Here is a 144,179-nt window from a genome sequence, read left to right on the forward strand (position 1 = left end):
AATAAACTGGTATTTTAATAAAAGAATGCCATGTGAAGAGACAGACATATACAAGAGAACATTATGTGAAGATTGGAGTTATACTGCCAGTAGCTAGGAGAGAGTCCTGGAACAGATCTTTCTCTAGTAGCTTCAGAGGGAGCATAGTCCCACCAACACCTTAAATTTGAACTTCTGTCCTCCAGAACTGTGAGATAATAAATTTCTGTTATTCAGAGCCACTCAGTTTGTGGCATTCTGTTATTCCAGCATCAGCAAACCAACAGAATTAGATTTACTATTTTGTGTCATACTTAGAAGACACAAAGATGAAGAGCACATGATCCCCAAATAACCAGTAAACAGCTAGTACAGTGATTTTTGATACGCATAATGAAAGATGTCTGTCTTAGGTGAGGGTATCTGATAAGCACATCATAAGCTAAAGATCCAGGTGCATGTGATTTATGCAGGAAAAGCTTGCAGGAGGAGCCAGAAAGAATGTGGAGGAAGCAGGATAGAAAAGGGGAAGAAACTTGGCAAGGGCGGCATTTAAGTTAAAGTCCCAGACAAACCTAATCTCAGGAGGAACTTTGTAGTATACATTCAGAAGTTTGTTTCAACTGAAGGTAAGAGCTGGGCTTTTGTACTCCCACACCAGTCATAGATCACTGAGGGATACGGGGAAGATAATGCAAGAGTGATAGGGCAATACTGTGAATGTTGCGGGTGCTCCTAGCTGCGGATGGGGTTTGGGGTGGGATTGCAGAGTGGATCTGGATGGGGCCTGAGGACCTAATAATCTGTCTACACAGGAAGTTATGGGAGATCTTATGAGGGGCATGACTTTAACCTTGGGGGTTTAAGGAAAGCTTTTCTGGAAGGAAAGTCTTCTTTATTGAACAGTCTTGAGGTACGTGTACATGTGAACCAGTTGAATGTCAGCAGTACTCTTTTTCATTTCTCAGTTTTGTGATCTGACTTCCATTCTACATTCTACTTACTGTTATATTCCCTGGGCATTGAACTTGTGTTTGGTTTAATAATGTTTTTCACAGTGTCCAGCAGAGTGCACTCAAATGTGTATTAAAAGAATGAATATTCAGTCTTATTTCTATCCACCTCATTCTCCTTTTCTTTGTCTATCAGTCACTGCTCTTCTAAAGCAAACTTTATTTTTAAACCTGTTCCAAGATATTTGCATCTTTAGGAAGCTGTTTTTGACAATGCACTTATGTTACACTGTCACTCTGGAATGAAAAAAATAACAGTTTTATGAAAATGTTGAAACACTAGTTTAAACACATTCTAGATGTGGTGTTGTTATAATTAATTTATAATAAATATTTGCTCATAATATACATAAAATATATTATAATCTTAAACTTTAGAAGATATATGTAATAGACTGAATTGAGAATTTTCACTTCTATCTTAAACTTGATGTTAATAATATAAAATGTCAATCACTAGATACAAGAAAATGTGATTTAATCCAAATGTTCTTTTAAATTGACTCAAATCATTTAGAGGAAAAATATCAAAAGAAAATACTGGAAACTACAAATCATAACAAGTACAGATTAAATGTAAACTCTAAATATGAAGATTTTATTTGAAAAGTGCTTTTTAAAAATCCAAATTTTATTAATAGAACAACTGTTTAATTAACTTTCTGATTGCCTGAGAAATTCCTTATAAAATCTGAATAAAGTTCAGATTTTAAACACAATATCAGTCATAGGAGAACAGTTACACTGTGCAAAACTGTTCTCTAAGAAGTAGTGCATTTACTGGTTATTAGTTTAATAGTAGTAAATTTTCTATTTTTCTTCCTTTGAGGTTACTGGTAATTTTTTTTAAGATCTAGAAGTACATGTAAATGAATATGGATCAAATGTAAAATTTCACCTTAGACATCAATGCATCTAGTAAAAAATGAAAACAGTTCTAAGACAGGTGATATCAAAAGGTTGGAATTCATGCCCTTTTTTTTTTTCCACTCCCTGGAAGGTCTTATCTACTTGAGGCAAATGTTAAAGGAGACAGTGTCTTTGCAAACAAGGAAAATAGAATTACAGAACTACTAGTCTTTGAGGACCAAAGTTTATAAAGACAATGCATATAAGTGTAATTGATGCTTTTAATGAAGTGATATAGCCCAAGCTTTACTGAAGTTACTCAATGACTAATGGCTCAAAGGAAAAATAACCAACCCTAAAAACAAAATGCCTATTTAAATACATATACAAACTTTTGTACACTTTTTCCTACTTTATCTTTAAATCTGATGCACTAAAAGTATCTTGTGGTACCACTGAAACAGTGGCAAATATATCAACAAATATATGTATTTGTAAAGCTAAAAATTACTCAACCTACTTTTCTATTTTAAACTTTTTTTATATATCAAATGTTAGCTGACAAGTTATTTAGAAGCCATGTGTTAATTAATTACTTCTTGTAATTAATTGTAATTGCTTGTCTTTTACAGTAGTGTCTGAGGCCAGATACTCGATAATTCCACAGTTGTGAGAGTAATTTGTTTGACACTGACATCAAATTTTTCAGTACGGTTTGTGAGTTAATTTCAAGTGAATAAAAGGGTTTAGATCACAAGCACATTAGCAGAAATGCCAATGGATATATAAAATTACAGACATATATTAAACTGTCTATTTCTTTTTTTTTTTTTTTTTTTTTTTTTTTTTTTTTTAAACATCTTTATTGAAGTATAATTGCCTTACAATAGTGTGTTAGCTTCTGCTTTATAACAAAGTGAATCAGTTATACATATACAATATGTTCCCATTTCTCTTCCCTCTTGCATCTCCCTCCCTCCCACCCTCCCCATCCCACCCCTCTAGGTGGTCACAAAGCACCGAGCTGATCTCCCTGTGCTATGCGGCTGCTTCCCACTAGCTATCTATTTTACATTTGGTAGTGTATATATGTTCATGACACTCTCTTACCCTGTCACATCTCACCCCACCCCCTCCCCATATCCTCAAGTCCATTCTCTAGTAGGTCTGTGTCTTTATTCCCGTCTTGCCACTAGGTTCTTCATGGCCTTTTTTTTTTTTTTTCCTTAGATTCCATATATATGTGTTAGCATACTGTATTTGTTTTTCTCTTTCTGACTTACTTCACTCTGTATGACAGACTCTAACTCCATCCACCTCATTACAAATACCTCCATTTCATTTCTTTTTATGGCTGAGTAATATTCCATTGTATATATGTGCCACATCTTCTTTATCCATTCATCTGTCGATGGACATTTAGGTTGCTTCCAGGTCCTGGCTATTGTAAATAGAGCTGCAATGAACATTGTGGTACATGACACTTTTTGACCTATGGTTTTCTCAGGGTATATGCCCAGTAGTGGGATTGCTGGGTCGTATGGTAGTTCTATTTGTAGTTTTTTAAGGAACCTCCATACTGTTCTCCATAGTGGCTGTATCAATTTACATTCCCACCAACAGTGCAAGAGTGTTCCCTTTCCTCCACACCCTCTCCAGCATTTATTGTTTCTAGATTTTTTGATGATGGCCATTCTGACTGGTGTGAGATGATATCTCATTGTAGTTTTGATTTGCATTTCTCTAATGATTAATGATGTTGAGCATTCTTTCATGTGTCTGTAGGCCATCTGTATATCTTCTTTGGAGAAATGTCTATTTAGGTCTTCTGCCCATTTTTGGATTGGGTTGTTCGTTTTTTTGTTATTGAGCTGCATGAGCTGCTTGTAAATCTTGGAGATTAATCCTTTGTCAGTTGCTTCATTTGCAAATATTTTCTCCCATTCTAAGGGTTGTCTTTTGGTCTTGTTTATGGTTTCCTTTGCTGTGCAAAAGCTTTTAAGTTTCATTAAGTCCCATTTGTTTATTTGTGTTCTTATTTCCATTTCTCTGGGAGCTGGGTCAAAAAGAATCTTGCTGTGATGTATGTCATAGAGTGTTCTGCCTATGTTTTCCTCTAAGAGTTTGATAGTGTCTGGCCTTACACTTAGGTCTTTAATCCATTTGGAGTTTATTTTTGTGCATGGTGTCAGGGAGTGTTCTAATTTCATACTTTTACATGTACCTGTCCAATTTTCCCAGCACCACTTATTGAAGAGGCTGTCTTTTCTCCACTGTATATGCTTGCCTCCTTTATCAAAGATAAGGTGACCATATGTGTGTGGGTTTATCTCTGGGCTTTCTATCCTGTTCCATTGATCTATATTTCTGTTTTTGTGCCAGTACCAAACTGTCTTGATTACTGAAGCTTTGTAGTATAGTCTGAAGTCAGGGAGCCTGATTCCCCCAGCTCCATTTTTCGTTCTCAAGATTGCTTTGGCTATTCGGGGTCTTTTGTGTTTCCATACAAATTGTGAAATTTTTTGTTCTAGTTCTGTGAAAAATGCCAGTGGTAGTTTGATAGGGATTGCATTGAATCTGTAGATTGCTTTGGGTAGTAGAGTCATTTTCACAATGTTGATTCTTCCAATCCAGGAACATGGTATATCTCTCCATCTATTTGTATCATCTTTAATTTCTTTCATCAGTGTCTTATAATTTTCTGCATACAGGTCTTTTGTCTCCTTAGGTAGGTTTATTCCTAGATATCTTATTCTTTTTGTTGCAATGGTAAACGGGAGTGTTTTCTTAATTTCACTTTCAGATTTTTCGTCATTAGTGTATAGAAATGCAAGAGATTTCTGTGCATTAATTTTGTATCCTGCTACTTTACCAAATTCATTGATTAGCTCTAGGAGTTTTCTGGTAGCCTCTTTAGGATTCTCTATGTATAGTATCATGTCATCTGCAAATAGTGACAGCTTTACTTCTTCTTTTCCGATTTGGATTCCTTTTATTTCTTTGTCTTCTCTGATTGCTGTGGCTAACACTTCCAAAACTATGTTGAATAATAGTGGTGAGAGTGGGCAACCTTGTCTTGTTCCTGATCTTAGTGGAAATGGTTTCAGTTTTTCACCATTGAGGACAATGTTGGCTGTGGGTTTGTCATATATGGCCTTTATTATGTTGAGGAAAGTTCCCTCTATGCCTACTTTCTGCAGAAACTGTCTATTTCTAATACCTAAAAATAAAAGAAAAATAGAAATTTTACTGCCTAAATATGTATGTGGGAATTTACTATTCTATCATTTTAGGATTTTTATATGTTTAATTGGGATAAATCAGAAATAAAATATAAGACTGTAATAATGAGACATACATGTATGGCTGTCAGCATAACTGATGCCATCTTGGTCCCATTCTGTTCCTCCCGACCCTACCTAGGGCTGTTTTGTGTAGTAAATCTCTTCTCTGCTGTCAAGGACTTTGTAGTTAAAAGATGTTGTTTAATGATAGTTAGGTCCAGGTGGCCTCTATGATCTGTTAGCCTCCAAACAGTGATGACGACCTTCATTGTGTATTTCAGGCGCCCACAAGACTAGTTACGTATTCAGAAATATTGACTTCAGGATGCACTTCCTGTTTCCAACCACGTATTCCCATACCCTAGGTTAATTATAAAATTGTCCCAGTGGCCCCTCAGTGGTGCAGAGTGCAGCTGTGAATGCTTTCAGATTGTTGTCCACCGATCCTACTTTGTGAGTAAATTACCCTATAAAAAAACTGATCCATTGATTACAGTAAGTCCCCTACATACGAACGAGTTCCATTCCAAGAGTGCGTTCGTAAATCCAATTTGTTTTTAAGTCCAACAAAGCTAGCCTAGGTACCCAACTAACACAATTGGCTGTATAATACTGTACTGTAATAGGTTTATAATGCTTTTCACACAAATAATACATAGAAAACAAAAAATAAAAAAAACCTTTTTTTAACATCTTTATTGGAGTATAACTGCTTTACAGTGTTGTGTTAGTTTCTGCTGTATAATAAAGTGAATCAGCTATATGCATATGTATATCCCCACATCCCCTCTCTCTTGCATCTCCCTCCCACCCTCCTTAGAAGTATAGTAGTACAGTATAACAGCTGGCATACAGGGGCTGGCATCGAGTGAACAGGCAAGGAGAGTTACTGACTGAAGGAGGGAGAGGAGGTGGGAGACGGTAGAGCCAAAGGATCATCAGCAGTAGGAGACAGAGGGCAAGCTGCAATTTCACTCACACCTGACGTTGATGGCATAGGTTCTGGTTCCTTGCTGGGTTCAATTCTATCTACCCTCTTGAAATAACTATCCAGTGATGTCTGGGTAGTAGCCCTTTTTTTCTCATCATAGATGACACAGTAGCACTGGATTGCATTCTGAATGGCTGCTGCAACCTTCATGTACCATTCTACATTTGGGTCCTATACCTCAAAAAAGTTACAGTGCCTCCTCAAATAAAGAAAATCCCCTTGCCATTTCCTGTGTCCTGAATCTCTTCAGTTCTTTTTTTTTTTTTTTAAACATCTTTATTGAAGTATAATTGCTTTACAATGGTGTGTTAGTTTCTGCTTTATAACAAAGTGAATCAGTTATACATATACATATGTTCCCATATCTCTTCCCTCTTGCATCTCCCTACCTCCCACCCTCCCCATCCCACCCCTCTAGGTGGTCACAAAGCACCGAGCTGATCTCCCTGTGCTATGCGGCTGCTTCCCACTAGCTATCTATTTTACATTTGGTAGTGTATATATGTCCATGACACTCTCTCACCCTGTCACATCTCACCCCTCCCCCTCCCCATATCCTCAAGTCCATTCTCTAGTAGGTCTGTGTCTTTATTCCCATCTTGCCACTAGGTTCTTCATGGCTTTTTTTTTTTTTTTCCTTAGATTCCATATATATGTGTTAGCATACTGTATTTGTTTTTCTCTTTCTTACTTCACTCTGTATGACAGACTCTAACTCCATCCACCTCATTACAAATACCTCCATTTCATTTCTTTTTATGGCTGAGTAATATTCCATTGTATATATGTGCCAGATCTTCTTTATCCATTCATCTGTCGATGGACACTTAGGTTGCTTCCATGTCCTGGCTATTGTAAATAGAGCTGCAATGAACATTTTGGTACATGACTCTTTTTGAACTATGGTTTTCTCAGGGTATATGCCGAGTAGTGGGATTGCTGGGTCGTATGGTAGTTCTATTTGTAGTTTTTTAAGGAACCTCCATACTGTTCTCCATAGTGGCTGTATCAATTTACATTCCCACCAACAGTGGAGGAGGGTTCCCTTTCCTCCACACCCTCTCCAGCATTTATTGTTTCTAGATTTTTTGATGATGGCCATTCTGACTGGTGTGAGATGATATCTCATTGTAGTTTTGATTTGCATTTCTCTAATGATTAATGATGTTGAGCACTCTTTCATGTGTCTGTTGGCAATCTGTATATCTTCTTTGGAGAAATGTCTATTTAGATCTTCTGCCCATTTTTGGATTGGGTTGTTCGTTTTTTTGTTATTGAGCTGCGTGAGCTGCTTGTAAATCTTGGAGATTAATCCTTTGTCAGTTGCTTCATTTGCAAATATTTTCTCCCATTCTGATGGTTGTCTTTTGGTCTTGTTTATGGTTTCCTTTGCTGTGCAAAAGCTTTTAAGTTTCATTAGGTCCCATTTGTTTATTTGTGTTCTTATTTCCATTTCTCTAGGAGCTGGGTCAAAAATAATCTTGCTGTGATGTATGTCATAGAGTGTTCTGCCTATATTTTCCTCTAAGAGTTTGATAGTGTCTGGCCTTACACTTAGATCTTTAATCCACTTTGAGTTTATTTTTGTGCATGGTGTCAGGGAGTGTTCTAATTTCATACTTTTACATGTATCTGTCCAGTTTTCCCAGCACCACTTATTGAAGAGGCAGTCTTTTCTCCACTGTATATGCTTGCCTCCTTTATCAAAGATAAGGTGACCATATGTGCGTGGGTTTATCTCTGGGCTTTCTATCCTGTTCCATTGATCTATATTTCTGTTTTTGTGCCAGTACCAAACTGTCTTGATTACTGTATCTTTGTACTATAGTCTGAAGTCAGGGAGCCTGATTCCTCCAGCTCCATTTTTCGTTCTCAAGATTGCTTTGGCTATTCGGGGTCTTTTGTGTTTCCATACAAATTGTGAAATTTTTTGTTCTAGTTCTGTGAAAAATGCCAGTGGTAGTTTGATAGGGATTGCATTGAATCTGTAGATTGCTTTGGGTAGTAGAGTCATTTTCACAATGTTGATTCTTCCAATCCAAGAACATGGTATATCTCTCCATCTATTTGTATCATTTTTAATTTCTTTCATCAGTGTCCTATAATTTTCTGCATACAGGTCTTTTGTCTCCTTAGGTAGGTTTATTCCTAGATATTTTATTCTTTTTGTTGCAGTGGTAAACGGGAGTGTTTTCTTAATTTCACTTTCAGATTTTTCGTCATTAGTGTAGAGAAATGCAAGAGATTTCTGTGCATTAATTTTGTATCCTGCTACTTTACCAAATTCATTGATTAGCTCTAGGAGTTTTCTGGTAGCATCTTTAGGATTCTCTATGTATAGTATCATGTCATCTGCAAACAGTGACAGCTTTAGTTCTTCTTTTCCGATTTGGATTCCTTTTATTTCTTTTTCTTCTCTGATTGCTGTGGCTAACACTTCCAAAACTATGTTGAATAATAGTGGTGAGAGTGGGCAACCTTGTCTTGTTCCTGATCTTAGTGGAAATGGTTTCAATTTTTCACCATTGAGGACAATGTTGGCTGTGGGTTTGTCATATATGGCCTTTATTATGTTGAGGAAAGTTCCCTCTATGCCTATTTTCTGCAGGGCTTTTATCATAAATGGGTGTTGAATTTTGTCGAAAGCTTTCTCTGCATCTATTGAGATGATCATATGGTTTTTCTCCTTCAATTTGTTAATATGGTGTATCACATTGATTGATTTGCGTATATTGAAGAATCCTTGCATTCCTGGGATAAACCCCACTTGATCATGGTGTATGATCCTTTTAATGTGCTGTTGGATTCTGTTTGCTAGTATTTTGTTGAGGATTTTTGCATCTGTGTTCATCAGTGATATTGGCCTGTAGTTTTCTTTCTTTGTGACATCTTTGTCTGGTTTTGGTATCAGGGTGATGGTGGCCTCGTAGAATGAGTTTGGGAGTGTTCCTCCCTCTGCAATATTTTGGAAGAGTTTGAGAAGGATAGGTGTTAGCTCTTCTCTAAATGTTTGATAGAATTCACCTGTGAAGCCATCTGGTCCTGGGCTTTTGTTTGTTGGACGGTTTTTAATCACAGTTTCAATTTCAGTGCTTGTGATTGGTCTGTTCATATTTTCTATTTCTTCCTGGTTCAGTCTCAGCAGGTTGTGCATTTCTAAGAATCTGTCCATTTCTTCCAGGTTATCCATTTTATTGGCATAGAGTTGCTTGTAGTAATCTCTCATGATCTTTTGTATTTCTGCAGTGTCAGTGGTTACTTCTCCTTTTTCATTTCTAATTCTATTGATTTGAGTCTTCTCCCTTTTTCTCTTGATGAGTCTGGCTAATGGTTTATCAATTTTGTTTATCTTCTCAAAGAACCAGCTTTTAGTTTCATTGATTTTTGCTATTGTTTCCTTCATTTCTTTTTCATTTATTTCTGACCTGATCTTTATGATTTCTTTCCTTCTGCTGGCTTTGGGGTTTTTTTGTTCTTCTTTCTCTAATTGCTTTAGGTGCAAGGTTAGGTTGTTTATTCAAGATGTTTCCTGTTTCTTGAGGTAGGCTTGTATTGCTATAAACTTCCCTCTTAGCACTGCTTTTGCTGCGTCCCATAGGTTTTGGGTTGTCGTGTCTCCATTGTCATTTGTTTCTAGGTATTTTTTGATTTCCCCTTTGATTTCTTCAGTGATCACTTCGTTATTAAGTAGTGTATTGTGTAGCCTCCATGTGTTTGTATTTTTTTTACAGATATTTTCCTGTAATTGATATCTAGTCTCATAGCGTTGTGGTCGGAAAAGATACTTGATACGATTTCAGTTTTCTTAAATTTACCAAGGCTTGATTTGTGACCCAAGATATGATCTATCCTGGAGAATGTTCCATGAGCACTTGAGAAAAATGTGTATTCTGTTGTTTTTGGGTGGAATGTCCTATAAATATCAATTAAGTTCATCTTGTTTAATGTATCATTTAAAGCTTGTGTTTCCTTATTTATTTTCATTTTGGATGATCTGTCCATTGGTGAAAGTGGGGTGTTTAAGTCCCCTACTATGATTGTGTTGCTGTCAATTTCCCCTTTTATGGCTGTTAGTATTTGCCTTATGTATCGAGTTGCTCCTGTGTTGGGTGCATAAATATTTACAATTGTTATACCTTCCTCTTGGATCGATCCCTTGATCATTATATAGTGTCCTTCTTTGTCTCTTGTAATAGTCTTTATTTTAAAGTCTATTTTGTCTGATATGAGAATTGCTACTCCAGCTTTCTTTTGATTTCCATTTGCATGGAATATCTTTTTCCATCCCCTCACTTTCAGTCTGTATGTGTCTCTAGGTCTGAAGTGGGTCTCTTGTACACAGCATATGTATGGGTCTTGTTTTTGTATCCATTCAGCCAGTCTGTGTCTTTTGGTGGGAGCATTTAATCCATTTACATTCAAGGTAATTATCGATACGTATGTTCCTATGACCATTTTCATAATTGTTTTGGGTTTGTTATTGTAGGTGTTTTCCTTCTCTTGTGTTTCTTGCCTAGAGAAGTTCCTTTAGCATTTGTTGTAAAGCTGGTTTGGTGGTGCTGAACTCTCTCAGCTTTTGCTTGTCTGTAAAGGTTTTAATTTGTCCATCACATCTGAATGAGATCCTTGCTGGGTAGAGTAATCTTGGTTGTAGGTTTTTCTCCTTCATCACTTTAAGTATAACCTGCCACTCCCTTCTGGCTTGCAGAGTTTCTGCTGAAAGATCAGATGTTAACCTTATGGGGATTCCCTTGTGTGTTATTTGTTGTTTTTCCCTTGCTGCTTTTAATATGTTTTCTTTATATTTAATTTTTGACAGTTTGATTAATATGTGTCTTGGCGTGTTTCTGCTTGGGTTTATTCTGTATGGGACTCTCTGTGCTTCCAGGACTTGTTTAACTATTTCCTTTCCCATATTAGGGAAGTTTTCAACTATAATCTCTTCAAATATTTTCTCAGTCCCTTTCTTTTTCTCTTCTTCTTCTGGGACCCCTATAATTCGAATGTTGGTGCGCTTAATGTTGTCCCAGATGTCTCTGAGACTGTCCTCAGTTCTTTTCATTCTTTTTTCTTTATCCTGCTCTGCAGTAGTTATTTCCACCATTTTATCTTCCAGGTCACTTATCCGTTCTTCTGCCTCAGTTATTCTGCTATTGATCCCATCTAGAGTATTTTTAATTTATTGTGTTTTTCATCGTTTCTTGGTTCCTCTTTAGTTCTTCTATGTCCTTGTTAAATGTTTCTTGCATTTTGTCTATTCTATTTCCAAGATTTCGGATCATCCTTACTATGATTATTTTGAATTCTTTTTCAGGTAGACTACCTATTTCCTCTTCATTTTTAGGTCTGGTGTGTTTTGACCCTGCTCCTTCATCTGCTGTGTGTTTTTCTGTCGTCTCATTTTGCTTATCTTACTGTGTTTGGGGTCTCCTTTTCACAGGCTGCAGGTTCGTAGTTCCCGTTGTTTTTGGTATCTGTCCCCAGTGGCTAAGGTTGGTTCAGTGGGTTGTGTAGGCTTCCTGGTGGAGGGAACTAGTGCCTGAGTTCTGGTGGATGAGGCTGGATTTTGTCTTTCTGGTGGGCACGTCCACGTCTGGTGGTGTATTTTGGGGTGTCTGTGGCCTTATTACGATTTTAGGCAGCCTCTCTGCTAATGGATGGGGCTGTGTTCCTGTCTTGCTAGTTGTTTGGCATAGAGTGTCCAGTGCTGTAGCTTGCTGGTCATTGAGTGAAGCTGGGTCTTGATGTTGAGATGGAGATCTCTGAGAGATTTTTGCCGTTTGGTATTACGTGGAGCTGGGAGGTCTCTTGTGGTCCAGTGTCCTGAAGTTGGCTCTCCCACCTCAGAGGCACGGCCCTGATGCCTGGCTGGAGCACCAAGAGCCTTTCATCCACACGGTTCAGAGTAAAAGGGAGAAAAAATAGAAAGAAAGAGGCTATAATATAGTGAAGTAAAATAAAGCTATTATAAAGCAAAGCTATACAGACAAAATCTCACCCAGAAGCATATACATATACACTCACAAAAAAAGGTAAAGGGGAAAAATTAATATATCCTGCTCCCAAAGTCCACCTCCTGAATTTGGGATGATTTGTTGTCTATTCAGGTATTCAACAGATGCAGGCACATCAAGTTGTTTGTGGAGTTTTAATCCGCTGCTTCTGAGGCTGCTGGGAGAGATTTCCCTTTCTCTTCTTTGTTCGCACAGCTCCCGGGGTTCAGCTTTGGATTTGGCCCCGCCTCTGCGTGTAGGTCGCCTGAGGGCGTCTGTTCCCCGCCCAGACAGAACGGGGTTAAAGGAGCAGCTGCTTCGGGGGCTCTGGCTCACTCAGGCCAGGGGGAGGGAGGGGTACAGAGGGGGCGGGGCGAGCCTGCGGCGGCAGAGTCCAGCTTGACATTGCACCAGCCTGAGGCACGCCGTGCATTCTCCCGGGGAAGTTTTCCCAAATCACGGGACCCTGGCAGTGGCGGGCTTCGCAGGCTCCCGGGAGGGGCTGTGTGGAGAGTGACCTGTGCTCGCACACAGGCTTCTTGGTGGCGGCAGCAGCAGCCTTAGTGTCTCATGCCCGTCTCTGGGGCCCGCGCTGATCGCCGCGGCTCACGCCCGTCTCTGGAGCTCGTTTAGGCGGTGCTCTGAATCCCCTCTCCTGGCACGCCGCGAAACAAACAGGCAAGAAAAAGTGTCTTGCCTCTTTGGCAGCTGCAGACTTTTTCCTGGTCTCCCTCCCAGCCAGCTGTGGTGCGCTAACCCCTTTAGGCTGTGTTCACGCCGCTAACCCCAGTCCTCTCCCTGCAATCTGACCAAAGCCCGAGCCTCAGCTCCCAGCCCTGCCCACCCCAGCCGGTGAGCAGATAAGCCTCTCGGGCTGGTGAGTGCTGCTCGGCGCCGAGCCTCTGTGCGGGAATCTCTCTGTTTTTTCCTCTGCGCCCCTGTTGCTGTGGGATCCACGCTGATAGCCGCGGCTCGCGCCCGTCTCTGGAGCTCGTTTAGGTGGCGCTCTGAATCCCCTCTGCTCGCGCACCAGGAAACAAAGAGGGAAGAAAAAGTCTCTTGCCTCTTCGGCAGCTGCAGACTTTTTCCCGGCCTCCCTCCCGGCTAGCTGTGGTGCACTAACCCCTTCAGGCTGTGTTCATGCCACCAACCCCAGTCCTCTCCCTGCCATCCAACTGAAGCCCGAGCCTCAGCTCCCAGCCCCACCCGCCCCGGCGGATGAGCAGACAAGCCTCTCGGGCTGGTGAGTGCTGGTCAGCACCGATCCTGTGTGCAGGAATCTCTCCGCTTTGCCCTCCGCACCCCTGTGGCTGTGCTCTCCTCCGTGGCTCCGAAGCTTCCCCCCTCTGCCACTCGCAGTCTCTGCCCACGAAGGGGCTTCCTAGTGCGTGGAAACCTTTTCTCCTTCACAGCTCCCTCCCACTGGTGCAGGTCCTGTCCCTATTCTTTTGTCTCTGTTATTTCTTTTTTTCTTTTGCCCTACCCAAGTACATGGGGAGTTTCTTGCCTTTTGGGAGGTCTGACGTTTTCTGCCAGCGTTCAGTGGGTGTTCTGTAGGAGCAGTTCCACGTGTAGATGTATTTCTACTGTATCTGTGGAAAGGAAGGTGATCTCCGCGTCTTACTCTTCCGCCATCTTCTCCTCTTCAGTTCTTCAATTACTTCGTTTTCCTCTTGTCTCTCTTTGTCCATTCTCTGGGCCTCCAATTCCTGGCACTTCTTACCAGTACCAGCTATATCACCGCTGCTTTTACGCTTGCTTCTGGACATCCTGGGCTTGAAATAAAGATACTGTACTCTATACAGTACCGTACAGTAAAGTACACAAAAGCACAACTACTTGTAGATGATGTATGCACGTGACAATGTACACCAGACATGTGAAGTAACATATTATTGGACATGCGAACATATTTTCGCATCTTTGAAAGTTCGCAACTTGAAGGTTCGTATGTAGGGGACTTACTGTATATGGAGCTGTCTGCCTCGCTTTTTGGTCTCAAATTACCTTCTCAGTTCAGTGGGTACTTTTCTTTCTCGCCATTCTCTAACACATATGATTTCATAGTTCCCTTTAATGTAACTCTAAATTATAGTGTTATTTAGAATAAACAGCTTCCCCATCATTTATTTTATTATAAATATTTTTCCAAAAATATTTACTAGGCAACTACTTTGTTCTGAGAATTTTGCTAGACCTTGGGGATACAGTGTTGAAAAAGTATATTCTTGTTTCCCAGAAGCATTGGGAAGAATGTAATAGTTGCAAATAAATGCAATATTGAATAAGTATTGTGGTGAGTGTATGCACAGAACATGTGGAAGCCCACTAATGGTGTCATTTAGCCAGTCTTCTGGCTTCCTAAAGAGAATTTTCATGTGAAGTGATTGCTAAGTAAAAGTCTGCAAGACCTAAGTGTGAAATCATTTGGGTATGTTTCAGAAGGAGGGAAACCAGTGGAGGAAATCCCAGATAAGAGAGGTGAACCAAAAGGTGAAAGAGGACACAGCTTATTGGGGAAAAACCAAACAATCTGGTAAGTAGAGACCTCAACATATATGATTTATCAATAAGGTAAACAAGTAATTCATCATGAAGACTGGTCTTTTTGACTAAGGGATTTGGATGTTATCTGAGGCTTTAGTGTTTGTGCTTTGGAAGTAGTTGCTGATAATCAAACGTTTAACAGTGTTAAACAGGATAAATGCTAAGCAGATTTTTCAATGGGAGAAAAAAAAATCTTATTTGTTGTCAGTATGTGTTTAGTTTTTTTTTCATTTTAGTAAGGTTTATATTTGACAAAGTATTAACAATGATTTCTTCATTATTTTATTATATGACAAGCTTCAGAGAACAGAGTTTTTATTAGAGTTTTGTTTAATGCCTTATCCAACAGCACACATAGATATGTATATCGTTAGCTCAGTTTTTAAAATTTGTAATCATGAGGTGACTGACATAGAGCAGTTGTTTTAGTTCAATGCTGTATCATTCTACTAAAGCCTAGCCATTCATCTTACAAACTCATACAAAGAAATAGACATGATTAACGGGAAGACCTTCAAGTCGTGTACTTCTGATTAAGTTTAAGTTACATTTATTAATGAAGATCAGTACATTGGCTAATTGCTGCATACAGTGCTAAGAATTAGAAAAATTTTAATCTAATATGCAGAGATAAGCAGAATTGAATTCCTGAACTATCAACTACCAAGCAGAGCACTACCAAGCAGACTACATTTCCTCCTAGTTCCAAACTGGGAATAATGTGGAATCATTTTAGATAATGTGTATTTTTACTTTTTAAACACTATAACCAAATTTAATATAAAATGCAAAAAAAAGTTATTTCATGCTCAAATAATTTTACATTTTGGTTTCAGATACCTAAAGTAAAATCTTTAAAGAGTGTCTTATGTAAATGATGGACTCCCTTTACTGTTTTATCAAATAAGCTAGGTCCAGTTACTAAGAAGTGAGGTACTTCTGTGATTCCAAAGTACTTTATACTGAGCATAGCGTTTTAAGTCATCTATGTAAAATAATGAACAGCTCTGACTTCCCACTGTGCCCTAAAGAGTCTTTTGCTTCCTCTGCAAATTTTATTAGATGCTGGATGACTTATTTTAAAATAGTTTTGTCTTGGTAATCATTTTTCACTCTGTAGAATGGGTGATGATTTCATAATCTATAAATCTTAAGTGAATATTTTAACAAAGAGCATAGATTATTTTTTTCTCTGATCTCCAGTGGCTGTGTATCTGAACTTGTTTGTGCAGTCTACCTCAAATATGTGGAAGGAATCATTTATCATTTTCTGGCTCAAGAAAGAGTATATGTCTCAATATAAAATAACAAAATCACTACAGTTGATTAGGGATGGGGAGTTAGGGGTGAGAGGGGAGAATAGTGGATGTGATAGAAGATATAGTATTTCTTTTCGGGTTGATGAAAATGCTCTAAAATTGACTGTGATGATGGTATAGATATCTGTGAATATTCTAAAAATCATTGAAATTGTATTCTTTGAATTGATGAATTGTATGGTATGTGGATTATATTTCAAAAAATCAGTTAAAAAAAATCTCAACCTGCTTTTCCTGGCTTTGGTGATGGAGGAAGGGGCCATGAGCCAAAGACCGTGAATGGTCTTTAAAAAGTAGAAAAGTCAAGGGAACAGATTCTCCACCAGGGCCACCAGAGACCTAGACCAACCTTGCCAACACCTTGCTTTCAGCCCAATGACTCCATTTTGGACTACTGACTGACATAACTGTGAGATAACAAATTAGTGTTGTTGTAAGCCAGTAAGTTTGTGACTTAAACAAGCAACAAAAAACTAATACTCTTTACCTAGGTTACATCACTGTATTTGTAGCCATTTAGTTGACAAAATTTCCAATAGATTCACACATAATGGATTCACCCAATGGACAGACAAATTCTGTATTAAAATAAGAGAGGGAAAATGATGGTCAGGCAAATATGTCCTATAAGTATTATCATTTTAAAATAATATAAAGTAATGCTGACAAGAGTATTTGTGTCAGGTGAAACAACAAACCCCAAATTGTTTAATTGATATCATTGATTTTTGTAGCATAAATAAAATCAATAAGTAAAGCATTAATGCATTCTTTTTACCTCTTATTGTTCTTATTAAAATAAAAATATTTACCTCATTTTCTTTAAATATTTTTTAAAAAATTTATTGAAATATAGTTGATTTACAATGCCATGTTAGTTTCAGGTGTACAGCAGTGATCAGTTATACATATATATATATATATATATTCTTTTTTTTACATTCTCTTCCATTATAGGTTATTACAAGATAATGAGTACAGTTCCCTGTGCTATACAGCAGGTCTTTGTAGGTTATCTATTTTATATATAGTAGTGTGTGTCTGTTAATCCGAAACACATAATTTATTCCTCCCCACCTTTCCCCTTTCATAACCATAAGTTGATTTTCTATGTCTCTGAGTCTGTTTCTGTTTTGTAAGTAAGTTCATTTGTATCATTGTTTTTATTTTTATTTTTATTTTTTTTCACACACACACACTGTATTTTATTTTTACAAGAGATAAATAGACTGACACCAAGCATTGTAAATGGATGACCACAACAAAAGCAACAATGATTGCAATTACCAAACACGAAACGCACTCATACTATATCATAGTATTGACGTTCAGTCCAGTAATCCTCCACTGTAACAGCTCCCTTACTTTGCAGTGAAAATTGATTTGTATATTCTTTGCCTCTGAGTCCTTGTGGGATTTTTTTTTGAAATTCAAACAGAAAGTCACAAAAATTATACTCATCCTCATCAGTTCACTCAGTCCCATGTAATTAATTTTTTTTTTCATCTTGATCTTTTGTTAGCACTTTTATGAGTTCATCAGTTTTTCATTAGAGTTCCGAAAATGCTTATTCATTCAGTTCAGCAGTACAGTCAGTTACCAGAAACCTGTACTTGTCAGAGTCTTTTCCATGAATTCCTTGAAGATGAAACCCTTTTATAGGAACATATTTGCAAAAGCATCAGAGTACACCCAGAACTGCCTGTAAATGACAAAAGACTTAAAAATGACCGTGGTTAAAGATTTGATGAAAGTTCATAATAATGCAATTGACAAGGAAATTTAGTTATTTCTAAGATATACATTTTAAAGTAATAACTAGAATTATGACTTATAACATTATACCAGAACATATAAGATTTTTAGAAATTTTATGTAATGTCTGAAACATTTATATTAACATATTTCCATACAAATAACCCAATGAAAGTTTAGTATTTAGTTGTTTTGTTTGTTTGTTTGTTTTATCCTGCAGGTTCTTATTAGTCATCAGTTTTATACACATCAGTGTATACATGTCAATCCCAATCGCCCAATTCAGCACACCACCATTCCCACCCCACCACAGTTTTCCCCCCCTTGGTGTCCATATGTCTGTTCTCTACATCTGTGTCTCAACTTCTGCCCTGCAAACCAGCTCATCTGTACCTTTTTTCTAGGTTCCACATACATGCGTTAATACACGATATTTGTTTTTCTCTTTCTGACTTACTTCACTCTGTATGACAGTCTCTAGATCCATCCAAGTCTCAACAAATGACTCAATTTCGTTCCTTTTTATGGCTGAGTAATATTCCATTGTATATATGTACCACAACTTCTTTAGGGCATTTAGGTTGCTTCCATGACCTGGCTATTGTAAATAGTGCTGCAGTGAACATTGGGGTGCATGTGTCTTTTTGGATTATGGTGTTCTCTGGGTATAAGCCCAGTAGTGGGATTGCTGGATCATATGGTAGTTCTATTTTTAGTTTTTAAAGGAACCTCCATACTGTTCTCCATAGTGGCTGTATCAATTTACATTCCCACCAACAGTGCAAGAGGGTTCCCTTTTCTCCACACCCTATCCAGCATTTGTTGTTTGTAGATTTTCTGATGATGCCCATTCTAACTGGTGTAAGGTGATACCTCATTGTAGTTTTGATTTGCATTTCTCTAATAATTAGTGATGTTGAGCAACCTTTCATGTGCTTCTTGGCCATCTGTATGTCTTCTTTGGAGAAATGTCTATTTAGGTCTTCTGCCCATTTTTGGATTGGTTTGTTTGTTTCTTTAATATTGAGCTGAATGAGCTGTTTATATATTTTGGAGATTAATCCTTTGTCCGTTGATTCGTTTGCAAATATTTTCTCGCATTCTGAGGGTTGTCTTTTCGTCTTGTTTATGGTTTCCTTTGCTGTGCAAAAGCTTTGAAGTTTCATTAGGTCCTACTTGTTTATTTTTGTTTTTATTTCCCTTACTCTAGGAGGTGGATCAAAAAAGATCTTGCTGTGATTTATGTCAAAGAGTGTTCTTCCTATGTTTTCCTCTAAGAGTTTTATAGTGTCCGGTCTTACATTTAGGTCTCGAATCCATTTTGAGTTTATTTTTGTGTATGGTGTTAGGGAATGTTCTAATTTCATTCTTTTACATGTAGCTGTCCAGTTTTCCCAGCACCACTTATTGAAGAGACTGTCTTTTCTCCATTGTATATCTTTGCCTCCTTTGTCATAGATTAGTTGACCATAGGTGCGTGGGTTAATCTCTGAAATTTCTATCTTGTTCCATTGATCTATATTTCTGTTTTTGTGCCAGTACCATATTGTCTTGATTACTGTAGCTTTGTAGTATAGTCTGAAGTCAGGGAGTCTGATTCCTCCAGCTCTGTTTTTTTCCCTCAAGACCGCTTTGGCTATTCGGGGTCTTTTGTGTCTTCATACAAATTTTAAGATGATTTGTTCTAGTTCCATAAAACATGCCATTGGTAATTTGATAGGGATTGCATTGAATCTGTAGATTGCTTTGGGTAGTATAGTTATTTTCACAATATTAATTCTTCTAATCCAAGAACATGGTATATCTCTCCATCTGTTGGCATCATCTTTAATTTCTTTCATCAGTGTCTTATAGTTTTCTGCATACAGGTCTTTTGTCTCCCTAGGTAGATTTATTCCTAGGTATTTTATTCTTTTTGTTGCAATGGTAAATGGGAGTGTTTCCATAATTTATCTTTCAGATTTTTAATCATTAGTGTATGGGAATGCAAGAGATTTCTGTGCATTAAATTTGTATCCTGCAACTTTACCAAATTCATTGATTAGCTCTAGTAGTTTTCTGGTGGCACTTTTAGGATTCTTTATGTATAGTATCATGTCATCTGCAAACAGTGACAGTTTTACTTCTTCTTTTCCAATTTGTATTCCTTTTATTTCTTGTTCTTCTCTGATTGCCACGGCTAGGACTTCCAAAACTATCTTGAATAATAATGGTGAGAGTGGACATCCTTGTCTCGTTCCTGATCTTAGAGGAAATGCTTCCAGTTTTTCACCGTTGAGATTGATGTTTGCTGTGGGTTTGTCATATATGGCCTTTATTATGTTGAGGTAGGTTACCTCTATGCCCACTTTCTGGAGCGTTTTTATCATAAATGCGTGTTGAATTTTGTCAAAAGCTTTTCCTGTGTCTATTGAGATGATCATATGGTTTTTCTCCTTCAATTTGTTAATATGGTGTATCACATTGATTGATTTGCATATATTGAAGAATCCTTGCATCCCTGGGATAAATCCCACTTGATCGTGGTGTATGATCCTTTTAATGTGTTGTTGGATTCTGTTTGCTAGTATTTTGTTGAGGACTTTTGCATCTATGTTCATCAGTGATATTGGTCTGTAATTTTATTTTTTTGTAGTATCTTTGTCTGGTTTTGGTATCAGGGTGATGGTGGCCTCATAGAATGAGTTTGGGAGTGTTCCTTCCTCTGCAATTTTTTGGAAGAGTTTGAGAAGGATGGGTGTTAGCTCTTCTCTAAATGTTTGATAGAATTCACCTGTGAAGCCATCTGGTCCTGGACTTTTGTTTGTTGGCAGATTTTTAATCACAGTTTCAATTTCATTACTTGCGATTGGTCTGTTCATAATTTCTATTTCTTCCTGGTTCAGTCTTGGAAGGTTATACCTTTCTAAGTATTTGTCCATTTCTTCCAGGTTGTCCATTTTATTGGCATAGAGTTGCTTGTAATAGTCTCTTAGGATGCTTTGTATTTCTGTGGTGTCTGTTGTAACTTCTCCTTTTTCATTTCTAATTTTATTGATTTGAGTCCTCTCCCTCTTTTTCTTAATGAGTCTGGCTAATGGCTTATCAATTTTGTTTATCTTCTCAAAGAACTACCTTTTAGTTTTATTGATCTTTGCTAGTGTTTTCTTTGTTTCTATTTAATTTATTTCTGCTCTGATCTTTATGATTTCTTTCCTTCTGCTAACTTTGGGTTTTGTTTGTTCTTCTTTCTCTAGTGCCTTTAGGTGTAAGGTTAGATTGTTTACTTGATATTTTTCTTGTTTCTTGAGGTAGGCTTGTATAGCTATAAACTTCGCTCTTAGAACTGCTTTTGCTGCATCCCATAGGTTTTGGATCGTCGTGTTTTCATTGTCATTTGTCTCTAGGTATTTTTTGATTTCCTCTTTGATTTCTTCAGTGATCTCTTGGTTTTTTAGTAACGTATTGTTTAGCCTCCATGTGTTTGTGTGTTTTATGTTTTTTTCCCTGTAATTCATTTCTAATCTCATAGCGTTTTGGTCAGAATAGATGCTTGATATGATTTCAATTTTCTTAAATTTACTGAGGCTTGATTTGTGACCCAAGATGTGATCTATCCTGGAGAACGTTCCATGCGCACTTGAGAAGAAAGTGTAATCTGCTGTTTTCGGATGGAATGTCCTATAAATATCAATTAAATGTGTCTGGTCTATTGTGTCATTTAAAGCTTCTGTTCCCTTATTTATTTTCATTTTGGATGATCTGTCCATTGGTGTAAGTGAGGCGTTAAAGTCCCCCACTATTACTGTGTTACTATCAATTTCCTCTTTTATAGCTATTAGCAGTTGCCTTATGTATTGAGGTGCTCCTATGTTGGGTGCATATATATTTATAATTGTTATATCTTCTTCTTGGATTGATCCCTGGATCATTATGTAGTGTCCTTCCTTGTCTCTTGTAACATTCTTTATTTTAAATTCTATTTTATCTGATATGAGTATAGCTACTCCAGCTTTCTTTTGATATCCATTTGCATGTAATACCTTTTTCCATCCCCTCACTTTCAGTCTGTATGTGTCCCTAGGTCTGAAGTGGGTCTCTTGTAGACAGCATATATATGGGTCTTGTTTTTGTATCCATTCAGCAAGCCTGTGTCTTTTGGTTGGAGCATTTAATCCATTCACGTTTAAGGTAATAATCGATATGTATGTTCCTATGACCATTTTTTTAATTGTTTTGGGTTTGTTTTTGTAGGTCCTTTTCTTCTCTTGTGTTTCCCACTTAGAGAAGTTCCTTTAGCATTTGTTGTAGAGCTGGTTTGGTGATGCTGAATTCTCTTAGCTTTTGCTTGTCTGTAAAACTTTTGATTTCTCCATCAAATCTGAATGAGATCCTTGCTGGGTAGAGTAATCTTGGTTGTAGGTTCTTCCCTTTCATCACTTGAAGTATATCGTGCCACTCCCTTATGGCTTGTAGAGTTTCTGCTGAGAAATCAGCTGTTAACCTTATGGGAGTTCTCTTGTAAGTTATTTGTCATTTTTCCATTGCTGCTTTCAATAATTTTTGTCTTTAATTTTTGCCAATTTGATTACTATGTGTCTCGGCGTGTTTCTCCTTTGGTTTATCCTGTATGGGACTCTCTGCGCTTCCTGGACTTGGGTGGCTATTTCCTTTCCCATGTTAGGGAAGTTTTCGTCTATAATCTTTTCAAATATTTTCTCTGGTCCTCTCTCTTTCTCTTCTCCTTCTGGGACTCCTATAATACGAATGTTGTTGTGCTTAATGTTGTCCCAGAGGTCTCTTAGGCTGTCTTCATTTCTTTTCATTCTTTTTTCTTTATTCTGTTCCACAGCAGTGGATTCCACCATTCTGTCTTCCAGGTCACTTATCCGTTCTTCTGCCTCAGTTATTCTGCTATTGATTCCTTCTAGTGTAGTTTTCATTTCAGTTATTGTATTGTTCATCTCTGTTTGTTTGTTCTTTAATTCTTCTAGGTCTTTGTTAACCATTTCTTGCATCTTCTTGATCTTTGCCTCCATTCTTATTCCGAGGTCCTGGAGCATCTTCACTATCATTATTCTGAATTCTTTTTCTGGAAGGTTGCCTATCTCCACTTCATTTAGTTGTTTTTCTGGGGTTTTATCTTGTTCCTTCATCTGGTATATAGCCCTCTGCCTTTTCATCTTGTCTGTCTTTCTGTGAATGTGGTTTTTTGTTCCACAGGCTGCAGGATTATGGTTTTTCTTGCTTCTGCTGTCTGCCCTCTGGTGGTTGAGGCTATCTCCTCTGACTTCACTTTTAGCTCTCTGTGGAAGTTCTCTTCAGGTTGCTTGCATTTTTTTTTTAACAGCAGAATGGTCTCGGCAAGGCATTTGAACTCTTCGGCTTCAACTTCTTCAGCCTTTTCTTCCAGGGGCCTTCCCAGGAAGACAGGAGTTGGCTGAAGGGGTTGCTTTCATACAATTAGTATCACTTTTCCATCATTCTGCCAGCCTCAAAGGAAGAGGCCTGAATCTTCGGCTCCTTGTGGTGCTCCCGTGCGCCCTGCTCCGGACTCAAGGCTTCCAATGCTGCCGGAACCGGCTCACTGTGCCCGTGGGGAAAGTGGGGAATTGCGGGTCCCTCACAGGCTGAGGGAAGCTGCCAAAAGGGGCCGCGCCCCGGGCACTGTCCCCTTCCACCCACCAGGCTGACGTCGCCGACGCCCCGGCTGCAGGAAAGTTTGGGGAAGGGTGACTAGTGGGGCGGCGCTCTCGCTAGGAGGGTAACCTCTTGCCCCGGCCTCCCCGTGGTCGCAGGGGCGACGAGTCCGGCGGGGAGGGAGGACGAGCGACCCAGACGCCAGAGCCGGAGCCCGCCACCTCTGTATCATTGTTTTTAGATTTCCCATATAAGCGATATCATATGATACTTGTCTTTCTTTGTCTAGCTTACTTCACTTAGTATGATAATCTCTAGGTCCATCCATGTTGCTGCAGATGGCATTATTTCATTCTTTTTTATGGCTGAGAAATATTCCATTATCTATATATACCATATCTTCTTTATCCATTCATCTGTCAGTGGACTCTGTGGTTGCTTCTGTGTCTTGGCTATTGTAAATAGTGCTGCAGTGAACACTGTGGTACATGTCTCTCTTTGAATTATGCTTTCCTCCAGATATATGCCCAGGATTGGGATTGCAGAATCGTATGGTAACTCTATTTTTAGTTTTTTAAGGAACTTCCACTCTTCTCCATAGTCGCTGCACCAATTTACATTCCCACTAGCACTGCATGAGGGTTCCTTTTGCACCACACCCTCTCAGCATTTATTATTTGTAGACTTTTTGATGATGGCCATTCTGACCAGAGTGAGGTGATACCTCATTGTAGTTTTGATTTGCATTTCTCTAATAATTAGCAATATTGAGCATCTTTTGATGTGCCTGTTGGCCATCTGTATGTCATCTTTGGAGAAATGTCTTTTTAGATCTTCTGCCCATTTTTTCATTGGGATGTTGTTGTTGTTGTTGTTGTTTGATATTGAGCTGTATGCGCTGTTTGCATACCTTGTTAGTCACATCTTTTGCAAATTGTTCCTCCCATTCTCTAGGTTGTCTTTTCTTGTAACATTAGGTTGTTTATTTGAGATTTTTCTTGGTTCCTGAGGTAAGCTTTATTGCTCTAAACTTCCCTCTTCGAAGTGCTTTTCCTGCATCCCAGAGGTGTGGGATCATTGTGTTTTCATTTTCATTAATCTTTAGGTATTTTTTTTATTTCCACTTTGATTTCTTCAGGGATCCATCGGTTCTTTAGTAGAATGTTTTTAGCCTCCACATGTTTGTGTTTTTTGCATTTTTTTTTTTGTAGTTGATTTCTAATATCATAGCATTGTGGTCAGAAAAGATGCTTGATATAATTTCAGTTTTGTTAAATTTACCAAGGCTTGCCTTGTGACCCAGCATGTGATCTGTCTTTGAGAATGTTCCATGTACACTTGAAAAAAATGTGTATTCTGTCTCTTTCAGATGGAATGCTCTATAAATATCAATTGAGCCCATGTAATTTAATGTGCCAATTTAAGGCCTGTGTTTCATTATTGATTTTCGTTCTCAATGATCTGTCCATTGATGTAAGTGGGGTATTAAAGTCCCCCCACTATCATTTTGTTACTGTCAATTTCTCGTTTTATGTCTGTTAACATCTGCCTTGTATATTGAGGTGCTTCTATGTTGGGTGCATATATATTTACAATTGTTATATCTTCTTCTTGGGTTGATCCCTTGATCATTATGTAGTGTCCTTCTTTGTCTCTTGAAACAGTATTTTATAGTTTGTCTGATATAAGTATTGTTACTCCCAGTTTCTTTTGATTTTCATTTGCATGCAATACCTCTATCCATCCCCTCACTTTCAGTCTGTATGTGTCTCTAGATCTGAAGTTTGTGCTTGTAAACAGCATATATATCGATCTTGTTTTTATATCGATTCAGGCAGTCTGTATGTCTTTTGGTTGGAGCATTTAATTCATTTACATTTAAGGAATTATTGATATGTATGTTCTTATTGCCATTTTGTTAATTATCTTGGATTTGTTTTTGAAGGTCTTTTTTCTTCCTTTCCTCTTTTGTTCTCTTTTCTTGTGATTTGATGAGTTTCTATAGTTTTGGGTTTGGATTCCTTTTTCTTTTTTGTGTGTATATCTGTTATAGATTTTTGGTTTGTGGTTGCCATGATGTTTTGATATAGCAGTCTGTATTTATCCATGATTGTTTTAAGTTGCTGATCTCTTAATTTCAAATGCATTTCAGATATTCTGATTTGTACTCTCCTCCTCTCAAGATTACTTGTTTAGATATTGCATTTGTGTGTGGATGATTTCCTACCTTTACTGTATGTTTGCCTTTACTGGTGAGCTTTCCCATTCATAATTTTCTTGTTTCTATTAATAGTTGTGACTTTTTCTTTTCTGCCTAGAGAAGTTCCTTTAGCATTTGTTGTAAAGCCAGTTTAATGGTGCTGAATATTTTTGCTTTTGCTTGTTTGTAAAGCTTTTGATTTCTCCATCAAATCTGAATGAGAGCCTTGCTAGGTAGAGTATTCTTGGTTGTAGGTTTTTCCCTTTCATCACTTTAAATATATCATGCCACTCCCTTCTGGCCTGCAGAGTTTCTGCTGAAAAATCAGCTGATAGTCTTATGGGGATTCCCTTGTATGCTATTTCTTGCCTTTCCCTTGTTTTTTTAAATATTTTTTCTTTATCTGTAATTTGTGTCAATTTGAATTTGATTACTATGTGTCTTGGTGTGTTCCTCCTTGGGTTGATCCTGTATGGATCTGTGCATCCATTCTTTTTTTTTCCCATGAGGCTTCTGGGATCTTCGTTTCCTGACCAGGGACTGAACCCGGACCCTCAGCAGTGAGAATGCGGAGTTCCAACCACTGGACTGCCAGGGAATTTCCTGTGCATTCATTCTTTTCCAGAGTTTTTGGATCATCTTTATGATAATTACTCTGAACTCTTTCTTGGGTGGATTGCTTATCTCCACGTCACTTAGTCTTTCTTCTGGGGTTTTATCTTGTTCCTTCGTCTGGAACATATTTTTCTGCCATACCATTTTATCTAAACTCCTATTTGTATTTTTATGTATGTGGAAGGTTAATTATGTTTTTAGACTGTGGAAAATTGGTCCTCTGTAGGCCATGTCCTATGTGTCCCAGCAATACCCTCCCCTCTTGTCACCTAAGGGCCAGGGGCCAGCTGGTCCCAGGGTAGGTTCTGACCTCTGTTTGTGTACTCAGTTCTACAGGCTGTGGGATTTTAGTTTTCTTGCTTCGGGTGTCTGCCCCGATTGGTGAGGCTGCTCTAGAGGCTTGTGCAGTCTTCCTAAGGGTAAGGGCTGATGCCTGCCCACTGGTGGGTGGAGCTTGGTTTTGGCCTGTGTTGGGGACAGGGCCATGTCTAGGGGCATGTCTAGAGGTGGTTATGGGCTCTGGAAGTCTTTAGGCAGCCTGTCTGTTGATAGGTAGTACTGTGTTGACGCCCTGTTGGTTGTTTGGCCTGAGGGGTCCCAGCACTGGAGCCTACAGGGTTTGGGTTGGGCCAGTTCTTGGCGCTAATGACTGAAGCAAGGTATCAGCCTTCAGGTGAATACTCCCAGATATGTTTGCCACCAGCTTTTTTGGTCCCCAGAAGATCCACAGCCACCCCCACCTCCCCAGGAGACCTTCCAGGACCAACAGGTAGGTCTGACCCAGGCTCCTATGAAGTCGCTGCTTTTCCCTGGGTCCCAGTGTACATAAGACCTTGTGTGTACCCTCCAAGAGTAGAGTCTCTGTTTTCCCTAGTTCTGTGGAGTTCTTGCTATCAAGTCCCACTGGCCTTCAAAGCCAAATGCTCTGGGGGCTCCTCCTCCTGATGCCAGACCCCCAGGCTGGGGAACCTGATGTCAGGCTCAGAAATTTCACTCCTGTGGGAGAACTGCTGCGATATAATTATTCTTCAGTTTGTGGATTGCCCATCTGGGTGGTATGGCATTTGATTATTATATAGTGAATGCTCCCTTCCTACAAATCTCCTGTGGTTGTTCTTTGTCTTTGGATGTAGAATATCTTTTTTGGTAGGTTCCAGCCTCTTTTATCAATGGCTGTTCAGCAATTAGTTGTGATTTTGTGTTCTCGTGGGAGGAGGTGAGTTCAAGGTCTTTCTGCTCCTCCATCATGTCCACTATTCCATTTTCTTTAAAATATTATTTTCAAAAAAGTCTATGTAGTTATTATGTTCATCTAAGTTTTAAAATCTAAGTGTCATTTTCTTTTGTTATCAAGGACAAATAAAAGAACAAAACTATATTAAGAATATTTTCTTTCTTTTTACATGAAACTTTCTTTGAAATACTCCCATACCATATGGCTAGTAATAACATTAGAGACATTTAGCTATAATCTGTTGGGTTTCATCAAATAAAGATAAATATTTTAAAAATTAAATCCAAAAATAAAATTTAAAAGTTTCTTCATAATGCTTATTATAAATATTTTTTCTACCATAAAAAATTAACAGTATAACGGTTCTATTTAAACAGTATCTGTCCTGTTCAATTTCTTATATAACTAACTGCCACTTTTTATATGAGAATAGCAAGGAAGAGCTTACTGCTTCTCAATTCTTATTTGTGTGAAAACTTTACATTCTAAATTTAAATTAAATTTTTCTCTGGAGAGGTTAGGTTGGCCAGCTTAAAAATTGTTGTTTAAAAGTTGATCCTGACAATTAAGTACAGGACATGGAATGTTAATTTATTTGCATAAGTTTTCAGTGTTTCTCTGAAAAGAATTTACTGGCATGTTTTAATAGTGAGTAGTATTACCTAAAAATACATTGGACTGTTTTCAGTTATTCTGTTCCAATTTGAAAAAGCTATTATTCATTTTGAAGTGTTTCTAAATTACATTTTAGGTTTTGATTTGCTGTGTGCAAGTTAATTCCCAGATAATACGTCAGAAAATTTTCCAAAAGTATTTTTGAACCAAAGTAATAAAAATCATCTAAGGAAAATTTGTGATGTTTTAAAATGTTGTTTTCTCTATATGGAGGCTAAAAGAATGTTTAATATAGTGTATTTTCCCTTGGTTTCCAAAGTATGTTAATAGCAAATGACACCTCTTAGAATAAGGTGCTATACATACTATCTCTCTCATTATTTATAAAGTGAAATAGCTTGATAATATAATTATTTTTGTTCTTCTCAGTGGTAATTAAAGGATGTTCAAACCTAAACTTTGTCAGTCTACTCTTCTTTCAGTCTATCTATCTTAGCTTTCCTTTAGCTTGAGTTGGCACTTAACGTGACAGGCTATATCAATAGCTGTTAGGTGTCCGTGGAGGCAATCCACCATGGGCTCTGAAGTTCCCTGCATGCACTTGCTGACTCTGCCAAGAATTCAAGGCCCTTACTGCTCATTAACTGGACCATTTTTCAGTGTTTTATATTTGTAATAAACAACCTTGAGGGATGGGGTTGTTATGTCTTCTCTTTGACAGAGAGTAAGCTTGCTTCTCCTCACTGTAAAATCAGGGAATCCCCCAATGCAGTGATCCTTTCCTGTAGTATAACCCCCTGCATGTAGAGCATTCTTCATAGGCCTTTTGATTAACCCCTGTGGGGACTGAGGGAAAGGGGAACTGACACAAACAAATATGAAGCTCTGACTACTCCTTTTACTATGAATAATAAAGTTCTTTCTTTGTCTCTTACTCAGGAGTCTTGTGTCTCCTGCTAGTATCCATGAAGCAGTAACTACGTCACTCAGAGGCTTGTAAGTAGAGTAAAATCCTAGACTAGTCACAATTCTTGATATTAAGAAGGAATTTCAATATAATGTTGTGATACTACAATATTGGGGACCAAAGCAAATAATTGTAAGTGGATGGAATTCAAACTTCTAAGGATACATTGCCAGGAATTTACTTTTGCCACTCTGACACAATGTCTGTCGTCTGTGTTTTGTCTAGTATTTGTTATTTCTAACCAGTGCTGTTTCATGTTGAGTTTACTGGTCATTCTGGACATAAGGACCTCTGAGTAAGCCAGAGAGAGACAGACTGACTAAATCTTCTTATTAATGCATGACTGTGATCCTAGTTTCTCAAGCTTATTTATTACCCCAGTTCCCTTTACCTCACATAGAACTGACATTCTCAATTGAAAAATTTTTTAAAACTTGAATTGTTGCTCTTCCATAGATTGCAGACCAGTCCCACATTCTTGAATTAGAAAGCCTAGGATTTTGGAGCCTGTTGCTATTACACTTTTTTTCATTAAGATGTTATGGGACCACTACTTAGGTTTGTCATATTTTAAACTTTCTTTTTTCTCTCTAGCTGTGCTTCTCCACACCCTTATTCCAACTATAGTACATAATAAATACCATTCATTATTCTTACACCATCAAGAAGCAATTCCCAAATAGTTTCTTGTCTCCTCCCCAGCTCCTTTGAATGAAATTTATGAAATATTCCCTTAACACATGGAGCTAAATTCAGTCATTAAACAAATATTTTCTGAGCCCTTAAATCCTTTACTAGGAAATTAGAATTTAATTTTATTCCTGAGAAGCTTCTAGTCAGTCCTTTGATGAAAACCAAAATGTCTTCTGAAAAGAAGTGACAGTTAAGAAGAAAAAAGAGTTGACAGGTAAGTTGAGGGAAGATAGATAGATGATAATGGAAAATTCTAGGGAGAGGGAAGAGTGCATATGAACATCAAGATTGACAATAAAATATGCTCTGAGTAATACAGTTTTGTAAAAATACACAGTAGCTTGCTATGATGGAGATATATATATATATATATATATATATATATATATATACACATATATATACACACACACATATATATATGTTTATTTTTAGGACTACTACCCTCTCACAGACACAATTAAATAAACACCTACCCACCACATCCTATTTGTTTCTTTAAGCCACAAAGGAAGTATAGCCACCAATAAAAAAAAAGTAATAGTTGACATTTATTGAGTGCTCATTTGTGATATTATGATATAATATGACATGATACAATATAATATATTCTCATAAAAGCCTAACAGTGACTTTATGGATATGAAGTTGCTACTAGTATTATCCTCATGTTGAAGCTAATGAGATGGGGTAGAAGCCAAGTCGATTTTATATACTCTATACACTCGTCCACAAGCTACATGATGTGTAGTTTACAGAAGCTGTTGGATGGTAGAGTGTGATTGTCCATCTCTAAATGAAGTTCCAACATGTGTTGGAATATGTCACATGAGTTCTAGCAAGAAAATACATTAATAGGCAAGTGGAGTTTTTTTTTTTTTTCATAATTTGAAACTTAACCATGGAACTAGTCAAACTTATTTGTATTCAGTTATTCCATTACTCATCAACTTGTTGACTGAAAAAAATGGTGATCATCAATGCTGTACTCTGTTGGAAAAGTGAAAATATTTGATAACTAACTTCTTATAACTGTATATATAATACACATATATAATGCACACACACATACATTGCATTTAGAAAATAGTATGAACAGCATTTAGAAAATAGTATGAACAATATTTTCTAAAGTTATGTATGTAGTGTTGTGTTTCTGAGTAGGGAGTAGTTTGTAATAATGAATAATCTCCTTTATATAGTTCCCTAAACTCATTCATTAAAATTTATCCTTGATATGCTGACATTTATTTCAGTTTAGTAATCCATACTGTTGCTTGAAAACGGATATTGTGTTTGTTTCAGTCCATGAGATAAATATTGTATAGTTGCTGTGCATCAGGAGACTAAAAAAGGAAGAATCAGGACTTGTTCAATTTCATCATAAGGGAAAAGTAAAGATAATATTTAGTAGACCTATGATTTGAATGTAGATTTGTCTTGTAGCCCAAGGTACTTTTAATTAAATCATAAACAAAATATCAGGTTTAATATTTAAGTTATCTCTAAAATACATCTTGTATAATCTAAAGAACAGTTTCAAAATATGTGTCCAAATCTTGTCTAAATAGACAAAACAAATATAAGCTATTAGTAGAAACAGGTGCAATTTACTTATGCCAGAGTCCAAGGTGAGACAAGATCATTCTAATAAGGTAGTTCTCAGTACTGCTTTCTCTGCAAATTAGTGAAGAGCAAAGGAAAGTAAAGGTAATGCTTTGGGAGGTTTTGGTGCTTAGCATTATCTTTTTATTGTGATAATATACAAAATATAAAATTTATTATTTTAACCACTTTTTTCTTTTATTATTGTGTTAAAAACACTTAATACAGGATCTACCCTCTGAACAAATTAAGTGCAAAACACTGCTTTGTTACCTCTAGGCATGCTTTTATACAACAGATCTCTAGAACATATTTATCTTGCATAACTGAAACTTTATACCCATTGAATAACAAATTCCCATTTCCCCTAACTCCAAACAAGCTAACTTTATACCTCAAAGAACTAGAGAAAGAAGAAAAATCTAAGCCCAAAGTTAGCAGAAGGAAGAAAATAACAAGTATCAGAGCAGAAATAGATGAAACAGAAAATAGAAACTCAATAGGGAAAAAATCAACAAAACTAAAGGTTGGGGTTTTTGTTTTTGTTTTTTTTGAAAGATCAACTAAACTGACAAACTCTTGGCTATACTAAGAAAAAAAAGACTTCAGTAAATAAAATCATAAGTGGAAGAGGAGACATTACAGTTGACTCCACAGAAATAAAAGGGATCATAAAAAACTACTATGAATAATTATGTACCAACAAATTGGATAACCTATAAGAAATGGATAAATTTATAGAACATACAACCTATCGAGACTGAATCATGATGAAGTAAAACACTTAGATGAATAATAAGTGAGTAATTAATAATCTCCCCATGAAGCAAAGTCCAAGATGAGGTGGCTTCACTGGTGAATTCTACTAAAAATTAAAAAAAAAGAATTTACACCAAACCCTTTTAAAGTCTTCCTGGAGAAGAAGGAACACTCCTAAACTCATTTCATGAGGCCAGCAGTACCCTGATATCAAAGCCAAACAAAGACACTACAAGAAAAGAACTAAACAATACAATATCCCTGGTGAACACAGATGCAAAAGCCCTCAACTAAATGCCAGCAAACCAAATTCAACAGCACATTAAAAGGATTATACACCATGACCACGTGGGATTGATCTCTGGGATGCAAGAATAGTTCAACACACAAAACTCAGTTAGTATGATACAGCACATTAAAACAGAATAAAGGATAAAAATCACATCATCTCAATAGATGCAGAAAAAGCTTTTGATAAAATTCAACAATCTTTCATGATAAAAACTCTCAACAAATTAGATATAAAAGGAATGTACTCCAAGACAGTAAAGGCCATGTATGAAAGCCCACATCTAATATCAGACTCAAAGGCAAGCTGAAAGCTTTTCCTCTAAGATCAGGAACAAGACAAGGATGCCAACACTCCCCAGTTTTATTTAATACAGTAGTGGAATTTCTAGACAGTGAAATTAGAAAGAAAAAGAAAAGGCATACAAATTGGAACAAAAGAAATAAAACTCACTATTTGCAGATGACATGATACTACATATAGAAAACCTTAAAGACTCCACCAAAAACTGGTAAAATTAATCAATGAATTCAGTAAAGTTGCAGGATACAAACTTCTATACGTTAATAGCAAACTATCAAAAAGAGAAATGAAGAAAACAGTTCAATTTATAATAGCATCAAAATGAATAAAATACTTAGGAATAAATCTAACCAAGGAGTGACACTGTACACAGAGAACTACTGGACAGTGATGAAAGAAATTGAAGAAGACACAAATAAGTGGAAAGATATTCCATGCTCATGGATTAGAAGAATTAATATTGTTAAAATGATTACAATACCCAAAGCTATCTACAATAGCTATGAAAATGCCAATGGCAATTTTCACAGAAGTAGAACAAATAATTCTAAAATATGTATGGAACCACAAAAGACCCTGAATAGCCAAAACAATACTGAGAAAAAAGAACAAAGCTGGAGGTATCACACATCCTGATTTTAGACTGTACTACAAAGCTATAGTAATCAAAACAGTATGGTATCAGCATAAAAACAGACACATACATTGAGACTGCTGCAAGATGGTAGAGTAGGAAGACCTGCACTCAACTCCTGTCATGGGCACACCAAAATTACAACTATTTACAGAGCAACTATTGATGAAAAAGACTGAAATCTAGTGGAAAAGCTTTTATACAACTAAAGATATAAAGAAGGAATCACAATGAGACAGATAAGAGACTCAGACTTGTGGTATGGTCAAGATCCATACCCCTGAGTGGGTAACCCACAAATGGGAGAATAATAACAATTGCAGGGGTTCTCCCCAAGGAGAGGGGGCCTGAGCCCCACATCGGGCTTCCCAGCCCAGTGTTCCTGCACCAGGAAGACAAGCCCCGAGAACATTTGTCTTTGAAAGCCAGCAGGGTATACTTCTGGGAGAGACAGAGGGCTGTGGGAAAATAGAGACTCCGCTCTTAAAGGGCACATACAAAATCTCACGAGCTCTGGGACTCAGGACAGAAGCAGTAATTTGAAAGGAGCCTGGGCCAGACCCACCTGCTGATCTTGGAGAGTCTCCTGGAGAGGCAGGAGGCAACCTAAATTCACCCTGGGACAACAGACACTAGCAGCAGCCATTTTGGGGAGCTCCTTCTACCACATGGACACGAGTGCTGGCAAGCACCAATTTGTACTCCTCCCTGTAGCTTATGACCCTTGGGACCCAGCCCTGCTTCTTCCCCCAGCCTGTAGGCACTATTACTGGGACATCTCAGGCCAAGTAACTAGCAAGGTGGGGACACAGCCCCAACCAATAGCAGGCAGGCTGACTTAAGAACCTCTGAACCCAAAGCCACCCTATACATGGCCCTGTCCACTAGAGGGCACAGGAACCAACCCCACACAACAGGAACGATACCTGGAACCCCCAAGGCCCAGCAACCAGAGACCCTAGGACCCAACTCTGCCTATTAGTGGGCAGGCATGAGCTTCAGGACCCACTGGGCACCAGCCTCACCACCATCAGGCAGACACTAGCCCCAGGATCACAACAGTGCTGCAGCCTGCCATGGCAGACCCAGTCCACCTGCCAGCAGGCCAACACCAGCCCTGGGTCACAAAGGGTCCCATCCCTGTGCATCAGCTGGCAAAGACAAACTCTGAGACAATGTGGGCCCCTCAGCCCACCTCCTTTGAATCCAGCCCCACTCACCAGCGGGCCAATACAAGCTTTAGGACAAGACACCCTGGAACCCACATCCAGCTATGTCAGGAACAGGACCCACCCATCAGCAGTCCAGCAGCAGCTCTGAGATACCTGGGCCCTGCAGGAAGAGAGCCTAGGACCGACCTCTGCCTGCCAGTGGACCAGCACTAACTCCAGGATCCAACTTAATGCTCTGTTGGGCGGGTAGCAGCCCCAGGATCTACTGGACCCCATCCTACCCACCAGCATGCAGACAGCAGCCTCAAGACAACCTCAGCCCAGCGGCCTCCTTTGTTGGGATCCAAACAGCATGTCAGCAGGCCAGCACCAGCCCTACAACCACATGGGTTCCATCCCTGACCACTAGCAGGCATACTCTGGGACACCTTGTGCTCCTCAGCCAGAATCCTTGAGATCCAGCTCCACCCACCAGCAGGCTGACACCAGCTTTGGGACATACAGGGATCTACAGCCAGAGACCTGGGGACCTGGCTCTACCCATCAGTGAGCCCACGTTAGTCCTTGGACCCCCTAGAGTTCTATAGCCAGCTGCTGCATGACCCAGACCTACCTACCAGCATCCAACAGCTTCCACACAAGGAAGGGACTGGCACCCAAATGGATCTGGGACCAGCCACACCTACGATACCACCTTCAGTAGTCAGCTCTCCACAACAGAAGGACCCACACAGCGCACATAGGAGACATACCTAGAGCATACAGCATACAGAGGGGAGGTTGCTGCTGGGATGTATAGGACATCTCCAACAGAAGGATAATACCGCAAGGTCATGAAATGTAACCAGCCTACCAGATACACAGAAAAGGAAACAGCCAGATTTGCAAAATGAGGTGACAGAGGAACATGTTCCAATAGAAGGAACAAGATAACACCCCAAAAGAAGAACTAACTGAAGTGGAGATAGGCAATCTACCCAATAAAGAATTCAAGGTAATGATTGTAAAAATGCTCAAAGAACTTGAGAGAAGAATGGATAAACAGAGTGATAGAAAATACAAAGAAGAACCAGAGATAAAAAATACAATAACTAAAATGAAAAATACACTAGAAGGAATCAACTGTAGATTAAATGATAAAGAGGAACAGATCAGTGAGCTGGAAGAGAGAGCAGTGGATATCACTGAAGCTGAACAGAAAAAAGAAAAACGAATAAAAAGAAATGAGGACAGTTTAAGAGACCTCTGAGACAACATCAAGTCTACTAACATTCACATTATAGGGGTCCCAGAAGAAGAGAGAGCAAGCAAGGGGCAGAGACTATATATGAAGACAAATAGCTGAAAAATTCCCTAACCTGGGAAAGGAAACAGACATCCAGGTCCAGGAAGCAAAGAGAGTCCCAAACAGGATCAACCCAAAGAGGACCACACCAAGACATATTGTAATTAAAATGGCAAAAATTAAAGAGACAATAATAAAAGCAACAAGGGAAAACAATGTTACATACAAGGGAACTCCCATAAGGCTACCATCTGGCTTTTCAGCAGAAACTTCGCAGGTGGGAAGGAAGTATCACAATATGTTTAAAGTGATGAAAAGGGGAAAGCCTACAATCAGGAATATACTACCTGGCAAGACTCTCATTCAGATTTGATGGAGAGATCAAAAGTTTTACAGATAAGCAAAAGCTAAGAGTTTAGCACTATGAAACCAGCTTTACAAGAAATGTTAAAGGGACTTCTCTAAGCAAAAAAGAAAAGGCTACAAATAGGAAGATGAAAATTACAAAAAGAAAAAGCTCATTGGAAAAGGCAAACATAAAGTTAGTAAATCAACCCCATATGAAGCAAGTAGGAAAATTAAAAGACAAAAGTAGTAAAATCATCTATATATACAATAAGTAGTTAAGGGATACCAAAAATGAAAACACATAAAATATGATGTGAAAAACAATAACTGTGGGGGGATTGGAGTAAAAAATACAGAATAGTTAAAATGCATTTGAAACTAAGAGATAAGCAACTTAAAATCATCATGCATAGATAGATAGATAGATTGCTATATTTAAACCTCATGGTAACTACAAACCAAAAATCTATAAGAGATAGATACACAAAAAAGAAAAATCCGAAGATAACAATAAAGATAGTCATCAAATAGCAAGGTGAGAGAACAAAGGTAGAAGAAAGGAATAAAAAAGAACTACAAAAACAACCCCAAAACAATTAACAAAATGGCAGTAAATGCAAACCTATCAATAATTAATTTAAATGTATTGGGTTGCCCAAAAGGTTCATTCAGTTTTTTCCGTAAGATGGCTGTAGTAGCACTTAGTTGTCTTTAACTTCATTCAAAGCAATTTTGTTAGATTGTATGTGACAGCTGTCATATCAGTTTGCACTAAAAAAAGACTTATCAAAATTGGTGAATTTTTGTGTAGCCATTTTAATATTGAAGGTGGTAGAAAAAAAGCAACATTTTTGGCATTTTATGCTTTTTTATTTCAAGAAAGGTAAAAACGCAACCTAAATGCAAAAAAAAAAATTGTGCAGTGTATGGAGAAGGGGCTATGACTGATCGAACGTGTCAAAAGTGGTTTGCGAAGTTTTGTGCTGGAGATTTCTTGCTGGATGATGCTCCACGGTTGGGTAGACCAGCTGAAGTTGATAGCAATCAAGTCGAGACATTCATTCATTGAGAACAATCAATGTTATACCATGCAGGAGATAGCCAACATACTCAAAAATATCCAAATCAAGCACTGAAAATCATTTGCACCAGCTTGGTTATGTTCATCACTTTGATGTCTGGGTTCCACATAAGTTAAGCGAAAAACACCTTCTTGACCATATTTCCACATATGATTCTCTACTGAAACGTAATGAACCATTCCATTTTTAAAACAAATTGTGGTGGACGATGAAAAGTGGATACTGTACAATAATGTGGAATGGAAGAGATCATGGGGCAAGTGAAGTGAAACACCACCAACCACACCAAAGGCCAGTCTTCATCCAAAGAAGGTGGTGTAGTGTATATGGTGGGATTGGAAGGGAGTCCTCTTTTAGGAGCTACTTCCAGAAAACCAAACAATTAATTCCAACAAGTACTGCTCCCAATTAGACCAACTGAAAGCAGCACTCAATGAAAAGCATCTGGAATTAGTCAACAGAAAATGCATAATCTTCCATCAGGAAAATGCAAGACCACATGTTTCTTTGATGACCAGGCAAAAACTGTTACAGATTGTCTGGGAAGTTCTGATTCATCTGCTGTATTCACCAGACATTGCACCTTCGGATTTCCATTTATTTCAGTCTTTACAAAATCCTCTTAATGGAAAAAATTTCAATTCCCTGAAAGACTGTAAAAAGCACCTGGAAGAGTTCTTTGCTCAAAAAGATAAAAAGTTTTGGGAAGATGGAATTATGAAGTTGCCTGGAAAATGGCAGAAGGTAGTGGAACAAAAGGATGAATACGTTGTTCAGTAAAGTTCTTGGTGAAAATGAAAAATGTGCCTTTTATTTTACTTAAAAACCAAAGGCACTTTTTGACCAACCCAGTAGATGGAATAAATGCTCCAAACAAAAAAAGTTGACTGACTAAATGGATACACAAACAAGCTCCATACATATGCTGCCTATAAGAGACTCACTTCAGATCTAAAGACACACGGATTGAAAGTGAGGGGTTGGAAATTGTTATTTCATGAAAATGAAAATCAAAAGAAGTTAGCAATACTCTTATCAGGTAAAATAGACTTTAAAACAAAGACTGTAACTGGAGACAAAGAAGGACATTATATAATGACCATGGGATCCATCCAAGAAGAAGTTATAACATTTGTAAATATATATGTACCCAACAAAGGAGCACTTAAATAAATAAAGCAAACATTAACAGACATAAAGGGAGAAATTGACAGTAATGCAATAATAGTGGGAGACATTAAAACCCCACCTACATCAATGGACAGATCACCCAGACAGAAAATCAATAACCTTCATTGACACATTATATCAGATGGACTTCATTGATATACAGAACATTCCATCCAAAAAGAGCAGAATACACATGGAACATTCTCAAGGATAGATCACATGTTAGGCCACAAAACAAGTCTCAGTAAATTTGAGAAAACTGAAATCATATCAAGCAACTTTTCCAACCACAATGCTATGAGAATAGAAATCAACTACAAGAAAAAAAACTGCAAAAATTACAAACATGTGGAGGCTAAACAATATGCTCCTAAACAACCATGGATCATTGCAGAAACCAAAGAGGAAATTTAAAAAAATACCTAGATGTGAATGAAAGTAAAAACAAAACCTTCCAAAATATATGGAACACAGCAAAATCAGTTCTAAGAGGGAAGTTTACAGTGATACAAGCCTGCCTCAGGAAGTAAGAAAAATCTCCAAGAAACAAACTAACCTTACACCTAACATAACAAGAAAAGGAAGAACAAACATAATCAAAAACAAAAATTAGTAGAAGGAAAGAAATCATAAAAATCAGAGCAGAAATAGATGAAATAGAGACTAAGAAAACAATAGAAAAGGCCAATGAAAATAAAAGCTGGTTCTTTGAAAAGATAAACAAAATTGATAAATCTTTAGCCAGAGTCATCAGGAAAAAGAGAAGGCCCAAATCAATAAAATCAGAAATTAAGAAGAAGTTGCATCTGAATCCACAGAAATACAAAGGTTCACAAGAGGTAACTATGAACAACTATATTCCAATAAATTGGACAACTTAGAAGAAATGGAAAATCTCCTGAATGAACCAGGAAGAAATAGAAAATGTGAACAGACCAATTACCAGTAATGAAATTGAATCAGTAATAAAAATCTCCCCAACAAACAGAAGTCTAGGACTAGATAGCTTCACAGGTGAATTCTATCAAATATTTAGAGAAGAATTAACACCTATCCTTCTCAGACTATTCCAAAAATTTGCAAAGGAAGGAATGCTTCTGAAACCATTCCACAAGCCAGCATCACCCTAATACCAAAAGCAGGTAATGATATCACACAAAAAAAGAAAATTATACGCCAATATCACTGATGAACATAGGTGCAAAAAATCCTCAACAAAGTATTACCAAACCAAATCCAATAATACATTAAGGGTCATACATTTAGATCAAGTGTAATTTATCCCAGGGATGCAAACATGGTTCAATATCTGCAAATCAGTCAGTGTGATTCAGCACATCAACAAACTGAAGAATAAAAATAATATCATCTCAATAGATACAGAAAAAGCTTTTGACAAAATTAAACATCGATTTATGATAAAAAGTCTTCATAAAGTGGGTATAGAGGGAACATATCCCAACATAATACAGGACATATATGATAAGCCCACAGCTAACATCATACTCAACAGTGAAAATCTGAAAGAATTTTCTCTAAGATTAAGAACAAGACAAGGATGCTGACTCTCACTACCTTTATTCAACACAGTATTGGAAGTCCTAGCCACAGCAATCAGAGAAGAAAAAGAAATAAAAGGAATCCAAAGTGGAAAGGGAGAAATAAAACTATCACTGTTTGCAGATGACATGATACTATACATAGAAAATCCTAAAGATGCTACCAGAAAACTACTAGAGCTCATCAATGAATTCAGAAAAGTTGCAGGATACAAAATTAATACATAGAATTTCTATACACTAACAATAAAAGGTCAGAAAGAGAAATTACGGAAACAAAATCCTATTTACCATTGCATCAAAAAGAATAAAATACCCGGGAATAAACTTACCTCAGGAGGCAAAAGACCTGTACGCTGAAAACTGTAAGATGCTGATGAAAGAAATCGAAGATACAAACAGATGGAAACATATACGATGTTCGTGGATTGGAAGAATCAATATTGTCAAAATGACTTTACTATCCCAGGCAATCTGTAGATTTGATGCAATCCTTATGAAAATACCCATGACATTTTTCACAGAACTAGAACAACTAATTTAAAAACTTGTACTAAAATATAAAAGACCCTAAATAACCAAAACAATCTTGAGAAAGAACAGAGCTGGAAATATCACGCTCCCTGACTTCAGATGGTACTACAAAGCTACAGTCATCAAAACAGCATGGTGCTGGCACAAAAACAGACACACAGATCAATGTAACAGAACAGAGAGCCCAGAAATACACCCACACACTTATGGTCAATTAATCTATGACAACTGAAGCAAGTATATACAATGGGTAAAAATACAGTCTCTTCAATAATTGGTGCTGGGAAAAATAGACAGCTACATGGGAAAGAATGAAATTATAACATTTTCTTACAATGTATACAAGAATAAATTCAAAATATATTAAAGACCTAAATATAAGACTGGAAACAAAATTCCTAGACGAAAACATAGGTAGAACACTCTTTGACATAAATTGTAGTAATATTTTTTTGTATCTGTCTCCTAAGGTGCAAAAGCACAGTAAAGGAAACCACTGACAAAATGAAAAAACAACCTACTGAATGGGAGAAAATATTGGCAAATGTATAATTGATAACAGGTTAATATCCAAAGTATATAACCAGCTCATACAACTCAATATCAAAAAATAAACAACTTGAATGGGCAGAATACTTGAGTTAAGATTTTTCCAAAGAAGACATGCAGGTGGCCAACAGGCACATGAAAAGATGCTCAACATCATTAATCATCAGGAAAATGCAAATCAGAACCACCTTGAACTATCACTTCACATCTGTCAGAACGGCTATCATCAAAAAGACCACAAATAACCAATGTTGGCAAGGATATGGAGAAAAGGGAACCCTTTGTACACTGTTGGTGGGGATGTAAACTGGTGCAGCCACTGTGGAAAACACTACGGAGGTTCCCCCCAAAAATTAAAGAAATACCAAATGATCTAGCAATTCCACTCCTGGTTATGTATCCAAAGAAAATGAAAACACTAATTCAAAAAAATTCATGTACCTTGATGTTCACAGCAGTATTTTTCACAATAGCCAAGATATGGAAGCAAAGTGTCCATTAACAGATAAATGGATAAAGAAGATGTAGTATATGTATACAATGGAAGAGTACTCAGACATAATAAAGAAACAAATTTTGCAATTTGCAACATCATGGATAGACCTGAAGGAGGGAGGCTATGATGCTTAGTTAAATAAAAGAAAGATAAATACTATATACTATGACTTTTAATGTGGAATCTAAAAAATAAAACAAATGTATAGCAAAACAGAAACAGACTCACAGATATAAAGAAAAGCTAGTGGTTACCAATGGGCAGAGTGAAGTGAGGAGGGGCAAGAGAGGGTTAGGGGACTAAGAGGTACAAACTACTATGTATAATATAAATAAGCTACAAGGATATATTGTACAGCGGAGAGAATATAGCCACTGTTGTATAATAACTATAAATGGAGTATAATCTATAAAAATTTTGAATCACTATGTTGTATATCTGAAATTAATATATTTTAAATCATCTATACCTCAATAAATAAATAAATTTAAAAATGTTTTTAAAGAATACATATGATTCTATTTCTGTAGAATTTTAGGAAATACAAACTAATTTACAGTGACAGAAGGCAAATCAGTGGTTATCTGTGGGTGGAATTGTGTTGGTATGGAAAGGAGGGAGAAATTACGATGCGGCTGAAGAACTTCTGGGGTGATGGATATTTTAATTATCTTAATTATGGTGATGGTTTCACAGGTATACACATATGTCAAAACTTCTCCAACTATGTATCTTTAAAGTTTACAGTTTATTATTTGTCATTTATACCTCAGTAAATCTGGGGAAAAAAAGATCAGTGGAACAGAATAGAGAGCCCAGAAATAAACCCACCCATTTATCATCAATATATGACAAAGACGGCAAGAACATATAGTAGGGAAAGGACATTCTCTTCACAATAAGTGGTATTTGGACAACTAGATAGCTACATGCAAAAGAATAAAACTGGATTACTGTTTTAAACCATACATCAAAATTAATTCAAAATGGATTAAAGACTGGAATGTAAGACCTGAAATCGTAAAACTCCTAAAAGAATACCTAGGCGGTAAGCTCCTTAATATCAATCTTAATATTTTTTCTTTTTGGATCTAACTCCAAAGACAAGGGAACAAAAGAATTTTTTAAAAATGGGACTACATCGAAATAAAAAGCTTCTGCTCTGCAAAGGAAACCACCAACAACATGGGTTTTCCTTGAGTAGTGTTTCTTAGATTTGCAAAATCTCTAAACTATTTAATGTGTATTCAGGACATGAAATACAGGTCACTTTCTCCCAAATTTTGTTATAATTTTTTTATATTAAAATATGTTCTATTTATTAACAGTAATAAATATTATTTTATATCACTTAAAGGAATACAGTTGTTGTAATGATAGATATTTTGGGCCATGTGTCAAATACTTCATCTATATCTAGTAGTCTGGTTTGGATTGTTCTTTCTCTTTTATCTATTCATGTCTACTGATATCTTAATCAATTTGGGCTGCTGTAAAAAATAACATAAATTGGTTACTTGTCAGCAATAGAAATTTATTCACTCACTGTTCTGAAGGCTAAAAGTCCAAAATCATGATACCAGAGTAGTCGAATTCTGGTGAGAGCCTTCTTCCAGGATGCAGACTGCTGACTTCTCCTTGTGTCCTAACATGTGGGAAAAAGGGAGAGAGAACTCTCTAGGGTCTCTTTTTACAAGAGCATTAGTCCCATTTATGAGGGCTTCACCCTCATGATCTTAAAACCTCCCAACTACCCCCACTTGCTAATACTATCACATTCATCATATGAATTTTGAGGAGACACATGTCGTCTATAGCAACTGACATTTTTGATAGTCTATCTCAAGTTTTAAATACTATATGTAGACAACTCTCAACTTTACGTTATACATCTCTTCTCTGAACTAGAAGCACATAGATTCAAATGCTTCTTTCACATCTACATTTTGATATTGGATAGGCTTCTCAAAATTATTATGTTTATAAAGAAATACCAAATCTTTGCAACACTACCTTCAGTTCAGGTTCTACTACAGTTTTGCCCATGTCAGCAAAAAACCCATTTTTCCAATTTTTCAGGACCAAATTTGTAAGTCATTCTTGAGGCCTTTTATTATTTCTCCCTTAATTCCAATCAACCAAGGAAATGTGTTGGCACTACTTTCACAGTATCAGAGAATTTGACTGCTTTTCACCACCTTCACCACTAGCATCTTGGTTCAAATTCCTATCATCTCTCACAATGATTATTATAATCCCTAGTTATCTCACAATTCCACCCTTTACTTTCCACAATTTATTCTTACTAAGGGCTGATAATAAATAAAAATAGATTTATATAGGAGTGATATAATGGAGGCCATCCTAAGTCAGATTAGGGTTTTAAATTTTATTTGGTCAATGAGAAGTTTTATGAGCCTTATGATCTATAAAGTTTTAAAGAGACCATTCTGATTATCACGGAGGGAATGAATTTTGGATAAGCAAATGTGAAAAGGAATCCATGGCTATTGCCATTATTAGGTGAATCATGATTGTGTCTTGAACTGTATTGTTAAAAAAAATCAATAGAATTGAATGGATTATAATTTGAAAAGAAGACAAGATTTATGGATGCCTTATTCATGTGGCATAAGGGAATGGGTATAACCAAGGGTTGATCAAATGGTCAGTGAATGATGATAATTTTAAAGTTTGAAGACTAGGAGAAAAATAGGTATAGCAACAGTGAATAAAGAATTCAGATTTGGAAATATTAACTTTAGAATTCTATAAATAAAACAAGGAGGTATATCAATCAGGCTGTCTGTATCTCATGAGAGTGGTCAGTTCTGATGTTGTAAATTTACATCAATAAATTTATAACTAGATCTTAGAGTTTGGATGGCACCCAACAATTATTACCCATTTTTCCTTCCAGAGCTCTAAATAAATTTAGAAATAATACTGAAAATGTTCCCTTCAATATTGTCATTAATATTCTAAATTTCTTTTGCATAAATTGTGATGGCCATATTAAAATATTAAAATAACATTTAAAGATGTTAAGAGAAATGTCATAAAACTTTTTTCACCAGTTTTAATTCTTATTCTAGGTTCTAAATGACCAAGTCTTCTTTCTTTTTTACTCTTGTCTTTCATAAAAGTTAAAAGCTAAAATTTTTATTTAAAAACAAAAGTTATTTGAAAATCAAAAAAATAAAATATGATTAAAATCAGATAAATATTTTTAAATGTCCAGTTCGAATTGGTAGTCTCACTGAATTCACACTGAAAAAGCTTTTAGCAGTTAACTCATTTTTAAAAAGTCACAATTTGTGTTCATTTAATTTGGATTTAGATACATTTAGTGTAATAAATAAAGATTTTTGAAAGCTTGGTGGAAGGTTATTGAAATACTTAGCTTGTTAAATAATGAAGACATTTAATCATTTTGACATAAGGAACATCTGATAGTTAAAAAATATTTCAACATTTTAAAATACTTGGGGATACATGGTGAAACAATAATTTAAAAATTTAAATCCTTCAAACTATAAACAAATAGTAGTATCTCAATTTGCATGTAATAAAATACACGCTTATAATCAGGCCTGTCAAAGCCTGGTTATACTGATAAGGACAAATAAACATTTGAAAATATTGAGAAATTATGTCAGTATATACAAACACATTTTAAAATTTTCTATGTTATTTCCATATAATTTTTTAATAAAAAGTAAATCTGAATAACTAATTTCAAATTCAGTATTGCTTTGTGATATGAATTTCTGTAATGTTTTATGAGCAATGTAGATTTTGAAAAATGTGCTTCTAGTTGAGTAAAAGGTTTTATAATGCCAATGATTTCCTCAGTGAGAGTGACTATTTCATGCTTTAGAGATTATTATAAAGCTTGAGAGCAAAGCATTTCAAAATGCACAGGTGTTGTGATAATGCATTTCTTGGAATTACATCCAAACACCAGATGAATTTTAGCATTCTTGGGATCAATAATTGGAAATTGAGTTTCTGTTCTTTATCACACTTTGCTGAGGAAATCTAGAAACATAACAAATGTATTTATATTGGCAATACGATATATGACATTTTGATATAAATGAAAAATTCACTAAGTGATAGTAGTAGATAAAATAATAGCGTTTTACTACCTAAATAACAATGATGAAATTTCACATTAAAGCATTATATTTAAATCAAAGGTGAGTTAACAATACTACAGTAACTTGCACTGTCATGAGTTCCTGACATTTACATTGATTCTAAATTTTTATTCTTACAGTCTTGAAGTAAAAAACCATCAAAAACTCAATAGCTGTGAAAAAAATTAAAAACTTATATTAAAAAAAAATCTACTCTACCATTTATTTGTTAAAAAATATTAAATGTGCCTTTTTTTGTCCTACTCACAAGCTAGGAAACAAAATGCCAAGTCAAGTCTAACACTGTTTTATAATCACACCGTATTCTGTTAAGCTTCTCACTGCCACCACCATTTGGCACTATTAGCTGTCCATATGTTACAGACTGTTATTAACTATATTTGATGTAGGAAAAAACATAATAGAATGCTGGCTTAAAAGAGAACAAGATCCATGACCTAAATGGAAAGTTTCAACAATTATCACGCTTATTGTCGTTTAAGTAATGCGTTTTAAATTTAGGTTTAAGGCATGTTTCATTCAGTCTACTTTCCTTCTCCCTTTGTCACTTATATTAAACGGAGAATTGTTCCCTAATTGTCTAGAGAGTCTCAGGACTTCTTCAGTGCATCTTCAATCAGCTGCAATTTATTATTGTATTTGTTTTCTAAGAATGTCTATTTATTGATTGAAAAAGAAAAACAGACAGTGCTTATACTATATGTATGCCCTCCTTGGATATCTCCTTGGTAACAGGTAATTTATCGTCTTCCTCTTCATGCACTCTGTACCATCTAGTACAATGCCTTGGACATAATGTTATTTAACATATATATATGAATTTTGAATAGTCTCAAATAATTTCTGGGTGCCTACTGTGGCCATATATTGTACCAGGGCTTAATGTAATTCAGATATTGTGTTAGTTGCAATGGCTCACTTTCCCTTACATTATTTAGTAAAATGATAAATTCAAACTTATCCTGTCTGTTGAGGTAGATTTATAGTTGTTTTGAGCTTTAGTATTTAGATTCTTAATACCATGGGCAAAAATATTAAATATTGTTTAATAAATTGCCAATTCATTATGATGTTCTTTTTACAGTTAAGAGAGGCAAATTTTTAATTTTCTATTTTAAACAGTAATGCAATAAAATGATAAGCTTTATTTTTTAACAATGGTGTATCACCTTTTGTAACACGATGTATTTCATTCCATGTCTGACACTTTTGCATGATACACATGTACAGATAGATAGATTGGGTAATGTCTTTTTTTCTTAACAATTTGAAGTAATTTGAAAATACTAATGTCATAATTTTTTAAAGTTAAATATCTTTTAAATTAAATTGATGTGTTTTAACTTGTTAAACTATATGTTTGATAGACTTTATATTTCTTTCTCTAGTGAGGTTTAATTGAAAGACTTCAAGGTAATAGAAAGTTCTCTTAATAATCTCCAGTTTCTAGCTCAAAACTAATAAAACCACCCTGTCAGTAGAATATCTGCCTAAGATAGGATGTGGGGAACAGCAGTGCCTTCTCTCGCCACGTGCTGTGGTAGTTCTGTTTAGGGAGTTCTGCCTAAGCAAAGCGTTAAGTCTAAGCATTGTTGAAAATTTATCACATTTAATTCTTTCAATAACTATGTTTAACTATTACTATTATTACTATTACTGGTTTTAGAGAGGAGGAAAAGAAATTCCCTAAATTGCCCAGACATGTGGCTAGCTTTTGCTAGAGCTAGATTTGAAATTCAGTCAGTCATATTTCCCAAGAGAAGTGTCTTCAAGAAAATAGTTTTATTCAATCCCTTCCTTAGGCCATACTCTAAGTTGAACTGGAAAATCCTGCAGGTAAGCACAGTGTTTAATCTTTTAAGTTTGTTTTATTGTTTAGCTTAGGTGGCTGGTTGTTCTAAGAAAGAGCTAGGCAAGAGCACATGAAGAATTTTCCACACAGAAATACACCACCTCCACTTGCCTTGTGCTGTACTTAAAATTGCCACATTTATTGTTGTTCTAGTTATGTTTTCTTAGATTCTGTATATCTTTTAATCACTAGACCAAACTATCAGCCAAAGTATTTACTTCTCTCCTGTAAGTCAGCTTGCCTGGAACTGGCCTTTCCTGTGAGGATCCAAGGCTATGACCCCACCCACCTTCTAATCTCATTCTCACACACCAAGTCAATGTTTCCCCTGTCCTAAATCATTCCAGGGTCAGGTACCAGGTGCTAGAGACCACCCCTGTAGCCCAGAAATGGCTAGAATTACTCAAACTAGCCAGACTTACACTGTATACCCTGCCCTGACTTGCCTTCCTACAGAAACCCCAGTTAAGGCCCTGGCTCAGGCTTTCCCCTCACTCAAGTCTTCTGCCTCCTGACTCCTGGTGTTTCCCATGTGAGCCTGTGTGCCCCTTCTATAGGAAAATGTAAATAGTATATTCTTTCAGTGGCATTGGCCTCTCTGTCAGCACTCATTGATAGCTTTATAAATTAAGAATAAATGTCACATTAGTTCATAACATCTGTGGCACAGAATAAACGTCCCATTAGTTCATAACATCTATGGAACTACTAGTCCTTTACATCATTTGCACGTATGTCTTTATTAGAATAAGTAACAGAGCATGGATCTGTTACTTAAAACAGTATCTATAATATAACTTCCACCCTTCACCCCAGATAAGGTAGACTACTGAAGGATATTAAGAAAGTGGACACCTGGATTGGTAGACATTTATTACTTACTATTGTTTAACATCATTTATGAGAGTAGTAAATGTCTCTCTATTTCTAACAGTACATTCTGATTGGGACAAATTATATTTATCTCAGTTGGAAGAAAAAGGATTCTACCTGAAATCAATCCCTGGAAGTATTTTTTAAAACTTTAAATGGGAAATAGTATATTTTAATTTTTTAAAATGTAATAATATTTATCTCTGATAAAGTTAAAAAAGCAAGCTTTTTTTCCCACTAATAATCATTGGGCATGGATTGGGTTATAGCATGAATGAATAAGCAATAGTCATATAATATTATGCTCATGTAGTTGAATAATTTTCTATCTAATTGCTCATCAGATACACACACTAAGATCAATGGGGCTACTCTAAAAAATAATTTTGTACTTTTGATAAGTGAAAACAAACATGCTTAGAGATAAATAATGATTCCTAAGCTTATGCTTTTGTTAATTCCCCCGTAAATATAGTTAAAACAAGCAACAATATCAAAAACAAGCTACAAAATCTATTGCAATTAGTGCTTTTTAAATTTGTCATTTTTAGTTTGATTAACCTCATGGGATCAAGAGATGAATCAAAATCTCCTTGGAACAGTTGGATATGTGAATATTATGTTTATATTCAGCATATTTTTAGAGATATTTTAAGATAAGAATATTACTATACTAAATTACTTAAATGCAGCTTAATGTGAACTAATTTTCTAGAAGTTGTGCTAAGGTGAATCTATGCCAAGCTACTTTTATATTTAGTAGCTTTTGGGACACTGGGATCCAACTTCCCAGTAGATGGTCTTCTGGACTGAAAATGTTGCAGTAATTTTTCTTTTCCTACTACAAAACAGAATTCCTGAACAGTGGTTTCCAAACAGCAGGAAGGTTTAACTAAATTAAAGCACTGAGTCAAGAAAACAAGCATCATGCTATTATCATCAAGAGAACAGGGTTTTTGAATGTTGGTTTAAAAATGAAATCTTGCCCCCAGATTCTGGGAATGGAAGTCAGAATATCTTAATAAATTCATATAAAATTATTCAAGGCAAAATATAATAAGGCAGTGATAAACTTTACAGCAATTATAATTTTATTCAAACGGTGGCTGATGTACAAAATAAAGCAAAATCATTTTTTTCCATTACTACTCTTTTTAACTTGACCTCATGTTTTTATATTTATTTGGTAGAAATAATTTTTCTACATTTTTCATATATGATCAAAGTGAGCAGATAAGAGCTAAAAATACTTTCTCTAGCTTAATATGCTATGTCACCTCTGATATCTCTCATTCTTAATGAAGAATTTTTGAAATAATGTGAATTTTTAATACATTTATATGAATTTTGTATAATACAACTATATTTTACCATCTCCTTCAAAATTAAATAATAAAATTCTGCAAACTAAAATACATAGTTAATCTAAAATGTACTTTATTCTTAAATTTTAGGTGTCATTTTAATCACTGTTTTAATGAGAAGATTGAGAACTGACCTAACCTTGGTTTTCTGAATGATGATCCTGATCTCTAATTCTATCAGTTTTGTTCCTCATGACAAGGTAAATTCACAGCATAAACAAACAGCAGTTACACATGCAGTACATAAAGAAATATTGACTACCATAACTTTTTTTCATTGCTGTCAATGACTAAGTTAAGATGAGGGATACACAATGTTAAAATCGATTTTATTCAGGCCATTGGACATTCAGCTCAGCATGGTTTTTCAATTTTATAAACAGTAGGAAACTCTAACGAGGTAAAACAGGACCATGAAATTAATAGCAGTTTTATTTTCTTTTCCTTTGGCCATTCAAGTTCAAAATTTAATGATCTTAAAAGTCAAAGCTAGATGGAAATTATGGAATTCCCAAGTAACCATGATTCATGTATGTGTCCTACATATACAGTGAATGCCCAAGCGTTTATCCTTTTAAGAAACATAATAACATTGAGAAATAACAAAAAAAAATTATAAAGGAGAGATGGACTGTGTACTCTTTCCAGATGTTTAAACAAGCTGGACTTATACACTAGAGTAAATTTTAAAATGTAATTCTGAGTCATAGATATTTACTCTTAAGAATATTTTTCAGATCTCCATGAAGATAGTAATCCAGGACTATCAAGCCTCTTTGAACATGATATCTAAAAAGTTGAGCATTCCCTAGATATAGATGCAGTATTTCACTTACCTAGTTAATATGCTTCTAACCTCCTGCTCTTATTCATATCATTCTGTATATAAGTCTTTTAGAATATCAATTAGCCATCATGTGTGGCATAAATTTTTCCCTAGCTTTTAACCGTGAACTCCTATCTGGTCTTCAAATTTCAACACCAATTGAATTTTCACTGTGAAATATATATAATATATGATTCTCACATTGTGATATTATTTTTGTTAGGTATATAATTATTACACACTGGTCTACATATTCTTTGAAAGTGAACATGTCTTTCAACTCTTATAGAACAGTATTGGCAAAGAAATAAAACATGAATCACAAAAGTGATCCAAATATATAATTTTACATTTTAAAGGAATCACATTAAATAAAGTCCAAAAAAAGTTGAGTTAATTTTAATGATACATTTTGTTTAACTCAATGTTGTAATTTCAACGTGTAATCAGTATAAAATATTAGCAAAATATTTTACATTTTTTCCTAACTGTAATCTATTGAAAAGTATTGAAAATCTGGTGTTTATTTCACTCATACAGAACGTGTCAGTTCCACTGGCCACATTCAAAGCTCTTTAATTGCCTCATATGCCTAGTAAACACGCTATTGTACAATGTAGATCAGAATGATATTTGAACATGGCAGATACTTGTTAAATTGATGGATGTGTGTGTACACATAAATATTAAATAAAATAAGACGTTAGAAAACATGATGACAATGAACAGTCAAATTAATAGTTGTAAATAGTTGTAAAAGGGAAATATATTAGGAAAAGAAATAACATATCTATTCTGTATATCTAGCTATAGAATTGTAAGTAAAAAGACATGAAAGGAAATAAAAGAACCAAAATTTAAGAAGTGAGAACAAAATGATTCAATTATAAAATATTTCACTTTTTATAGCACAGTGTTTAATATGCAATTCTCTTAGAGATGACTTTCATCTTTTTATATAAAAATGTATGTAAAATATTTGGTGGTGGACATGTATTATTTATATTCATAGCAGAAAAATGAAACAATATATGTTACAAAGCAAAGATGGCCAAAGCTTGCATTTTATCTAGTTAATTATTTTAGCCCTCTAAATTTTTTAAGGAAAAATTAATGTCAGTGATTAGAAAGTCATTCAAGCTATCCTGAGTTTATTACAAGAAGATGTACTTCACAGGTCCAAGGAAACACTGAACCAGCGAGCAAGTGTAGAAACAAAGACACTTCCAGAGTTCCCATCCAAGGAATCTTAACAGCCTCAACCACCACTCATAGGGCAGTTTGTTTTCTGTTCGTCAATAAATTGGCTTAGTCTGCCAGTATTCCAGTTTAAAATACTTAGAAGATACAATCTAATTGAAGATTGAATCTGCTCAGTCAATCATTATGACTAGGGGAGTAAGGTTAGTCACATCATACATAGAACTATCCCTTTCAGTTGGTCACATGATTGTCAGGTAAATACTCTCAGGAGAAATAAAGCAATAGAATGGCATCTGTTGTAAACCTATCATATATTACAATATTATCTTCACTATATAACTGCCATGATGTAATTTGTTATATTTCTTCCCTTTCTTTCTCACATACATTTTAAAAGAAACATGCCTTATTTTAATAAATAATTTAAGTTTTTCTCTAAATTTACAATACAATACAATAAAATCTTACTCAGGAAACAAAAAAAATCACAAATAAAAAACCTAACCTTACACCTAAAGCAACTAGAGAAAGAAGATAGTAGAAGGAAAGAAATTATAAAGATCAGAGCAGAAATAAATGAAATAGAAATGAAGAAAACAAGAGAAAAGATCAATGAAACTAAAAGCTGGTTCTTTGAAAAGGTAAACAAAATTAATGAACCTTTAGCCAGACTAATCAAGAAAAGAAGGGAGACAGCTCAAATCAATAAAACTAGAAAGGAAAAAGGAGAAGTTTTACAACTGACACCACAGAACTACAAGCAACAATATGCCAATAAAATGGACAACCTACAAGAAATAGACAAATTCTTAGAAGGGTACAATCTCCCAAGACTGAACCAGGGAGAAATAGAAAATATGAACAGACCAGTCACAAGCACTGAAATTGAAACTGATTAAAAAACTCCCAACAAACAAAAGTCCAGGATCTGACGGCTTCGCAGGCGAATTCTATCGAACATTTAGAGAATAGCTAACACCTGTCTTTCTGAAACTGTTCCAAAAAACTGCAGAGGAAGGAACACTCCCAAACTCATTCTGTGAGGCCACCATCACCCGGATACCAAAACCAAAAAACTGCAGAGGAAGGAACACTCCCAAACTCATTCTGTGAGGCCACCATCACCCGGATACCAAAACCAAACATACCACACACACACACACACACACACATTACAGGCCAATATCACTGAGGAACACAGAGGCAAAAATCCTCAACAAAATACTAGCAATCCGAATCTAACAATACATTAAAAGGATCATACACCAAGATCGAGTCATAATTATCCCAGGGATGCAAGGATTTTTCAATATTCACAAATCAAACAGTATGATACATCACATCAACAAATTGAATAGTAAAAACCATATGATCATCTCAATAGATGCAGAAAAAGCTTTTGACAAAATTCAACACCAATTTATGAAAAAAAAACTCTCCAGAAAGTGGACATACATGGAACATATGTCAAAACAATAAAGGCCATATATGGCAAATCTACAGCTAACATCATACTCACTGGTGAAAAGCTGGAAGAATTTTCTCTAAGATCAGGAACAAGACAAGGATGTCCACTCTTGCCACTTTGATTCAACATAGTTTTGGAAGTCCTAGCCTTGGAAGTCAGAGAAGAAAAAGAAATAAAAGGAATCCAAATTGGAAAAGAAGAAGTAAAACTGTCACTGTTTGCAGATGACATACTATACATAGAAAACCCTAAAGATGCTACCAGAAAACAACTAGAGCTCATCAATGAATTTGGAAAAGTTGCAGGATGCAAAATTAATACACAGAAATCTGTTGCATTTCTATACACTAGCAAAAGATCAGAAAGAGAAATTATGGAGGCAATCCCATTCACCATCGCATCAAAAAGAATAAAATAGAAATAAACCTATAAATAAACCTAAGGAGACAAAAGACCTGTACTCTGAAAACTATAAGGTGCTGATGAAAGAAATTGAAGACAACACAAACAGATGGAAAGATATACCATGTTCTTGGATTGGAAGAATCAATATTGTGAAAATGACTATACTACCCAAGGCAATCTACAGATTCAGTGCAATCCCTATCAAATTACCAATGGCATTTTTCACAGAACTAGAACAAAAAATCTTACAATTTGTATGGAGACACAGAAAACTCCATATGGCCAAAGCAATCTTGAGAAAGAAAAACAGAGCTAGAGGAATCAGGCTCCCTGACTTCAGACAATACCACAAAGCTACAGTCATCAAAACATTGTACCAGCATAAAAGCAGAAATAAAAGTCAATGGAACAGGAAAGAAAGCTGAGAAGGAAAGCCATGCACTTATGGTCAATTAATCAGTGACAAAGGAGGCAAGACTATAAAATGGAGGAAAGACAGTCTCTTCAATAAATGGTCCTGGGAAAACTGGACAACTATATATAAAGAAAATGAAATTGGAACATTCTTTAACACCATACACAAAAATAAACTGAAAATGGATTAAAGACCTAAATGTAAGACCGGATGCTATAAAACTCTTAGAGGAAAACATAGGCAGAACACTCTGACATAAAACACAGCTAGATCTTTTTCGAGCCATCTCCCAGAGTAATGGAAATAAAAACAAAACTAAACAAATGGAACCTAATTAAACTCAAAAGCTTTTGCACAGCACAGGAAACCATAAACAAAATGAAAAGACAACCCACAGAATGCGAGAAAATATCTGCAAATGATGCAACCGGCAAAGGATTAGTCTCCAAAATTTACAAACAGCTCATTCAACTCAATATCATAAAAACAAACAACCCGATCAAAAAATGGGCAGAAGATCTAAATAGACATTTCTCCAAAGAAAGCATGCAGATTTCCAAGAGGCACATGAAAAGATGTTCAATATCACTAAATATTAGAGAAATGCAAATCAAAACTACAGTGAGTTGTCACCTCACACCTGCCAGAATGGCCATCATCAAAAAATCTAAAAACAGTAAGTGCTGGAGAGGGTGTAAAGAAAAGGGAACCCTCTTACACTGTTGGTGGGAATGTAAATTGGTACAGCCACTATGGAGAACAGTATGGAGGTTCCTTAAACAACTGAAAATAGAGCTACTGTATAATCCAGCAATCCCACTCCTGGGCATATATCTGGAGAAGAACATTGTCTGAAAGAATAAATGCACCCCAATGTTCGTTGCAGCACTGTTTATAATAGCCAAGACATGGAAGCAACCTAAATGGATAAAGAAGATGTAGTACAACGAATACAATACAATGAAGTATAACTCATTCAAAAGAATGAAATAATGCCATTTGCAGCAACATGGATGGACCTGAAGTTTATCATTCTAAAGTGAAATAAGTCATACAGAGAAAGGCAAATATCATATGATATCATTTATATGCCAAATCTTTCTAAAAAATGATACAAATGAACTTATTTACAACACAGAAACAGACTCACAGACTTAGAGAACAAACTTATGGTTACCAGGCCTGAAGGATGAGGGAGAGGGATAGATTGGGAGTTTGGAAGTGACACGTACATGCTGCTATATTTAAAACAGATAACCAACAAGGACCTACTGTATAGCATAGGGAACTCTGGTCAATATTCTGTAATAACCTAAAAAAACAGAAAGAAACATGCCCTATTTTAATAAATAATTTTTTGTTAATACATCAAGCAACACTTCTTTATTATTTTACTAAATTGGCACATTTTAACATATTATTAATGCAATTTCAAGCATTGTGTTGCCTGTCAAGATAGTACATAGAAAAGGGTAGGTTTATTCCTGATGTATTCCTGAAAAGTAATGTGATGTTACCTCAAAAAATATTCCTAAGAGTCCTTACAAAGTCTCTCAATATAAAGTGCTCTCAAAATTAGTGCCTTTAAAACAACCGAGTTCTATTTGGGGATGGTTTAATAGTTCAGATCTCAGTTATTTCTAGCATTAATTGCTTATGCAAAACACCTTTGGAATTGATTTTATTTTAAAAAAGTGCTCAATTATAACACAAGTTCAATAGCTATTCATAATAATATGAATATGAAATTGAATTTTATTACACATCATTCCTGAAAGCAATAAAAATATGCTTAAAGTACAGTCAGACACCACCAGAACAAGTGGAAATGTGTCTGCCAGAATTTTATGCAAATGTCTACTTGTGGGATTAAACCCTCATCTTCCAAAAAATAAAAAATCTAAAACAATTACTGTGACATGAAAATCATTAGATTTCTCAACATAGAAGAAGGTCTAATGATGACAAAACCAGTAATGTCAAAGAAACATATTAGGAATTTTAACTAAAAACATTACATGAATTAGAGAATAAAGAAAAATGTCTCAGAGTAAATATATTTTTGTATAGCATATTTAGAATATATACACATAAATTAGTGTTTGATATTTCAAGTAGATATTGGACTATTTTCATCTATATGTCTAAAATTTTATATTGTCCCCTCCAAGAAAAGAATATTTTAAAATACTTTATTGTTAAAATAGGATGTTATATATTATTCAGAACTGTGTAAATGTGTGCCTAAGAAACTGCCTTATATTTTAAATATGTGCACATAAAACAACTATATAAGTTAGAGTCTGAACTGGAAAACAAACAAAAAAGTAAGTATGAGTAGTTCAAAGAAGGAGAATTCAATTCATGAATTTAGTTAAATGATGCAAAATGATGCAAAGTCCAGTCAAACATGAGTTGGTGATGAAATTATGAATAAAGCATAAAGCTGAGAATAACAACAAAAAAAAAGAAACATAAAAAGAGGCAGGTATATGATAGACTCTGGAACCATGTTAAGAGATATATCCATTGCTGGAGATAGATACTGCTCAAGGCAGAAAGCAAGAGAAATATATCTTGGCTTTTCCCTTCTTCATGTCTTGTTATCCAGTTCTATTCCAGTTTCACCTGTTGTCCAAATCAACCTGTAACATATGTGCAGGTGGATGGGCAAGGGTGAGGCAGACAGCCTACTGTATTAAACAGAATAACAGAAGAAGGGTGAATAATGTATCTGAGGGCAAACAGATCAAAGAAAGATGAACAACTCCAAACAACCATTTGATATGGATTTTATTTTAAAAAAATGACAATAGTAACCAATATTCCTAATAAAAATAAGAGGAAGCAGAATTTATTTCAGGTTAGAGTAAGACCTATGCAAGAAGCCATTGATGATTATCTCTTTTCTTATTTTCCATGAAATTACCCATGAAGATATATGAAAGATTTTTTTAAAGAGTACAATCATAATATCTTTAATTTTTTAAAATCTTTTGGAAGGATATGGAATGAATTTCCATTAAATCGAAATTGGATATTACTTGTAAAATGGGAACTGTGGTGGGTAGGATAATGGCTCTCCAAAGATGTCCTCGTCATAATGTTCTAGCTCTGATGTCCTAATCCCTAAAATCTTCAAATTGTGATGGGTAGAACATACTGGGTTATGTAGCTGGGCCCAATCTAACATATAGGTTCTTAAAATCAGGAAGTCTTTCCTAGTTATGGGCAAAGTGAGATGTTAACTGTGGAAGAAGAGTCAGAGAGATGTGATGTTGCTGATTTGAATATGGAAAAGGGGGTCCCTGAAGCAAGGAAGGGGGCAACCTCTGGAAGCTAGAAAAGGCAAGAAAATAGATTCTTCCCTAGAGCCTCCAGAAGGGGATACAATTCTGTGGACACCTTATGAGACTTGTGTTGGACTTCTACAGAACTATAAGGTAATAAATATGTGAGGTTTTAAGCCACTGATTTTGTACTGATTTGTTACAACAGTAATAGAAAACTAAGACAAAAAGACACTAAAAAAACCCTCCTTATCTAGTGCAGGAGGATCAGGCAAAACTTCATTAAGAAGATGATCTTAAAGCTTCTTTTTAAAAAGAGAGTAGAAGTTAGGTTGGCACATAAGAAATTATTGCCCCAGGCAGAAAAGACAATGTAAGTGAAGGCCAAGAGGTGAGGCTTTTTTAGTAAAGTTTAAACACAGAAGGCGAGGGGTAATTACTGAAAGGTGAAACTACAGAGATGATTGGTGATGGACCATAAACATTATAGCTTGGATTTCCCTAGGGTAATGGATAATCAGCAGGTGAGTGGCATGAATAAAATGTTATTTCTTGAGAAAGCACAAATATTCTAATGTACAAGATGGAATGGGAGTAAGCAGGAAACTAAGATGACACTGAAGTGAAATCAAAGTATAGAGTGACATGGACTAAGGACAGGTGTGGTAGAAAAGAAGAAAACTGAGGAAGTAGAGATATGTAGGAGAAAGAGGTAACAAACGAAGGCCTGGTAACTAAATGAAGTTGGTTTAAGGGACAAGAAGCAATCACATACAAACCCCAGGTGTCTGGATAAATAAGTTGAGCATATTATAGTGTCACTCACTGAGGCTGGGGACAGTGAGGAAATAAGTGGAAGAGAGAGAGTAAGTTTATTTTTGGACATGTTGTATTTGAGATTCCTGCTGGATATCTAACTAGATATTTTAGTAAGTTATTTCATATATGCTTTAAACACAAAAGAGGTATTTGATTATTTATATCTTGAAATTATGTTACTTAATATGGTCATGATGTTTGGATGTCAAATGAAGCCAAGAAAGAGTAGATATCAAGTCCAAAGAAGAAGAGGTTCTAAAATATATACCTAAGGAATACCAACTTTTATAGCAAGATTATGGAGAAAAATTCAACTGAATGTTTCCAGAGACGGAAGATGAAGTCAGGAAAGAATTATTAGGACACCCAAGGAACTTAAATACATGAAATTGAGCTCAAATAAAGGAGAAAGGTGCACCATAAGGATCGACTACTCAACCTCAAGTCACACTTCAATATATATCTATATTTTTATATGTTTAGTTAATCTGTTCTGAACTATAGTCTTTTATGATCAACAGGTACATATAAATGAATAATGTTTAACAGCTGCTTATGAGACTATTATAAAGACTCTTATTAAAAGTATTAGTTATTTCTCTTATATTTGGAGAAGGTACCTCTTTGAATCTCAGTTGTTGTTTTTAAGCCCAGAGAAGAAATAATTGATCCCCACGATACTTTCAAACTTAGTTCTAATAATAAGATTTACAGAAAGATTCCCATGAATATTTCCCATAGAAGGCATACATTAGAAATTAAATTAAAACTTACTGTTATGAACTAGGTACAGATGCATTCAGCAACACTGGTGAAATTCAAAAACATTATGCTATGTAAAAGAAGGCAGACTCAAAAGGCTTCATGCTGCATGATTCCACTAATATATTCTGGAATATACGGCGATACCATAGTGACTGAAATCAAATCAGGACTGGGGACAGGTGGAATGTACTGAATGCTAAGAAACATGAAGGCATGACTTAGGGTGATGGAATGTTCTGTATCTTAATGTTGGAGGTAGTTCTGAAACTATATACAAACCCATAGAACTGTATGCATAATTACATCACATTTTGATAAAATGTGACTTTAAAAATCTGAACAATTTGTAATGACTAGGTCCCCACGGTGAAACAGAGCCACCCCCTGCATCTGCAGGAGACCTTCCAACACTAGCAGCCTCTTAGATAGACTCAACCACCAGAGGGCAGACAGCAGAAGCAAGAAAAACTACAATCCTGCAGCCTGTGGAAGAAAAACCACATTCACAGAAAGATAGACAAGATGAAAAGGCAGAGGGCTATATACCAGATGAAGGAACAAGATAAAACCCCAGAAAAACAACTAAATAAAGTGGAGATAGGCAACCTTCCAGAAAAAGAATTCAGAATAATGATAGTGAAGATGACCCAGGACCTCGGAATAAGAATGGATGCAAAGATCAAGAAGATGCAAGAAATGGTTAACAAAGACCTAGAAGAATTAAAGAACAAACAAACAGAGATGAACAATACAATAACTGAAATGAAAACTACACTAGAAGGAATCAATAGCAGAATAACTGAGGCAGAAGAATGGATAAGTGACCTGGAAGACAGAATGGTGGAATTCACTGCTGCGGAACAGAATAAAGAAAAAAGAATGAAAAGAAATGAAGACAGCCTAAGAGACCTCTGGGACAACATTAAATGCAACAACATTCGCATTATAGGGGTCCCAGAAGGAGAAGAGAGAGAGAAAGGACCAGAGAAAATATTTGAAGAGATTATAGTCGAAAACTTCCCTAACACGGGAAAGGAAATAGCTACCCAAGTCCAGGGAGCGCAGAGAGTCCCATACAGGATAAACCCAAGGAGAAACATGCTGAGACACATAGTAATCAAATTGACAAAAATTAAAGACAAAGAAAAATTATTGAAAGCAGCAAGGGAAAAATGACAAATAACATACAAGGGAACTCCCATAAGGTTAACAGCTGATTTCTCAGCAGAAACTCTACAAGCCAGAAGGGAGTGGCATGATATACTTAAAGTGATGAAAGGGAAGAACCTACAACCAAGATTACTCTACCCAGCAAGGATCTCATTTAGATTTGATGGAGAAATCAAAAGTTTTACAGACAAGCAAAAGGTAAGAGAATTCAGCACCAGCAAACCAGCCCTACAACAAATGCTAAAGGAACTTCTCTAAGTGGGAAACACAAGAGAAGAAAAGGACTTACAAAAACAAACCCAAAACAATTAAGAAAATGGTCATAGGAACATGCATATCGATAATTACCTTAAACGTGAATGGATTAAATGCTCCAACCAAAAGACACAGGCTTGCTGAATGGATACAAAAACAAGACCCATATATATGCTGTCTACAAGAGACCCACTTCAGACCTAGGGACACATACAGACTGAAAGTGAGGGGATGGAAAAAGATATTCCATGCAAATGGAAATCAAAAGAAAGCTAGAGTAGCTATACTCATATCAGATAAAATAGAATTTAAAATAAAGAATGTTACAAGAGACAAGGGAGGACACTACATAATGATCAAGGGATCAATCCAAGAAGAAGATATAACAATTATAAATATATATGCACCCAACATAGGAGCACCTCAATACATAAGGCAACTGCTAACAGCTATAAAAGAGGAAATTGACGGTAACACAATCATAGTGGGGGAATTTAACACCTCACTTACACCAATGGACAGATCATCCAAAATGAAAATAAATAAGGAAACACAAGCTTTAAATGACACAATAGACCAGACACATTTAATTGATATTTATAGGACATTCCATCCAAAAACAGCAGATTACACTTTCTTCTCAAGTGCGCATGGAACGTTCTCCAGGATAGATCACATCTTGGGTCACAAATCAAACCTCAGTAAATTTAAGAAAATTGAAAGCATATCAAACATCTTTTCTGACCACAACGCTATGAGATAAGAAATGTATTACAGGGAAAAAAACATAAAACACACAAACACATGGAGGCTAAACAATACGTTACTAAACCAAGAGATCACTGAAGAAATCAAAGAGGAAATCAAAAAATACCTAGAGACAAATGACAATGAAAACATGACGAGGCAAAACCTATGGGATGCAGCAAAAGCAGTTCTAAGAGGGAAGTTTATAGCTATACAAGCCTACCTAAAGAAACAAGAAAAATATCAAGTAAACAATCTAACCTTACACCTAAAGAAACTAGAGAAAGAAGAACAAACAAAATCCAAAGTTAGCAGAAGGAAAGAAATCATAAAGATCAGAGCAGAAATAAATGAAATAGAAACAAAGAAAACAAAGGAAAGATCAATAAAACTAAAAGCTGGTTCTTTGAGAAGATAAACAAAATTGATAAGCCATTAGCCAGACTCATAAAGAAAAAGAGGAAGAGAACTCAAATCAATAAAATCAGAGATGAAAAAGGAGAAGTTACAACAGACACCACAGAAATACAAAGCATCCTAAGAGACTACTACAAGCAACTTTATGCCAATAAAATGGACAACCTGGAAGAAATGGACAAATTCTTAGAAAGCTATGACCTTCCAAGACTGAACCAGGAAGAAGCAGAAAATATGAACAGACCAATCACAAGTAATGAAATTGAAACTGTGATTACAAATCTTCCAACAAACAAAAGTCCAGGACCAGATGGCTTCACAGGTGAATTCTATCAAACATTTAGAGAAGATAGAGAAGAGCTAACACCTATCCTTCTCAAACTCTTCCAAAAAATTGCAGAGGAAGGAACACTCCCAAACTCATTCTATGAGGCCACCATCACCCTGATACCAAAACCAGACAAAGACACTACAAAAAAAGAAAATTACAGACCAATATCACTGATGAATATAGATGCAAAAATCCTCAACAAAATACTAGCAAACAGAATCCAACAACACATTAAAAGGATCATACACCACGATCAAGTGGGATTTATCCCAGGGATGCAAGGATTCTTCAATATACGCAAATCAATCAATGTGATACACCATATTAACAAATAGAAGAATAAAAACCATATGATCTTCTCAATAGATGCAGAAACAGCTTTGTACAACATTCAACACCCATTTATGATAAAAACTCTCCAGAAAGTGGGCATAGAGGGAACCTACCTCAACATAATAAAGGCCATATATGACAAACCCACAGCAATCATCATTCTCAATGGTGAAAAACTGAAAGCATTTCCTCTAAGATCAGGAATGAGACAAGGATGTCCACTCTCACCACTATTATTCAACATAATTTTGGAAGTCCTAGCCATGGCCATCAGAAAAGAAAAAGAAATAAAAGGAATACAAATTGGAAAAGAAGAAGTAAATCTGTCACTGTTTGCAGATGACATGATACTATACATAGAGAATCCTAAAACTGCCAGCAGAAAACTACTAGAGCTAATGAATGAATTTGGTAAAGTTGCAGGATACAAAATTAATGCACAGAAATCTCTTGCATTCCTATACACTATTGATGAAAAATCTGAAAGAGAAATTATGGAAACACTCCCATTTACCACTGCAACAAAAAGAATAAAATACCTAGGAGTAAACCTACCTAGGGAGACAAAAGACCTGTATGCAGAAAACTATAAGACACTGATGAAAGGAATTAAAGATGATAACCAACAGATGGAGAGATATACCATGTTCTTGGATTGGAAGAATCAATAGTGTGAAAATGACTATACTACCCAAAGCAATCTACAGATTCAATGCAATCCCTATCAAATGACCAATGGCATTTTTTACAGAACTAGAACAAATCATCTTAAAATTCGTATGGAGACACAAAAGACCCCGAATAGCCAAAGCAGTCTTGAAGGAAAAAAACGGAGCTGGAGGAATCAGACTCCCTGACTTCAGACTATACTACAAAGCTACAGTAATCAAGACAATGTGGTACTGGCACAAAAACAGAAACAAAGATCAGTGGAACAAGATAGAAAGCCCAGAGATAAACCCACGCACCTATGGTAAACTAATCTATGACAAAGGAGGCAAGGATATACAATGGAGAAAAGACAGTCTCTTTAATAAGTGGTGCTGGGAAAACTGGACAGCTACATGTAAAACAATGAAATTAGAATACTCCCTAACACCATACACAAAAATAAATTCAAAATGGATTCTAGACCTCAATGTAAGACCGGACACTATAAACATCTTAGAGGAAAACATAGGAAGAACACTTTTTGATATAAATCACAGCAAGATCTTTTTTGATCCTCCTCCTAGAGTAATGGAAATAAAAACAAAAATAAACAAGTGGGGACCTAATGAAACTTAAAAGCTCTTGCACAGCAAAGGAAACCATAAACAAGACGAAAAGACAACCCTCAGAATGGGAGAAAATATTTGCAAACGAATCAATGGACAAAGGATTAATCTCCAAAGTACATAAGGAGCTCATATAGCTCAATATTAAAAAACAAACCACCCAATCCAAAAATGGGCAGAAGACCTAAATAGACATTTCTCCAAAGAAGACCTACAGATGGCCAAGAAGCACACTATAAGATGTTCAACATCACTAATTATGAGAGAAATGCAAATCAAAACTACAATGAGGTATCACCTCACAGCAGGTAGAATGGGCATCATCAGAAAATCTACAAAGAACAAATGCTAGAGAGGGTGTGGAGAAAAGGGAACCCTCTCGTACTGTTGGTGGGAATGTAAATTGATACATCCACTATGGAGAACAGTATGGAGGTTCCTTAAAAAAGTAAAAATGGAATTACCATATGATCCAGCAATCCCACTACTGGGCATATACCCAGAGAAAACCATAATTCAAAAAGACACATGCACCCCAATATTCATTGCAGCACTATTTACAATAGCCAGGTCATGGAAGCAACCTAAATGCCCATCAACAGATGAATGGATAAAGAAGAAGTGGTACATATATACAATAGAATATTACTCAGCCATAAAAAGGAACAAAATTGGGTTATTTGTAGAGACGTGGATGGATCTAGAGACTGTCATACAGAGTGAAGTAAGTGAGAAAGAGAAAAACAAATCATATGTTGACACATATATGTGGAACCTAGAAAAATGGTACAGATGAACTGGTTTGCAGGGCAGAAATTGAGATGCAGATGTAGAGAACAAACGTATGGACACCAAGGGGAGAAAGCGGCGGCTGGTGGGGGTGGTTGTGTGATGAATTGGGAGAGTGGGATTGACATGTATACACTGATGTGTATAAAATGGATGACTAATAAGAACCTGCTGTATAAAAAAATAAATAAAGGAAAAAAAATACAGGGGGAAATCCCAACAAATATGTAAGAAATCATTCAGACTACTCTAACACTATTTTCTAACAAAATGAAATTAACAGTTACTCCTTCTCTCTTGATCTGGAGGTTAATCTGATTGTCATTTTCTATACCATTGCTTACACTCGTCTCAGTACCAAAAGGAAGTATTCTCCTGGTATTTCCTTGATGACTACAAAGTAAGGAAAAAGAAAAAAAAAACTATATTAAATGTTAATTTTGCCTTGGACACTAATGTCTGTTTTCACACCTTGCCATTAATGCAAAACGCAAATAGATTTTAATTTAAATGTGATTTCCTTAGGGGATTTCAAATTAGTGAGGCACAGTAGTGGTAGCAGTGGCCCAAATATGTTAGCATTTTTAGTTATCACTATCCTAAGAGAGGTGTTAAGCAGTTTCCATTTATTGTTCTATCTTTGCCACATACATTTCTCTCAGTTTCTCATACCTATTTGTCAGAATAAATTGTACCATTTCCCACATGTTTAAAATTCCTGTTCAGATGCATGTAAAAACTTGCTCTCTTTTGTGAAGTGAGAGCTAGTGAACGTCAGGAAGGAAGGCTTTGGCAGGTTTTAAAATGTTAATTCACTTTTAAGGACCTACATGATGATGATGAAGAGGAGGAGGAGGATGATAACATCATGATGATAAATTCAATACCATAGTTAATTAAATTGCCTGAAAAATAGGCCATTTTCCTTAGTGCTAATACAGATTGTATCATTAAAAAAAAAAGCAGCTTACAGGTGCCTGTGAATAAATTTGGATGCATTTGTAAAAGCAGGTTTTGTCTCAGCATAACCAACTGGAGCATTTCATAGAATAGCTATGCTCCACAGTTTCAATCTCCAGGACTATAAGGGAATTCCTGATTGCTTTATATTGGATCACTTACTAATAGTACTCTAAGCTTGAAGCTCTTGCTCTTAGATATTGCCTCTCTTAATGATTCCCAGTTCTCCTAAGTGCCACCTAAATTATTCAGATATTGGTTTATCAAGTCTCTTCTTTATTGCCTCTTTTTGAATCTCCCTGCTGAGCTTGAGTGTGCACAGAGGAATGCTCAGATAAAATAAAGAAGGAATTAAAGAGCAATAAGAGTGCTCTGTTTCTCCACTCCAATAAGAATATTTAAGACACACATGAGATTTTTTTTTACCTTGATTGACTCTCACTTTTATTACAACATCTTTACTCAAATAGATAAATAGACAAATAGCTATTCCAGTATGATCTTTGTAATACTTAACAGGGGATGGTGATGTAACACTATAGCTAAAGGACTTTCTTTCTCCCAAGGTATCAGCCCACATATAAATGGTACATCTACTATAGAGTTTGCTTTGTAGCTTTGTAGTTATAAGAAATTCAGAAAAACAGAAAACAAAATATAGTATATTTATATATTCTGTATAAGATCTGCAAGGATCTTATATAAGATTTAAACATATCTCTAAATAACCCTAAGTAGCTAAGCCATGTTTCTTTCTTTATACCTTGTCTAAAAAGTTTCTCTAGAACAGCAAATAATAAAGATTAGCATACTAATCTTCAAAATATTCCTAAATTAAGAAATTGAAAGAATTCATTTTTTGAATGAATGAATGGATGTTTGACAATTTTGCAGTGAAATTTTGTCAACGTTATTAAAGATATTATTATCCTTTCTTTCCCTTAAGGAAAACAGCTAAACTTATATACAGAAAAGTCTTACATTTATTGTAGCATTTAGCTTTCATTATGTACTTTCTAAAGTTTTGAAAATTCTGATATGTTCTATAAAAAAATTAAGAAACTGATCTATTTTGATTTCTCCCTTAATAATGACATGGAATTTGTCATGAATTGACCAAGAAGGCTTTAGTCTTCCTCTCAGTTTGACAAAACTTTAGACTGGCTCTTACCTGACTCTAGAACCCTGACCTCCCTTTCCTTATAACATTAACTTCAAAAATAAAACAAAACAAACAGATAAACAAAAACCCTTGTAATTGTATATCCTTTGCCTCTTTGAGATGTAAATCTTTTGAAAAGCCTCTTGCCAGTTTTACAGCGGAGGACTGTCTTTCTCAAGGACTGTGAGCCTTCCATTTGAAATGTAATTAACAAGGAAGATAGTACCTCTATCTCCCAGTCTCTGTTGGAGGGCAGGAGCCTAACTTTGGTGGGTACCTCACTCCAACTTGTAAAAGCACCACTTATCATGTAGACAGAAGAAAGTTTACTTTTTCTTTGGGAAAAGCCAATGTCTTCCACTATTAATACCCCTCCAACCTTTGTTTCAGTGGTGTTGAGATCAGACTGCATTCTGGATTCTCTTCCCTCTTGCAACAAACTTGAATAAAGTCTTCCTTGCCTACTTAACTTTTTCTGGTGCAATTTTTGCTATGACATAATATAAATAACTTGATAAAGGATACATATTTAATACAGAAAGCACCCTGGTTGAAAATACAGGCTTTTTATCTGTGAGATAAAAGATTTGAACCTTATCTCTATATTGGTTTGGTGTTAAGTAAATGGAAATATTTCTCCCTGTTTTTGTGTTATTATACTCTTTTTTTAAAAAATACTTCCAACTCTCACACAGGAATGCAAGGATTCTAAAAGTAAGCCTCCCAGTTGATTTAGTATCAAGAAAACTCTGCTACTGGTCTTTATTTTTTTAACCTTTTATCTAATTTACCCTGGTTTTGTGGCATATATGGGCCCTTGCTCAATGCTTGTAATTCGTTAGTGTATTACTCTGGGTAATAAACTAACAGAGAAACAGAACCGAAAAAAGATGATAGATAGATAGATAGATAGATAGATAGATAGATAGATACACACACACACATATATATGTATATATATGTGTGTATATATACACATATGTATACATTATATATACCTAATGTTATATTTATTATATATTACATTATAATGTTATATAATATTTAACATATAATAAATTATATGACAATGTTAAAATCTATACTATATTAATATAAAATATATTAATATATAATATAATATATCTGGTCATAATCTCTTGATAGAAAATTTAGCACTGATTTGAAATTTAAAAGTTGCTCAGTCTGACAATAATCTTTGTTAAGTCCTAATTATATTTGCACACTAATAGGAAGACATCATTAAATATGGGGAAAAGAAAAAAAATCCTAGAAGAATACTAACAGATTGAGGCCATTGGAAATGCCCTTATGATGGGGACACTTGCTGCTTTGATAGGCTTGGTAGTACTTGTCCTTTGGAGACCAGGATGACAGAGGAGGCTGCTCTCATGGAGTTGGAACATCTGATATTATTGTGGGTCTGGGGGTCTCAGATTGTAGAGGCCAGTTATTTAACTATGCAAACTGGGATAATTTAAACAATGAAGAAGTTGTATTCCAGATGCCTTGACCTAGAGGAATCTCTGGCATTGATTAGTAGATTGATTTCCAAAGCAAAGATAGTTGGTCAGATGACTAAAGTTTTGCTCAATTTGTGGAATTAGACAAAATAGGAAGGTATTTTCAGCCACCCCAGTATAAAAATTTGGTAGCTTACTCAATTTTGAGGTTTTGAGCCACTTTGTAGATACACACCCAATGACTAGAAGCTGAGTCCCATTGAATAGGGCCAAAAAACACTGCAAGTAATATCAATACATAATCCTTCAATTTTTAATAAGGTATTGGTACCTTTTTTATTTGTACCTTTTTCACAGTGTAATGGTGCACAAAGGAAGAGGGATTATCCAGCTATTTCAAAGACTTGTAGATACAGGTATGAGCTAACACCAATGCCAGGAACATGGACTGCTTTGATGAATTTCTGGTTAGAGTTTGTGCTTATGAAAGCAAGGAGATTAATGGAGTGCTGCCCTAAATTCATATTATAGAATTCAGCTGTCAGCTTTTTATTTGATTTTGAAGGAAGAGTATCTATCTTGTTTTTAGTAAATCTAGTGCTTGTTTTTAACAAATATCTTTATCTTTACTTTGAATTACTTCTCCTAGGAAATAATATGGAGTGATTTTTTTTTGTATTTAATTTGATTCAGGTTCATAGTAATTCTTTTTTTCCTCTTAACTATATATTTGTTTTCAGAAGTACAACATACATAGTTGAATTCAACACCATCAGTACACATTTTTCTCAAGTTCGCATGGATGATTCACCAAGACTGACCATGTTCTAGGCCATAAAACATACCTTAACACATTTGAAAAAAATAGAAATCAATGTCTGCTCTCAGACCACAATGATTTTAAACTAGAAATCAGTAACAGAAAGATAACTGGAAAATCCCCAAATACATGGAAATAAAATATCACACTTCTAAATAACACATGGGACAAAGAAGAAATCTCAACAGAAATTTTTAAAATATTTTAAACCCAGTGAAAATAAACACATGATATTAAAATTTGTGGGATGGAGTGAAAGAATTGCTTAGAGGGAAATTTATAGCAACGAATGTATATATTTGAACAAAAGAAAGGTAAAAACAATAATGTAAGATTCCACCTTAGCAAACTAAAAAAGAAAAAAAGAAGAAAAATACCAGAAGGAAAGAAATAATAAAAATTTGAGCAAAATTGATGAAATTGAAAATAGAAAATTAGGAAATCCCGTCTGCTCTAGTGGCTACGCATCAGGAGAGAAGACAAGATGGCAGAGTAGAAGACGTTGAGCTCAGTTCTTCCCACAAGAACACCCAAATTCACAACTAACTGCTGAAGAACCAACAGCAAAAAAGACTGGAACCTGCCAAAAAAGATATTCTACATCCAAAGACAAAGAAGAAATCACAGTGAGATGGTAGGAGGGGTGCACTCGTAATATAAACAAATTGCATACACCCCAGGCTAGGAAACCCACAAACTGGAGAACAATTATATTGCAGAAGTTCTCCCACAGGAGTGAAATTTCTAAGCCTGACGTCAGGCTCCCCAGCTTGGGCTCTGACATCAGGAGAAGGAGCCTCCAGAGCTTTTGGCATTGAAGGCCAGGAGGTCTTGATTGCAGGAGTTCCACAGGACTGGGGGAAACAGAGACTCCACTCTTGGAGGATGCACACAAGTTCTCATGTGCACCAGGACCCAGGGCAAAGCAATGACTTCATAGGAGCCTGGACCAGACCTACCTGTTGGTCTTGGAGGGTCTCCTGGGGAGGTGGGGGGCTGACTGTGGCTCTGTGGCAACTGTGGGACATAAAACTTGGTAGCAAACATATCCAGGAGTACTCATCTGAAAGCTGACATCTTGCTTGCAACATAAGCACCAAGACCTGGCCCCACCGAACAGCCTGTAGGCTAGAGTGCTGGGATGCCTTAGGCCAACCAACCAACATGGCAGGAACACAGTCCCACTCATCAACAGACAGGCAGCCTAAAGACTTCCTGATCCCACAGCCACCTCTAGACACACCCCTTGATATGGCTCTGCTCACCAGAGGGGCAAGACTCAACTCCAGCCATGAGTGGGCAGGCACTGGCCCCTCCCACCAGGAAGCCTGCACAAGCCTTGAGACCAGCCTCACCAACAAAGGGGCAGACACCAGAAGCAAGTAATATACAGTCCCACAGCCTGTGGAACTGAGTTTATAAACAAAGGTCAGAACCTACCCTGGGCCCAGCTGGTCTCTGGGCATTAGATTATGACAGGGGAATGTACTGCTGGGACACATAGCACATCCCCCACAGAGGACCAATTCTCCATGGTCAAGAAACATAACTACCCTTCCACATACATAAAAATACAAGTAGAAATTTAGACAAAAAGAGATGGCAGAGGAAGATGTTCCAGATGAAGGAACAAGATAAAAACCCAGAAAAACAACTAAGTGAAGGGGAAATAGGCAATCTACCTAAGAAAGAATTCAAAGTAATGCTCATAAAGATGACCAAGGCACTCAGGAAGAGAATGGATGCACAGAGCGAGAAGTTACAAGAAGTTTTTAACAAAGAACTAGAAAAACAACTTGCCAAACAGAGTTGAAGAATACAATACTAGAAATACACTAGAAGGAATTAATAGAAGAATAAATGAGGCAGAAGAACAGAAAAGTGATCTGGAAGACAGAGTGGAGGAAATCACCACTGCAGAACAGATTAAAGAAAAAAGAATGAAAGGAAATGAGGACAGTTTAAGAGACTACTGGGACAACATCAAACATACCAACATTCACATTATAGGGGTGTCTGGAGAAGAGAGATAAAAGGGCCTGAGAAGATATTTGAAGAGATAATAGCTGAAAACTTCCCTAACATGGGAAAGGAAACAGTCACCCAAGTCCAGGAAGCACAGAGATTACAATACAGAATCAACCCAAGGAGAAACATGCTGAGACACATAGCAATCAAACTGACAAAAAAGTGAAGAGAAAATATTGAAAGCTATGAGCAAAAGCAAAAATAACTTATAAGGGAACCTCCAGAAGGTCATCAGCTGATTTTTCAGCAGAAACTGCAGGCCAGAGGGAGTGGCACAATGCATTTAAAGTGATGGAAGGGAAAAACCTACAACCAAGAATACTCTACCCAGCAAGGATCTTGTTCAGATTTGACAGAGGAATCAAAAGCTTTACAGAGAAGCAAAAGCTAAGAGAATTCAGCACCACCAGACCAGCTTTACAACAAATACTAAAGGAACTTCTCTAGGCAAAAAAGAAAGGGCCACAGCAAGAAACAAGAAAAGTACAAAATGTGAAAGCAACAGTTAAAGCAAACATACAGTAAAGATAGGAAATCATCCACATACATATATGATATCTAAAACAATAATTGTGAGTGGAGGAGAGTACAAATGCACAGTATTTGAAATGCATTTGAAATTAAGAGATCAGCAACTTAAAACAATCATGGATATATATATGTAGACTACTATAGCAAAACATCATGGTAATGGCAAACCAAAAATCTGTAATAAACATGCATCTAAATAAGAAGAAGGAATCCAAATACAACACTAAGTAAAGTCATCAAATCATAAGAGAAGAGAACAGAAGAGGAAAGGAAAAGACCTATGAAAACAAATCCAAAACAATTAACAAAATGGCAATACAAAACATACATATAGATAATTACCCTAAATGTAAACAAATTAAATGCTCCAACCAAAAGACATAGACTGACTGAATTGATGCAAAAACAGGACCCGTATATGCTATTTACAAGACACCACTTCAGATCTAGAGGCACATACAGACTGAAAGGGAAGGGATGGAAAAAGGTATTCCATGCAAATGGAAATCAATAGAAAGCTGGAATAGCAATACTTATATCAGACAAAATAGACTTTAAAATAAAGGCAAGAGACAAAGACTACACAATGATAATGGGATCAACCCAAGAAGAAGATACAACAATTGTAAATATATATGCACAAAACATAGGCTCACGTCAATATATAAGGCAAATGTTAACAGACATAAAAGGGGAAATCAACAGTAACACAATAATATTGGGGGACTTTAACACCACAATTACACCAATGGACAGATCATACAGACAAAAAATCAGTGAGGAAACACAGGCCTTAAATGACACATTAGACCAAATGAATTTAATTGATATTTATAGAACATTCATCTGAAAGCAGCAGAATACACATTCTTTTCAAGTGCACATGAAACATTCTCCAGGATAGATCACATGCTGGGCCACAAAGCAAGCCTCAGTAAATTTAAGAAAATTGAAATTGTATCAAGCAACTTTTCTGACCACAATGCTATGAGATTAGAAATCAACCACAAGAAAAAAACTACAATAAACACAAACATCTAGAGGCTAAACAAAATGCTACTAAACAACAAATGAATCACTGTAGAAGTCAAAGAGGAAATCAAAAAATACCTAGAGACAAATGAAACCAACAACATGAGGATCCAAAACCTATGGGATGCAGCAAAACAGTTCTGAGAGGGAAGTTTTTACCAGTACATACATACGACAGGAAACAAGAAAAATCTAGAGGAAGAAGAACACCCAAAACCCAAAGTTAGCAGAAAGAAAGAAATCATAAAAGTCAGAGCAGAAGTAAATGAAATAGAGACTAAAAAAAAAAAAAAAAAAAAAAAAAAAAAAAAAAAAAAGAGACAACAAAACGTAAAAGCTAGTTCTTTGAAAAGATAAAATTAATAAACCTTTAGCCAGACTCATCAAGAAAAAAATGGGAGCAGGCCCAAATCAATAAAATTGGAAATGAAAAGGGAGAAGTTACAACTGACACCAAAGAAATTTAAATGGCTGTAAGAGAACACTACAAGCAACTATATGCCAATAAAATGGACAACCTGGAAGAAATGGACAAATTCTTAGAAAGGTACACTCTCCCAAGACTGAACCAGGCAAAAATAGAGAATAGGAACAAACCAACTAGAAGTACTGAAATTGAAACTGTAATTTTAAAAATCCCAACAAACAAATGTCCAGGACTAGGTGGCTTCACAGGCAAATTCTATCAAACGTTTAGAAAAGAGTTAACACCTATCTTTCTGAAACTGTTCCAAAAAATTGCAGAGGAAGGAACACTTCCAAACTCATTCTATGAGGCCACCACCATCACCCTGATACCAAAACCAGACAAATATACCGCAAAGAAACAAAATTACAGGCCAGTATCACTGATGAACATACATGCAAAAGTCCTCAACAAAATTCTAGCAATCCAATAATACATTAAAAGGATCAAACACCATGATCAAGTGTGATTTATCCCAGGGATGGAAGGATTTTTCAATATACACAAATCAATGAGTGTCTTATACCACATTAACAAGTTGAAGAACAGAAACCATATGATCATCTCAATGCATGCAGAAAAAGTTTTTGACAAAATTCAACACTCATTTGTGACAAAAACTCTCCAGAAAGCAGGCATAGAGGGAAAACACCTCAACATAATAAAGGCCATATATGACAATTACACCTAACATCATCCTCAATGGTGAAAATCTGAAAGAATTTTCTGTAAGATCAGGAACAAGACAAGGATGCCCATTCTCACCACTTTGATTCAACAGTTTTGGAAGACCTAGCCATGAAGTCAGAGAAGAAAAAGAAATAAAAGGAATCCAAATTGGAAAAGAAGTAATAAAACTGTCACTGTTTGCAGATGACATGATATCAAACATAGGAAATCTTAAAGATGCTACCAGAAAACAACTAGAGCTCATCAAATGAATTCAGAAAATTTGCAGGATACAAAATTAATACACAGAAATCTGTTGCATTTCTATACACTAACAATGAAAGATCAGAAAGAGAAATTAAGGCAACCATCCCATATACCATGTAATCAAAAAGAATAAAATATCTAGGAATAAACCTACCTAAGGAGGCAAAAGAGCTGTACTCTGAAAAATATAAGATGCTGATGGAAGAAATCGAAGATGATACAAACAGATGGAAAGATATACCATGTTCTTGGATAGGAAGAATCAATACTGTCAAAATGACTTTACTACCCAAGACAATCTACAGATTCATTGCAATTCCTATCAAATTACCAACAGTATTTTTCACAGAACTAGAACCAAAAATCTTTTAATTTCTATGGAAACACAGAAGACCCCAAATAGCCAAAGCAATCTTGAGAAAGAAAAACTGAGCTGGAAGTATGAGATTCCCTGACTTCAGACTATACTACAAAGCTACAGTAATCAAAACAGTATGGTACTGGCACAAAAACACAAATATAGATCAATGGAACAAGATAGAAAAGCCCAGAAATAAATGCATGTATTTCTGGTCAATTAATCTGTGACAAAGGAGGCAAGAATATAACGGAGAAAAGACAGTCTCTTCAATAAGTTGTGTTGGGAAAACTGGACAGCTACATGTAGAAGAATGAAATTAGAACATTCTCTAACACCATACAGAAAAATAAACTCAAAATGGATTAAAGACCTAAATGTAAATCAGGTACTATTACTCTCCCAGAGGAAAACATAGGCCAAACACTCTTTGACATAAATCACAGCAATATATTTTTGTATCCGTCTCTGAGAGTAATGGAAATAAACACAAAAATAAACACATGGGACCTAATTAAACTTAAAAGCTTTTGCACAACAAAGGAAACCATAAACAAAACAAAAATACAACCTACAGGATTGGAGAAAATATCTGCAAACGATGTGACTGACAACGGATTAATCTCCAAAAAAGAGCTCATACAGCTCAATATCAAAAATAAATAAATCAAAAATGGGTGCAAGATCTAAAAAGACATTTCTCCAAAGAAGACATACAGATGGCCAACAGGCACATGAAAAAAATGCTCAACGTCACTAAGTATTAGAGAAATGAAAATCAAAACTACAGTGAGGTATCACCTCACAGTAGTCAGAATGGCCAACATCAAAAAGCCTACAAACAGTAAATGCTGGAGAGGGTGTGGAGGAAAGGGAACCCCCCTACACTGTTGGTGGGAATGTAAATTGGTACAACCACTATGGAGAACAATATGGACGTTCCTTAGAAAACTAAAAATAGAGCTACCATATGATTCAGTAATCCCACTCATGGGCATATATCTGGAGACACCATAATTTGAAAAGATACATGCACCCCAATATTCATTGCAGCACTATTTACAATAGCTAAGACATGGAAGCAGCCTAAGTGTCCATTGAAAGATGAATGGATAAAGAAGATGTGGTACATTTATACAATGCAATATTTCTCAACCATTAAAAAGAATGAAATAATGTCATTTGCAGCAACATGGATGGACCTCAAGATTACTGTAAGTGAAGCAAGCCAGAGAAAGGCAAATATCATGTGATATCACTCATATGTATAATCTAAAATAATGATACAAATAAACTTATTTACAAAACAGAATAGACTCACCAAGGGAGGGGGGCGAGATAAGTTAGGAGCTGGGATTAAAATACACACACTACTATATATAAAATAGATACCCCACAAGGACCTACTATAAAGCACAGGGAACTATACTCAATATCTTGTAGTAACCTATATTAGAAGAGAATGTAAAATATATGTATATATAGATAGATATAACATATATGTAACTGAATCACTTTGCTATACACCTGAAACTAACAAACATTATAAATCAACTATATTTCAATAAAAATTTAAAAAAGTAAAAAAGTAAAATTAAAATAGGAAATCAACAGAGGAAATGAAACCAAAAGCCAGTTCTTTAAAAAGCTCAATAAAATTCAAAAGCCTCTATTCAGCCTAAGTACAAAAAAATGAGACAGTACACATATTACTAATAACTACTAATATATATGGAACTGAAGACTTACATCTGCAGAAAAATCTGCACATGGATGTTTATAGTAGTAAATTCATAATTTACTAAACTTGGAGGCAACTTAGATGTCATTCAGTAGGTGAATGGATAAGTAAACAGTAGTACATCCAGATAATGGAATATTATTTAGCACTAAAGAGAAATGAGTTACCAAGCCATGAAAAGACGTGAAGGAAACTTAAATGCATATTGCTAAGTGAGGGAAACCAATCTGTAAAGGCCATGTACTGTATGATTCCAACAATATGAAATTCTTGAAAAGGTACACCTATGGAGACATAAAAAGTTCAGTCATTGCCAAGGGTAAGGGAGAGGAAAGAGATGAATAGGCAGAGCATGGAGGATTTTAAGGCAGTAAAAATACTCTGTATATTATAATTATGGATATGTCATTATACATTTGTCCAAATCCATAGAATGTACAATATCAAGAGTGAACTATGAACTCTGAACAACTATGATGTGTCAATATAGGTTCATCCTTGGTAAAAAATATACCATTCTGACAAGTGATGTTGATAATGGAGGAGATTATGCATGTGTATGGGCAGAGGGCATATGGGAAATATCTCTGTACTTTCAGTTTCTTTTCAAACCTAAAACAGTTCTAAAAAATGAAATATTAAAAAAGCACAACCTACAGAATGGGAGGAAAAATTTGCAAATTATATCTCTGATAATGATTTAATATCCAAAATATTTAAAGAACTTCTACAGCTCAAAAACAAAAACAACCTAAGTAAAAAATTGGATGAAGGACTTTAGTCTTTTTCCAAAGAAGATGTCAAATGGTCAGTAAGAATCTGAAAAGATGCTCAATATTATTAGTCATTAGAGAAATGCAAATCAGAATCATAATAAGATATCACTTTCCACCTACTAGGATGGGTATAATTAACAGAAAAACAAAAGTGGAAAATAATTTTAAGCAAGGATGTGGAGAAATTGAAATTTCTGTAATAGTCACGTTATTAGAGTCATAAAGGAAATTAGAGGTTATCAGGGACTAAAAAGGAGGAGGAATTGGGAGTTTTTGCTCAATGGGTACAGAGTTTCTGTTTGGGGTATTAAATTAGGTTTGGAAATAGGTAGTGGTTATTGTTGCACAACAAAAACTGAATATAATCTCACTGAATCACACATTTAAAAACTGTTAAAAGGGCACATTTTATATATTTATATATAACCACAATAAATATTATCTTTTTAAAAAATTGAACTGGTGCTAGAACAATGTACATCTACATGCCGAAAAACAATCAGTGCAGGCGCTAAGCTACTTACACTTTTCACTTTTACAAAGATTACTTCAAAATAGATCATATACCTAAATTGAAAACAAACTATTAAACTCCTAAAAAATAACATAGGTGAAAATCTAAGTAACATTTTGTTTGTCAAAAACATAATCCATGAAAGAAAAATGTTAAGTTGAACTTTATTAAATTAGTAACTTCTGCTCTGCAAAAGACATAAAGAGAATGAAAATACTAGCTTAAGACTGGGAGAAAATATTTGCAAAACATGTATGTGATAAATGACTAATATCCAAAACATACATGCTTAAAACCAAACAATAAGAAAAGAAAAAACCCAATTAAAAAATGAGCTAAAGATCTGAACAGACACCATATCAAAGAAGATGTAAGATAGTGACTAAGCATATGGAAAGATCTCAGTATCATATGTCATTAAGTAATTGCAAATTAAAGCAACAATGAGATATTACTACACACCTATTAAGAATGCCTAACATCCCAAAACCCACCAATATCAAATGTGGATGAAGATGCAGAGCAATAGGAACTTTTTCATTACTGGTGGGAATACAAAATGACAGAGCCACTTTGAAAGACAATTTGCTAAATTTCCTATATAGCTAAATATAGGCTTACCATATGACCCGGCAATCAAGCTGGTAGACATCTACCCAGTTTAACTGAAACTATTCTGTGTGATACTGTAAGGGTGGATTTATGACATTATACATTTGCCAAAACATATAAAAACTATACAACTCATGGTTTAATGTGAACTATGGACTTAAGTTAATAGTTATGTGTCAGTATTGTTCATTAATTGTTAAAAGATGTTAATAACAGGACACTGCATGTGTAGGGTATATAGTAATCTCTGTACTTCTTGATTTATTTTTATGTAAGTCTAAAATTTTCTTTAAAATAATCTATTAATTACAAGAAAATAAAGTGATGCTCTGTATACCAAATTTGACTACGAAATCTTGAACAAATGATATTTTTCTGAAAATCAGTGCCAGATAGTAGGTATCAAAGTATTCTAATTCTCTCTCTCTATTCTGTCTTTCTCTCTCTCTTTTTGTCTTATCTTTCTCATTTATTTATATGTATTTTGATTATTCTCATGATTCCTATTTCTCAAAATACCTCCTTGTAACCTGTAACCATTTTCTTTCTAAATCCTTTGTATGAAAGAAGAAAGGCAGTATATTCTTGTTGCATGGCATAACAATTTTGTTAAAATGGCTTCTACTCTATTAATACATTAATTAAAACATGGGGTACTAGGAACTTATGCTTCCATTACTATAATATCCCCAAAGTAAATCAAGTTTGAGAAAGCATCAACACAGCATGAATTTATATTATACCACTTTATTATAACATTGGGTATACAATTTAAAAGAGATAAAGTCTTTGTTCTCTTTATTCACTTGTCATTTCTTTTTATTTACTCCACTGATAGAGATATAATTTTAAAGACTACATGGTATATTAATATTTAATGATTTACACAATTTATTTCAATCTTTAAATATTTATTCAGTATGATTAAAGGGAAGCAGGCATGCCTGATTTGTCTGAATAGGTCACTTGTACCAATAAATCCTAAAAATGTCAACTCTGATCCAGATAATGAAACATGCTTTAAAGTGTGCTTTTAGCATTTTCTTTATAATAAGGAATATTTTAAATGACAATGGTAATCTAAGAAATTAAGCAAGTTTAATAAGAAAGGATCCAAAATACAGTTAATCCTTCACTCAGTTTTTTGTATGTTGATTCTTATTTGCTTGTATATACAATGTCAAAATGGTGAAAATATCATGTCTATAAATTATCCAATAGAAATAACTTACTAATTAAAAATGGAAGGAACTTCAAGATGGCGGAAGAGTAAGACGTGGAGATCATCTTCCTCCCCATAAATACATCAGAAATACATCTACGTGTGGAACAACCCCTACAGAACACCTACTGAATGCTGGCAGAAGAACTCAGACCTCCCAAAAGGCAAGAAACTCCCCACGTACCTGGGTAGGGCAAAAGAAAAAAGAAAAAACAGAGACAAAAGAATAGAGACAGGACCTGTACCAGTGGGAGGGAGCTGTGAAGGAGGAAAGGTTTCCACACACTAGGAAGCCCCTTCGTGGGTGGAGACTGTGGGTGGCAGAGCGGGGAAGCTTCGGAGCCACGGAGCAGAGCACAGCAACAGGGGTGCGGAGGGCAAAGTGGAGAGATTCCTGCACAGAGGATCGGTGCCGACAAGCACTCACTAGCCCGAGAGGCTTGTCTGCTCACCCGCTGGGACAGGTGGGGGCTGGGAGCTGAGGCTCTGGCTTCAGAGGTCAGATCGCAGGGAGAGAACTGGGGTTGGCTGCGTGAACACAGACTGAAGGAGGCTAGTGTGCCACAGCTAGCTGGGAGGGAGTCCGGGAAAAGGTCTGGAGCAGCCGAAGAGGCAAGAGACTTTTTCATGCCTCTTTGTTTTGTAGTGCATGAGGAGAGGGGATTCAGAGCACTGCCTAAACGAGCTCCAGAGATGGGCACGAGCCACAGCTATCAGAGCGGACCCCAGAGATGGGCATGAGATGCTAAGGCTGCTGCTGCAGCCAACAATAAGCCTGTGTGGAAGCACAGGTCACTATCCACACCTCCCCATCCCAGGAGCCTGTGCAGCCCGCCACTGCCAGGGACCAGTGATCCAGGAACAACTTCCCCAGGAGAACACACGGCGCACCTCAGGCTACTGCAACGTCACACTGGCCTCTGCCACCAAAGGCTCGCCCTGCATTCCATGCCCCTCCCTCCTCCAGGCCTGAGTGAACCAGAGCCCCCTAATCAGCTGCTCTTTTAACCCCATCCTGTCTGGCCAGGAACAGACGCCCTCAGGTGACCAACATGCAGAGGCGGGGCCAAATCCAAAGCTGAACCCCAGGAGCTGTAGGAACAAAGAAGAGAAAGGGAAATCTCTCCCAGCAGTCTCAGGAGCAGCGTATTAAATCTCCACAATCAACTTGATGTACCCTGCATCTGTGAAATACCTGAATCCACAACGAATCATCCCAAATTGAGGCAGTGGACTTTGGGAGCAACAATATATATATTTTTTTTCCTTTTTGTCTTTTTGTGAGGGTGTATGTGTATGCTTCTGTGTGTGATTTTGTCTGTATAGCTTTGCTTTTACCATTTGTCCTAGGGTTCTTTCTGTCCGTTTTTTTGTTTTGTTTTTTTTTTTGGTTTTTCTTAGTATACTTTTAGTGCTTGTTATCATTGGTGGATTTGTGTTTTGGTTTGGGGGCTCTCTTCTTTCCTTCTTTCTTCTTTTTTATTACTTAAAATTTTTTTATTTTTTAATAATTATTTTTTATTTTAATAACTTTCTTTTCTTTTCTTTCTTTCTTTTTCTTTCCTTCCTTCCTCCCTTCCTCTCTTTCTCTCTTTCTTTTCTCCCTTTTATTCTGAGCCATGTGGATGACAGGATCTTGGTGCTCTGGCCGGGCATCAGTCCTGTGCCTCTGAGGTGGGAGAGTTGAGTTCAGGACATTGGTCCACCAGAGACCTCCCAGCTCCAAGTAATATCAAACAGCGAAAATCTCCCAGAGATTTCCATCTCAATGCCAAGACCCAGCTCCACTCAACGACCAGCAAGCTACAGTCCTGACACCCTATGCCAAACAATTAGCAAGACAGGAACATACCCCACCCATTAGCAGAGAGGCTGCCTAAAATCATAAGGTCACAGACACCCCAAAACACACCACCAGACGCGAACCTGACCAACAGAAACACAAGATCGAGCCTTATCCACCAGAACACAGCCACCAGTCCCCTCCACCAGGAAGCCTGCACAACCCACTGAACCAATCTTAGCCACTGGGGGCAGACACCAAAAACAACGGGAACTACGAACCTGCAGCCTGCTAAAAGGAGACCCCAAACACATTAAGTTAAGCAAAATGAGAAGACAGAGAAACACACAGCAGATGAAGGAGCAAGGTAAAAACCCACCAGACCAAACAAACGAGGAGGAAATAGGCAGTGAACCTGAAAAAGATTTCAGAATAATGCTAGTAAAGATGATCCAAAATCTTGGAAATAGAATGGAGAGAACACAAGAAACATTTAATAAGGACCTAGGAGAACTAAAGAGCAAACAAACAATGATAAACAACACCGTAAATGAAATTAGAAATACTCTAGAAGGAATCAGTAGCAGAATAACAGGCAGAAGAACGGATAAGTGACCTGGAAGATAAAAGAGTGGAAATAACTACCACAGAGCAGAATAAAGAAAAAAGAATGAAAAGAATTGAGGACAGTCTCAGAGACCTCTGGGACAACATTAAACGCACCAACATTTGAGTTATAGGGGTCCCAGAAGAAAAAGAGGAAAAAGAAAGGGACTGAGAAAATATTTGAAGAGATTATAGTTGAAAACTTCCCTAATATGGGAAAGGAAATAGTTGACCAAGTCCAGGAAGCACAGAGAGTCCTATACAGGATAAATGCAAGGAGAAACACACCAAGACACATATTAATCAAACTATCAAATATTTAATACAGGGCTTCCCCGGTGGCACAGTGGTTGAGAATCTGCCTGCCAATGCAGGGGACCCAGGTTTCAGCCCTGGTCCGGGAAGATCCCAAATGCCACGGAACAACTAAGCCCGTGAGCCACAACTACTGAGCCTGTGCTCTAGAGCCCATGAGCCACAACTACTGAGCCCGCATGCTGAAACTACTGAAGTCTGCGTTCCTAGGGCCCATGCTACACAACAAGAGAAGCCACAGCAGTGAGATGCCCGTGCAGGGCAACGAAATGTAGCCCCTGCTCTGCACAACTAGAGAAAGCCTGCACGCAGCAACGAAGACCCAACGCAGCCAAAAATAAATAAAAAATAAATTTATTTAAAAAATAAATACAAAGAAAAACTATTAAAAGCAGCAAGGGAAAAACAGCAAACAACCTGCAAGGAAGTCCCCATAAGGTTAACAGCTGATCTTTCAGCAGAAACTCCACAAGCCAGAAGGGAGTGGCAGGACATATTTAAAGTGATGAAAGGGGAAAACCTACAACCAAGATTACCCAGCAAGGATCTCATTCAGATTCGATGGAGAAATTAAAACCTTTGCAGACAAGCAAAAGCTAAGAGAATTCAGTACCACCAAACCAGCTTTACAACAAATGCTAAAGGAACTTCTCTAGGCAGGAAACACAAGACAAGGAAAAAACCTACAATAACAAACCCAAAACAATTAAGAAAATGGTAATAGGAACATACATATCGATAATTACCTTAAATGTAAATGGATTAAATGCTTCAACGAAAACACATACACTGGCTGAATGGATAAAAAAACAAGACCCATATATATGCTGTCTACAAGAGACCCACTTCAGACCTAGGGACACATACAGACTGAAAGTGATGTGATGGAAAAAGATATTCCAGGCAAATGGAAATCAAAAGAAAGCAGGAGTAGCAATTCTCATATCTGACAAAATAGACTTTAAAGTAAAAACTATTACAAGAGACAAAGAAGGACACTACATAATGATCAAGGGCTCAATCCAAGAAGATAAAACAATTGTTAATATCTATGCACCCAACACAGGAACACCTCAATACATAAAGCAAATACTAACAGCCATCAAAGGGGAAATCAACAGTAACACAATCATAGTAGGGGACTTTAACACCCCACTTTCACCAATGGACAGATCATCCAAAATGAAAATGAATAAGGAAACACAAGCTTTAAATGATACATTAAACATGATGGACTTAATTGATACTTATAGCACATTCCATCCAAAAACAACAGAATACATGTTCTTCTCAAGTGCTCATGGAACATTCTCCAGGATAGATCATATCTTGGGTCACAAATCAAGCCTTGGTAAATTTAAGAAAATTGAAATTGTATCAAGTATCTTTTCTGACCACAATGATATGAGACTAGACATCAATTACAGGAAAAAATCTGTAAAAAATACAAACACATGGAGGTTAAACAGTACACTACACTAACAGTACAAGAGATCACTGAAGAAATCAAAGAGGAAATTAAAAAAACATAGAAACAAATGACAATGAAAGCAATACGACCGAAAACGTATGGGATTCAGCAAAAGCAGTTCTAAGAGTGACATTTATAGCAATACAATCCTACCTTAAGAAACAGGAAATATCTCAAATAAACAACCTAACCTTACACCTAAAGCAATTAGAGAAAGAAGAACAAAAAGCCCCAAAGTTAGCAGAAGGAAAGAAGTCATAAAGATCAGATCAGAAATAAATGAAAAACAAAGGAAGGGAACAATAACAAAGATCAATAAAACTAAAAGCTGGTTCTTTGAGAAGATGAACAAAATTGACAAACCATTAGCCAGACTCATCAAGAAAAAAAGGGAGAGGACTCAAATCAATAGAATTAGAAATGAAAAAGGAGAAGTAACAACTGACACTTCAGAAACACAAAGGATCATGAGAGATTACTACAAGCAACTATATGCCAAAAAAATGGACAACCTGGAAGAAATGGACATATTATTAGAAAAGCGCAACTGTCCGAGACTGAACCAGGAAGAAATAGAAAATATGAACAGACCAATCACAATCACTGAAATTGACACTGTGATTAAAAATCTTCCAACAAACAAAAGCCCAGGACCAGATGGCTTCACAGGCGAATTCTATCAAACATTTAGAGAAGAGCTAATACCTATCCTTCTCAAACTCTTCTAAAATATAGCAGAGGGAGGAACACCCCCAAACTCATTCTATGAGGCCACCATCACCCTGATACCAAAACCAGACAAAGCCGTCACAAAGAAAGAAAACTACAGACCAATATCACTGATGAACATAGATGAAAAATCCTCAAACAAAATACTAGCAAACAGAATCCAACAACACACTAAAAGGATCATACACCATGATCAAGTGGGGTTTACCCCAGGAATGCAAGGATTCTTCAATATATGTAACTCAATCAATGTGATACACCATATTAACAAATTGAAATAAAAGCCGCATGATCATCTCAATAGATGCAGAAAAAGCTTTCGACAAAATTCAACACCCATTTATGATAAAAACCCTCCGGAAAGTAGGCATAGAGGGAACTTGCCTCAACATAATAAAGGCCATATATGACAAACCCACAGCCAACATCATCCTCAATGGTGAAAAACTGAAAACATTTCCACTAAGATGAGGAACAAGACAAGGTTGCCCACTGTCACCACTATTATTCAACATAGTTTTGGAAGTGTTAGCCACAGCAATCAGAGAAGAAAAAGAAAATGAAGCCAAATCGGAAAAGAAGTAAAGCTGTCACTGTTTGCAGATGACATGATACTATACATAGAGAATCCTAAAGATGCTACCAGAAAACTACTAGAGCTAATCAATGAATTTGGTAAAGTAGCAGGATACAAAATTAATGCACAGAAATCTCTTGCATTCCTATACACTAATGATGAAAAATCTGAAAGAGAAATTAAGGAAACACTCCCATTTACCATTGCAACAAAGAATAAAATACCTCTGAATAAACCTACATAGGGAGACAAAAGACCTGTATGCAGAAAACTATAAGACACTGATGAAAGAAAGATGATATAAATAGATGGACAGATATACGATGTTCTTAGATTGGCAGAATCAACATTGTGAAAATGACTCTACTACCCAAAGCAATCTACAGAGTCAATGCAATCCCTATCAAACTACCAATGGCATTCTTCACAGAACTAGAACAAAAAATTTCACAATTTGTATGGAAACACGAAAGACCCCGAATAGCCAGAGCAATCTTGAGAAAGAAAAATGGAGTGGAGGAATCAGGCTCCCTGACTTCAGACTATACTACAAAGCTACAGTAATCAAGACAGTATGGTACTGGCACAAAAACAGAAATATAGATCAATGGAACAGGATAGACAGCCCAGAGATAAAATCACACACATATGGTCACTTTACTTTTGATAAATGAGGCAAGAGTATATACAATGGAAAAAAGACAGCCTCTTCAGTAAGTGGTGCTGGGAAAACTGGAGAGCTACATGTAAAAGAATGAAATTAGAACACTCCCTAACACCATACACAAAAATAAACTCGAAATGGATTAAAGACCTAAATATAAGGCCAGACACTATAAAACTCTTAGAGGAAAACATAGGCAGAACACTCTATGACATAAATCACAGCAAGATCCTTTTGACCCCCCTCCTAGAGAAATGGAAATAAAAATAAACAAATGGACCTAATGAATCTTAAAAGCTTTTGCACAGCAAAGGAAACCATAAAGATGACGAAAAGACAACCCTCAGAATGGGAGAAAATATTTGCAAATGAAGCAACTGACTAAGGATTAATCTCCAAAATTTACAAGCAGCACATGCAGCTCAATATCAAAAAAACAAACAACCCAATCCAAAAATGGGCAGAAGACCTAAATAGACATTTCTCCAAAGAAGATATACTGATTGCCAACAAAACATGAAAGAATGCCCAACATCATTAGGCATTAGAGAAATACACATCAAAACTACAGTGAGATATCATCTCACACCAGTCAGTATGGCCATCATCAAAAAAGTTGCAAACAATAAATGCTGGAGAGGGTGTGGAGAAAAGGGAACCCTCTTGCACTGTTGGTGGGAATGTTAATTGATACAGCCACTACGGAGAACAGTATGGAGTTTCCTTAAGAAACTAAAAATAGAACCACCATACAACCCAGCAATCCCACTACTGGGCATATACCCTGAGAAAAGCATACTTCAAAAAGAGTCATGTACCACAATGTTCACTGAAGCTCTATTTACAATAGCCGGGACATGGAAGCAACCTAAGTGTCCATCGACAGATGAATGGATAAAGAAGATGTGGCACATATATACAATGGAATATTAGTCATAAAAAGAAATGAAATTGAGTTATTTGTAGTGAGGTGGATGGACCTAGAGTCTGTCATACAGAGTGAAGTAAGTCAGAAAGAGAAAAACAAATACTGTATGCTAACACATATTATGGAATCTAAAAAAAAAAAAAAAATGGTCATGAAGAACCTAGTGGAAAGACAGGAATAAAGACGCAGACCTACTAGAGAATGAACTTGAGGACACGGGGAGGGGGAAGGGTAAGCTGGGACAAAGTGAGAGAGTGGCATGTACATATATACTCTACCAAATGTAAAACTGATAGCTAGTGGGAAGCAGCCGCATAGCACAGGGAGATCAGCTCGGTTCTTTGTGACCACCTAGAGGGGTGGAATAGGGAGTGTGGATGGGAGGGTGATGCAAGAGGGAAGAGATATGGGGATATATATATATATATGTATAGCTGATTCAGTTTGTTATAAAGCAGAAACTAACACACCATTGTAAAGCAATTATACTCCAATAAAAAAAATAAAAGAAAAAAAATGGAAATTGCCTATGATTTATTATTTATTGTAGTGTCAAAATTCATGAACAGTTTACATGATTCATTCAAACATGGCTATTGAGCTTATCAAGAACCAAACACTGTTATGATCATTGATGATACAGGAGTGAACGAAATAGTCAGGATCCTTGTGGCATTGTACTATTAACTAGTAAGTAAACAATAAGTTACAATATATTATAAGAATTATGTAGAAAATAAATAGCTAACTATAATTAGAAAAAAACAAATAGTCCCCCCTCTTTTTATTTGAGAGTGTGCATTCAGGATAAACCTTTAGGAGGCAAAATAGGACCAACAGACTAGGAAAACTAAGGTAGGCAAGAACAATAAAGGAACAGCACACGTAAAGATCATCAGATAAGAAAGTGTATTAAGAATTGAAAGAAAATCTGCGCTGCAGCAGAGTGAAGGTGAGTTAGTGACATGAACTAGACTTGGAGATGTAAGTACAAATCAAGTAATACAGACCCTAATAAGACATGTGTTATGGGCTGAACTGTGTGACAAAATGTAGAAAAAAAAAACCAATAAAAATGTCTTGTGTGCTCTATTGCTTGCATTAAGAGGAAATACCTATATAAAGCACACAGCATGAGCGTTAGACATTCTATTCTATCATTTATATCATTAAGAGCATTTTCTATTTTCTTAACTAAATTACTTTTCCCCCCTTATGACCACCACTTTCATACTAACTATTCTGATATTTCCCTTAGAAAATGTATTTGTCATGTATGTATCATTTTAATTTAAAATTACTCATCATTAAAAGCTCTACATTTATAACAATAAATATGCTGAAGTTATTGCTGTGCTATAAAACCACTCTAACTGCACCTACTTGTGAAGTAATTTTTCTGTAATGTGGTATCTGAAGAAAATCAGCCTATTAAGTACAAAAATAAAATACAGTGACAAAGCTGTTCTAAATTAATGATTTTTATAGTTTAAGTAAAATTTCATTAAAGGTTTTTTTTGTTTTTGGGGTTTTTTTTTAAGTATGTAATCCCCAGGTATTGGTTAGGCTTGATTCATTTTTAAAGCGTTTGCCAGCCTTAATAGCTGTTCATGCTATTTAGACCTTTCATGTATGGGCTCATGCCTACCTCTTCACTTCAACCAAAATTGTTTTATTTGTATCTTTCTATCCTACGACTTTTTTATGTGCAGGTTCCATTTATTCTAGTCAGTTTCTACTCATCATATCTCTCAGCCTAAGTGGTCTTCCTCAAGTAAGGTCTTTCTGAAGCCTTCCCTTAGCACCACTCCATGATGCCACAGCTATCACAAAAGCCCGAGCATGACTTCTCTGCTCATGTTTTTGTCACAGTGTCCTAGAGTGTTTCAGGTATGCATGTGCTGACTTACCTGATGGGATATTCATGGTTGAATGCAGTTTCTAATCTACTTTCTCCGAAGAGGCACTCATGTGGTTCTGATTCAACCTCCTCCATGACACTTATCTCCCTAGTATTTCCTCAGTCTCTACAAGTGGTGTCACCATCCACCCTGCTAATTAAGTCAAAACTCTGGGAGTTACACTTGGTCCCTCATGTTTTCTCACTCTTCCCCCATATCCAGTCCTTCAGCAAATAGTATCAATCTTATTTTAAAAATGTGTCTTAAATCTGCCTACTAATCCAAAACATCATCTTTCATGATTTTAAGAACCTTCTAAATGGTCTCTGAACTTAGCTTCCTATAATAAATCCTCCTTTTAAGCTATGGTGATTTCGTTTCATTCTTTTCAAGATAGCATTTGAGTAGGTAGTTAGATTTAGATGAGTTAAAATTCAAAAGTTTCCCTTCCAGTCATAAAATGAATGTCATGGGGATATAATGTACAGCATAGGGATTTTTGTCAATAATACTGTATTACAAATTTGAAAGTTGCTGAGAAATTAAATCTTAAAAGTTCTCAACACAAGCAAAAAAATGTGTAACTTTGTATGGTGACAGATAGTAAATAGACTTATTGGGGTGATCATTTTGCATTGCCTAAAATATCAAATCATTAAGTTGTACACCTGAAACCAATATAATATACGTCAATTATACTTCAATAAAAAATTCAAAAGTTTCAAAATTAAATTTCGCAAAATCTTTCCCAACACTCACCTGTCTCCCAGTGATCTGGGGAGACTACCAAGAGCAACAAATGTTAGCAGTATTCTTGATATCAGTTGACATATACAAGTAAAAATTGTATATATTTCCATAATATATGTAATAATCAGCACATGTTTCTTTTTTTAATTTAACACTACATAGTGGAGAAGATTTCATATCAGAATTTAATAAAATCTTTAATGTATTTTATTTTAGCAGAATATTTCACTAAGTGATGTAGCATAATCCCTTAGCAGCTTTTTCCTGAGATCTAAAACCATGAACTCTCTCTCTACTTTATTTCTTGTGCTACTCTGTCCATCAACCTTCTGCTTTTGGCAGTCTTTTACTGGGTTTGTAGTTAGGAACTACATTAGTATTATTCATAATGGGTTTTGAGTTTTTGTTACTTCTTCTCCTTTGTTGTTTTCAGTTACCTACAGGTGCTGCCTTCATCACTATTTTCAAACCAGAGGTGCAATTTTCTTTTTAAAATATAAAGCATGTCATTCCTCAGCTTGAAAGCCTCCAAGAGCTTCCCCACTCACTTAGAATACAACACAAACTTTTAAAGATTCCTACTCAGAATTAGGAAACTCCTGACGACATCTTCAACCTCATTTTGTAAACTGGAGTCTAGCAACACTGAACTTCTTTGTATTCAAATAACACCATGTCATTTGCACCATAGGTCCTATGATTTTGTTCTTGTCTATTGCTAGAGCAACTCTCTCCCGGGCACTTTTCAAACATGACGGATCTTCTTTGAAATGCTTCTTTCTGGGAGAAGATTTTCCTGATATTGCCCCTCCCTGACTCAGAAAGCCTACTCTAAAACATTATGTCCACTCATTTCTTCCCTAGTACCTTTCAATCTGATGTATTTGCTTGTTTCTAGATTGTCTAGTCATGCAGGATTAGAATATAATCTCAAAAAATATATAATAATAATATAATCTCCACGGGGTTGAGCTTTTTCTGCCTTATTCACTGCCATATTCCAGATACCTAAAATACATAACATGCACTCAATAAATATCTTGTACATACATGAACTAAAGAGTATAATATCTTAGAGCTTTCAGCTAAAAATTAAAAACATCAATGGGCACATTAAGTTGATAATAAAGTTTTATATTGGAAAGAATTCAAGGAGGAGTCTACCCTTTCATCATCTCATCATCTTTTGGAGAACCCAATTTCAGACATGGATAAAGGCATGTGGTGGAACAAATGTGAAGTCATTTTATATATATATATATACACACACACACACACACACCTTAGGGCTTATTAACATTAATATTAACTATATCTTTTGAAAAGAGGTAGTGAATCTAGTAATTTGAAGGTGTTAGGAGCAGAACAATGAAGATGGAAACACTGGGGAAAAATAATATTTCTATGATTACATTATCAGATGCTTTCATGGGTTGAAGTGTGTCCTCCCTAAATGTATGTTGAAATGCTAACCTCCAGTATCTCTGAATCTGAACTTATTTGGAAGTAGGGCCTTTGCAGACACAGTCAATTTAAGATGAGTTTCGTTAGATGGACCCTAATCCAATATGACTGGTGTACTTATAAAAAGGAGAAATTTGGGCACAGACTCAGATACCCAGAGAGGGAGGATTATGTGAAGAGACTTCAGGACAATGTCATGTAAAGATTAGAGTTATGCTACTTCAAACCAAGAAAAGTCTGAGGCTCCCAGAAGCTAGGAAGAGGCAAGGAAGGATTCCACCTACAGGTTTCTAAGGGATAAAGGCCCTGCCAACACATTGATTTCTAGCCAAACTATAAGACAATAAATTTCTAAGCCACCTATTTTGAGGTACTTTGTTACAGTAGCCCTAGGAAACAAATGAAAATGTCAAGAAAATTGGAATAAAAAATTAATTCATATAATTCCAAATGTCCACAAGATTATACCAAGTATCAAGTAACTACATGGAACTTCCAAAAAACAAAAAAATCATCAGCAATCAGAAACAAAATTATTCTCTCAGAAACAAAGAGATACTCTAAAATAAGGTTGTCTTCATTAATATGTAGTGAGACAGAACATTTTTCAGAATTCTTCTCATTCCAAAACACAGCTGTATATATTAATACCTACCCCCAACTCTATCTACTATTTAGCTTTATCAACAGGCTTAAGAAATGTAGAGTGTTTTCATATTTTGCATTTCTTTTGTTGTCATCAAAATTACTTACGTTTCCTAATTAAGGACTGTGCTCCTAGAGCCTTAAATTTTATGAAATAAAACTAAATGTTCATATTTATCACTTTATTCCCAGAAAAATACGTTTAGTGTTGTGAATAAACGAAGGGATTTGTCTGGTATAAATTACTGGGATTTAGTGAAGACATTTCAAAGAATAGAACTTTGATGTTGAGAATAACAACAGTATACCAACAAAGAAAAGAGAGTTTTAGAATTTTAGAAGAATAAAATGAACACTTAGATCTTGTCAATTTGGTAGTCATTAGAAATAAGTGAGGTTAATTTATACTAATTGCCAATCTGGGTGCTAAAAACAGAACATTCTAGGTAAAAACTAATTGGAAAAAGAAGCTTTTCTAAATACTATTGTTCTTAAATTGAAACTAGCTAACTAAAGTGGAGAGTCTCTGGTGAAGTTATGGACAAAAGAGCAAGTGAATAACTTCAAAACATCCCCCAAAATACATCAATATTTTTAGAATAATGTTAGATATTCATGAACAATAATGTTGAATCATTAAATAAAAATCTCTTTGCAAGTTGCTTATAGAATTATTGATGCATAGGAAAGTTAAAATTATGCATTGTAATTAGTTAACTTAAAAGCAAAACAAGTTTTCCTTTAAAAATTATAAGCTTTTTATCATTTAGATTTACTTTTAAACACAGTGTATTTCAAGTTTTCTGTTTTAAAACTTTCTTTGAAAATCTTCAACACAATTATTTAACCTAACAGTCCAAATGTTCCTAAGACAAAGGGAATAAGTTTATGCTCCATGAAAAACCATAACTTGTATACTTAATGTATATCTTAATATTGTGTGGCAATTAAAGATCAAATATCAATGCATTTCAACACCAAACCCAATTAATTGAATTTTACTTTAATTTGAAATGTATCTTCCTTTCTTTTTCATTATTCATTCTTATTATTACCATCTTATAGCACTTGTATGTGGCCCATAGTCCAAAATCTTTAAATATAACTACTGTGACAAGTTTGCTTTTTAAAGAGCAAACATGGATAGCATCCACAGAATAACTGACTTATAGGGCATAGAGTTGTTCTTTATTTTACTAAAAATACTGGTTCATGGATGTGAAAGAAGGAAATGAATAGAAGCTCTTCGACAATGTGTATGTTTTTTTGCAATGAAGAGAATATGGAAGAAGTAGTGATAAAATAAAATCTATTTAACTTTACTGATAATTAACAAAATGCAAGGCTTTCATTTGGTAATTCATGTCACTACAACAATTCCCTGCCATTTATTAAGTGCATCTGCCAATCTGTCTCTCTAGTCATCCATCAATCCATCTGTCCATACATATAAGTATCTATATAGAATATTGACTATGGTCTTGGAAGAGTATTAATTTAGCATAGTTATTTTTGCTTAACACTGAACTTCTCTTTCAATCAAAAATCTATTATTTATTTTCTCTTGCTGGGCACAATGGCATAATCTCACTATTAAAATTCAAATACATAAGTTTGGCAAAGTTAGCTTAAAGTTAACTGTATGCAGATCTTAATATGGGAGAGCACTCTATTCAGCATTGGAATAATTATCTCCTATTTCTTACTAAAATAATTTAAAATTTCATAAACAAAATGTTATCTGACTTTGAAGAGATTTTTTTATAATAAATTTCTAATACTTTTGCAGTTTTGTTATTACATGATTATTTTTCCTCTCAAATGTTTACATGTTCTTAAGATCTGCCACAGACTCACCTCATCCAGGCCCTAATAGTAACTATTTAATAAAGAATTGTAAATAGTGACATTGATATATATCAATAAGTATATACCTTATTGATGGATAAGAAAATGTTTCTAATATTATTAAATGACTATCAGTCTTCAAATGTGAGTCGATGAAGTAATTAATGCTAAGAGAGAAAAAATATTTGGAAAATAAACATGATAAATTGAAAGTTTAAAAAAGAGCAGTGAAAAAGTTAAGACACAACCACCAAAAAGAAACAAATGATGCATTAAAATGTATCCATACCTCTTTTTGAAATATTTCATGTGCTTTCCATATATTAATGTATCCATTTCTAAATGATCTATATGCATTTAGAATAATGGGCATAATCAGTCATGAATACATTTCATACCTCATGATAAAAAAAACCTAATTCTTATTTATATATCAAATAATTTAGCAAAGTCAGGTGCAATTTTGAATTCCTTGAAAGTGTAAATAATTGCACAAGGGTTATATCAAAATTAGGTGGTATAAATACATTTACAAGGTGTACATTCACAGTTGATAAATAGTGTTAAGGCAATAAGGCATGATAAACATCTACAAAATAATGAAATGCAGTGATTGTGTGCCAAGTAAAGCAAGCACCATGGCATTCTGTTACATTAATAGGGAAACATGGCTATTATTCTAGTTGCTGTTCCAATATCTAAATCAAAGATTTGCCTAAAATGATGATAAAATCCTTTAAGAAATCCTTAAATGCCACTTACAAACTTTGCAATCCATCATTTTCCTCAACAAACTTTTTCTAAACATTTCAAAAAATACAAAGGAAAATTTGCAATTAGAATTGAAGCCAGCAATTTTCTAGAACTAATATTGTTTACTTAACAATCTATGAATATAAGTTTTTCCTGGTTACTTTTTAAGAAACTTACTGTCTCTCCTCTGTGTTTAGAACATCTTATCATTGCAATTATATTTCAATATTGTGAATAAAATGTCAAATATCTTCATAGTTATTGCCAAATAAAAAACCCAAACCTCGTTAAGTGTGTGCACAGTTGTTAAACTAATAGCCTTTGAAATATGGTTAGTTTTTAGCAATCACATCACAAATTGTTGATGGTGACTATATAAAGAACATTTTTAGGTTTATGGGTTTGCAATTACCTTTTCAAACTCATGATGAGAAGCAATGTTGTGTTGTGATTCAACATCTGTCATGGGAAAAAAATCTCAATATTGCCATACTGGTGTGATCTTGGCAAAAGTGCATTAATACCTTAGCTCTTAGCTTCCTTAAATTTAAAATGTGGATGATGAAATAATTTAAGCTGGATACAGTAAATCAATAACCCGGTGCCTAGGACATGGCTATAAGCCCTGATGCATTCTAAATATGTCAATAAATATGAGATATAAGTATTTTTAAAAAGAGAAAAAAGTCACCAATTCATCATGAATTGAACAAATTCAGTTATTTTTGAGCTCATGATATATTCATGACACTTCATCAGATTATGGCAAAAATGTATACCTTAATTGGATAGACTTATGTTCCTAAGAAAAGTTGAGTGAAAGATAAGTATCAGCAATGAATAAAAAGATAGTACATGATATCTAAATAGGGTTTACCTATAGAATATGCATTATCTACTATTATACAATATATCCATTTAGTTTAGCTCATACAGATTTAGGAGGGGAAATACGTATTTTAATTTCCATTTAGGTAGAAAATAAACTCAGTATATTCAACAATCATTGATGAATAAATGTAAATTAGAAGTAAAAAGCAAACTGTCTTAACTCAAAAAGAATATTTATCAAAAATTTACAAACATCAAACATCATACAGCTTACTGGCACAAGTGAGCCTTTTCTTTAAAATTAGAATCAAGACGACTATGATTGCTATTACCAAATTGATTTCAACAGTGACCTACAATACTATCTAGATAAATTTTACAAAGGAAAAGTAAGAATATATTAAAATTGGATATGAAAGAAAATGTAGGTAGTCCAAAATATATTATTGTTGACAGAGAAAATACAAAAAAATTTTTCACCAGATTATTAGAATTAATGAAAACTGTAAAATACTTGGATCACTGTTTTTTAAAAAAACAAAAAAAACACTTTTTATGGCTATTACTCCATTTTGTATATATACCACATCTTCTTTATTTTTTCATCCACCAGTATACACTTAGATTGCTTCCATATTTCGGCTATTGTAAATAATGTTGGTGATGAACATTTGAGTACATATATCTTTTTAAATTACTGTTTTTGTTTCCTTCAGGTAAATACCCAGAAGTGAAATTGCTCTATCATATGGCAGTTCTATTTTTAATTTTTTTGAGGAATCTCAATATTGTTGTCCATCTGGCTGCACCAATTAACAATCTCCCCAACAGTGCATAAGGCTCCTTTCTTCCCCACATTCTCACCAACATTTGTTGTTTGCTTTCTTTTTGATGATAGCCATTCTGACAGGTGTGAGTCTTTGTCTTTAATTTTTGACAGCTTTATTATTATGTATCTTGGAGAAGATCTTTTTAAGCTGAATTTGTTTGGAGACCTATGAGCTTCATGAACTTGAATGACAAAATTTCTCCCAAAATTTGAGCTCTCAGGCATTATTTCTTTACATATGCCTTCTGCCACCTCCTCCTTCTGTTCTCCTTCTGGGACTCTAATAATTTGAACATTGCTTTTTTTTTGATATTCCATAATTCACATAGGCTTTCTTTACTATTTTTTGTTCTTTTTTCTTTTTTATCCCTGAACTCGATGATTTCAAACGTATCTTTACTCCACAGATTCTTTCTTCTGCTTGATCTGATGTTGATGCTCTTCATTGCATTTTTTCATTTCATTCATCATATTCTTCAGCTTCAGAATTTTGTTTTGGTTTTTTTTTTATGATTTCTATCTCTTTGTTAAACTTCTCATTTTGTTCATGTCTTGTTTTCCTGATTTTTTTAAAATTAATTTATTTTTAAAAATTAATTAATTAATTAATTTAGTTTTAGCTGTGTTGGGTCTTCATTTCTGTGTGAGGGCTTTCTCCAGTGTGGAGAGCAAGGGCCACTCTTCATCACGGTGCGCAGGTCTCTCACCGTCGTGGCCTCTCATTGCGAAGCACAGGCTCCAGACGCGCAGGCTCGGTAGTTGTGGCGCACGGGCTTAGTTGCTCTGCGGCATGTGGGATCTTCCCGGACCAGGGCTCGAACCTGTGTCCCCTGCATTGGCAGGCAGACTCTCAACCACTGCGCCACCAGGGAAGCCCCTGTTTTCCTGATTTTGTTCAATTATCTTTCTGTGTTTTCTTGTAACTCCTTGAGCTTCCTCAAAACAGCTTTTTTGTCAGGTAAATCACAGATTTGCATGTCTTTGGGGTCAGTTACTAGAAGATTATTGTGATCCTTTGCTGGCATCACGTTTCCTTGATTTTTCGTGTTCGCTGAAGTCTTGCGTTGCTGTCTTTGCATTTGAAATAGCAGTCTTTACTGACTGACTTTGGTAGAGAATTACCTTCCATCAGCCCTGCTAGGAATTCCGAAGCTCTCTCAGGCTATGGATATGCCTGCTCCACTCTTCTTGCTCCCTCTTGTGGCTGACTTAAGATTTTATGCTTTCTCTAGATCCTGCAGTACATCAGTCTGCATGCTGATAGTCTTCCTTTTGCTTTCCCAAGGGTAGCACTAAATGCTGATGTTTGCCATATCCTCTTGGTCTTACAGATTCAGGCAGGCTTTCTGTGTGTGCTCAATTAGCCATCTGCGAAAGTTCCCTCTCACTGCCATTAGGAGTGCACACAGGAGCTGGCTACAAGGTGGTTGAGGGATGTGTAGGTGAGGCAAGCTGTGGGTGCCCATGGTCCAGTTGTGGGGATACATAGTCATAGGCCAGCATCCTGACGGAATTTGTGATGTAGTTAGTAGAATGTGCATCCCTTTGATGCCTTCCTAGATGCTTTTCTCCCAGCTGCTAACTAACCCGTAGTTTGTAGCTCACAACTTGGTACACTGGATGGACTGAGAGAGAAATGAGCCTCTTTATCTGCATCTCACACAACTGGGAAAACTGGCACTGACTCATATGCTCTTTTTCCCACAGGTGAAATCAAAGGCCAAGAAGGACTTTATTGGTACTGAGCTGTGCCGCCTTGGTGGACAGGAGTCATAGGTAATGTCACAGTTTTCCTCTCACACTCTCTCCAGTGGGTCTAACCTTGGATTTTTTTTTTTTTTTTTTTTTTTTTGCTCCAGCAATGTGCTGAAACTTCTCTGGTAGAATCTTGGACTTCCACAAAGGCTCTCTCATCTATGGGTTATTTTCTAAGTCAGTATTTTCCAGGGTTCCCCAGACCATGGCCAAGAGGGGCTGGAGCCAGTTCATAGGCCACTTCATGGTCCACAGCTGGGTCCAAGGTCTATATGTCTATTACCTGACACACAGGTGTGTGAGACTCCTGCCAGGGTCCATCAGAGTATGATGCTGGATCTCACAGCACTTTGGTCCATGATGAATGCCAAATATTTGTTGAGGGAGAGATATGGGCTAGGTACAGCTTATTCAGTCATCTCACTACTGTCACTCCTAATTGAAACTTTTTAGAAAGTTTTATTGTTATTTCTTGTATGTGTATTTTATTTGAAAATGCTTAATAAGAATGGAAAAGCAAATATGAATATATCAAATACCAAGTCTCTTCCAAGAAAAACAAGCATACTGATCTGTTTTTACTTCATAAATTTGTATAAAGGAAGTAAGGAATTTCAGATAAATTTTACAATGTTATTCACATTTTCTGTCACATTAATGTATGGTATTTGACTTAGCTGCTTTATTTCCTCTTTCTTACCTGGGAGAAGCCATTAATTGGCAAAATTTTGTTTTGGAATGATTTTCTAAAGTCTATATAACAAAATAAATAATTTTATATGAGAAGAATACAAAATGACAATATCTGCTTTTCCATTTTTAATCAAGTGCTTAGGAAGACAATAAGCAATATTTTAAGTAAATTAAAATGGAATTTGCTTTTTACCATGTCTTATAAATGCCAAACAATGAAATGATTTAGTTTTCAAAGTTATTATATCCCAATTGATCTTCCAGGCAATGGACTTATTATCTAATTATGAAGATATGCACATTTATCAAAAGTTAGAACCATCTGTCTCAATTCTGTTTAATTTCATTATACATTCATCATTTAGACAGTCAGCTTATGACATAAGCCTCTACCGACGAGTAATTCTATACTGATTATCACTCGACTACGTGCACAGGTAGACACCAGTCAACTCTTATTAGTCTACTTTGAAATTAAAATTCTACTAGTAACAGGCTGCTGACTAGCCAGTCATCACTGATATATGCAAGAATCATCTCTGGTATTCCTCTAAAGAAACCTAAAAGTGCTAATTTCTTTCAGGAAATTATATAAACTTAGCATTCATAAATTCTTCTTGAATTGAGAAGTAAATACATTTAGACCCATCTACATATATTCAGAATTCTCATTTTTAGATAGAGGGAGACCAGAAGAAAATAAATATAATTTAAAGAAATTTCGATTAAAATATTTATAATGCTCATAAGATTTTATAATTCTGGGGAATATATCAATAATCCTGGTTAGTGACTTTGGGTCAGAACACCAGATTAGATATGGAATATAATTTCTTTTTCTTATATGTGTGATTATAATTGACAGAGATGAGTAAGAATATGGGAAATTATTTACTGAAAACACTTTGCCTCTTTTTGTGTATCCAGAATGAAGATTAAAAATATCTGGCGTTCTATTATAAGCATACTTAAACTCATTAGAAAAATATCATATGTCAACTCATAAATAAGAATACAGCAAGTTACTGCAAAAAAACCAAACGTATCTTACATATGGCACATCTCTGTACCTGTCATTATGGTCATAAATAACACAAATGATAGGCTCAAAAACTGTCTAAAGGGAAAACTGAATCCCTTCAATCAAATCATATGTAATAATTTTATGTATATTATTTATATATGTATTTATAATATATATGATTAGCACAACATTGGATAAGATGACTTTTAAATAAAATATATTTTAATTTAATAGCAATTTATATGAAATGTTTAAGAGAAACTATGTGTTTCTAAATAAAGAAAAGTGTTTTATATCATAAGGGAATCCGGTTTTCCCAATTTATATCACACTGAGAGATTGACTGTCAAAATTATTGCAATCTCAACCAAAAGTAATCCTGGGAAGACAGACGCCAGAGCCAGTAAGAATGGGGTAAAATTTGGACCAGGCGGCCAAGGAACTGAAATTGCTATAGAGTTAACCCGTGGGAGAACTAACAAGCAGTGTGTTACTTGGCATCCAGAGGGGCGATGCACTCAGAATGATATTAGCCAATATTAGCATTTAAGAAGGAACAATATGTTGGATAGGACAGCGTTATGAACAAAAATGGAAATGTGAGGGAAGTCAGATATACCAGTAGTTTTTTTTTTTTTAATCCCTTCTTTTTTAGAAAAGGTTTCTAGCCAGTAGCTGAATTTACTACTAACCCGATCAAATTTATCCAATAGAAAAATATAGACAAAAATACTATATTAGTATTCTGATAACAAAGACTGTAATTTCAAACCCATAATGATATTATAATGCTTACCAGGATAACCAAAACAGAAAGTAAAGGGTACATTAAAAATTGTTAATCCTTTCACATGGTACATATGCACGATGGGCTAACTTTAAACATCATAAAAACGAACATTAAGGTGATAAGAGCAATTCAGTACGCTACCTTCTTGTCACATGGAAGCTCAGAACTCTTTGTGATTGTTAAGACTGACAAAGATCTAGGCTGTTGTTTTAGTTAAAGTCTTTGGAATAGAATGAATTCCTCGCATTCCAAGGAGTCATTGCAATGTGTTATCTAAGACCAAAGGCCCTAAAATGTTAGTGTATATAAGAATTACTTGGAGAGTTGTAATAAATGCACGTTCTACATCTTCCCCCTCCCAAATTTAAACAAACATTCTGAAATAGGTGGTACGTGGTTTATGCTTTGTTGTATACTATTCTAGTCAGATCATCATGACTGTTTAAAGGCACTATTTCCTCAAAGAATTCTGACTCTTTAGATGACATGCAAAATTGCAAAAGTAGCATTATGATCTAGGAAACTGAGAGAGGATTCTGAAGGCAACAACGAGCATGCTCAGCCTCAAGCTTGTATTTATCTCTAAATGAACAAATATTAGAGGGACAGTTTTCTACTTCATCTATATTTGTGTGAACCATTCTGAGTCATCAAATCAAAGGGACTAATTTCCCTAACTCTTAGGTATACTAGGTTTTTCAAGGAATCAGAACAACTTCAGGAAGGAAAGGTAAACAATGAAATCAAAGCTCAGAAGCAGACACACAGACACTCAAGTCCTTCAATAAGTAATCTTTCTCTGGAAACATTTAATTATTTGAATATTGTGCATTCTTTATTTGTCCTTGTCTGCAGAAGGCAAGAGTATGTGTGTATATATAGTCTGGGATAATATTACCCACAGTATAGCCTAATATGGGTAATTATGAAGTTGAAACTTTAGAGATTGCTTGGGTAAGCTGCCTTAACTCACAGATCTATGAGGTCTCCTCCATATCTTATTGAATCTATAATAGAGAGATTATAACACTATCAATTGTAGAAAATTTGAATTGCCATTCCAAAGTAAAGAACTTTCTTAATCTTGGGAAGAAGTTATAGTAATGTGAGGGTTATGTATTGTCTTTAAAAGTCCTGTAAAATGAAAATAATATGTAAAATTACAGACACCAAAACAGCCACTTCCTAGCTTCTCCTACCTGATCAATCTATGCAGAGCTTCCCTCAACACTTCATGTCATTTAGCAGCTCAGTAAGCTGCAAAGAGTTGTTTCTAATTTAATATCTCAGCATAAAACAATGAGATTTTATGTTTTATTATTTCACAACTTATCTTGAGATATATATACATTTAGGCTATACTTTTGCCCATTTTTAAGGACAAATTATACCCCTTTAATGTTGATCCAAAGAATTCATTGTTACTTTAGAAACCATCCTGTCACATCAGATGAAAGTTAAAGTGGATAGTAATGAACTAAGGATAACCTCATATTTGAAACTATAAAATAAAAATGACAAATGACTTCCCAACTATTTTTCTTCTTTTTTATTTGAACCTATAGTAAAAATTTTAATTTTGTTATAAACTAGAAAAATGTATTTCTGGCATTGTAAACAAGAAAAATATAACATAGGGAATGAAAAATATTTTCATTTATTACATTACAAGTGAAATCTTCAGAAGTTAAATATCCATTGTCTTCCAGCCTTTATTGTTTTACAAGAAGTCACGGTTTTACACTGCTTGTTTGAAACACAGTGTTGCTTTTTCTCCAAAGACTACTTTAAGATATTTAATTTTTTGTCTTTGGTTTTCAGTAGTTTTTTCTATTATGAGCATATGGTATATACTGCTTTGGGAATTTCAAGTCTTCTTGAGTATGCAGAATAATTTTTTTTCAATATTGAAAAATTCTTAGCCATTATTTAAATAATTCTTCTGCCTTATTAATTCTTATTTTCTTCTGGGACTTAAAATAAGCATATGTAAGCCTTTTCACCACAGACATACTTCACTATCATGCTTTCTTTCTGTTTTTTATCATTTCTTCTCTCCATGTGTCATCCTGCATTTTTTCTGAATTTCCTCAGTTCATACTTTCTCTTCAGAAGTTTAAAACTAATGCTAAACATAGCCACTGAGTAATTTATTTTCATTTATTATTTTCATAATGCCTATAATTTTTTTTGCTCTTTATAATTATTTGTTGTTTTCCATTAAAATTCTGATAACCCTCTCTAATAAAATCATCTATCTCTTATTTCAATTCTATCATCATAGTAAGGACAGTTATTTGGAAGTACATGACTGCTGAATCTAGTTTTTTGGGTCTACTACAGTTTTTTGCTTTTGTTTTTTTCTATTTTCCCTTGTTTTTGGTTATATTGTCTTTTTTATGTTTAGCTAATATTGATATATTCTTATGAATTGCAAATTGAGAATTACACAATTGGACTTCCAGTTTCAGTTCCAATATGTAAAGAACTTAGAACTTGTCACTCCCATCATGACAAAAAAGAAATATGTGAACAAAATAAAAATTAACAATTTTTCTTATACCTATTAGAGAACTGGAATTGCAGGGCAAACCACCATCATGAAATCTGGACAGACAGGCAGATCAACAGAGGCATAGACAAGGTCTTACCTAAAGCAGAAGCTCCATCAACTGGAGCCATAAACTAGTAGGGATACTTAGATGGTAATGCTGACAAATTTCTGGAAGCTCATTGCTGATTGTGGATTAGATTGAGAGTGAGAAACTACTAGGAGCTGCAATCTTAGAGGGCCGTACACTTTCATGGGTTTAACCTTCAGGAATTCCACAAGACTGTCACTGTATATAGCCAGGAATGATTTCCCAGTGGTTCTGGCAAAAGATGGAAAAGACTATCCATGATGAAATAAACCAAGAATGTCTTCATAAAAATTCTCCAAGGTAAAATACTTTACCAGAGCCTTATTACATGTAAGCTAAGAGAAGTTCTCTGAGTCCAGCACAGTCTATCTTTCCTTTATCACTCAAATGGAAAAAAGAAAAAAAGAGATAAAACACTTGTGAAAATAATAGCCCAGAAACTCAGAGACAAACCTAACTAAAACAATGAGATTTACTCATGAGATGATAGAACACTTCCCTTCCCACACACCCTACCACCACTCCGACAGGGTACCACTGTAGTAACAGTGGATTATAGCTGAAAGAGCAGAAACACACAGACACTATTTGATAAGGAGTTCTTATGAAAGCCCAAAGACAACAGAGGAGATAAAATCAAGGACACTAGAGGATTTGAAGCCTTTGGCACATATAGCTACAATAATCAGTTAATATTGTCAAACTCTAGAAAGATTTACATAAAATATCACACTGAGACCTATTTATCGATACCTCAGTCCTTATGACCTGATACATTATGTTTGGCTTTCAACAAAAAATTACAGAGGATGCTAAGAGACAGAAAAATCAGTTTGAACAGACAAAGCCAGCTTCAGAACCATACTCCATTATGACACAGATTTTGGAATTGTCAAAATGGGAATATAAAGGAACTATGAATAACATGTTAAGAGCTCTAAAGAAAAAGCAGATAGTATGTAAGAACACATGGGTGTTGTAAGCAGAGAAATGGAAGATCTAAAATAGAATCAAAAGGAAATGCTTTATTTCAAAATATCTTTGATGGGCTAACCAGGAGACCACACACAACTAGGAAAAAAATAAGTGAGTTTGAAGATAGGTCAAAAAAAGATGGAACATACAAATAATTGGAATACCAGAAGGAGAAAAAAAAGAAAATGGAGCAGAAGAAATATTTGAAGTAATTGCTGAAATTTTTCCAAAATTAATGATAGACACCAAACAGATCCAGGAAGCTCAGAAAACACCACTCAGGATAAAAAAAAACAAAACAAAACAAAAAAAAACGACATGTAGACATATCATATTCAACTGAAAAACACCAAACAGAGCAAATCTTAAAATAATCCTAGGAGTGGTAAGGGGGCAACAAAACACCTTAACTTTAGAGACACAAGGATACAACTTATAGTAGATTTTTCATCACACTATGCAATCAAGAAGAGGGGGGAATAACATTTAAACTGTTGAAAGGAAAATGGTACTAATCTAGAGTTCTATGCCCAGCAATATTATCCTCCAAAAGTGAAAGAGAAATATACTTTTTCAGACAAACAAAAACTGAAGTAAATCAATGCCAGAAGATCTGTCCTATAAGAAATGTGAAAAGGACTTCTTCAGCAACAAGAAGTGATGCAAGTCAGAAACTTGGATTTACATTAACAAAGAAAGAGCATCAGAGAAGGAAAACGTATTAAGGTAAAATAAAGCTTATATTTTTCTTATTCTTAATTGGTATAAAAGTTAACTGTTTAAAATAATAGTATTAAAAAGGTATTGTATAATTAACACAACATTGTAAATCAACTATACTTCAATAAAAAATGGTATTTGATGATTATAGAATATGGATAAATGAAATGAATGACAGTAATGATATACAGGTAAAAGGGGGGAATTGGAAACACTGTTATAAGGTGCCTGAACTAAAAATGAAGTGGTATAGTTTTATTTTAGGTGGAACTAGATTAGATTAGTTGAAAATGTATATACATTGAAAACTCTGTGAAAACTACTAAAATTTTTGAAGTATATTTGAGGTGCTAAGAAAGGATATAAAATAGAATTAGAGATAATTCTTAATTAAAATCAGAGAAGGAAGAAAAAGGGAAGAAGTAAAATTAAGAACAAGGTAATAAATAGAAAATAGTTAAAACATGGTATATATTAATCCAACTATTCAATGTCACTTTGATATAAGTGGTCTAAATACACTATTGGTAAAATAGACATTGTCAGAGTGGATCAAAAAAAGAAGACCCAAGTATAAACCGTTTATTAAAAAAATACTTAAAATGTAAAGACTCTGAATGGTTAAAAGTAAAGGGAGGATAAATATCAATATATACAATGTTAATCATAACAACACAAGCAAACAAACAAACAAAATCTAAAGAAGTTAAATTAAAGAAGTTAAAGAAGTTAAATTAAAGAAGTTAAATTGAGACAAAGCAGAATTCAGAACAAGGAAAATTATCTGAAATAAAGAGGGATGCAGTATGACAATGAACGGATCAATTTTCCAAGAACACATGATAATCCTAAATGCACCTAACAACAGGAGTATAAATATGTAGGTAAAACTAGGTACAATGAAAGGATAGGTAAGTCCACTTACAGTTACAGAAGTCAGCATTCCTCTTTCATAGACTGATATATCAAGAAGGTAGAAAATCAGCAAGAATACAGGTGACCTGAAAAACACCATCAATTACCTTGATCTAATTGAAATTTATAGAATATAGACTAGCCCATCCAACAACAGCACAATACACATCCTTGTCAAGCGCACATGAAAATTCACTAAGATAGTACATATTACGGGCCATAAGATATACTTTAACACATATAAGATAGAAATCATACAAAGTATGCTCTCAGGCCATAATGGATTTAGACTAGAAATCAAAAACAGATAGTTGGAAAAATTTCAAAATATTTAGAGATTAAACAACACACTTCTAAATAACACATAGGTCAAAAAAGTAATATCAAGATAAATGTTTGAATAAGTTAAATTAATTAAAAATGAAATGTAACTTATCCAAATTTGTGGGATGCAGCAAAAGCAATTGCTTAGAGGGAAATTTATAGAATTAAATGTATATATTAGAAAATAAGAAAGATATGAAAAGAATCACCTTGGGAAAATAGAAAAAGGAGAGCAATGTTTTTAGACATTTGTAGATTTACTGATTCTCAGTTTTCAGATTGAGACAGATAATTAAAATACTCTGGTGACTACGATTTACACATTTCCCCCTGTACCCCATGTCCCCACCCCTTTAACTAAAAAGCCCAGCAGTTCTACTTTGCTGCCAGACACATCAGACAATATTTTCACAATGTAAATAAAGGGAAGCATGATATTCCCATAATGTTGGTATTTAATGTTGATGAAGTTACTGGCACAGGACAAGTTATTTCCTCAAGTAACATCATATCTTCCTTTGGCCAAAACGTGGAAGCCAGTCCTAACCAGCTCAAGACCAATTTAAGTATAAAGCAAGCAGAAGAAAATAAATACAAATTAGAGCAGAAATCAAAGAAATTAAAAGTCAGAAAACAATTAACCAATCCAAGTAAACCATAAGTGGATTCTTTGAAAAGATAAAAAAATTATAAACCTCTAGCCAGGCTACCTAATTAAAGGTGAGAAGACACAAATCACTAATATCATCAATGAAGGAAGAGTTATCACTACTCATCCCATGGACATTAAAAGATTAATAAAGGAATACTGTGAACAACTTTGTGCCCACGGATTTAATAATATAGGTAAAATAGTCTTACACCTTGAAAGACATGAACTACAAAATTTAACACAAGGAGAGATAAATTATCTGAATAGGTATATATCTATTAAAGAAATTGAATCCATAATTAATCATCTTTCAAAAAGGAATGCAGCAGACCTAGATGGTTCCACTGGTGAATTCTACCAAACATTTAATAAGGTGATATTCACCCTCCACAGTCTCTTTCAGAAAATAGTAGCAGAGGAAAAAGCACTTTTTAATTCATTCAATAAGGCAAGCATTATACCCTAATACCAATATCATATAAAGATATTACAAGAATGGAAATCTACAAACCAATATCTTTCATAATAATAGATGGGAAAATCTCAAAAAAATATTAACAAATTGAACAAACAAGGCATTAAAATAATCATACAGCAGGAACAAGTGGGATTTATTCCAGGTATACAAAGACTAAAATCAATCACACAACATCAACATGCTGAAGTAGAAAACACAGAAGATCATATCAATTGATACAGAAAATCATCTGACAAAATCCAATACCCACTCATGACAAAAAACTATCAGAAACTAAGAACAGTTTGGAATATCCCCCCCTTCATAAAGAATGTATATAAAAAACTGTTGAAACACTGGATGCTTCTTTCCTAAGTGCAGTAAAATGTTTATTCAATGCACTACAACATCAAGAAAAGTAAATAAAAGTTATGCAGATTGGAAAGGGAGAAATAAAATTATCATTGTTTACAGATATATATACAGAAATATATATACATATGTATATATATATAAATTATTTTCCTATATAACATCCATGAACAATTAGAATTTAAAAGGGAAACATATCATTTACATTAGCACCAAGAAATGAAATATGTAGGTATATTTTTAACAAAATGTATATAGGAGGAAAACTACGAAACCCTGATGAAATAAATCAAAGAACATATATATGTATATATATAAATCAAGAGATATTTTATGTTCATGGACTCAATATTGCTAAGATTATCAATTCTTCCCAACTCATTCAATAGATTCAATGCAATTCCAATGAAAATTCCATCAAACTAGTTTATAGATACAGACAATCTGATTCTAAAGTTTATAAGACAGAAGTCCTAGAATAGACAAAATAATATGAAATAAAATACAGTTGGAGAAACTATATTATCTAATTTTTAAAAATTTATTGAGTTAACATTGAGATAACATTATAACATTGGTTTATAACATGTAAGTTTCCCATAATGCTAGAGTAAATGAACATAGGGGTGCATATATCTTTTCCAAATAGTGTTTTCATATTTTGGGGATAAATACCCAGAAATGGAATAGCTGGATCGTATGGTAGTTCTATTCTTAAGTTTTTGAGGAACTTCCATCCCTTCACTGAGCCTGTTTGTCTTTAGACCTGAGATGAATCTCCTGGAGGCACTGTTTAGTTGGTTTTTGTTTTTGAATCCGTCCAGCCACTTTGTGTCTTTTGATTGGGGAATTCAATCCATTTACATTTAGGGAAATTATTGATAAATGAGGCCTAGTACAGCCATTTTATGTTTTGTTTTCAGGTTGCTCTGTATCTCCATTTGTGTCTCTGCTCCAGATGTATGTTTTGTGGTTATCATCAGGTTTGTATAAAACCTCTCACAGATAAAATAGTCCTATTTTCTGCTGATAGCATTTTACCTTCATTTGCCTGTAAAGGTTCCATTTTTTTCCACTTCCTTATTTATGTTTTTGTTGTCTCAAATTATCCCTTTTTATGTTGTGAGTTTGTTACCAAACTGAAGTAGATATAGTTGTTTTTACTGCTTTTTTTCCCCTTTAAAATATATGCTGTATTTTTTTAATAACCTATTCTGATATAGAGTTGCAGTATTCTGATTCTATTTAGTACTTTACTCAAAGTTTTGTGTACTTATGCCTTTTCATTTCAAGTAGAAGAGCTCCTTTCAACATTTCTTGTAAGGTAGGTCTAGTGTTGATTAAATCTTTCAGCTTTTGTTTGGGAAAGCCTTTTTTTCTCCTTCATATCTAAATGGTAACTTTGCTAGATAGAGTATTATTGGATGACAGTTTTTATCTGTCAAAATTTTGAGTATGTCATTCTACTCTCTCCTAGCCTATGAAGTTTCTGCTGAGAAATTTGCTGATAGCTTAATGAGGGTTCCTTTGTAGGTTACCATCCTTTTTTCCCTGGCTGTTTTTAAATTTCTTTGTCACCGACTTTTGACAGTTCTAATATAAATGTGCCTTGGAAAAGGTCTGTTGAAGTAATTGTGCATTCTCTTAGCTTCTAGACTTGTATATCCATTTGCTTCCCCGAGTTTGGGAAATTCTCAGCTATTATTTCTTTAAATAAACCCTCTGCTCCCTTCTCCCTCTCTCCTTCTGGGATACTCATTATTCTAATGTTGCCCATCCTAATAGAGTTGGATAGTTCTCAGAGAATTTCTTCATTTTTTTAGATCTTAATTCTCTTTCTTCTTCTACCTGTATCATTTCTAGATTTCTACCTTTGAGCTCACTAATTCTTTCTTCCTGTGGTCTTCTCTGTTACTACTGCTTTCTAATGTGTTCTTCATCTTATTTACTAAGTTCTTCAGTTCCAGAATTTGTTTGGTTCTTTTTTAGGCTTTTAATTTCTTTGGTAAAGTATTCCTTCTGTTCACTAATTTTATTCCTGATCTCATTGAACTGCTTTTCTGTGTTTTCTTACAGCCTGTTGAGTTTCTTCCTGATAAGTATTTTGAATTCTGTCAGATCTCAATATTCTGTGACTTTAAGTTTGGTTTCTAGAAAACTGTCATTTAATTTTTGTGATACCATGTTACTATGGTTCTTCATGCAGATTTCTTCCCCTGCATTTGAAGTAGTGAGCATCTTTTTTCTTTAGGTAAAGCCTTTTTTTTTTTTTTTACTTGATTCTAATGATTCAACAGTTAGTAATTAGAAGTCTTTCTTTTGTTTTTCAGTAGGTGACTATATAACACAAGTTGGTTTTTTTTGTTGTTTTTTTTTTAACATCTTTATTGGAGTATAATTGCTTTACAATGTTGTGTTAGTTTCTGCTGTATAACATAGTGAATCATCTATATGTATACATATATCCCCATATGCCCTCCCTCTTGTCTCTCCCTCTTACCCTCCCCCTCCCTATCCCACACCTCAAGGAGGTCATAAAGCACGGAGCTGATCTCCCTGTGCTATGCGGCTGCTTCCCACTAGCTATCTATTTTACATTTGGTAGTGTATATATGTCAATGCTACTCTCTCACTTCGTTCCAGCTTACCCTTTCCCCTCCCTGTGTCCTCAAGTCCATTCTCTATCTCTTCGTCTTTATTCCTGTCCTGGCCCTAGGTTCTTCAGAACCTTTTTTTTTAGATTTAGATTTCTGTTATGTTAGCATAACAAATAGCACAAGTTTTGGATTTCTCTTACCTGAATTGCCTCTGGTTGTATTTGATAATATGCATTTTTTCACCTTGCATCGCCTCTGACAGAGGTGTTGCCCATTGTTCCTGCTGCTAATGCCTTCAGGGCATCGCCACCTGGGGCCATGAGATGGGGAGGGAAAATCGGGGGACCCAGGGCTTCAGGTGCCTCTGCCAAGTCCGGGGTTGTAAGGTTTGTGTGTGTCATCACTGTGGGCAGGGAAGGCAGAGTTGCTCGGCACCTCCGCAGCTGGAGGGAACAGGGTCACAGGTCCCTATGCTGCTGCTCAGTTCCCTGTAGCTGCAAGTGGCACTGCAACCAGGAGGTGGGAGTCTGTGCCACTGCCTCTGATGCTACTAGATTCTCTGAGGCTGTGAGCTCAGCCATCTGGCCAGAGGTCCAGGATCACAGGCACCACCTCTGATATTCCCCTGGTTTCACTTTCTCTATGTGTTCCAGTGAACCCACCTTTAGATGTGTAGATGAGTGGATTTCCCCAGCATCCTGGTATGTTGAGCAGAGGCACCTTTGTTGAGTTATGATTGTTTTACTGGTTGTAGATTGAAAGGAAGAGACAAAGGGAGCATATCAGTCCACCATGATGCTTACATCACTTTAATATTATCTAATTTTAAGCCTTACTATAAAACTACATTAATCAAGACAGCATCGTATCAGTGAAAGAATAGACACCAAGATCAGTGGAACAAAATGGGAGAAAACAGAAATAGATCCAAATAAATATAGTCAACTGACCTTTGAAAAATGAGCAAAGGCAACTCAATAGAGAAGGGCTAGACTTTTTAACAAATGGTACCAGAAAATTTGAATGTTAGTATGCAAAAAACAAAAACCAAAACCCCAGACACAGGCCTTACATCATACACAAAATATAATTTAAAATGGATCATAGACTAAATGTAAAACTTTAAATTCTAAATTTTCTAGAGTAAAACATACAAGAAAACCTAGCTGACCTTTGGTTTTGCTATGAGTTTTTAGATACAATATCAAAAGCATGACCGATGAAAGAAAAAATTGATAAATTGTATCTGCTTAAAGTTAAAACTTCTGTTATGCAAAAGCACAGTTAGGAGAATGAATACCCAATTCTCAGACTGGTAGAAAATATTTAAAAAACACTTATATGATAAAGGACTTACATTCAAAATGTACAAAAGACACTTAAAACTTAACAATAAGAAAACAAACAACCCAATTAAAAATTGGCAAAAGGTCTGAGCAAATGCCTCACAAAAGAGGATATAGAGGTAGAAATAAACATATGAAATGATGTTCAACATCCTCTGTTGAAGAAGATTAGAGGATTGCAAATTAAAATAACAATGAGTACTGGTACATACATACTGGAATGCCTAAATTCAAAAAAATATGACAATAACAACTTCTGGGAAAGATGTACAGTATCATTATTCATTATTGGTTAGAATGTAAGGTGGTACAGCCACTTTGTACTACAGTTTAGCAGTTTCTTGCAAAGCTAAACATAGTTTTAGCTTATCATCAAGCAGTCATGATTCTATGTATTGATTTCACTGATTTTAAAACTTAAGTACACTCAAAAACTTGCATGTAAATGTTTACAGCAGATTTATTCATATCACCCCAAACTTTATGCAACTAAAAAATGTCCTTCAATAGGTAAATAGATAAACAAACTGTGGTATAGCCATATAATGGAATACTATTCAACAATATAACAAAATGAGCCATCAAGCAACAAAAAGACATGAAAGAAACAAATGCATATATATTGCTTAATGAAAGAACCCAGTCTGAAAAGGCAACATACTCTGTATAGGAATCAGCTATATCAGTGGTCCCCAACCTTTTTGGCACCAGGAACCAGTTTCGTGGAAGACAGTTTTTCCACAGATTGGGGTGGGGAATGGTTCAGGTGGTAATGCGAGCGATGGGGAGCGGCAGATGATGCTTCACTAGCTCACCCACCACTCACCTCCTGCTGTGAGGCCCGGTTCCTAACAGGCCATGGACCAGTACCAGGGGTTGAGGACCCCTGAGCTATATGACATTCTAGGAAATTCAAACTATAGCGATGGTAAAAAGATCAGTAGTTGCCAGGGGTTTGGAGGAGGAGGGGAGAATTAAATGGGTGAAGCACAGGGGATCTGGGAAAGCACTACGGTAGTATAGTTATAGATACATGATATATTGCTTTGTCCAAACCCACAGAACTTTACAGAACAAAAGTGAAATTTCATGTATACAAACACAGATTACAACAAAACAATGTATTTGTATTACATGTGTATGAAATGATCTCCCTGATGTGAGTGGGAGCAAAAGTTACTGATCTAAGTAATTGAAATGAGTAGAGTCTGTAAGACTAAGGCAAAAGAAACTGGATAAGCACCATGCCTTAGTTTATAAAGTTACTTCCCAGGGATGTAACAGTGGGTCCAAAATTCTGACACTGCTGTATATGTATACTTGAACAATTAAGCAAATGGGTGGCAGATGGTTGGAGCTAGGTTTCTCAGTGTCAGAACATGGAGTTAGAGATAATCAAGGGGAAGGATTCTAGAAAGAGATAAGCAAGGGGGAGGATTCTAGAACGATCTATGTAGTAAAGGATTAGAGTTTGAGATTTCAGTATGAACTCATGTTTAGCTTAATATGTGTGTGTGTATATGCAGCTATATATAGAAATGTTTATGGGTCTGTGTATATAACAGGTGTATACACACACACATATTTCCTTGTTCTGTCAGGTGAGATGGCTTACACCTAGTAGCAATAAGCACATCTATCACACAGATCTTGGTTTCTAATGCTTTCTCAATAACAGAAACAAGAGTTTCTTGCAGAAATGTCTAATTCTAGGACTGGGGCATCAGGTATACATGATGAACCTGGAACAATCTGGTTGTACAAGAGAGCAAGGAAGTACTCCAAAACAAAAACAAAAATGAAAACAAAAGCTTACAATGATGGGAGTATGTCAGAGGGACACGGGAGCCATCTCAAAGAGCTCCCAATGGCCAAATGTGGAACAATATGAGCAGGGGAAATAAGTACAGCAGTATTGGATTATAACCCAAGGTATAAAATAAACAACAATTAGTCTATTCTGATATAAATCAATGATGAATTAATAACTAACTGGAGGAGAAGGGAAAAATACTCTGTTGAAGAAATCCAAATACAATAAATTAAGTAGATTCCCCCCCTCCTTAATTTTGAGTTGTACATATTGACTTCCTTCCAAAGAGTACAGTATGGAAAAGGCGCTGGAAAAGGAGGTGAAGAAACCTGACTATTATTTGAGCTATATGACCATGGTTAATAGCAACAATATAAGCCGTGTTGATAGTATTTATCATTGATATGATGTAATGAAAATATCACTTTACTTCTGTGGTATTCCTTTGGAAAACCCATAACCTCAGTCTAATCATGAGAAAAATATCAGACAAATCCCAATTGAGAGATGTTCTACAAAATACCTGACCAGTACTTTTCAAAAAGTGTCAAGGTGATCAAAAAGAAGAACAGTTTGGCAAACCTCTCACAGCCAAGAGGAGCCCGAGGAAATATGACAATTAATATGTATTGATTCTGGGTGAGATTGTGAAACAGAAAAAGGACGTTAAGTAAAAACTAAGGAAAGATCAATAAAGCATGCCTTTAGTTAGTCATAATGTATCAACATTGGTTCATTAATTGTAACAAATGTACCAAGCTAATGTAAGACACTAATAATAGGAGAAACAGGGCATGGGGCATATGGAAAATCTTCATACTGTCTTCACAATTTTTCTATAAACTTAACCATTTTAAAAATTAAAGTTTATTATTAAACATTTTTTACAATTAATTTAAGGGTAGATAGAGGTGATGTCATCTTTATTCAAAAATGTTCGCATTTCTTTTCATCAAGGCCTTTAGCAATAATAATCACCTTATCCAATCAGAATTCTTTGAGGATTGGTGTATTTCTAATTTATTCTTTCTCCTTAGGGTGTTCCTTTGAAGTCCCATGCCAGAAGTTTGTTTTTAAAAAAGAAGAAAGAAAGAAACTATTCTCATTGGAAACCCTGATCTACAACCTTTGTTTTCCTAGCCTCCTGAATCTGTCACAACTCTGCACAGGTATTCCTGTTCTCAAAAGGTACAACAGGCAATTCTAGAAAAAGTGTCCCCACATCCTCAGCTCACTTTTGTGAGGTTCCCTCCTTTGATTTATCTGGATTTTCATTCCACAATTCTTGTTGCCTGCATCTTTCTTATAAACCTTCAAAGAGATGTTTAAATGATACTATTTTTTTTCTATTTCTTCTCAGGAGGTTATCGGACCAAACCCCTAACCACCATTATAATAAGTGAATCCTTAAGGTATGTTTTTAAGCATAAATCTGCTTTCTAATGGGTTCTCCATGATAATTTAACTTTGAAATGTATTTCCTGGACTTAAGTAAATTATTTTAATTTATGAGATCATTCAGAGTTCTACATTTTGATGACAAGACTTAATACTCAAATAATAACAAATATGCCTTGGACATAATTGACAATTGTGTTTTTGGAACCCAAGATCACTTTAATTCTAACCTATTACTCTTCCCACTACATTATACTTTGCACAGATTGAATAAGGACTACCTAGACTGAATAATGTGCTTTCATCTGCTTTCTCCTTCTTTCTTCTAGGAAAGTATGGTCGAATGATAACTGAATTAGATGAAAAGAAATAGGAATATCTTTATAAATGTAGATTCTTAACACTGTCTTCAATCCAACAATGACTTCTGTACTTGTGTATATGGTGGACTTCAAGGGACAAAATCAGTAAGGATAGCCAAATAAACAAGAATGAGTGGGAATTTATCTCCCTCATTTAAACTTTCATCAAGTTACTGCTATACTGTAGTTTTAAAAAAAATATATTATCTGGACAAGAATATAGGTTAAAAATAATTTGGTGAGCGTCCCTTGTGGCGCAGTGGTTAAGAATCCACCTGCCAATGAAGGGGACACGGGTTCGAGCCCTGGCCCAGGAAGATCCCACATGCCGTGGAGCAGCTAAGCCCATGCACCACAACTACTGAGCCTGTGCTCTAGAGCCCACAAGCCACAAATACTGAGCCCACATGCCACAACTACTGAAGCCTGCGTGCCTAGAGCCCATGCTCCACAACAAGAGAAGCCACAACAATGAGAAGCCCACACACTGCAATGAAGAGTAGCCCCTGCTCACTTCAACTAGAGAAAGCCTGCACAGCAACGAAGACTCAACACAGACAAAAATAAATTAATTAATTAATAAAATAAAATAATTTGGTAATTTTCTCTTCAATTACCTTTGTTATTTACATTTATTCACTAGTTTTAAATATATTTATTGATTCTTCAAATTTTAAAAATTTCATATTGATGTAAGTAATTGGCAATAAATGTAGAATTTAATTATGTGTATTAATTGTGCATACTGCTACATTGCTAAACTTATTTACTAGTCCTAGGATATGATTTGTAGATTCTTTGGTATTTTCTACATTCTACATAGATAATCAGGCTACCTATTGATACAGACATTCTTATTTCTTCTTTTCCAATTGTATTTTTTTCTTGTCATATAGCTTACCCTTGATTTATTCCTGATACTCAGAAGTTAAAAGCTTTTTTTTTTTTTTTTTTTTTGCTGTTAGGTATAATGTTACCTCCTATAGCTATTTTGTAGATGCCTTTTATCAGGTTAAAGGAAGTTCCCTCTATTCCTAGTTCTTTGAGAGTTTTTATCATGCTAGATAGTTGGATTTTGCCAAATACTTTGTCAGCATCTATTGGGATGATCATATGATTTTGTCCCACAGTCTGTTAACACTGTGATTTGCATTAATTGATTTATGAATGTTGAGGCAGCTTTGCATTGCTGGGATAAACCTCAGTAGGTGATGATCTAGTATCATGTTTGTATATTGGTGGTTCAGTAACACAAAATGCAAGATGCATATGTCCAGACAGCAAAGACTGTATGAGTAATGTATATTAGTGTTGACTTCTCTCAAGAACGCAGCACTTAGAAACTGGCTTAGAAATGTCTTAACAATAGTACAATTCACATGGACTATTCAAGGAAGAATTAAAATAAACTATTTTCTATTTTCTACTCTTTTCTAAATGACAGTAGTATTTGTCAATTATATTTGATTAAACAAAAACATTTGAAGATATAAAAACAGACATTGACATTGATATTTATGTAAGTGTTAAGTGCAATAGACTGAGTGGTGTGCAAGATGAAAGACTTATTGTGATTTTCAAGAAAAATTTTTCTCACTGAACAGAGCTACAGATATTTCTGGCTGTTTTCAGGTATACAAAACCTTATAAGGAAACTACTACTGAGTGTGTGTGCAACTTCCTGTGTATATTTGGGCATGAGATTAGAAAAGGAAGATATTAGTTGCATAAAGGAATTCCTTTCCTCTACTGTCATCTTTGAATACAAGTTGCACTCATTTAAAATAAATAAGCATAGTGAAACTTTCTAGAAAGATACTTTGATAGAATTCTGTTGTAGATAATTGGTTTTATAATAGATGCATAATTTGACCCTAAAGTAAATATACAAATTAATTAACTTTTATTAAAAAGTGATAGAAATATCTTATGTCACTGCCAACACAATTTTTTTAACTAAACACTCCAATGATATGAATAAAAACAAATCAAATCTTATTCTGTAATTAAACAAAAATTAAGTGAAGATAATTACTTCCATAGAAATGAGACCTACAATGGGAAGACCTGCTGTGTTGCCTTCAGAAGTTACACCTCTTTACCTGACACTTCAGCAGGCTTTTCAAACAGGACTTCCCACTAGGCCAGATTTTCTAAATCCTTCTGACAGCCAAGATGGTATTTCAGATAGTCTATGTTCTTCTGTTTATCCATGAACTCTCCCATGAAGTTTAAAAAATCAGTTTCACTATTCTTAGAAGCCAAGATCTTCAGTTCTTGTTGGACCTTGCTTTAACATGTTCTCCAATTACAGAGCAGACTTTAAAGCTTTGTATGAGAAAACAATCTCATTTTTTCTGAGTGTAACATTTAAAACATTTTTAAATATAATAATCTCCAGAATAAGCTTTTGTAATTTCATAAAGTATAAGTTTAAAGAATATACTTCTGTAAGAACATCAATAATTTTATGTTTTAAAGCATCATTCCAGTGCACTTGATTGGATATTTGATATGCCTTTTTTTTTGCCTTTTAATATATTGTTTACTTTTTTTTTTTATAATAAGAGATTCTAAAATGAATATATTAAAGGACTAAAACTCATATTGCTTAATCAGAAGCTAATGATTTGAGGAGATGATAATATAACCATACTAAACTGTTTTTCCTCCATGGTGGGCCTCATTACATACAATTAATTTTCTCCATGTGCTTTAAAAATGATTAACAACATCTAGTTCTTTCAATAATTCTGTTAATCTCTAAAATGGAAACACAGAATCAGAAGAGTTAAATAAATATTGGTGCAGTTAATAGACTTCTGACAAGTTAAGACCCTTATTCAGATTTTGCTTGTCACAGCATTTCATGGATGCTAGAAATACATTCTTTCTGGAATTTATTCAATATGTTTATGACTTTATGCTAATTTTTCTATAGAAAAATTGTATTCACCTTTCTTAAAGGAAAAGAAAGAAGGAGAGAAGGAAGGTAGGCAAGAAGGAAGAATGTTCCACCTCCATGCCTGCCTTTTGGGATGTTTTCCTTTGTCTACTTCCTCCTTAAATATAACTGAAGTAGGCACTGTGGGGTATAAATTTTTGGGGACCATATAACTGTTGCACACTGCTTCCTGCTAGTGAAAATTTGGTAATCCAATAGTTATTTTTGGCTTTCACAAGACAGACTCATGTTTTCTTAGGAAATAAATTTTAGGAACTTAGTAAGCTCATAGTGTCTGCTTCCAGTCTGTTCCATGTACCAGTGACTATTCCCCATGTTCTTTTCCATACACCATTTTTATATCTATGTTGTTACTTTTCATACTAGCTCTGCCTCAGGTAGCCCACAGTGAAATACAGCTCATGGCTTATATACCTTCCACATTCACCCTGGTCCTGATCATGTGACGTTTGTACAATAAGGCATTAGCAAGTATATTTCAGAAAACTGGTAAGTGCTTATAGATTGGGGCTTGATTCCTTGGAATGTGCTTCTTAGAATCCAGATGTGATGAAGAAAAGAAGTTCAATCTAGAGTACTCAGTAATAAGAGGCCATATGGATACAGGTCCTAAAAAATAAAAATAGAGGCCTTCTTGGATGTACCAGCTCCTGCCAGCTCTGTGCAGCTACATGAATAACTTCTCCTAACCCTGAAGAAAAGAACAACCCAGATGATCCTAGGCAACCCACAGAATCATGAGTAATAATAAATCATTATTGTTTTAAGCTACTAAGTTTGGGGGTGGCTTGTAACACAGGAAGAGAAATACACTCTTCCTTTGTTATATTAAAGATCATTAGCTTGAGGCCATGTAAAAAAACATGGTTGGAAAAAGATTGGAGTCATCATCTTAATCTCCCACATTTTGGGTCCTAGAGAACTGGACTTTTCAAATCTTTAAGTCCTCTAATCTCAAGACTCTATGAGAATTATAGAATTATTAGAATTATTCATCTCTCTTTGCAACTTGCTGCATTTTATTTTTGTTTTTTTGTAATACCTTCTAACTGCCATTATACTAATAGTTGGTTATTTCAACCATTCCCCTAAAACTACTGGCTTGGTAGGATTACCTTCCTAGTTCTTATAAGTGGTAATTGTTCCGCCTGCAATTTTTGCTTCCTCTCTCCTGGATGTTAAATTACCAAGCCGGTGGAACATGTTGTATATTGCTAATGGGCACTCCTTGTTCCAACAAGTTGATCTGCTCTAACAAGGAGACCCAAAATATAATTATTCAGTAAGATGGAATTCTATTTCTCTCTAACGTAGAATGTTTCTTTTCCATGTTAACATTCAGAAAGCTAAGTTTCCTTTCTTCTCTTGTATTTTGATGGTTTGCTTTTGTTTTTTGTGTGTTTGTTTTATGGTCAGCTCATAGAGCACCATCATTATCTGCATTATTGAAGCTAGGTCACATGCACAACTGTACTATGACTTAAGGGAAGAGGAAAGAAACCATGCAGAAGGCGTGATTTATTCCTAAGGATCTGTTCCTGGAAGTCATATCACTTTTGTTTGCCTCCCATTGGAGATAACATGGCTATTTGGCCTTGACAGAAACTCTCTCTACCAAAACTTATCAGCCTTTTCATGTCTAGGCCTTGACCTTGCCCCCAGTCTTATCTTTGGTCTAGCCCAGTCTTAGCAAGAATCTTGCTAAGTCAGTTTAGTGAGAAACCTCCAACCCTAGATATCTGATACCCCACCTCTGATGTCTAAGTCCTTGGCCTGTCTTTAGCAAAAATCCCATTAGATCAGATTAGCAAAAATCCCCCTACCTTTGATGTCTTCTTTTAGTCATTTTCCATCCACTGACCCCCTCACCATGCTTCTTGGCTGTAAATCCCCACTTGTCCTCATATTCAGAGTTGAGCCCAGCCTCTCTCCCCCATTGCAATACTATTACAGTAGACTTGAATAATGTCTCCCTTATCATTTTAACAAGTGTCTGAATAATTTTTCTTTAACAGCGTCACATAACTTAAAGGGAGATTCTAAAATACAGGGTCACAGAACAGCCATGTGACTGGTACTTCTAGTAATATGAGTGAAGGAGGAAATCACTCTGGTGGAGACATGGCTCTCTTGGCTACATGGCTAATGGATACAATAAAAATTCATACTAGTTCAATTGTCACAAGATTAGCATAAGCATCAAAAGGTAACAGGAATATTTCTACCCTACTACAAATATTTACTTTTCATTTCAGATAAATTATAAACAAACCACTTCATTTAAAGTAGTTTATTAGGATTCCATGGAGCACATTTACAAGTTTTACCTGTATGAAATGGTGTTACATAAATCCTATACTATTATACTGTTTGAATAATAGGTAAAACGTAAAAAAGACATAGGGAAGATAAAGTTATATGCTTAAAATGCTTTAATTTTATATTTCATTTAATTTTCTCATCAATAGAATTTTATTTTGCAGTATAAATAACTAAGTAATTAATTTGGTCACAACTCTTGATTTTCCACAATTTCCTTTCCGTTAGGTTCTCATTAATATTAGAAAGCTAATGCATTTCAATCCACAGTTGTGATTAATGTAAGGAAGTAAAGAGATAAGCATTTTAAAGCAGGAAAATATTTTTAAGTAACTTGAAATGGCAAATCTAAACAAAAACTTTAATATGCAGAAAAATGCATAGTTCTGTTAAAGCAATATTGAGTCTTAATTCATATTCGAATATTTTATCTTCAGTAACTTCAAAACAAAGAGAAAGTGATTTGAACAGATGTGATCTTAGTAGGATTCTCCTCTTTAAAGGACATCATGTTGAGCTACCACAGGCCTAAAACTCAAGAAGAAAAAAAAGTGAATTTTATGAAGTCCCAGAGGAAGCTCAAAGCTGATTTATCATGTGGCATGACTGGGCACCTCAAATAGGATGGTTAAAATAAATGTTTCATGCTGGTGAAAAACACTGAAAAGCAAACAATATAGTATTCCTTTCACTAAATAGAAAGAGTCTTTCTCTGAATTAAGTTCCACAACAAAATAGGGGAAACCTCTGTACATGTTATAAAATAAATCTGAAAACTTTTACTTATGTATTCTGCGGCTATCATGCTTTTGTATTGTAACCTTTAAGTGGCATCTTCTTCTCTCTCTCGCTCTCTTTTTTTTTTTTTTTTTTTAATTTGCAGTTAGTCTGAGTCACTGTCATGGTACAAACTCACCACCTGACATTCTCATAAAGATAATCCAACCACTGAAAATATAGTGCTTCTTCACTGGTTAAGAGCACAGACCCTGAAGTCAGATTGCCTGGTTCGTATTCTAGCTGTCATTTGTGTGTCCTTGGGGTAGGTTATTTAATTTCTCACCTCCTCAGTTTCATCTATAAATAGGGATAATAATAGCATTTACATGACAGATTTGTGTGATAAAAATATATATATTTGAGATCTATTTGTCTATCTAATCTTTGTAGAACAGTATCTGGCACATAGTAATACATGATAGCTATTTTTATTTATTCAGCACATATATTTTGAAAGTCTCTTCTTTGTCCAGGTACTAGGATGGGTCTTGAGTATACCACAGTGCACAAACATAAACCCACTTCACTCATGGAGCTTTGGGGCTAGTGGAGAAGCCTAATACCAAACAAGTAATTGAAAGGATGAAGCTGTGGCATGCTATGTTTACTAGACAGTGGGGGCATGTAGGGTGAAGAGGGTGAATAGGCTAGTCTTGAGTAAGTCCAGAGAAGGCATCCTTGATGAAAAGACTCTTCAATATTGACTTGAAAGATGATAGAGTTGGCCAGGTGAAATGGGAAAAAAATTATTCACTTGGAAATGAAAGATAAGTAAAGAGAGCATGTTTTAGAAAGAAGAAAAATATGTCCCTTAGAGCTGAAACAAAGAAGTAGGAGTATATGAGATTGGAAGATCTTAAAGTAAACACAGCACAAATATATTACATATATACAAATCATAAATTTACTTTCCTATTCTTTTCCTACAATTGAATTTAGAGAAGGAACATTCATAGGAAAGTTTTAAGCAAAACAATTTCATTCTGGAATAAAACTACATGGAGATCAATCTCACACAAATTAAAATCTGAATGCAAATTTTTCAGAGGTTCCTTCTAATAAAATATGTACCAAAAGTTTTTCGGAGCAGGAGGAGAAGCAACAACACAAGAATAATATGTCAATGTTGTAATTAAAAGTTGCTCTATAAAAATAATCTAAAACACTGATATACTAAGAATCACAGCAGAAAAGGCCTTTAAGAACTGAAAGCGTGTAAGGTAATAGATTATTTTCCTGACTTTTTTTGTCTTCATAATTTCAATGCCTTCCAAAAATAAGTATATTTTTATTTTCATTAAATTCACATACATAAAAGACATACAACTCAAAAGATTGTGTTTCTACTGGTATTTCTCAAATGACTACATTGGGATAGAAACAAAATCTTGTTTTCAACTTTGGAATTAAAGTTGAAATGAATATCTCAAGACATATTGACAATACAGTCTAGGCTGAAGAGATAAGAGGCAATGTTGTAAGTATAGTGTTTAGATAGAGAAGCACAACTTGTTTGCTGAGCCACCTAATGATTTGATTGTTTATCAAGCTTTCAGTGTTCAATAGACTCTATCTCTCGGCTGCTCCATGCATCTTTAAAAAAAAAAAAAAAAAAAAAAAAAAAACTCCTAACAAAACTAGAACTCTCGGGCTTCCCTGGTGGCGCAGTGGTTGAGAGTCTGCCTGCTGATGCAGGGGACACGGGTTCGAGCCCTGGTCTGGGAAGATCCCACATGCCGCGGAGCAACTGGGCCCGTGAGCCACGGCTGCTGAGCCTGCGCGTCTGGAGCCTGTGCTCCACAACAAGAGAGGCCGCGATAGTGAGAGGCCCGCGCACCGCGATGAAGAGTGGCCCCCACTTGCCGCAACTAGAGAAAGCCCTAGCACAGAAACGAAGACCCAACATAGTAATCAATCAATCAATCAATCTTTAAAAAAACAACAACAAAAACTAGAACTCTCTGTGATGTTATCTAGACTCTCCTTACTCAACTTTGTATTCAATATCTATGTATTTTAAAAGGGAAAAATGCAAACTGTATTTATAAAATAATTTACGTAATAAAATTGAACAAATATTAGCTATTTATCAGATAATTTAAATCCTCAAAACTGCTGTGTTTCACAAAATAATACCAGTATACTATAAGTGATAGCAAAATGAAATAATATCTTTTAGAAGTTTTTCTATGAAAGATATGTACTGAAAACACTGCTCACTCCTCCTAACTTATTTCTTACTGTTAAAAACAAAACAACAAGCTTAAAATGAAGGCACTTATGCTAAACCCCATGTCACTACGCCAAAGATTAATTACAGTTTCAGCTCTCCCAGAAATGGAATCTTAAACCAGTCAGTCAGGAATGATGTTAGCGAGGTAATCTGCCAGATAGATCCCTGCCACCCCCTAAGGGGAGGTGTCCTTGCCAAGACCAATCTTAGTTTTGCTAGTGTAACTTCCTTGCTTCCACTTCCTTCTGTCTGTGAAAATCTTTTATTTTGCACAGCTCCTCAGAGCTTCTTTCTATTCCTAGATTGGATGCTGCCCAATCCTCTGAATCATTGAATAAATCCAATAATACCTTTAAAATTTACTCAGTTAAATTTTATTTTTTGACATTACTGTCTTCCAGTTATACCACATATATTACAAACATTACCTCCAGAGTATTAATTTTACTAAGAAAATCTTTAGGTTGTATGGTTATTTACTTTCAATTCATAATCAACTTTGGTATCTAGGTTATATTATTTCGGTCTCTTGTCCAATGATAAATGATAAAGAGCCTGGCCAGAAATAAATTCTGATGGGGTTGGAGGTTTGTTGAAGTAGAATACATATTCTAAAAGGCTAATTTTTGATAAGGGGCTGTGATGTCAGCTTAATAGTACAAAGCCCCTACTACATATCTTGGTGGGCCTATGCCAGAAATTCCTGCATGGAAGAGCAGATTAACCCCATTAAATATTTAGGAAATTAAAATAGTTTTATACTATTTAACATAGTAATTTACTCTTACAAAAAATGCATGCCTTTTACATATTAAAATTCTTATCTCTAGTATTATTAGAAAATGTGTCATTCTTATTCATGGTTCTCTACATTTTTTATTTACAGTCTTAGTATAAGATTAGAATTTGGGTGGGGAGGGCAAAAACATGCAGTTCATAACAACATTAGAGAAGAGAGAGTTCAGTTAGAATTGCAGAATATTTAGTTATTTGGGGCCCTAGATATGTCAATATTAATAAAGTAGGTAAAACTATTTTTTTTCAAATAGTAATAAAAGGAAGAATGGGGTGGGGGGTACTCTAAAATGTTCATCAGAATTAAGTGCCTCCCAAGATGACTTATTTAAAAATTTATCCTGTCTTAGAATCTCTATTGCAAGAAGTTTTAACTAATTTTAAGGACATTGACATTCTCCTTTAAAAGAAGGGGGTTAGTTCTCTATACAAATTGTCATGTGACGTCTTTTTCTTAAAGCTAAATTCAAGGAAAAAAAGCTATATCATTTTTTCTTTCAATATATGTTTGTGTTCTTTGCATGAATATTGAGATCTTATAATTGTTTCTACCTGCTCCTACCCCGTCTGTCTCTCATGTGACCACACCAGTTTTTGACCAGATAAATGACAAATCTGTGCCTCAACTTCAAAAAGTGTGCAGTAAATTTCTTCAAAAGCCGAATTTTATATTTTGTCTTGGTTTTGATCCTATATGTGTGCATGGTATGTGCATGCATGTATGCATGGTGTATGCATGCACGTGTGTGTGTGTTCTAATTTTGAATATTGAAAGAAAAACAATAAAAATATAGAGGATTTGAAAAATTACCATATTTTCATGAATAAGAATAGAACATAGCATTATTTTCTCATGTGTTTCAAGTATTTTATGATAAAAGTAATAAAATAAGGAACCCTCCTACACTGTTGGTGGGAATGTAAATGGGTACAGCCACTATGGAGAAAGTATGGCGGTTCCTTAAAAAACTAAAAATAGAACTACCATATGATCCAGCAATCCCACTCCTGGGCATATATATAGAGAAAACCATAATTCACAAAGATATATGTACCCCAGTGTTCACTGCAGCACAGTTTACAATAGCCAAGACATGGAAGCAACTTAAATGTCCACCAACAGAGGAATGGATAAAGAAGATGTGGTACATATATACAATGGAATATTACTCAGCCATAAAAAAGAATGAAATAATGCCATTTGCAGCAACATGGATGGACGTAGAGATTATCATACTAAGTGAAGTAAGTCAGAGAAAGACAAATATATGATATCACTCATGTGGAATCTAATTTTAAAAAATGATACAAATGAAATTATTTACAGAACAGAAACAGACTTACAGATATTGAAAACAAACTTATGGTTACCAAAGGGGAAACATGGGGGGAAGGATAAATTAGGAGCTTGGGATTAACATACACACACTACTATAAGAGAGATAACCAAGAAGGACCTACTGAATACCACAGGGAACTCTGCTCAATATTCTGTGATAACCTATATGAGAAAAGAATCTGAAAAAGAATGAACACATGCATATGTATAACTGGATCACTTTGCTGTACACCTGAAACTAACACAATATTGTAAATCAACTATAATCCAATAAAAAATTTTTAAAGCAATAATTAGAAATAAATATTTTCCATCCTCTTTGATCCTGACTTCTTTTCCCTTTCTTTCTACTCTATCCCAAATATAATTAACATCATGTTTTCATTATGAATGGTTTTTAAATATTGTTATGGTTTTATCTACACATAGTTTATTAAAAATTAATATTTTTGACTATTTTTGAAAACTATGAAAGCGTGTTCATATTTATATCACTCCATTCTTTTTGTAGCTATATGCTTTTCCATATATAGTCATAGATCCTTTTTTCAACTACAGTATTTAGTCAAGTATATCAATACATCATATTCTATTTCTTCATTTATAGTTAATAATTTTATCTCCAGTAAGTGCTATAACAAATATTACTGTAATAAATGCTGTGCCTTGTGTGTGTGTCCTAAAGACCCTATGCTTGAAAGTAGGATTTCAGACTCTTAGAATACACATTTTTAAATATCCCTAGGTCATGTGAAATTGCTTTTCAAATTGAATAGTTTCATTCATTTCTAGACCCTTGAGAATTGCATATTATATTTTTTTCTAAAAATGGTAAATTCTTTAAAAAGAAAAACAACTTCAGATACAATTTTTTCAATATTTATAATATACACACTATTAATCATGTCTTTTATTTTCCATATTCTGATGCTTTGACATCATGGGGCCTTGATGACCTTAAAAGGACTGCCTCTCCCAGGGTTAGCTAATTCCTAGAGAGAGTAAAACAGTTCACCCTTGGAGTATGCCTTTGATATTCACACCAACCAATCCAGAACCCATATCTCCAACCACTTATTTTATCAGACTCTTACACTCTTGGCCACTATCCATCTGCTCTACTCACCCCAGGGCCAGGTACTATGTAACTAAGGACAGCTGCTCTGCCCCAGAACTTGATGAAATTATTTGAACTATCCAATCCTTAACCTACATACCCTGTCTTGCCTGTTTCTTCCTACAGAAACCATGATAAAGGCTCTCTCCCTTTGCCTTCTCACTGACCCTGGTACCTTCCCATGTGGCCCTGTGTTTATAGAGCCATGCCTACTGTTTATAGGGAACTTTAGTAAAATATTTTCCTTTGTGACAGTCATTTTCATGTCTGCATAACTTAACATACCTTACTAAAATGAATCTGGGTAATTTTAGAACACATACATGCACATACACACACAAACACATAATCTTCCTTTTGTTCTTACATAGATTTTGTCCTTGTATTAACCTTGTCTGATTTGGGTATCAGGGCTATACTAGCCTCATACAAAAGTTGGGAAGTGTTTGTTCCTTTTTTAAATAAGACTCTTGGTAGGCAGTTTTTTTGTGGAAAGTTTTTTTTTTTTTTTTTAATTATAAACTAAATTTCTTTAACAGAAATAGAGTTACTGGTCATTAATATCTTCTTGGGTCAGTTTTGTTGTTCATTTTTTCAAGGTATTTATCTGTTGGTGACTGACTGGCTGTATTTATCAATGCAACTTTGTTCATAATGTTCTCTTATTGTCTTTCTGATCAGTACAGCTATTTTCTCTTTTAATATTTTATTAGATACATTGAATACTCAAAACATCCAAAAATCCAGTGTTGGAATGATGTGGTTCCTGCTTGGTACATGTTCTTTTTGCTATCAAACTCTATCAGAACTCTTTTATAATGTGACTTACTATTGCTTCACTATTGTTCTTAATACTAAAATTATAAAGGAATTTGTCTGAAAATAAACATACTGAAATGGTAATCATTCACATAGATTATTTAAGATGTTATCCAGAGAAATGTTGAGAGGGAGTGGTAATTGAGACAGGAAATGAAAAGAAACCAATAACAGGGGTTATCAAACCAGTTACCACTGTGGGTAACTGGGGTTTAGTTCCAGAGGACAGCAGTGATCATTTAGAACAAGCACTTCAGAAACATCCAACTGCACACTGAGAGACCATGGATATTTATCATATTAATTCCTGCCTGCCATTATTTGATGGCTACACCCAGGGGCATCAAAAGTCCATCGGTTTTGGATTGCCAGCACAAATAAGTAGAACGGGCTTTAGCAATCAGAGAAAAGACCCCCAATGATGAGACTCAACTGCTCGCAGTGGGTTATCTGGCCAGCATGCACAGAAATCATAAGGGCTGAGAGGATTTAGTGAGACACTGAGATCTCAGATGCAGTTGATATCCTTCATTATTTCAAATCTCATGCTCAGATAAAATTAGACACCCACATCAAGAGTAGATTAAAGAGGTGGGGTTGGCTGGGGCTTCTACTATGAATGTACCACAGTCCAACATCTCCTCTGTCCAATCCTGCTTGCCTCACACTGCGTAGGTATTGAGTCTACCCAATAAAACTCCGGCACACAAATCTCAAAATTTCAGATTCTGTCTCCTGAGGAAATCAACTAAGGACAGTTCTCAACAACGAACTGCATTATACAGATCTATATCTATAGATGGAGGAGTAAAAGATGACAGCAAATGTATTCCTACAAGTTGACAGAAATGGTTGGCTATTTGAGAGATTACCTCAGATGGTGGAATAGAAGGAGGTATGTTCACCCCTTCTTATGAGTGCACCAGAATCACGATTAAATGCTGAGCAACCATTGACAGAAACGCCAGAAACTGCCAAAAAAGATACCCTACATCCAAAGAAAGGAGGCCGCAATGAGACGGTAGGAGGGATGCAATCGTGATAAAGTCAAATCCCATACTCACCAGGTGGGCAACCCACAAACTGGAAAATAATCGTACCACAGAAGTTCTCCCACTGGAGTAAGAATTCTGAGCCCCATGTCAGGCTTCACAGCCAGTGTGTCCGGCAATGGGAGGAGGAGTCCCCAGAGAGTCTGGCTTTGAGGGCAAGTGGGATTTGATAGCAGGACTTCCACAGGACTGGGGGAAGTAGAGGCTCCACTCTCGGAGGGTGCACACAGTCTCATGTGCATCAGGACCCAGGGGAAAAAGGCAGTGACCCCATGGAAGACAGGGCCAGACTGACCTGCTAGTATTGAAGGGTCCCTTGCAGAGGCAGGGAGTGACTGTGGCTCACTGAGGGGACAAAAACACTGGCAGCAGCAGCTCTGGGAAGTATTCACTGGTGTAAGCCCTCCTGGAGGCCACCATCAGCCCAACCAAACAGACTGTAGGCACCAGTGCTGGGTTGACTCAGGCCAAGCAACCAGCAAGGAGGGAACACAGCCCCACCTATCAGCAGACAAACAGATTAAAGTTTTACTGAGCACAGCCCTCACCACCAGAGGGACAAGACCCAGCTCCACCCACCACCAGTCCCTCCCATCAGGAAGCTTGCATGATCCAATTAGATAGCCTCATTCACCAGAGGGCAGACAGCAGGAGCAAGACAAACTACAATCCTGCAGTCTGTGGAACAGAAACCACAATCACAGAAAGTTAGACAAAATGAAATGGCAGAAGAATATGTCTCACATGAAGGAACAAGATAAAACCCCAGAAAAACAACTAAGTGAAGTAAGTAGAGACAGGCTACCTTCTGGAAAAAGAATTCAGAATAATGGTAGTGAAGATGATCCAGGATCTTGGAAACCGAATGGAGGCAAGGAACAAGAAGATGCAAGTAATGTTTAACAAAGACCTAGAAGAACTCCTTTAACAAAGACCTAGAAGACTAAAGAACAAATAAACAGAGATGAATAATACAATAACTGAAAGGAAAAATTCACAAGAAGGAATCAATAGCAGAATAACTGAGGTAGAAGAACGGATAAGTGATCTGGAAGACAGAATGGTGGAAATCACTGCCGAACAGAATAAAGAAAAAAGAATGAAAAGAACTGAAGACAGTCTAAGAGACCTCTGGGACAACATTAAATGCATCAATGCTTGCATTACAGGGGTTCCAAAAGGAGATGAGAGAGAGAAATGACTTGAGAAAATATTTAAAGAGATAATAGCTGAAAACTTCCCTAACATGGGAAAAGAAACAGTCACCTAAGCCCAGGAAGTCCAGAGAGTCCAAGGCAGGATGAACCCAAGGAGGAACACACAGAGACACATAGTCATGAAAATAACAAAAATTAAAAACAAAGAAAAAATATTAAAAGCAACAAGGGAAAAATGACAAATGTTCCCAAACATAAAAGGGAACTCCTATAAGGTTATCAGCTGACTTCTCAGTAGAAAATCTGCAGGCCAGAAGGGAGAGGGACTATATAATTAAAGTGATGAAAGGGAAGAACCTACAACCAAGAATACTCTACCTAGCAAGGCTCTCATTCAGATTTGACAGAGAAATCAAAAGTTTTACAGACAGGAAAAAGCTAAGAGAATTCAACACCACCAGACCAGCTTTGCAATAAATGCTAAAGGAACTTCTCTAGGTGGGAAAGAGAGCAGCAACTTAAAACAACATTGTATATATATAGATTGCTATATCAAAACCTCATGGGAACAGAAAACCCCAAAACTACAATAGATACACATACACAAAAGAAAAAGCAACCCAAACACAAAACTAAAGATGGTCGGCAAACCAGAAGAGAAGAGAACAAAAGAGGAAGGGAAGAAAAAAGACTGACAAAAACAAACCAAGAACAATTAGAAAATGGCAATAGGAACATACCCATTGATAATTACCTTAAATGTAAATGGATTAAATGCTCCAACCAAAAGACATTGACTGGCTGAATGGATACAAAAAAAAGACCCACATATATGCTGTCTACAAGAGGCCCACTTCAGACCTAGAGACACATACAGACTAAAAGTGAGGGGATGGAAGAAGGTATTCCATGCAAATGTAAATCAAAAGAAAGCTGGAGTAGCAATACTCATTTCAGACAAAATAGACTTTAAAATAAAGACTGTTATAAGAGACAAAGAAGGGCAGTACGTAATGATCAAGGGATCAATCCAAGAAGATATAAGAATTGTAAATATATATGTGCCCAACATAGAAGCACCTCAATATATAAGGCAAATACTAACAGCCATAAAGGGAGAAATCAATAGTAACACTATAATAGTGGGGGACTTTAACAGCCCACTTTCATTAATGGGAAGATCTTCTGAACAGAAAATCAGTAAGGAAGCACAGGCCCTTAAATGACACATTAGACCTGATGGACTTAATTGACATTTATAGAGCATTCCATCCAAAAGCAGCAGAATACACATTCTTCTCATGTGCACATGGAATATTCTCCAGGATTGAACATATGCTGGGCCACAAAGCAAGCCTCAGTAAATTTAAGAAAATTGAAATCATATCAAGCATCTTTTCTGACTACAATGATATGAGATTAGAAAAAGGCTACAAGAAAAAAACTGTAAAAGACACAAACACGTGGAGGCTAAACAACATGCTACTAAACAACCAGTGGGTCACTGAAGAAATCAAAGAGGAAATTAAAAAATACCTAGAGACAAATGAAAATGAAAGCACAATGATCCAAAACCTATGAGATGCAGCAAAAGCAGTTCTAAGAGGGAAGTCTACAGCAATACAATCTTTCCTCAGGAAACAAGAAAATTCTCAAACAACCTAACCTTACACATAAGCAACTAGAGAAAGAAGAACAAACAAAACCTAAAGTTAGTAGAGGAAAAAAATTATAAAGATCAGAGCATAAATAAATGAAATAGAGATGACGAAAACAATAGGAAAGATCAGTGAAACTAAAACATGGTTCTTTGAAAAGACAAAATTGATAAACATTTAGACAGACTCATCAAGAAAAAAAAGGACAGGACTCAAATCAATAAAATTAAAAACAAAAAAGAAGTTACAACTGACACCACAGAAATACAAAGGATCATAAGAGACCACTACAAGCAACTATATGCCAATAAAATGGACAACCTGGAAGAAATGGACAAATTCTTAGAAAGGAACAATCTCCCAAGACTGAACCAGAATGAAATAGAAAATATGAACAGACAAATCACAAGTAATGAAATTGAAACTGTGATTAAAAAACTCACAGCAAACAAAAGTCCAGGACTTGATGGCTTCACAGGCAAACTCTATCAAATACTTAGAGAAGAGCTAACACCTATCCTTTTGAAGCTGTTCCAAAAAACTGCAGAGGAAGGAACACTCCCAAACTCATTCTATGAGGCCACCATCACCCTGATACCAAAACCAGACAAAGATACCACACACATACACACAAAAATTACATGCCAATATCACTGATGAACATAGATGCAAAAAACCTCAACAAAATACTAGCAAACAGAATCCAACAATACATTAAACAGATCATACACCATGATCAAGTGGGATTTATCCCAGGGATGCAAGGATTTTTCATTATTTGCAAGTCAATCAGTGTGATACGCCACATAAACAAATTGAAGAATAAAAACCATATGATCATCTCAATACATTCAGAAAACCTTTTTGACAAAATTCTACATCATTTATGATAAAAACTCTCCAGAAAGTGGTCATAGAGGGAACATACCTCATCATAATATAAAGGTCATATACGACAAAACCTACAGCTAACATCATACTTGACAGCGAAAAGCTGAAAGAATTTCCTCTAAGATCAAGAACGAGACAAGATGTCCACTCTCACCACTTTTATTCAACACAGTTTTGGAAGTCCTAGCCACAGCAATCAGAGAAGAAAACGAAATTAAAGGAATCCAAATTGGAAAAGAAGAGGTAAAATTGTCCCTGTTTGCAGATGACATGATACTATACATAGAAAATCCTAAAGATGCTACCATAATACTATTAGAGCTCATCAATGAATCTGGTAAAGTTGCAGGATACAAAATTAATACACAGAAATCTTTTGCATTTCTATACACTAGCAAAGAAAGATCAGAAAAAGAAATTCAAGAAACAATCCCATTTACCATCTCATGAAAAAGGATAAAATACCTAAGGATAAACCTACCTAAGGAGACAAAAACCTATATCCCAAAAAGGTATAAGACACAGATGAAAGAAATTGAAGACAAAATAAACAGATGGAATGATATACCATGTTCTTGGATTGGAAGAATCAATATTGTCAAAATGACTGTACTACCCAAAGCAATCTACAGATTCAATGCAAGCTCTATCAAATGACCAATGGCATTTTTCACAGAACTAGAACAAAAAATCTTAAAAAATGTATGGAGACACAAAGGACCCCAAACAGCCAAAGCAATCTTGAGAAAGAAAAACAGAGCTAGAGGAATCAGGCTCCTGGCTTCAAACTATATTCCAAAGCTACAGTGATCAAAACAGTATGGTACTGGCACAAAAATAGAAATATAGATCAGTGGAACAGGACAGAATGCCCAGAAATAAACCCATGCACCTGTGGTCAATTAATTGATGACAAAGGAGGCAAGACTATACAGTGGTGAAAAGACAGTCTCCTCAATAAATGGTGCTGGGAAAACTGGACAGCTACATGTAAAAAAAAATAGAACATCCTTTAACACCACACACAAAAGTAAGCTCAAAGTGGATTAAAGACCTAAATGTGAGACCAGACACTGTAAAGCTCTTAGAGGAAAACATAGGTAGAACACTTTCTGACATAAATCACAGCAATATCTTTTTCAATCTGTCTCCCAGAGTAATGGAAATACAAACAAAAATATACAAATGGAACCTAATGAAACTTAAAAGCTTTTGCACAGCAAAGGAAACTATAAACAAAACGAACAGACAACCCACAGAATGGGAGAAAATATTTGCAAATGATGTGACCACCAAGGGATTACACCCCAAAATTTACAAACAGGTCATGTGGCTTAATATCATCCAAACAACACAATCAAAAATGGGCAGAAGACCTAAAGAGACATTTCTCCAAAGAAGGCATACAGATGGCCAAGAGGCACATGAAAAGATGTTTAACATCACTAATTATTAGAGAAATGCAAATCAAAACTACATTGAGATATCACCTCACACGAGTCAGAATGGCTATCATCAAAAAATCCACAAACAGTAAATGCTGGAGAGGCTGTGCGGAGAAGGGAACGATCCTATCCTGTTGGTTGGAATGTAAATTGGTACAACCACTATGGAAAACAGTATGGAGGTTCCTTAAAAAACTAAAAATAGAGCTACCATTTTATCTGGAGAAAAACACGGTCCGAAAGGATACATGCACCCCAGTGTTCATTGCAGCACTGTTTTACAATAGCCAAGACATGGAAGCAACCTAAATGTCCATCAACAGAGGAACAGATGTGGTACATATATACAATAGAGTATTACTCAACCATTAAAAAGAGTGAAATAATGCCATTTGTAGCAACAGGCATGGACCTAGAGATTGTCATACTGAGTGAAGTAAGTCAGACAGAGAAAGTGAAATATCATATGATATCACTTATAAGCAGCATCTAAAAAAAAACGATACAAATGAACTTATTTATAAAACAGAAAACAGAATCACAGACTTAGAGAACAAACTTATAGTTATCAGGGGGAAGGGTGGATGGAAGTTTTAGGGAGTTTGGGATTAACATGTACACACTGTTATATTTAAAATGAATAACCAACAAGACCTACTGTATAGTACAGGGAACTCTGCTCAGTATTATGTAGCAACCTAAATGGGAAAAGAATTTGAAAGAGAGTGGATACATGTATATGTATGACTGAGTCACTTTGCTGTACACCTGAAACTAACACAACATTGTTAATCAACTATACTACACTATAAAATAAAAAGTTAAAAAAAAAAAAAAATGAGTAAAGAGTCCCCCATTATACACTATTCTACCAGAGCAGCCAAATGTGATCTTGGATGATCCCCATACCAACACCTACTGGGAATAAGCTTGCCTGTATTTGGCTTTTTTCTTAGCTGCCTACACTGCCTGCCTTTCTTCTCAAACTCCTCTTTAAAGAGGAAGCAATGTGATAGTGGGATAGGACAACTTAGTAGACCTTAAATAGGAATACTCACCTTAGCAAGTTAGACAGCAACTCCAGTCTGGCTTGAAAAGCAAGGTCCTGTCTCCCTAGATCAAACAAATATCAGTATATGTAGTCCTCTTTAGTTGGCAGTGAGAAGTGGAGAAAGGAGGGAAATTGTAATAAAAACACTAATTGCACCTCAACAGAGGGTGGCGAGGGAAAGAACATCAGCTAATTTCAAGATCATGTGGATTGGCGAAAGATCACCATAAATATTCTAAAATGAAGAAATATGGTTTAGAGTATGAATACACAACATATAAAGTCATATTTCTTTGTTTAGTGCCTCTTCTAATCAGTAATCCAGACTTCTTATTAAATATGAATAGTGTTAATGTCCAAAATATATATTGTAAGTATTCTAAAACTTTATGTCTATCTATATATACATATATACATATATATATACACACACTGTATATACAGGCATACCTCATTTTACTGCACTTCACTTTGTTGAACTTGGCAGATACTGTATTTTTTTACAAATTGAATATTTGCTGCAACACTGCGTTATCAGATGACGGTTAGCATTTGCCAGCAATGAAGTATTTTTACATTAAGCTATGCACATTGTTTTTTTTTTTAGACATATGCTATTGCACACTTAATAGACATAACATTTCGTGTATTGGGAAACCAAAAATTTCACGTGACTCACTTTCAGATATCCCCTTTATTGTGGTGGTCAGGAACTGAACCCACAATATCTCCAAGATAAACCTGTCTCTTATAATGGATATAAATAGAGTGCATATTTATCTAATTCCTCAACATGTTTGAATAATACAGAAGAGCTCAAGTGGTCATCTAAAGTTTTCTAATTCAAAGCTAATAATTCAGTGCCCTGTTAATTTTGAATCTACAACACTGCTTTCGGTTCAACTAATTAGGCCCTCTGAAAATTTTTGCCTCTAAGCAAACAGCTTGTTTTCCTTCACCATATCCTGCAAACGTAATACTTCTCATTGCAATAAAGTTTTAAAGTAGCATGTCTTCAGGCAATATTGTTAAGTAAGTTTCAAAACAAAGTGTGTTAAGCCAAGACGGAAAGTAATTCAGTAAAACATTGCTAAAACCAAAACTCTAGGGTCCATAAAAATTAATATAAAATGGGTTCATATTATCATATTTGGGGAAGCTAACTTTACATTTAATTATGGTATAGGTTATTTTTACCTAACCTTACAACTATTCATCTCAAACTTATTTTTTTAAATGTAATGGCAATTTCTCCCACTAATTTTCTGATAAGAGTGTGGTAGTTCATATACTAAACCATTTAGGAAAATTTGAACTCATTTCTATTGCTGTATTTTCACTGGATTTATCAATTTTGTTGGAGAAATATTATGATAACACTAATAGACATTCTAAAGCCTGTGGATAACATTTACAAACTTACTTACCAAAGAACAGAAATGTAGAAAATCTACTCTAAAACAAGGTATATAAAAATATAAATTATGAAATTTATACTAACAATATTTTTTCCTAATTTATATTATGAAATTTAGCATATTTTACCTATTAAATTCAAACTTTTATTAAATTTACTATATTTTATAATTTAAAAAATTCTAGTCACCAATATGATGTATTTCTGTTATTTTTGTTCATATGTAAATTTCTTATATTTTCCAAAAGTGCATTTGACTTAATACTAAGCATGTTTTTAAAGAAACCCAGGATAGTTATCCTTCCCTCTATAGCTGGCACATGTGCACTGTTGTGTAAAAAAAATAGCCCTATGTCCTGTGTATATGAGCATTCCTCCCACTACATTTCAACGTTTCAAACAATAAAACAACAATGTCTAAAATCATGTTATAATTAGCAAATATATTCAATATGGTACCAAAGTTGTAAAACACAGTTCATATATCTGTGTCTTCCATGATAGTAATAAAAAATTTCAATGAAATATAAAATAATTCTGGGAAAATTAAGTAATTGAAAGGTCAAATGTAAGTTTGGTGAAATAAATCATACTTTTATCCATTGTTTTTAGTAAAGGAATTACAGTTGAACTTAAACAACACAGGTTTGAACTGCATGGGTACACTTATATGCAGACATATTTCAGTAAATACATACTATAGGGCCACACAATCTGAGGTTGGTTGAATCCAATTCACTGATACAGAACAGTAGATACAGATGGAGGGTAAACTGTAGAATTATGCCAGGATTTTCAACAGCATGGAGGGTTGGCACCCCTAATGCCTGCATTGTTTATGGGTCAACATATATTTAGATGACAAATGCAAAAGATGGAGATATTTTCTTAGTCAGGAGAACTACTGAAGAGAATGCTGTGTTATTAATTGTATTTGTTAATTTTAAGTGTCAACTTGGCTGGACCATAGTGCCCAGATATTTGGTCAGACGTTATTCTGGATATTTCTGTGAGGGTGCTTATCCAAAGACGTTAACATTTTAGTGAGAAGGCTTTGAGTAAAACAGATAGCCCTCCATAAAGTGTGTGGGCCTTATCCAATCAGTTGAATGCCTTAATAGAACAAAGACTGACCCGTTTCTGAACAAGAAGGACTTCTGCAGCATTCTGCCCTTGGACTTGAACTGTAACATCAGCTCTTCCTTGAGTCCCCAGCCTGTCTGCTAAACCTGCAGATTATGGACTTGCCAGCCTCCATAATCTTGTGTACCAATTACTTTAAAAAAAAAAAAAATCTATCTATCTATCTATACATCTATACATTCTATTGGTTCTGTTTATCTGGAGAACTCTAGCACAATAATAGTTTAATAATTATAGCAAGCTTTGATCACTTAATCTGTGCCACACTATTTTCAAGGAGCTTTACATATGTTATCCTAATTAATTCTAAAATTTATTCTATGAAATAGGTATTAGTATTACATTCATTTCTACCATTGAAGAAAACTGGTGTACGTATCAATTAAATAACGTGCCCATATTTCCAGCTAATTGTAGAGCTGGGACTCAAATACAGGCATTTTGGTTCCAGAGTATGAGAACCTATTCATTATTCTAATCTGTCCACATTGATATGCAATCTGACTTCATAGCCATAGGAAAAATTTTACAGTTTTGGAGAACATTAAGGGGGAAAAAGAAGAACTGATAAACTGAGTGTATTTCTAAACTTCTTCCTGGTTAATGCCCCACATACAATTGTGAATTAAAATAAAATTTTATAACATAAATGGAAAGTAACAGTAATATTAATAGCACTCCTTTCTGGGCTAAATAACTTTTATTTACTAATACAAAATTCAGAATTTTACCATCTAAATTTAAAGAAAATCATACCTTAAAATCATTTCAAGAAAATACAAGAATTTGGTAAATCATTAGTGTTTAATAAAAATATACTGACTATATGTTATAAAAAATAATATTCCGGGCTTCCCTGGTGGCGCAGTGGTTGAGAGTCTGCCTGCCAATGCAGGGGACACGGGTTCGAGCCCTGGTCTGGGAAGATTCCACATGCCACAGAGCAGCTGGGCCCGTGAGCCACAGCTACTGAGCCTGTGCTCCGCAACAAGAGAGGCCACAATAGTGAGAGGCCTGCGCACCGCGATGAAGAGTGGCCCCCACTTGCCGCAACTAGAGAAAGCCCTTGCACAGAAATGAAGACCCAACACAGCCAAAAATAAATAAATAAATAAATAAATATTAAAAAAATAATAATAATAATATTCCAATAGGCTGGAATATTTGGATCAAAATGGTATATGCAGAATTGGATCTGTTGCAATCAATTCCAAATTTTAACTAAAATCCTATGAAAATATAACACAGAAATATGTAAAACCTTCTAATACAACTCACATTTTAAGATTGATAAAGACCATGAATCTATAAGGAATTTTCACAAGCTACAATATTCAAAGATCAAGACTAAAGCAAAGCCTCTGAGTGGCTACCAAAGCTAATGTTCATTAAACAGGCATGGCATGCCACAGTATAATAAAAAGAATGAAAGATAATTTCATTAATTATAAGAACTGACATAAAGTATACACCGAACAAAATGGAAAAGCCATCTTTCCCCAACATGGGTTCTATATTTTTATTTAGAAAGTACAATCCTTTTCAAGTTAACGTAATTATTCTTATAGCTAGTTTTAGATTTACCATTTTGTTTTTGTTTTTCATTTTTCCTGTTATTTCTTTCCTAGGTTCCTCTTTCCTTCTTTCTTTGAGGTTGATTTTTAAAATAGTATTGTATTTTAATTGCTCTATTGAATTTTAAGCTATATCTATTTGCTTTATTTTCAGTGCTTGATCTAGGTATTATAATATGTATCATTAACCTATCAAGTTTGCATGGAGTTAGTATTTTACTACCTCACATAAAATGTAAGAACCTTTTAATAGTACAACTCAATTTACTGCCCTGTCTTATTTGTAGTTATTGTCACATATATTATATTGACATATAATTTAAACACACAATACTGTGTAATGATTTTAAAGATTTTAAATTTCCCACATCCACTGCTCTTCATTTCTTCCAGGAGAGCTGAGTTTCCACCTGGTGTTATTTTCCTTCAGCCTGAAAAACTTCTTTTGGCTTATTTTCCAGTACACAGATCTGCTGGTTATGAATTCCTAGAGTTAAGAGTTATATTAAAATGTTTTTATTTCACCTTTATCTTTGAAATATGATTCTTCTGGATATAGAATACAGGGTTGATTTTTTTTTCCTTTCAATTCACCACTTTGTATATTTCATTCCTTTGACTTCTAGTTTCCATTATTCTGATAGAAGTCAGTCTCATTAGTATAGTTGCTCTCCTGTAGGTAATATGGTTTCTTTTTTCCTCTGCTTTCTGGCAGTATACATAGAAGACTTTAATCTTATTTTTAAAAATTTTATTTTCAACAGTTTGATAATCTTAGGTATGTTTTTTGTTTGTTTTATTCTTGCTTAAAGTGGGCTGAGTTTCTTGGATCTGTAAAGTAATTTATTTTTAAATTGACTTTGAGAAATATTCACCCAATGTTTCTTAAAATATTCATTTGCTCAGTTCTCTTACTCCTATCCTTCTGGGTCTTTTATTATATATATGTTAGAGGGCTGATATTGTCCCACATGTCACTGTAATTATCTTCATATTTTTTCAATTATGTCCTCTGAAGTTAATTTTTATTCTCAAGTTCACTAGCCCTGTCATCTGCTCCCTCCAATCTGCTGGTAAGCCCATTCAATAAATATCATTTTAGTTACTGTGCTCTTCAGTTTTAGAATTCTCTTTACCTATCTATCTATTTGTATATTTAGTTTTTTCCTCTCATAATATTCTACATCTGTTTATTATGATCATATTTATCTTTAAGTAGGTGGATATGCATCTGATGATTACTCTAAAATCCTTGTCTTGGAATTCCAACATTTGAATCATCTTTAGGCTGTTTTCTATTAAGCTATGCTGCCCTTTTCTAGTTTTTACATGCTTAGTATTTTTTTTTTTTAATTTTGGCCACAATACTGTGAATAGTAATATATTTGGTTATCTTTCCCTGCAGTGTGTGGATTTTGTCCTAGAAAGAAATAATCTTGGCTGGGCTTAAACTGCAAACTCAGTTTCCCCAGCAACAGACAGCAGCTGAAATCTTCACTCAGTTCAAAATGTTACTTTCCACTAGCTCCTTGGATTCTCCTCTATAAATGCACAGTTTATGAGCTCAGCCAAGAACTAGAGTGGAGTTTACACAAGTATTTAGGCTTCTCCATCTACAGCTCCTTCCTTTATGTAATTTTCATCTTCACCTTTCTGTAGCTCTAGCAACCCCAAACTGCAGTATCTTGCTACTACTGCAGGAAAACCAGTGCATTCTTCTTGAGTTTCCAGCTCCCTTCTCTGACACCTGTGGTTTAGGGAGCACTCTCAGGTAAGAATTCTCATATATACAATCTCAGTTCTCTTCGTTCATGTTATACTTCTTCTGTAGTTTTGCCTATTTTATTTTCTCACAAGTAACTACAAATAGCTGTTTTCTAAAATATGTCCCATAGTTTATAAGTGCTTAACAGAGCTTGGTCTGATACACTTACTTATGTATTATCAGAAACAGAACTGATGGGATATTTTGATATGGCCAAATAATATTCTTTTCCCTTACATATTTTTACATTAAGTTAAATTGTATATTATTAAGAAGCAATTTCACAACACAAAGTACACCCACCAAACACATTTTTTTTTTTTTTTGCAAGACAGGGTACTCTCAAGTATAGTTACTCGGAAGCAGTTTATTTTGGGAATGGCAGTTACTTGTTTTATTTTCTATTGTTCAATTAAATCAGACTATCAAATATGCAATACTGTTGCAGAATGCTTATTAATCCATATAATTTGAGCTCTAAGCTATAGACAGCAGCTTAACTACTAATGAAAATGTGAGGAAAGAATTCACCCAGTATAAAAGAGAGGATCACGCTTTTTTACCCAAGTGATCTCGCCTATGCCTAGTGACTAAAATCATGCACTACAGTCTTAGGACTTTCACATATTTCCTTTGTGATTTATACCATCTTAACACAATGGCTTTTTTTAACTTAGTGAATTCAAATCTAGGCATCTGAAAACCAACATGTCTAAAATTTAACTCATCATCTTTTTCCAAAACTTTCCTACTCCTGTGAAAAAGAACAGAGAGCATTGCTCGCCACCCAGTTCTACAAGGATTAAGTCATAACCCACTGCAGTTGCTGACCGACAGTGCACTCTGAGAGGAAATTAAGACAATAACAGGATGACACCCTCTGTGCTTTGGACAAGCAGGCCCCTTAGGTAGATAAACATCTCAGGAAGAATCATAATGACCCGAGAATCATTAACTTGAGATATCTGTTCTTTGTGACTAGCAGTAAACAAGATGTATGCTGCACATATTCCCCAGCCAAAAATCTTATGTAAACTCGTTCCTTTTCTATCTCTTCAGAGCAGTTTCCTCTAAGCTGACTGAGTGGTTGTCTCCCAGGCTCTAGTTCTCAGCGAGACCCTGAATACAACTTAAACTCACAACTAATGTTGTGTGTCTTTCTTCAATTTGAAACTATTAAATCTGTAAGTTTCTTTCCATCTACCACAACACACTCATATAATCACTATCATCTTTTACATGGCTTCTTCAGATAGCTTTCTTTCTGGTTCCTCTCCTTCTGAACTTGCTTCTTTCTAATCACTGATCTGCATAATGTTCAGAATGATAGTTTTAAACCATAATTTTAATATATTACCTTCCTTAAAAAACAAACTATGAAGAAATACGTTTTACTCTGTAAAAAAAAAAAAAAAGTTCCCAGAAGGTATTTAGAATTATCACTATAATTTCTTATTATTTACCTTTATACTTTCATCTAATATATTCATATTAAGTATACATGAATTTTACATAAACATTGATAAAAATTGAACAAATCAGCTTCATTGACAAGGAGTTAGAAAAATAGAGAATAAGATCAACATATATACTCAAAACCAAGTATTTTGGCAGAATCACACAGAGGCACTTAGCAAGAATTGAGTAGTTAAGTCCTATTTGAATGAGTGTTCATTTTGAATACAATATCCCATAGACCATTTTATCATTTGCCATATGCTATGTAATTATATAAATGTTGGTATATGCTGTGAATATGCTGCAAATTAACAACATTTCTTGTTTCTGGAAAGAAAATGAGAGATTAATTTGGCAAATGTCAAGTTCAGTTCATGTCAAGATGCTTTTTGTGTCATGATCCATCATGAAAGATTAAACAGATATGTTCTACTAAATATCAATTTGGGGGCAGCAGCTGTGGCTCACATTCTTTCGTTTGGCAGATTCATTCCACCTGATTTCAGAGAAATTGCTAAGATGATGTTTTCATAGCATGAGTATGTTTTAGTTTCCTTTGCCCAATTCAGTTGGAGTTGGAAGAGGAAAAGAATATTTTGCTGTATTATGTATCATCAGTTGAAAATAGTAACTACAGTAGTTTTATTCATACACCAATATTTAGAAAATAAATACATATTAAAACTTCATACCCCTACAGATTAATATAATGTGGAATATCTATAAATGTCACTAATTGTTCTGAATGAAATATAACTTTATCAGATTTTATAAGCCCACAATGAAGATGGGTATCAGCAGTGTACATAGTATCCCATGGTATTCTAAACTACACATATTAAAATTGATTTTGGGGGGTGGACAGTTTGTCATACTCCACAGACAAGAGGTATTTTAAGTGTCTTACTTCTGATTCCTTGTTGAACAAAAATATAACCCCAATTTCATCATTTTACACTTTCTCTCCATGGTTGTGTGGTATAAAATTCTCATGAAAAGGGCATTTTTAACACATTTTTACCAAAAGCATATTTTTGAATAACAAGTTTAATTTATGTCTTGGAAAAATACATATACTTAAACACTTTGACTTACTCTGAATTCCTTTCTTACTTAAACATTTACGTAACTTTTGTAAGCATAACATGTCATCAAGGCTTTTAACAACTTAGTTGCCAGGCCTGTGAGATACTCTGTAACAGCCCGAGGAAACTAAATATAAAGTGGTTTCAGTATCTGCATGTGTGCCAGACATTGCACTAGTCATTTTACATAGGTTATCACCTTTAATATTCATGATAGATTCTATTACTCCTATTATGCACATTAAAACTACAGATCATAAAATATTAAATAGTTTGACCAAGTTACATATTCAGCAAATAGTAGTTACTATGTAAGAATATGTACATAGTAGTTACTATGTAAGAATATGTACTACTTACATATTCAGCAAATAGTAGTTGGAAGTCAGTGCAAGTGTATCTAGTCAATAACATGTGCTTTTATTCTCTGTGAGGAAATTGACCTAATAGCATTCACCTCATCCTTTCTACTTGGTCAGACTGAAGGATATGTAATGGTCTTCTGACATCCAATACAACATAAGCTTCTCTTTGTTCCAAGTGGAGACAATTGTTAATCCTTTGGTTATCTACTGTTGAATCATTTAACTGACATATGAACTTCAGACAGATCTAAAATTACATGCATAATTATCTATAGTTCTTTTTTTGAAAGTTTTAATGTGGAAGTTTTTTACTTGGTTAATTTTTATATAAAAGTTAAAGTACTATTATTATTACTGTGAATCAGTGTAAATTTGAAGAATATTTACACTAAATCCTTTATTCCAAGTCACTGAAAAAATTCCAGATACCAAATACTCTTTGAACGAAATTAGCCTACATTTTAAAACTCCAGTGATCCAGATAATCTCTTTGGGGAATTCGTCCTACTATTTAGTGATCCAAACACAGCACAGCATTCTCCTTAGAGAATAATACTTTTAAAATAAAATATAAAAAACAGTGAAACATTGCATCTATTTACAAATATATTTTAAGATTATACTTTAATACCTGCAGAAATATGTTCCAAATATGTCTATTGATTTGAAGGTTTAAATGTATAAGCCAATGTATGCACCACTTAAATGCAAATATGACAGTGGTATAGGACATTGTATGTTACTTTCTGTAAAATACTTGAGAGGCTATTCGATGAATTCATGAAAATGAAAGGCTCCAGAGGCATAAAGATTGACAATGATTTTTTTCCTGGAAAAAAAACCACAAAGAGGAGGCATACATAATATTATGCCAAAAGAAAACATGTGAGTTTATTTTTCTTCCTTCTCACACATAAAACTAGTGAATCTATCTCTTTGAATATTTTAAATTCTTAATAACACAGCTGAGAATAAATAGCACCTTCAGAGCTCTGCACAGGTTCCAAAGGCTGGCTGTTGGACAATATATGATTGTTTAGAAACAGGACAGTAGAGAGTATGGTCCCAAATCAGAACATTCCCTGCATATTCAACCACCAATAAGAAGTAAAAAATTTAGAAGGCTGAGAATTTGGCAGCATGAAAAAAAAGATTTATTTAATGAATATTGTCTATAAATTTTTTGTTTTCTATTAGAAAAACTTCTAAATTGTTAAAATTGTATAAAATTGTATTAAAATTATGGATTACCTGATTTCCCAGTTTCTACATAGATTAGCATAAATAAATAATAATTCTGAGCTATCAAAAGTAATTAAGGAAAATGTGAAACTTATCTCTTCTGTTCATCCTGTTCAAATGAAAGGTTGAACTATGATGCAGACACTGTTTCATGGAGAGTTCTGGACCCACAATGACTTTTCAGAATTGTCCACCTTAAGTCAAGGAATCTGAGCCTTGCTACTGTATGTGGACCTGTCACTGTATGCATGCTGCACCCTGGGCCAAGAGAAATGACCTTGGCTAGGTGGAACTTTTCAACCAAGAACAATTCTCAGAGACCTTAGTTTACAGCACAAAGCCAACAACACTCCCTGCAGAGGGAGGAATCAGCATCTCAATACAAAAAGGGGATCTGGTTTGGGCCCTATTGTATCCATTAAAAATCTCTCTTGCAATGTTCAAGTCCATTATGGGAAGTGGTTGGACTAGCATACTGGTTGGACTCTTTCTGGAGAAACTTCAAAGAGTAAGATATATTGGAGAAACTATCCTCATCCCTGCAGCTGTTCTCAAAATGGCAACTAATACTTATCACCTCTCTGCTTCACCCATTGGAGATTCCTCTAATCTTTGGTTAGCACGTTTATGGGTTTGTATTAGTTACAGAGGGCTGCAGTAACAAATTACCATAAACTTGGTGGCTTAAAACAACAGGAATTTATTCTTTCACAACTGTAGAGCCTGCAAGTCTGAAATA

At 35.2% G+C, this 144,179-nt stretch overlaps 1 long non-coding RNA gene across 1 annotated transcript; it reads left to right on the forward strand.

The window, feature by feature from the left end:
* Positions 1 to 13,403: 13,403 nt before the first annotated feature.
* On the forward strand, positions 13,404 to 109,952 carry LOC309627971. Its single transcript, XR_014244074.1, has 3 exons — positions 13,404 to 14,645; positions 96,643 to 96,711; positions 103,392 to 109,952. It is a non-coding gene; the product is annotated as an uncharacterized lncRNA (long non-coding RNA).
* Positions 109,953 to 144,179: the final 34,227 nt, after the last annotated feature.

The sequence above is a fragment of the Balaenoptera borealis genome (assembly GCF_965194805.1).
Source record: "Balaenoptera borealis genome assembly, chromosome: 4".
NCBI classification, from domain to species: Eukaryota; Metazoa; Chordata; class Mammalia; order Artiodactyla; family Balaenopteridae; genus Balaenoptera; species Balaenoptera borealis.